We start from the raw sequence: 101,623 nt of genomic DNA, 5'->3' as shown, positions 1-101,623 counted from the left end.
GTACATTGACCACAAACTGATCTATAGAGTAACCAGTGCCAGTCAAATAGAGCAGAACACCACAGAGATGACAAAGGCAGAGTGACTCCTCTCATCCACATTGTGTGTTTTTGCTCAACAAATAGCTGCTTTCAACTGGATAATGGAAGTTCAGGGCTGTTTGTCACTCTAGTCTGTCTCGATGATCTGAGCACTCTGCAGAAATTTTGCAGAATTTCTTTCCTAGGTAGCATGAGTGGTGGCATTGGCAAGGATTGAACAGGATTCTGGGGGTGTGCACGGAACCGCCACACTGCGGTCCGGCACTGGGGTGGGGGGGTAGCTTTAAGAGCGGCGAGAGGGTTTACTTACCCCCCCGCGCCGCTTTCCCGCTCTGGCGCGGTAACGTTACGAGTAATTGGGGCGGCAGGATACCTCCCTGCCACCCCTTCCCTGATCTTGCTCTAAAAAAACTCCCAGTAGTCCTTTGCGCGCATGCACGTTGTGCGCGCGCTTCACGTCTCTGACATTAACATTACGGCGCCAGAGCGGGAAAGCGGCGGGAGGGGTAAGTAAACCCTCCCGCTGCTCTTAAAGCTACCCCCCACCCCCGAACCGAACCACCCAGGTCCGGACCGGTCCGGTCTGGCCCGTAGGCCTTTACAATGGCCTCCGGACCAGTCCGGGCCCATCCCTACAGGATTCTCCATGGGTGCCTGTAGTAGCTGCAGGACATATAGCTGCTACAGGCACCTGGAGGTTCCTGAACATGTGGATGTTCATACACAGACCACTGTGTGAACATGGCTCCTGTCCTGGGTGAATTCCCTGATATTCTAGTAAGGTGCACTACTCTGACACAACCTCTTCCCCACATCTCTGAGCCATTATACAGTTTCTTCTCCTGTGTGGGTATTCTGGTGTGCAACAAAGTCCGATATGCCAAGAAAATTTTTGTCACAGTCTAAGCATTTATAGGAGTTCTCCCCCATATGGGTTTTCTGATGCCTGATTAACACTGAACGCCGACTGAATCCTTTCCAACAGTCTGTGCATTTGTATGGTTTTTCTACTGTATGACGTCTCTGATGTCTATTAAGGCATGATTTGTCACGAAATTTCATGCTGCAGTCTGAACATCCGTATGGTTTCTCTCCCGTGTGGATTCTCTGATGCCCAGTGAGAGCTGCACCCTGAGCAAATCCCTTCCCATAGTCCATACATTCGTATGGCTTGTCTCTCACGTGGGTTCGCTGGTGTCTCATGAGGTGCGCGCTTTGATTGAACATCTTCCCACAGCCTGAGCATTTATAAGGCTTCTCCCCTGTATGGCTCCTCCGATGTGTGATGAGGTTCGCGCTCCGACTGAACCTCTTTCCGCAGTCGGAACACTTGTATGGTTTCTCTCCCGTGTGGATTCTCTGATGCCTAATGAGATTCGATCTCGCAAGAAAGCTTTCGCTACAGTCTGGACATTTGTATGGTTTCTCACCAGTGTGGATTCTCTGGTGTCTATTAAAACTCGATTTAGTGCTGAAGCTTTTCCCACACAAAGTGCACAAACTCCTTCCCTTTCCTTTGTGTATCTTTCGTTGGAGGGTTTTCTCGCAGACTGAGTCACCTTGCCCAGCAATGGTGCTCCCCCTCCATTCTTCCCTCCCCTCCTCTTGCTTTGATTCACCTTGATCAACAAAACTCTCTCCCAGCTCTAGATGATGGGTTCTTTTCAACAACGTCCCTCGGGGCTCCCCATCACGGTCACTCACCCATCCATCACCACCTGGAACAACAAGAGGGCTATGATAATTTCAGGAGCGGAAAATGCAGATTCAAGAGAGGCAACAGGGGGAAATGTCCTCTCAGTTACTGGAGAGGAAAATGCAGACTGGCTTACACACCCCTCCAAAGACTTAGGGTCAGCTGACACATGTCTCTGTACATGGAGGTTCCATTTGATAGTATGGCTACTAGCCATGAATAGATCTCCCATGAATGTCTCTAATCCCCTCATTACCCAATGAAATCAACTGGCTCCATCTCAGCCTAGAGGGAGGTATTGAGTGCCACAGAGCTTTGTCCTGTTCAACATTTTTGTAAATGGCTTGGAGGAGGGAGTAGATGGGATGCTTATCAAATTTGCAGATGATACAAAGCTGGAGGTGAGATAGGCAAGAGTCTCTCTCAGTCCTATCTGGAGATGCCAGGGAGGGAACTTTGTAACCTTCTGTATGCAATGAATTGAAATGACAAGGAAGCAGATTTAAGCAAGACATTAAGAATAATTTCCTCTAAGGCATGCACACATGCCTGTGCTCACAAGTTTTTTGATGTCCGCTCAGTTAATTTTAGATCCTGCTCAGGTTGAATCAGGCCCCATTCTAAATTCATGTGTGCACACACTACCTTAAAACACCCACCCAGAACAAAACTCATTCCACACACAGATGAAAAAAATTAGAGAGAACACTGGATACCAGGGATTGAACCTGGGACCTTCTGTACGTAAGGCAGATGCTCTGCTACTGAGCTACAGTTCCATTCCCTAAGGGGATTATTTTACAGCCAGTGTTCCCTCTAAGTGGGATTCCCAGATGGAGTTGACTACAACTCCCATAATCCCCAAGCAAAGGCTATTGCAGATGGGGATGCTGGGAGTTGTAGTCAACAGTATCTGGGAATCCCTCTTGGAGGGAACACTGCTTACAGCAGACAGTGCTCACATGTGTCACCCATCCAAATGCAAAACAAGGTGGACTCTGCTAAGCAAAAGGGACAGTTCATTCATACTCACTACCACAAGGCCAGTTCTCCTCCCTAACTGAAGCACTGTAAATCCTTACCTGGTACATCAGCATCCTTCCCACTCTGTCTTTTCACTTCTCGGATGAGCCACCTCTGAGCAAGTTCCGATGACGTTTGCTCAGCCTCCAGGAAATTCACAGATCCTTCTTTGATCAATCCCAGCACCTAGAGCAGCAGTGAAATTTTTATTCAAAGCAGAATCAGATAACTTTGTTGCTAAATAGCCATTGTATTAACCCCAAATTTCAGGCAGGGAGCAGCTCCGAGGATTGTCTTGAACCTAAGAACGGCCCTGCTGGATCAGGCTCAAGGCCTATCTAGTCCAGCATCCTGTTTCACACAGTGGCCCACGAGATGCTTCTGGGGAGCCTACAGGCAAGAGGTGAGGGCATGCCCTCTCTACTGCCATTGTTCCCCTGCAACTGGCATTTAGAGGCATCGTGCTGCTGAGGCTGGAGAGTGGAAACAAAAAAGAATTTACTAATATGTACTGACTGACATCCAGAGCGAGCAGAAGCAGATGCTCCAGGGAGAAATGCACACACTGCAGAAAGCTTTCGTGGCTGCTTTACAGCCGGCATAAATAGCACTTAGCAATAGCAATAGCACTTACATTTATATAACGCTTTATAGCCGGAGCTCTCTAAGCGGTTTACAATGATTTAGCATATTGCCCCCAACATTCTGGGTACTCATTTTACCGACCTCGGAAGGATGGAAGGCTGAGTCAACCTTGAGCCCCTGGTCAGGATGGAACTTGTAACCTTCTGGTTACAGGGCGGCAGTTTTACCACTGCGCCACCAGGGGCTCTGTGAGGGAGTGTAAATTTTGATGCTTAGCACTGCCTCCAGAAGTGCCCTGTATCCCGAAAATATGTCCCTAAGGGCTGTGCAACCCTCTGGGACATATTTACAGATGATACAGAGCAGTTCCAGAGGCAACATAAAGTGTCGAAAACCACTGCCCATGGGGGGAGCAGCAGTAGTGGCAAAGCTTGCCACAGCAAGATGTGTCTCCCTGGCACTGTTCCCTCAAACAGCCCCAGGATAGTACTTCCAGTGACGCTGGTGTCTATCTTGTGTTTCTTTTTAGATTGTGAGCCCTTTGGGGACAGGGAACCATCTTATTTATTTATTATTTCTCTGTGTAAACTGTCCTGAGCCACTTTTGGAAGGGCAGAGACATGAGTTTTGAGTGGTAGACAAATATGCTAAATAAATAAAATGAATAAATAAACAGTAATTGATCAATCCTTCCTGAAGCAGAGGCACAGGAGAATTATCTGTCCTCAGAAGAGGCTAACTGTTGCATCTCTGATTGACTCTCTGCTCAGCTCTAGTGTCCTTCCAATAAGCCTTCCTTGGGAAGCAGGTAGTTATGTAGACCTGCAGTCAAATCACTCTGGATGCAAAATCCTAGGAAAATTAACTCCCTGCAGGGTAGGCTGCATCTCTGCTACATCTCTGCATGATTTATGGTTCTGGGCATTTGCCTCCTTCCAATCAGCCTTCCTAATTCGTCATTAGGAAGTGACTAATTCTGCATTGGTTGTGATCCGATGATTAAACCATGCTTGATGCAGAGAAAGGAGAATTACTTGCCCTCAAAGGAGGCTGCCTGTTGTATCTCTCAATGAGTCTCTGGCATGGCGTCCTTCTAATCAGCCTTTCTTGATAATTCTGTTTCTGCACCAAATGTGACTGGATGATAAAATTCAATTACCTGCTTTCAGGTGTCGGTGTTCTGAATTTGTTTTATTTACCTCCTTTGAGTTTTAAAGCTTTGGTTTTTCGAGTTTTTATGGTATTTTAAATTGTACTAAATAAATACATAAATAAATGAAAAAAAAATTGCAACAGTGACTTGCACAGGGTGATGGTGATGAGGTTTTTCTGAGTGAACATAAGAACGGCCCTGCTGGATCAGGCCTAAGGCCCATCTAGTCCAGCATCCTGTTTTACACAGTGGCCCACCAGATGCTCTTACTCTTTGAAATATAATCCAGAAAAAAGCCTGCTTTGCCCTTCAGAACTGGGCGACAAGGATTCTGCAGAATCATAAGGCCCATTTGCAAGTTATGAATGGCTCTTCAGCTGAATTATGTTCAACACTCATACGCGTGTAAAGTATGCATAGGTACAGATTTGTACTCAGATACAGTCATTCACATGTTATGCTGAATGCAGATACATTTGCAGAAGTACAAATGGGATTACATTTCCCATCTGTATCATGCATTTGAAAGGCTTGTTCACTTCTAAAATGAGCACAGGTACAGTCACTCACGCAAACACGTGTCCGAGTGTACAGGCTTCTGTACACTTGTACAGCATGACGTCTGAACTGGGCTATTGTGTCTCAGAGGTTAGAAGGGAAAGGTGTTCTAGTTCAAGTTCCCACTCAGTGCAGGAAACTGCTACAGAATCCCTGCCCAGCCTCTGTTTGAAAATCCCTGCTGGGACATTTAATGTCTATTGGGACATTAAAAAATACAATAAAAATAAAAACTATACACCCCCCCCATCTGTCTCTATATATGATTAATTATAAACTATAAACACTATTCTGGGACAAAACCCTCTCACCTCCTTCCTCTGCCTCTTTGCCGCTTGCTGACTCAGCAGGAATTCCTCCGCCAGGGCCACTGCCTGAGTGCAGGTTTCTGGACCACTTTCCTTGACCCGCTTCTGCATTTCCTGGGGCAGGATGGTCAGGAACTGCTCCAAGATCAACACCTCCAAGATCTGCTCCTTCGTCTGCTTCTCTGGCTTCAGCCACTGATGACAAAGCTTGCGGAGCTGGCTATAAGCCTCCCGAGGCCCCTCGGCCTCCTTGTAGCAAAATCGCCTGAACCGCTGCCGCTCTTTTTCGGTGCTGAGGGAACGTTCGCTCTCTTCCTTCGCTTTCCCAGAATCCCTTTCATCTCTGGAGTCCAACGGGTCATATGTCTGCTCAGCTGGATCCTGAGGGCTTTCTAGGAGTTGGGCCTGCTCTTCTGTAGCCTGCTGGCTGGTATCTGCAGGCTCTTCAGCGGAGACCAGTGACGTCTTGGCATCTTCCCAAGGAACTGGCCCTGGCACCTGTGCGCTCCCCATCCCCGATGGGGCCGACTGGACTGCTTTCAGGAAGTCTTGCCACTGGGTCTCCCAGCTCTGTGACAACAGCCCCTCCTCGGGTTCCTGCTTAACATATTTTGGTGGCAGCCATTTTGGAAACTGCCTGACTGTCTCCACTTGGACAATATGGAGGGCTTCTTCTCCTGGTCCCTCCGATCCTGACCCTGGCTTGGCTCCTGCTGCCTCTCCCCTCTCCATTTCCTTCTCAGGCTTCACACCTCTTGCTCTGGGCACAGCCTGGGACCGGCGACCCAGGGCTGAGGATTCTCCCCGCTGAACTTGCAGGGTCTGATACTACCTTAGTTTGGTCCCTCCATCACTTTCTAGAACGCTGTGAAAGCATTCAGCTGCTAGCTCCGAGCCCAGAATTATATTGGCACAAAAAGACAGTGCCAAAGATTAAATGCTGGGGTTCCTTCAGGGCTGCTTCACATTGTGAGGGTCTGCGGTTAGAGGCTGGTGACTTTGCTGTCAAAAGAATATTTTTCCCTGCAGAAAAGAGACACAAAGTGGGACAATGCAGCAAATACTATTATTATGCATATTAATAATGTTACTTTAAATACACTTATATGGATTTTTATTGATGTCCGGTATTCTTTTTTCTTGATGTCTGGTATTCTACCACCTTGGAATACTCTTTTTTGAAAGGCAGTATCTAAATCTTTGCATTTCTATTTCCAAGAAGGGATACAAATGTAATGAATACATAAAACCTATGATTTGTGATTGCTTGAAAGCTTTTTTGGTGGTGTAAGGCTGTTTAAATCCTGATTCCCTCTTTGCATTTGGGTTTCCAATGGGTGAAATGGGGCATCTCCCTAGGGAGCCCATTGGACACAAAGAGACTTTTGGTCCGGACATCTGCATTCAGCAACTCATAGAGGGGAGTCTCCCACCGGTCTGGAAATATGCTTTGGGACAGGATAAAGGCAATCTGGCATTGTAGAGCTGGTGGAATTTCAGTTCCTCATTATGACTGCCAACTGAATAAGGGAATAGAAATTGCTAAGAAGGAATTATGAACCTTCTTGAGCACCAAATAGCATGGATAAGTGCTACTTGAGCACAGATAGGCCCTGCTGAAGCAATCCAGTGGCAAGAGCATAAATCAGGGGTTCTCAAACTTGGGTCCTCAGATGTTGTTGGATTACAACTCTCATCATTCTCATGGATGATGGGAGCTGTAGTCCAGCATTATCTGGGGACACAAATTTGAGAAGCTCTGGCATAAAGGATTAAAGTACTCTTTCTTAATCAGAGCAAAAGGAGGGGACCTCTCCTGGGCCAGCTGTACAGACAGTTCTTCTGCACCTGGTGAGGAACTGAGTTTCACCCTTCAAGGAGGGACCATAGCCCACTGGTATTACATGCATAACATCCCAAATTTGATCCATCTCCAGTTGAAAAGGAGCTCAGGTAACAGGTGCCTAGAAAGGACTCTTTGCCCAAGACCCTAGAGAACTGCTACCAGTCAGAGCACACAGTCCTAAGGTAAACAGACCCTGCTTGACTCAGTAGTAGGCAGCTCCATATGCTCCAAACAGATTTCCAGGGAAGGTTCAGAGCTTAGTGGTAGAGCATGTGTTTTGCATGCACTACATTTGAGGTTTGACGCCCTCCTCCGGGGCATCTCCAGATAGGGCTGAGAAAGCTCCCAATTCGAGACTCCTGAGAGCCGCTGCCAGCCAGTGTAGAAAATAATGAGCTAAAGAGACCAAAGGTATGATTCAGTAGAAAGCAGCTTCATTTATGCCTGAGCCACTGCCACAGTAGATTGCACTGGGCTAGATGAGTCAATGCTGTGGCTCACTAAATGGAAACTTCACATGTGCATATCAGTCTGCTTTAATTTGGAAAGCAGTAATAACTCAGGAGTAGGGTGCACTCTTTCCATATATCAGGGGTTCTCAGACTTGGGTCCCCAGTCATTGAAAGACTACAACACTCATCATCCACAGCCACCATGAAGGCTGTGGATAAATGGGTGTTGTATCCAACACCACCTATGGACCAAAGTTTGAGAACCCTTGCCATGGAGATGCCAGTTTGCACCTCCAATAAAACAGGTCTCAAGGTTGGGGAAAGGTCTCCACACCTCGAGATGCAGCTACTAACTGTGATTTTGAGTGTGGACTCAGAAGTAGCCCTTTATTTTCAATTAGTTAATCAGGGCAGGGAACACAGCTCAGTGGGGAAAGCACCTGCTTTGCATCCAGAGAAGCTGCTACCTTCACCCCTTGACAACTCTTTTTACAAGGATATCTCAGGCAGGAAAGTCTATGACCGTGGAACGCTGCTGCCAGTCAGAGCAGGCAGCCTTGAGCTGGCTAGACGGATGCTCCGACTCAACAGAAAGCAGATTTCTATGTCCACATGCTGGCCATGTGCTCCTCTGTTCCTTAGCAGCTCCTCAGGCAGCAGTTTTCTGCCTCTCTCTCCTAAACCTCACCCATTCCTCCCACTACCTCTTCCACCCGAACACACCTTCAACTCGCTGCTCCCCCGATGCCTGTAGCCTTCAGCTTCTCCTAAAGGAAATTCAAAAGCTCAGTTTTGCAGAAGAGGCAAGACAGGAAGGTACTGTCACTATTGACATCCCCCTTCTCAATTTCCTGCCCCTCTAGGAAAAGGAGCTCAGTCGCTTTAACCACTGGAGGACTAAGGAAAAGTGTTAGAGTCTCTCTACGCTGGCAGCCTCAGTTACAATTATTGTTTCTCAATGCATGCAGAGGTTTTCGTCCCTGGTGTTTTGCATATATTGTCTCCTTATCCAGGAGACCGAGGTGGCTTGCTAGAAGGAGAGAGAAAGGGGGCATCCAGATGGAATGAGGAACTGGAGAAGCGGGCTTCATTCTCCAGGGAAGTTTGGAGAAACTGTAGTTGGATTTGCTTCTGATAACGGGTGAGTATGATGAGGTGGCCCTGACTGCAAGCCAGCATGCTTAGTGGGTAGATCATTGTCACCTTAATTAGGGAGACCTGGGTTCAAATTCTGCCTCAGCCATGAAACTCACTGTATCTTGGTTCAGCTAGTCTCTCTCTCTCTCACCCTAACCTACTTCGCAGGGGATATTGTAGGGGATAGGAACAAAATTATGTGCACTGCCTTTTGCTCCTTATTGGAATGGGTGGATGCAGATGAGTTTAGCGAAGGCCCCCAAACATAAAATCTCTCTTTACACTTTTCAGACATGCCTGGAGAGGGGAGCTGGTCTTGTGGTAGCAAGCATGATTTGTCCCCATAGCTAAGCAGGGTCTGCCCTGGTTGCATCTGAATGGGAGACTTGATGTGTGAGCACTGCAAGATATTCCCCTCGGGATGAAGCCGCTCTGGGGCAAGCAGAAGGTTTCAAGTTCCCTCCCTGGCTCCTCCAAGATAGGGCTGAGAGAGATTCCTGCCTGCAACCTTGGAGAAGCCGCTGCCAGTCTGTGAAGACAATCCTGAGCTAGATAGACCAATGGTCTGACTCAGTATATGGCAGCTTCCTCTGTTCCTAGCATTGTGGCTTCTCTGGCTTGAATCTCACCTCTGCCATGAACTCTCAAGGCAAGAGTTCTCATGGAGGAGAAGCCTATCAATGGCTACTAGTTTGAGGTCTAGTATAGGCCATCTCCAGCTTAAGAGCCTCTAAATACCAGTTGCAGGGGAGCAACAGCAGGAGAAAGAGTAAGCCCTCACCTTTTGCCTGTGGGCTCACTAGAGCAGTGACAGAGGGAGGCCAGCGGCAGCCCAGGTTCAACTGCCACCACGGCCCCCCAGCCCCACCACCTGCATCGAATGTCGGACGCAGGGTGTGATTAGCCACGCCCTGTGTCAGACGTGGGGGTGGTGGGTGTGTGGCTTAGCTCCCGAATGGGGCCGCGCAGCCCCTCTTGGGAGTAAGACTGCATTGGCAGCCCAGGCCGGAGCGACTCTCCCTGCCTTTTAAAGGCAGAGAGAGCCGCTCCAGCTGCGCTGCCAACGCAACACGCGCTGATCTAACTCCTGAATGGGACTGTGCTGCCCTGCTCGGCAGCATAATCTGCCCTAACTGCATTGGCAGCATGGCCAGGAGTGACTCTCCCTACCTTTAAAAGGCCAATTTAGCTCATTTGGGAGCAAAATCACCCCCACCCGTGTCTGACGTCAGGCGCGAAGGGGTGTGTCTGGGGCCACCCCCGCGGCAGCCTGGGTTCTTTGAACCCTTTTGCCCAATGGTGGCTCTGCCCCTGCACTAGAGGCATCTGGTGGGCTACTGTGTGAAACAGGATGCTGGAATAGATAGATCTTGGGCCTGATCCAGCAGGGCCGTTCTTAGGTTCAGGACAATCCTCGGAGCTGCTCCCTGGCTGAAATTTGGGGTTTATAATACTTACCTTACAGCATGGGTTCTCAAACTTGAGACCCTCGTGTTATTGGACTACAACTCCCATAATGCACATGGGACAGGAACTTCTTAGTCATTGCCCCCAGGCTTTGGAATGTTCTCTCGATGGATTGGACATCTCTTCCTGCCTTGAAGAGGTAGGTAAAGACCTGGCTTTTAACTCAGGCTTTTCTATTTTAGTGTGCCTTTCTCACTCTTCCTGCTGCTTTTGTGTGCTGCATTTTTACTGTTTTATTGGTGGTGTTAAACTTTTATTGATTTTAAAAAATAAATGCTGAACTGCTTAGGGATGCCTCTGTAAAAAGAGCTCTTTTCAGATGTTTCTTAAAAGCCTGAGAGGGGGAGCATGGCAAAGCTCTTCTGGGAGGACATTCCAGAGCCAAGGGGCTACAACCCAAAAGTTCCTCTCTCTAGTCTCCGCAAACCAAATTTCACTGAAAATTAATATGAAGTGCTTTGAATGCTGAAAACTGCTATACAGAAGTTATATGTTAACAATTATGTTAGGACAAGTTAATTTTAGCCCGTTGAATAACGGGCGCTAGGAAAGGAAGGGGCCCATATTCGCCCTCCCGCCCGGCTCCGTCGCCACCAGGCCTCGGCCGGCTTCCCCCGCCGCTTCTCCCCCATGCCCGGCTTCAGGCCCCAAATTCTCCCTCCAGGCTCCAGCGCGGCGGCGGAGCCTTGGCCAGCTTCCCCCGCCGCCTTTTTCCCCCTCATTCAGCGGCCGGGTGGACTCTGGGGGCGCCGCTGCCGGCCTCCGCGGCTGGGCCGGGCCATTCGCGGTCGGCTCTGTGCCACCGGCTGCTGCCGGCCTCCGTGCTGCCGCCGGCCTCTGCTCCGTCTTTTTTGGCCGAGGCGGCGGCTCTGCCGCCGCCTTGGCCAGTTTCCCCCGCCACCGCACACCCGGCCTTTTCGGGGCGGCTGCTTCTGGCCGCCCAAGATGGCCGCCGGTCGTGTCTCCCTTGCACTGTTCTGGGCATGCGCTTCGCGCATGCCCAGTACAGGCCAGGGAGGCACGAACACACGCCTTGGTGTCCACAGACGGACACCAAGGCTTTTATTACAGAGGATAAGCATTGCTCTTAGCACTGCAGTAACCTCTTCTGGCCACTAGAGACATGATGAGATATTAATAGGTCTGTTTTGGTCAGTAAAGTGTCAGTTCGAATTGTTCAGTTGTTATTGAAGGCAGGCTAGTGCCTGTTTGGGTAAGTTGTTTAGTGGCTCCCTCTTAGTATGCGATGTTTAGTTTCTTAATAAATCTTTCTTTGTTTTTTGAACTCAACCTAATGTCTCCAGATAATCTCTTGGGCTGGACCTTTTTACCACCAGAGCATACTCTGCTGTGTGAGGGTTTTAATGTTTTTCCTCCCACTCCTCAACAGTTTGCTACATCTCTAAGGAGGTCAGAACAGTAGACATGGCTTCTCACCCTAATTTTTCCTTACGACAGCCCTGTGAGGTAGGCTAGGAGTAGGTGACCAGTCCGGGGCCACCCAGTGAACTTCATGGCTGAGTGGAGATTTGAATCTGGGTTTTTCAAATCCAATACTTGGTCTGCAGCTCATCAGATATGGTGCTCAGTGTACTGGCTGACATCCAGACTAAATTACTCGTGAATATTCCATTGATATTAATGGGACAGGTTGATCATCATGATTAACTTGTCCCATTAATTTCAGTGGGACTACTCCGGATGTCAGCCACCTTAAAGTGGTGCAGTGGGGAAATGTTTGACTAACAAGCAGAAGGTTGGTGGTTCAAATCCCCGCTGGTACTATATCAGGCAGCAGCAATATAGGAAGATGCTGAAAGGCATCATCTCATACTACACGGGAAGAGGCAATGGCAAACCCCTCCTGTATTCTACCAAAGAGAACCACAGGGCTCAAAATAGACTTGTCAGCACACTTTACCTTTACTTTGGATGTCAGCTATCACTGGAAACAAGTGCAATTATGGTGCCTTTAGGAGAGCTTTGATCTTAAGAAATCAACAGCTGAAGATTTTCAGGGCTTAGTAATGATGGGGCTGTAGCTCAGCAGCAGAGCATCTGTTTTGCTCGCAGATGGTTGCAGGTTCAATCCCCGGCATCTCCAGGTAGGGATGGGAAAGACCTCTGCCTTAAACCATGGAGAGCTGCTGCCAGTCAGTGTGGCCAGTACTGAACTAGATGGACCAAGGGTCTGACTCAGTCCAAAGCAACTTCCTGTGTTCCACAGCAGACTGTTGCTAAAGGGGAAGTGACCAGGGCTGATACAAAAGCTGACAATCCTAAGTATAATGGACTGTTTTAAGTTCAGTTCAGTTTATTGCGATCTTTGATCAAATACACAATCCAGATCAAATAAATCTACCCTGAGGGTAGATATCAATATAAACACATACATGCATGTACATATAAAAATCAGTTACGTAGAAGATTGACATTAAAAATATATAGGATAAAACAAAATTAAAAAGAAAAAGGAGGGACGATTACAATTGACCGTTTTTGACACACCATGAGCGAATTTTAATCACAGCCATACAGAATTTGGCTACTGAGACATAAGTGTGTTTATCAGAAAGAAATAAGTTTATATAGAATTCATCTTAATAGTCAGGGTATCTAAGAATGAGAGGAGCAATATATTTGGAACGCAGCTTGCGATAGAAAAAACAATACAGAAGCACATGGCCAACTAGGCTTGTGCCCGAAACGTTTCAGAGGCCATTATGAAGGCCTCCGAAATGTTTCAGCACTGGGGGCAGTTTCGGCGCCGAAACGCCGACGGGGGTAGCACTTTAAGGGCGGGGGAGGGTGTACTCACCCCTCCCGCCGCATTTCCCCCACCGGCGCGCTGTTGATTTTGAGCCCCTTGGGGCGGCAGCGTTCCTCCCTGCCGCCCCGTTTCCCCCATCGGCCAGAAGTCGCGAGCGTGCATGCGCCTGTTGTGCGTGCGTGTGCACACGGCAGAAGGGCGCATGCGCACTCGCCACTTCGGGCCACTTCCGGCCGACAGGGGAAACGGGGCGGCAGGGAGGAATGCTGCCGCCCCAGGGGCTCAAAATCAACAGTGCGCCGGTGGGGGAAATGCGGCGGGAGGGGTGAGTACACCCTCCCCCGCCCTTAAGGTGCTACCCCCCGTCAGCACCGAAGATTTTCGTGCACATCCCTATGGCCAACTGTCTCAATATTCCCACTTCCACAAGGACACAGTCTCGCCAAATAAGGAACTCTCCTATACCAACCTTCTAGTATTGCAGAGGGCAGCACATCCAGCCGAGCCAATGTCATGGCTCTTCTGTGTGCTGGATATATTGGGTCATACAGGTATTTAACTGGTTTTTGTGAGGGCTTGGTGGCTCCAAATCTTACAAGGCTTGGTGCCTGGCTTAAATCTGTCTGGCGTTCCATATAAATAATAATACACCTCTTAAGGATCTCCATAGCGTTATCATAGCCCAGAGGGAGAAGATATTCCATTGGCAGCCCATATGATTTTAGCTTTTCAGTAATTAGATGCATCCAATCAGAGGGATGTTCATCCTTAAAAAATTAGGGGAGCTAGGTCAGAAGGGGAATAAATAAATTTCAACCAAAAGTTGAAGATATAAGTCCAGGCACAGGACTCCGAGCTTGACAAGCCCGCTTCCAAATGCAACTTAGCATTTTACACACAGCAGGGGGTTGAAAAGATGGCCCCAAGGAATTTAGACTGGACCCTCTCAAGTGGACAGAAATCACTGTATATACAGATCTGAGAGCTATAGAGAAGCTGTGGAGACTGTTTTAAGAATAATTAACGTTTCCTGATGTCTAAGAAATTTGGCTTTTTATGACAATAGATTAGTTTGATTATGTGTACAGTTTTATGCCTGTGCATTTCTTGTTGGCATATTATGATCTGTAGTCAAGATAATAAATAAACAAACTGCAACATACAGAACTGGAGATGGGGAAATCTTATTTAGGTCACTGTCAACATTTTATAAGGGTATCTGAGTTTACAGTCATACACCAATTTATGTTGGCTTATTGAAATTTACCGTATCTTAGAAGTTGGTTTATGGGGGTTCTCAAACTTGGATCCCCAGATGTGGCTGGACTACAACTCCCATCATCCCCTTCAGCCATTGTGACTGGGAATGATGGGAGTTGTAGTAGAACAACATATGTGGGCCCAAGTTTGAGAACCCCTGATTTAAGAGATGAAGAATTATCTGTATGAAACCTTTATCAGGAGTTAATTTGCAGGAACTTTAGGGGTAAAGCTATGCCCTATTCCGGTACTCTCCCAAACCTGGTAGATAAAGTACATTAAAACTAGAGAGTATTTCCTCTTTTGTTTTCTAATGAAAACAACAAAGTGTCATGTGTGACTTCTGAAAGGCTAGCCTAGAGGTGACCACCTGAAGTTCTCCAGCTGTTGCTGGACTACAGTTGTCACTCTACATCTGTAATTTATTACAGCTGAATTGTGGTATCAACTTTTGTGAATTAGAGCGGGGTCTCAAACTGCAACCCACCAGTTGTTCTTGGACTACAACCCCCATCATCCCCAGGCACAATGGCCAGTAACCAGGGATGAGAGTTGTAGGCCAACATCTGCAGGAGGGCCACACAGTTTGAGTCCCTTGGATTAGTGTCCTCCCTGGCTTCTCCAAGACAGGGCTGAGAGAGATTCCTGCCTGCAGCCTTGGAGAAGCCGCTGCCAGTCTGTGGAGACAATACTGAGCTATAGACCAATGGTCTGACTCAGTATATGGCAGGTTCCTATGTTCCTAGAGTCAGCTTTGTGCATCTGAAAGCTTCTTTCACTATCATTGTGTTACATAAAATGTGTCCTGCTGGTCCTGAGTCAGACCAAATGTCCAAAATCCTGTATCCCATTTTCCACAACGGCCAGCAGGATGCCTTTAGAGAAGCCAGCATAAAGAGCATGGCAACAATAGCCCTCCCCTGCTCTCCACAACTGGTGTTCACTGCTACACTGCCTCTGAACCTGGAGGTTCCATTTAGCATAGTCCTACTGATAGACCCCTCCATGTATGTGTCAAATCCATTTTTAAAGCCATCTTTAAAACCGCTCTGAGCCTTTTGGAGGGGCGGTATAAAATTTTAATAATAAATAAAAAAATAAAATCTGTGATCCGTCACATATCTTGTGGCACTGAATTCCATAAATTAAGGATCTGTTGTGTGAAGAAGTTGATAGTAATAATAATAATATATATATATATATATATATATATATATATATATATATATATATATATTTGTATCTTACTCCTCCAGTACAATACTGCTTGAAGTTGGGGCAGCTCCCCAAAATAACAAAACAATACAACAGATAAAACAATATAAAATAATAAAATTCCAATTAAACCAGATGTATAATTTAAAAATTAAAAAAAACCATTAGATTACAAACAGCTAATAAAAGTTTAAAAGCCTTTCTAAAAAGATGAGTTTTCAGGTATTTCTTATAACTTTGCAAGAAGGAGCATGGTGAAGCTCATCTGGGAAGACATTCCAGATAGGGATGTGCATGAACCTGTTTGGAGGCCTTTTTACGGGCCTCCAAACAGATTCGAACACTGGCTGGTTTGAAGGTTCGGCGGTGTGTGTGTGTGTGTGTTAACTTTAAAGGCGGGGGAGGGTGCACTTACCCCTCCCTCCTCTTTTCCACTGCCGGCACTGACTGGAAAACACGTCTGGAGGGGCGGCAGTGTAACTCCCTGCCACCCCATCTGCTCTTCGGACCAGAAGTAGGCAGAAGTAGCGTGCACACATCAGGTGGGTGTGCAGACGTACACACGCTTGCTACTGGTTTTCCAGCCAGCGCTGGGTCGGGGGGAAGCGTAGGGAGGGGTAAGTGTACCCTCACCCGTTGCACCCCCCCCCCCCCCCGCTGTTGAACCGGTCCTCCAGTTCCATGCACAATCCTAATTCCAGAGTCAAGGGGCCACAACTAAAAAGCCCCTGTCTCTAGTTGCTTCCAAATGCATTTCACTGTTCTAAATCTGCTTCCAGTCTTTCATTGGTTAACCCTAATTCCTAATATTATGGAGAGAAAGGGGAAAAACCCTTCACTTGCTCCATCCTGGGCATAATTCCATAAACTTCCAGCATAGGGGTTCCCAAACTTGGGTCTGCAGATGTTGCTGGACTTCATCATTCTCTGCCGCAATTGTGGCTGGAGATGATGAAAGATGTAGTAAAACAGTAGCTGGGAACCGAAGGTTCGGAACCCCTGTTCTGCCATGTCCCCCTGAGACACACTTTAGTGTCTCCTTGCAGGGAAGACACGCCAACCAATTTTACTTGCCCTTCCCTGCAAGGCTGCACCTTTTCCAGCTGTACAATGCTGTAATCTTTAAGGAACTATAAGATTCCTTGTTTGTTCCGGCTGCCACTACAGACCAACACAGAGAACTTCTTGGAATCTGGTTTCTGGTGAAATTCTCTCCAAGGGTTAAACTGACCGAGTCTGGATTCCTAGTGTGGCTTGTAGGAAGGAGGGTTCTAAACTGTTTGAAGTCACTTCCTGCTTTTCACCCTCCTCCTGTGGGAAAGATTCCAGTGTGGGGTCAATGGCTGGGAGGGATCTGGTGAGTTTAAAGTGTATTTGCTTGCAGAAAGCGGGGGAAGGCAGCGTTGTAGTATAGGGGTGGTGGAAAAAGTAATGGGACCCACATTTGCTCTACAGATAAAGAGACATTAAGCCCAGCTGGTTAACAGAAAGGGTGATGCAGAAAAATGCAGAGGCAGCTGTTGATTGTGTGGATATGGGGCAGGGTTGGTGGGGGTAAGAAAAGGCAGCGAGACTCCCCCCAACCCCCCATTTGACCCAATCCAGGGAACTGGCTTGTGTAACAGACCCATCTCAAGTTTTTTCGACAAATGCCTGGATGACAGGATAACTAGGGGGCTTTTAGCCATGGGAACAATGTAGAATCAAAATAGGCTATAAATATTCAAATACCAGCATATTAGTGTTGATTATTATTTAAATACTGGTTCTTAACAAAAGTCCTGAAAGCCGTCTACCTCCTGAAAGGATTGTGAAGACGGTTCCCTGTTCTCAAAGGGCTTCCAATCTAAAAATAAACTCTAGGGAGACACACTCCAGCAACAGCCACTGGAGGGATGCTGTGATTGCCAGTTGCTCACCCCCTACTAAACACAAGAAAGCCACCACTTGAAAAGGTGCCTCTTAGCCAGGTTAACTGGGGGCATTTCCCAAACTGTGTGCCACAACAGGGCCTGAAGATGATGGTGATGAAGATGATGATGATGATTACATTTATATCCCGCTCTTCCTCCAAGGAGCCCAGAGCGGTGTACTACATACTTGAGTTTCTCTTTCACAACAACCCTGTGAAGTAGGTTAGGCTGAGAGAAGTGACTGGCCCAGAGTCACCCCGCTAGTATCATGGCTGAATGGGGATTTGAAAAAACCCAAAGGAGACCCCAGTAACAGCTACTGAAGAAATGCTATGCTGGAGTAATTAATAATTGCTCTCCCCCTGCTAAATATAAGAGAGCTGTCACTTTAAAAGTTGCCTCTTTGCCCAGTTAGCAGGGGGATTCTCAAACTGTGGTCCACAAGAGAGCCTGAATGTGGTTCCCTGCCCCAAAGGGGATCACACTCTAAAAGGAAATTCAAGAGAGACACCAGCAGATTCTGGGCTGGGCTGGATAGAGACGGTTGCTCTCCCTCTGCTAAATAGAAGAAACTCGCCTCTTTAAAAGGTTCCTCTTTGTTCAGTTAGTAGGGGCAAATGTTATTAATGTTATTTAGAATATTGATCTACTACTTTCCAACAAAAAAGGTTCTTAAAGAAATTTTCGTAGTGAAAATTGTGAAAGGAATGAAGAAACTGTGCCAATGGTAATCATCAGCTAAAAATACATGAAGGTGGGATTACTTTCAAGCAACTTATGTTTTTAACTGTGAAAATTACTTATTTGTTAATGTTGTAGTACAATTCCCATCACCCTCTGCCGCAATGGCAGGTGTTCTGGCAGGGAGTGATGGGAGCTGTAGTCCAGCAACATCTGGCAACCCACATTTGAGAACTCATGTGAAGGAGGAACATCTGCTTTGAATCTATACAATACAAATCTAGATTCCTACTTTTTAAATAATACACTTGTACAGTGTGTTTTTGAGTGTGCAGAGTGCGTCATATGTATGATCTTATTGTTATCCTTACAGCAGTCCTGTAAGATGAGTAAATGTAGTATCATAATCATCCCCATATTGTGGCTGCAGCCAAAGGCCACCTGGTGAATTCATAGAAGACTTATTTACTTATCCCACATTTCCTCCAAGAAGCTCAGGGGGGTAAATACCCCCTATTATGCTCTCGACAATCCTGTGAGGTAGGATAGGCCAAGAGAGAACAACTGGCCCAAAGTCCCCCAGTAAACTTCATGACTAGGTGGAGATTTGAACCCTGGACTTCCAGGCTCTGAGTTCGACACCCGAACCACTGCGCCACACTCGCTTTCATGGACAAATCTATTTCAAACCAGGAGAGTGTTGATGTGCTGCTTAGTCTTTTAGCCACGATGGCACATCAGCTCTCTTTGATGACCAACATCCTGACTAGTGATGTGCTCACAAATGGAGACTGCACTAACGCAAGGCTGTTGTGCTAACTCAGGGGTCCCCAACAGGGGGTTCTAGGGGTACTTGAAAGTCTCCCAGGGGATACTCAGAGCCCTCCTGCCTCCCAATGCTGCAGCTGTCTCTTTCTTCTCCATCTGAAGGTTGCCAGCTTGAAGCCAATCCGTCCTCAGCTATGTGCCCACTGGAGGAGGGGAGGAAAGAGGTTAAAGACCTTCCTTCTGTGCTCCTGATGGGCTGGCTATGTGCTGAAGCTCAGCATACCTCAGCCTGACCGACAGGCTTCAGAAAATTAGCACCCCCTTTGGAATTACAGGAGTACCTTATTATTCATGTGGGTTTTGTTCCCACAGATTACCGTGGGTAACGAAATTGCAGATAAAGAGTAATTGATTATATGGGATCATGGGGCTTAGGTTCCCAGATGGGGGGGAAAACAACCCAAAATTGCCCCTCAAAACACGAAAACGGGCCAAATAAAATGCCCTGCTGTGCTCTGCGGGCCTTCAGGAGTCCAAGATGCCTCTCACAAGTCCAAAACTCCCTGAAATTTGGTGGGAGATCGCATTTTGTTTTGTTTTACAAATGAGCCGGCGCTCAAAATGGTGGCTGGAAATAGAATTTTAAAACTGGCTCCCGTGCTCAAAATGGTAGCTGGAAATAACCTCTGAGGTCATTTCTGGCCACCCCCTTGACCCACAGATATGTGGAATTAACCCCTTTGGGGCCTTTTTTCTCCCCACGTATGCCGAGGTTGGGTGATCTTTACTTGACCACAGATACGCGGAACCACGGGTGGTGAGTCCGTGGATAGTGAGGTAAGCCTCACTAATGGGACAAATAAACTTAATATCAGAGGGAGTACCCTTGAGTAAGAGTCACCTTAAGTGGCACAGCGGGGAAATGCTTGACTAACAAGCAGAGGGTTGCCGATTCGAATCCCCACTGCTGCTATATTGGGCAGCAGTCATATAGGAAGATGCTGAAAGGCATCATCTCATATTGTGCAGGAGGAGGCAATGGTAAACCCCTCCTGTATTCTACCAAAGAAAACCACAGGGCTCTGTGGGCGTTAGCAGTCGAAATTGACTTGGCAGCACACTTTATTTTACTCTTGAGTAACTTAGTTTGGATGCAGGTCCGTGACTGAGGTAGCCTGTCTCATAACTGTAACACTTAAATTTGTGTGTACATACACTCACTCACTCACTGCAAAAACCTCTGTGGGATACCTGAGCTGAAGGTTTGTGACAGAAGGGGTACGTGTGTGTGTGTGTGTGTGTGTGTGTGTGTGTGTGTGTGTGTGTGTGTGTGTGAAAGACAAGAAAGATTGGGAACCCCTGTGCTTGCCAGCTGCACTCAGTCTGCAACTGGCGTCCCAGACTAGTGTTGTGCTTGTGCAAACATACTTGCATGTGTGCAGCAAGGCACCCAACCTGTGGCATGCCTCATATGTTCTGCAGGGAGCTTTCACCTATTAGCAGAATTCTGAAATTCTCCGTAATATAGCTCAACTACGCACTCTTCTTGTCCTAGCACAACTTTGTTGTTTGTGCCAGCACAGCTTCAGGATGTTGGCCACTGTCTCTTAATGGACAAGAGCTCTGCCTCTGTGCATCTCTGTGCTGGGAAAAGCTTCTGCCCTTGAAGTTTGGCGGTGGGTGGCCTGCAGTCAGCCTGGGTTTAACATCAATCAGATCGTTCCAGAAATTACAAATCCACATCATTTTATTGATTGTGTTCCCAGAGCGGAAGAACAGAATACGTGTTTACAAGTAGCAGCAACAGCAAATTGAAGCAAAAAATATCATTTGATGTTGCTCGCTAGAGAACTCCTGATTGCATCTAACATTCCCCGCTCTCCTTTTGCAGCATTAATCCCTTTCTAAAGGACCTGGGCTCCTACCCCAAGCTGCTTCTTCCAGGTCCCTGCCTGCTTCCTCACTCGCTTATAACCGTGACTCAGCAAGCTCTTCTTTCTAGTAAGTATCATGCATGCTCCAGCTGTCCCAATTTTTTTACCTTTGGGGGATTCCTTGTTAGAACATAAGAACAGCTCTGCTGGATCAGGCCCTAGGCCCATCTAGTCCAGCATCCTGCTTCACATAGTGGCCCACCAAATGTCTCTGAGAAGCCCACAGGCAAGAGGTGAGGGCATGCCCTGTCTCTTGCTGTGGCTCCCCTGCAACTGGTATTTAGAGGCATCTTGAGGCCTAAAGCCCTCAGACTAGTAGCCACTGAGAGCTTGTTCATGCGTTGTTCGTGTGAATTGCTAGAACTGAACCTTTCTTTTTTTAAAAACCAATTATTTCTCAAAAAAGACACACAAATACAATTAAAACATCATAAAAACATATAAAAGATCCCACATAAATAAATTCACAAATTAATAAGAATTGCACGTGCTACATCATGATTAGGTCGGTTTAGAGAACATATGCACACACCAGGGGAGTAGGGAAACTCCCGGTGGCCCAGGGACAAAGTTGTTCTGGGGGTTCCCCATGTGCTCCAGCACTGAAGCCACGCTTCCCAGCCCCGCTGCTGCGCTCCCTCCTCTATTTACCTGTGGCTGTGGTGGGTGGGCAGGCTTCTTAGGGCGCCAGCTTCTCTCCAGCTGGCGTGCGGGCCTCCCCATTCCCTGGCCAGCGCACTGGCTTCTCTTGTGCCTGCGTGTGGGCCTCCCCATTAAGTAGGGAGAGCGTTGTGTGCCATCACGGCACGCAATGCTCTCCCTACTCAATGGGGAGGCCCACGCGCAGGTGCAAGAGAAGTCGGTGCGCTGGCCATGGAATGGGGAGGCCTATGCGCCGGGAGATGGAAGAAGCCCAGCCGCCACCACTAACAAGAAGGGGGAAATGGTGGAGGGCGAGGCAGTAGCGCGGGGGTGCACGGGGGCGTGGTGGCAGGGACCTTGTGGGCCCCTTGACTCTCCAGGCCCAGGAACATTTGCACCTCCTCGTCCAATGGACGCTACACCCATGGCACCCATGACACACGAGAGAGAGTGTACACATCTGGAGAAGGGAGCTGGTCTAGTGGTAGCAAGCATGAATTGTCCCCTTTGCTAAGCAGGGTTGTCTTGGTTTGCATTTGGATGAGAGACTACATGTGTGAGGACTGTAAGATATTCCCCTTAGGGGATGGGCCATAGCTCAGTGGAAGAGCATCTGAATGCAGCAAGTCCCAGGTTAAATCCCTAGTATTTCCAGAAAGGGTTTGGAGAGACTCCGGCCTGAAATCTTGGACAGCTGCTGCCAGTCAGTGTAGACATTACTGAGCTAGATGGAGCTGACACAGTATAAGGCAGCTTCCTATGTTCCTACGTAATGTCGTTTTTCTTTATTCCATCAGGTTAAGAATGCAGTTGATTCATAAACAAAATCAGGTTTTTAAAAGAACATTCTTACAAAATATGAATAGCCTTTCTGGACTAATTTTACATGGTTAGAATTTAAAGGTAAAATCTGCCGTCAAGTCGATTCCGACTCCTGACACCCACAGAGTCCTGTGGTTTTCTTTGGTTGAATACAGGAGGGGTTTACCATTGCCTCCTCCCATGCAGTATGAGATGATGCCTTTCAGTATATTCCTATATCGCTGCTGCCCGATATAGTCAGTCAGTCAATCAATCAATCTTTATTACGGTCACAGACCAGCATAAAGTATAAGGGTAATTATATGTTAAAAGTGAGATTAGATAAAAAATGACTGCATATAAAATAGTACATATTAATACTAAAAAGACTAAGAATTCTAAACAGACTAAGCCAATGTTAAAGTATAAGGGTGATTACATGATAAAAGTGAGATTAGATTAAAAAATGACTGCATATAAAATAGTACATATTAATACTAAAAAGACTAAGAATTCTAAAAAGACTAAGCCAATGTTAAAGTATAAGGGTGATTGCATGATAAAAGTGAGATTAGATAAGAATGATTACATATACTAAAAGAACTAAAAGTACTAAAAATAGTAAATAACATGAGGGCCTAAACGCCTAAAAGGTAGTAAAAGTAATAAAAAATGCATTAGGTCATATATTTCTGTCTTCTCATGTCTTTTATGACCCGAGTAATAAAACTGAAAAAACAAAGCCAGATTGAAGGTTATAAGGATCAGTAAAAAGGAGGCGTGTGAGCAATTGCAGGGTCTGAGAGTCAGGGTCTCAGGGTCACTGAGAGTCAGATTAAAGCTGATAGGGCTCACTGCCTGTCATCCGCCGATGAATACTTGCATTGCAGCCCCACAGTACCTGGCGACGCTATATGTGATGGCCGGCTTAGAGTCAGAGAGTAGCAAAGAGCTATAGAATTGGCTAGGACGGCCTGGATACTTGCTGAGCAATGGAAAGACGAGGGAGGCGCGGATGTCTCCATAGAACAAGCAGTAGAGGAGAACATACTTCCTCGTTTCAATCTGCCCTAGGCCACAGGGGCATAGCCGCTCTGCAAATGGGGTCCTTCTGTAATGGCCTTCTAGCACTGCTGAAGGGAGGCCATGACAGCGAGCCAAAGTGAACGCCCTTCTGTGCTTAGGAACCTCCAGTGGGGTGAGGTATGCTGCTGGAGAAGCAGAATATCTAAGCCCGTCACTGATGTGGAATTTTGGGGCACTGCTGAGATTGGTTTGGCGCTCAGTGTCTGTAATGCGCTGCTTGATGGTTGCTTTTGCCTGATCATAGCCAATAACTGAGCAGGGTCAAAGGGGGGGGAAACTGCCCGATATAGTACCAGTGGGGGATTCGAACCAGCAACCTTCTGCTTGTTAGTCAAGCATTTCCCCGCTGAGGGTGACTTTAATACACTCCAACAATTTGTAGTGAACTACAAGCTTTGAAGCTGCTTTATACTGAGTCAGACCCTTGGTCATTCTCACTCAGCGCTGTCTACTCCTACTGGCAGCTGCTCTCCAGGGTCCCAAGCAGAGGTCTTTCCCAACCCTGCTATGTGATTGCTTAAGTAGAGAGGCCAGGGATTGAACCTAGGGCATTCTTCATGCAAAGCCTGTGCTCTGCCACTCCTCTAGGGCCTCTCCCTGAGGATGGACCTCTATCAGCCCTCTTTGGTATGCGAAGCATTACAAACAGGTCTCTCTTTGCAGTTGCGAAATGCTGGAGGGTGTGGAGTGTTTCTGATGGCTGGTGTTTAGCTCTCTCTCCTACAAGGAAAAATCTTCTCCGACTAGCTGCCTCTGTATATAATTTTGCTCATGCAATAGGAGAGGAGATGAATAGGTCATCTCAAGAGGAGAGCTGGTCTTGTGGTAGCAAGCATGACTTTGTCCCCTTAAGCTAAGCAGGGTCTGCCCTGGTTGCATATGAAAGGGAGACTAGAAGTGTGAGCACTGGAATTTTCCTCAGGGGATGGAGCCGCTCTGGGAAGAGCAGAAGGTTCCAAGTTCCCTCCCTGGCAGCATCTCCAAGATAGGGCTGAGAGAGATTCCTGCCTGCAACCTTGGAAAAGCCGCTGCCAGTCTGTGTAGGCAATATTGAGTTAGGTGGACTCAGTATATTATTTATTTTATTTATTTATTTAACATATTTTTATACCATCCAAAACTTACATCTCTGGGCGGTTTACAACAAGATAAGATATATGGCAGCTTTCTATGTTCCTGTGTTCCTAATATTTGCCTGCCTAGTGACAGTGCTGGAGAAGAACCCGTTGACTTTATGGAATAAAAGCAGTGTCCTTCCTGCCCCCCTCCTCTCCCCCCCCCGCCGATTCAAACAGTCTTTGCCCTGAGGAAGAGGATGAGGGCAGAACAAGGCGATCCTTTGGCTGTGGGTCTGCAGTTAGAAGCTGCAGTAGAGCGTGAAGTGACAACAGAAGAGCAAGATACAGCAGGCCTCCAAGGAGCAGGAAAAGGCCCTCACACCATCCAGGCTGGGTGCAGCAGAGGATTCTGGGAAAAGAATGGGGATGCAGACTTGGCTAAGGACACAGATGCACAACAGCCTCCAGCGGTGAATCCAGAGTGGCAGACAAAGGAGCCGCTCCTGAACATGGAATTGCCGCACTCAGTGAGGGGAAGCAGCTTGGGAAACTGTACTCCAGTTGTGGCCCCAGCAGATTTCCCACTGAGGCAGCAAGAGGAAGAGAAGCGAGAAATTCAGGTGAGTCTGCTACATCCTGGCATATTTATTTATTTATTTGACATATTTTTATACTGCCCAAAACTTACGTCTCTGGGCAGTTTACAACAAGATAAAACATTAATTAGAAACAAAAACAAATTTAAAATACAACAATTTAAATTTTTTCAAACAATATTCTAAAACAACATTAAAAACCATCAAAACAGTATCAGTTAAAAGCCTGGGTGTCATTTTCAAGGAAATATCCTCTTCCATAGAACATGCCATAGGTGAAAAGAGGGACATTTTCATGGATGTCTTATGCTGCTATGCTTGCTGGTGTCTATTTTATGACTCTTTTTGATCTTTGGGGACAGGGATCCATCTTTATTTTTATTTCTGTCTGTAAACCACTTTGGGAACTTTTGTTGAAAAGTGGTATATAAATATTCATCATCTTCATCTTTATTATTAGTGGCTGGCACACAGACTAAATTTCTCATGAGTAGTTCTAGTGAAATTAAGTAGTTAAAAGTAACTCCTGAGTAATACTACTGGGTAACAGTCTGGCTGTCGGCCACTATTATTACTGTAATCTATATGCAGGCCTACCCAGAAGAATAATTATTTTGGGAGTAATTATTTGCAGATCATATTATACATGTATGTGTTCTTATATGGCCGGATTATTGTTAAATTTCTTACATAAAATGTAAGTATGTTTAACTTGTTAGGTAAGTAAGATAAGTGAAGATGTTAATCATCTTTATGTTACCCAGGGAAAATATTCTGCATATTTTGTTCCACTGGTGAACTGCTGAAAGTCACTCTCTGAGTCTTTTACTCCTTCCAGATCATTTTCTAACCTTTATTTCCTGGCATACAGATTGGGATTACAGATTGTTGCTGGCATACAGATTGGGAATGGGTGGCCAACCCATATTTATTCCAGTCCATTGACCAGAAGATAAAAACCAGTACAAAGTCAGAAGTTAATACTTCTGCATAAGGACATGACTTGACTATGACTACTACAAATATATATTTCTCTTAGGCATACCCATCGCTAATCCCATTTGTGGCAACTCTCGCAAGAGATCGCGAGCAGCTGCTGGATAGTGACGGGGACGGGCAGGAGGGAAGAAAATGGCAGCGGCAGCAGCCGGGACAGGGGACCGATGGGGGGAAAAGATGGCAGCAGTGAGCGGCTGGCCAGCCGGTCGGTGGGTGGGCAGACAAAATGACAGTGGCGGACAAAAGGAAGAAGGCAGCGGAGGCCAGGCGGGAAGAAAACAGCGGTGGGTGGGAGAAGCGGCAGCAGGCGGGGGATGCGGTGGGGAGCAGTGCGGGTAGGAAGGGAACCGTGTTGGGAGCGGCGGGGAGGGGATCAGCGGCGCAGGCACAGATGCTCAATTAACCAATTAACCAATTTAAAGCAACCTGGGGACCCGACATTGAGAATAGCTGGTGCACTGTAGACAATGCTGAGCTAGATTGACCTATGGTCTGACTCAGTATATGGCAGCTTCCTATGTTCCTATGAACCTAGGGCCTTTTGCATGCAAAGCAGATGCTTTGCGACTGAGCTATGGCACATCGTATTTAATCCCAAATTAAAAATGCTTTTTCTGCCATGCAGTTGCATGCATGCACACAAACAAAATCTGTCTATGAAAGGGGCTAAGACAGCAGTTCTCGAATGTAGATCCCCAGATGTCATTGGATTACAGTTCCCATCATCAACTCTAACCACAATAGCCTTGGATGAGAATGAAGGCCCGATAACTGCATCTTGTTTCCAATAGTAAGAAAATAAGGCTTCTCACCAGGGAGGAGAGCTGGTCTTGTGGGAGCAAGCATGACTTGTCCGCTTTGCTAAGCAGGGTCTGCCCTGGTTACATATGAATGGGTGACTAGATGTATGAGTCATCGCCCAGCGACATCTGTGGACCCAAGTCTGAGGACCTCTGGGCTAAGAAATGAATCTGAAAAAGTGGTCAAATGTGGGGGGAAAACAACAACAAACCATTCATTATAACAACATGCTCCATGGCAAAATGGCATTTTAAAAAAATTACATGCATAGGTGACAAATTTAGGCCAGGAGTCGAGCCAAAAGCCCCATGGAACTGAATGGCCTCTGCCTGGTGGCTAAAACCCAACTGGATGGGGTCCCAAATGAGCGACCCAGAGTAGCAGCTTTCCACAGCCTGGGTGCTTCAGCAAAGAAGGCCTTACTCCATCCTCACATCATCTGTCTCTAGCAGTGAGAGGACCTGAAGGAGGACTTGAGTGGAGGGGCAGCTTCAGGTGGAGGCCATGGCCAGGAGTGCTTTCTGTCCGCTTTGGCTGATTCGACAGCTGTGCCCATTCCTTGAAGAGGATTACCTCAAAACAGTGGTGCATCAGCTGGTAACTTCCCGGCTTGACTGTTGCAACGTGCTCTATGTGGGGCTGCCTTCATACGTCTTCTTCACATGGTGGAACAGTGAGAACCGGTGGGACACTGTTATCCCTGGGTATAAACTCTATAGAAAGGACAGGGAGGGGTGCCTTGGAGGAGGGGTAGCACTGTATGTTAAAGAAGGGATAGAATCTAACAAGCTAGAAAACCTAAGTGGACTGGAGTCCTCCACAGAAACCCTGTGGGTGACTATACAAGGCCGGAAAGGAATCGTGCTACTGGGGACGTGCTATCGCCCTCCGGATCAAAATGCCGACAGTGACTGGGAGATGCAGGAGGAAATCAGGGAGGCGTCAAGGAGAGGCAGGGCTGTAATTATGGGTGATTTCCACTACCCACACATAGACTGGGTAAATTCACATTCAGGTCAGGACAAAGAGGTCAAATTTCTAGATATGCTAAATGACTGTGCCCTAGAACAGTTGGTCATGGAACCGACCAGAGAGAAGGCGACCTTGGATCTAATTCTGAGTGACACCCAGAACCTGGTGCGTGATGTCAGTGTCATCGACCCTTTAGGGAACAGTGACCACAGTGCCATCAAGTTCAGCATACGTGCACGGAGAGAATCACCAAGGATGTCAAACACAGACATTTTGAATTTCAGAAGAGGAAACTTCTCCAAAATGAGGAGTATGGTGAAAAGAAAGCTGAGGGGGGAAATCAGGAGAGTCACTTCGCTCCAGAATGCATGGAGTTTACTCAAAACCACAATACTAGAAGCCCAGTCAGCTTGTATACCCAAAAGGAGGAAAGGTACCACTACGTCCAGGAGGATGCCAGCGTGGCTAACGGGTACCGTCAAAGAAGCCATAAAAGGGAAGAAGACTTCTTTCCAAAATTGGAAGGCCTGTCCAAACGAAGAGAACAGAAAGGAATACAAACTCTGGCAAAAGAAATGCAAGGTGACAATAAGGGAGGCAAAAAGAGAGTTTGAGGAACATTTAGCCAAAAGTATCAAGGGGAATAACAAAAACTTATTTAAGTACATCAGAAGCAGGAAACCTGCCAGGGAGGCGGTTGGGCCATTAGACAATGAGGGAGTGAAAGGGATTATTAAGGAGGATATGGAGGTTGCAGAGAAACTGAATGAGTTCTTTGCATCTGTCTTCACGGCAGAGGATACTGAGCATATGCCTGTTCCTGAACCAGGCTTTTTAGGGATGGAGGCTAGAGAGCTGAGTCAGATAGAAGTGACAAGGGATGATGTTCTAAACTGTCTGGAAAAACTGAAAGCTAACAAATCACCAGGGCCGGATGGCATCCATCCAAGAGTCCTCAAAGAACTCAAATGTGAAATTGCTGACCTCCTTGCCAAAATATTTAACTTATCCCTGAAATCGGGCTCTGTACCAGAGAACTGGAGAGTAGCAAATGTAACACCGATTTTCAAGAAGGGATCCAGGGGCGATCCGGGAAATTACAGGCCAGTTAGCCTAACGTCAGTTCCGGGCAAATTGATGGAAAGCATCCTCAAGGATAACATTGTAAAGCACCTAGAAGAACAGGCCCTGCTGGGAGTGAGCCAGCATGGCTTCCGCAAAGGTAAATCTTGCCTCACCAACCTTTTGGACTTCTTTGAGAGTGTCAACAAGTATGTGGATCAAGGTGATCCAGTTGACATAGTCTACCTGGACTTCCAAAAAGCTTTTGACAAAGTTCCTCATCAAAGACTCCTGAGGAAACTTAGCAGTCATGGGATAAGGGGACAAGTACATGTGTGGATTGCTAACTGGTTGAAAGACAGGAAACAGAGGGTAGGTATAAATGGAGAGTTTTCACAATGGAGGGAAGTAAGAAGTGGGGTCCCCCAGGGATCTGTACTGGGACCGGTGCTTTTTAATTTATTCATAAATGATCTAGAAGCAGGGGTAAGCAGCGATGTGGCCAGATTTGCAGATGATACCGAATTCTTCCGGGTAGTGAAATCCAAAATGGATTGTGAGCAGCTCCAAAAGGATCTCTCCAAACTGGGGGAGTGGGCGACAAAATGGCAAATGCGGTTCAATGTTAGCAAGTGTAAAGTGGTGCATATTGGGACAAAAAACCCCAACTTCAAGTATATGCTGATGGGATCCGAGCTGTCTGTGACGGACCAGGAGAGGGATCTTGGGGTTGTGGTTGACAGCTCGTTGAAAGTGTTGACTCAATGTGCGGCAGCTGTGAAAAAGGCCAGTTCCATGCTAGGGATCATTAGAAAGGGGATTGAAAATAAAACGGCTAATATTATAATGCCCTTATACAAAACTATGGTGCGACCACACTTGGAGTACTGCGTACAATTCTGGTCACCACATCTTAAAAAGGACATTGTTGAACTGGAGAAGGTACAGAAGAGGGCAACCAAGATGATCAGGGGCCTAGAGCACCTTTCTTATGAGGCAAGACTACAACACCTGGGGCTTTTTAGTTTAGAAAAAAGTCATCTGCGGGGAGACATGATAGAGGTCTATAAAATCATGCATGGCATGGAGAAAGTGGAGAGAGAGAGATTCTTTTCCCTCTCACACAACACTAGAACCAGGGGTCACTCCATGAAATTGATTGCCAGGAGGTCTAGGACCAACAAACGGAAGTACTTTTTCACACAACGCGTGATCCACTTGCGGAACTCTCTGCCACAGGATGTGGTGACAGCCAACAACCTGGATGGCTTTAAGAGGGGTTTGGATGACTTCATGGAGGAGAGGTCTATCAATGGCTACTAGTCTTTGGGCCACCTCCAGCCTCAAGAGCAGGGTGCCTCTGAGTACCAGTTGCAGGGGAGTAATGGCAGGAGAGAGGGCACGCCCTCAACTCCTGTCTGTGGCTTCCAGTGGCATCTGGTGGGCCACTGTGTGAAACAGGATGCTGGACTAGATGGGCCGTGGGCCTGATCCAGCAGGGCTGTTCTTATGTAGTTTGGAAACTTCAGTTAGTTCAGAATGCGGCAGCCAGTTTGGTCTCTGGGGCAACCGAGAGAGACCATATGATACCTGTTTTGAAACAGTTATACTGGCTGCCGATTTGTTTCTGGCCCAAATACAAAGTGCTGGTTATTGCATTTAAAGCCCTGATTGGCTTAGGTCCAGGTTACCTTAGAGAGCGCCTTCCTCTGCATGATCCCCACCACACATTAAGGTCATCTGAGGAGGTCCGTCCCCAGTTACCACCAGTACTTCTGGTGGAGACTCAGAGCCGGGCCTTCTCTGTAGCTGCTCCTGGGCTGTGGAATGCTCTCCCGGCAGAAATCTGTAATCTGACCTCATTGTTGACCTTCAGGAGAGCCCTTCAAACCTATCTGTTTGGCCTGGCCTACCAGGTTTTTTAAACTGTTGTCTATGTTCAGCCTGGTTCTCCAGGGTTTTTAATTGTTTAAATGTTAATTGATTTTATGGTGGTTTTCATAGTTTTGATTTTGTTTGTTTGTTTGTTTGATTTTTAGACCGCCCTTACAATTTTAATTGTTAATTGACTTTAATTGTTTTTGTTTTGATGTAAACTGCCCTGAGCCATTTTTGGAAGGGCAGTATATAAATCGAATGAATGAATAAATGTAAGATAAAGCAGGGTTCATATTCTTCTGCTTGAACATGGGATCTTGCTTTTTTTTCAGGTTCAGGGACCATTCGGGGAATTGGCTGCAAGTTTTCCTGAGGCAGGGAAGGGTCCTTTGGATGCTTGGCAGACACCACCAATCAGGGCAAACGCACCGGAAAATGACAGAGAAGCAACTTCGCCGGGTAAGGATGGCTGATGCTCAAGATGTTGGATGCTCTGGATTTGACAGGAGCTAGGGCTGCAGCTCTGTGCAGAGCATGTGCTTTGCATGCAGGTCGTCTCCAGGTAGGACTGGGAAAGACTCCTGCCGGAAACCTTAAGAACATAAGAACAGCCCTGGGGGATCAGGCCCAAGGCCTACCTAGTCCAGCATCCTGTTTCACAGAATGGCCCACCAAGATGCCTCTGAGAAGCCCCCAGGCAAGAGGTGAGGTGGAGAGCCTCTGCCAGTCAATGTAAGCAATACTGAGCAAGATTGGCCCATGGTCTGACGCAGTATAGAGCAACCTAAATAGCTTCAGGATTCCTGAATGTTTAGTGAGATTTTGTGGGGATGGTTGTAGCTCAGTGGTAGATCATCTGCTTTGCATGCAGAAGGTCCCAGGTTCAATTCCTGACAGCGTCTTCAGATAAGGCCAGGAGAGACTCCTGCCTGGAGAAGCTGCTGCCAGCCAGTGTTGACAGTACTTAGCTAGATGGACCAGTGGTCTGACTCGGTATATTATTATTATTTTTTATTATTATTATTTTACATTTATATCCTGCTCTTCCTCCAAGGAGCCCAGAGCAGTGTACTACATACTTGAGTTTCTCTTTCACAACAACCCTGTGAAGTAGGTTAGGCTAAGAGAGAAGTGACTGGCCCAGAGTCACCCAGCTAGTTTTATGGCTGAATGGGGATTTGAACTTGGGTCTCCTAGTCCAGCACTCTAACCACTACACCACGCTGGCTATACAGCAGCTTTTATACAGTGCTGGTGCCCTGACTAATGGTGTGCTTACGCAATGAACAAAGTTAAGTTCACACAAAACTATCACGCAGCTGTGCAGAATTATGGGACTCTCGGAATTGCGCTCTTGCACAAAAGTTCCCTTTAAAGCACTTTTTAAAATTTATTCAATTTCTATACCGCCTTTCTTAAAGTGGCTCAGAGTGTTTAACATGAAAATCAAAAGCATTTAATAAAACAATTAAAAGAACAAACATATTAAACCAGATTAAAATTAAAACTGTATCCTTAAAAGTCAGGCTAAAAAGATGGGTCTTTAAGGCTCTCCTCTTATGAGGAGTTCCACAGGTTGCACACCTGTTGTGTAAGCACAAGCATGTTTGCACTAGTTCAACACTAGCCTAAAATGCAAGCTCCAGACTTCGTGTGACTAGCTAGCACAACATCCTTGCACAAGAGAACCATTAGTCTATTGCCATTAGTCTGTTATGTTAACTGAGCAATGCAGCACACTCTTAAAGTGGTAGATCTCTTATATATAGCAGGGGGGAGGAAACAGGCCCTATCCCGCCCCAGCACAGCATCCCTCCAGTGGCTGTTGCCGGTGTCTCCTTTATTTTTCTTTTTAGACTGGGAGCCTTTTGGGGACAGGGAGCCATCTTTATTTTTCTACGCAAATCTCTTTGAGAAGTGGTGTTTAGATATAATCATAATCATAATTAATTAATTGAAAATAATTAATTAGGATATTGGCCAGTGTTTTTACACAAGGTTGTGAAATACAAAATACCATCATTTTTGTCTCTCTTGCAGGAATGGCATCTGAGACAGGTTTGAAGTCATTTGCCTTTTGTGGTGGTGTGGAAACAGCCATTGTGGAGCATCAGGTAGGGGGAGGCTCATTAGGGAGACATCTCAGGTGCTTCCTTTTGTTACCTGAGCCAAAAAAGCATGGACGCCTATCCTTTCATTTCTGGTGCTGCAAGAGCTGGACTTGTAGCAAGCATGACTTGTCCCCTTTGCTAAGCAGGGTTGCATATGAATGGGAGACTTGATGTGTGAGCACTGTAAGATATTCTCCTTAGGGGATGGAGCCGCTCTGGGAAGAGCACCTGCCTGCTTGCATGCAGAAGATTCCAAGTTCCCTCCCTGGAATCTCCAATAAAGAGCTGAGAGAGACTCCTGCCTTCAGCCTTCAAGAAGCTGCTGCCAGTCTGTGTAGACAATACTGAGCTAGATGGACCAATGCTCTGACTCAGTATATGGCAACTTCCGATGTGCTATGTTCCTAAGAGGCCTGGTTAGGGGACTAGAAGTGTGAGCACTGTATGATATTCCCCTTAGGGGATGGAGCCGCTCTGGGAAGAGCATCTCGGTTCCACGTTCCCTCCCTGGCAGCATCTCCAAGATAGGGCTGAGAGAGACTCCTGCCTTCAGCCTTGGAGAAGCCGCTGCCAGTCTGTGTAGACAATACTGAGCTAGATGGACCAATGGTCTGACTTGGTATATGGCAGCTTCCTATGTTCCTAAGATGTCAATATGTATACATAAATTGAAATACAACAAATGTAAAAACAGAATACAAACTATTTTACAGAATAAAAACAATTAAACAGTTTAAAATTAAGTTTAACTAAAAGCCTGAGAAAACAGATGTATCTTGAGAGTCTTTTAAAAAGCAATCCGAGATGGAGAAGCTCTTATTTTGTCAGGGAGCATATTCCAGAGCTCTGGGGCAGCCCCAGAAAAGTCCTGGTCCTGAGTTGCCACCAAATGAGCTGGAGGCAACCGTAACTAGACCCTCCCCAAAGGATCTTAATAGACCCAACAGACCTATCCCACTTTACTTTGCTTTTGGGGGAAAATAAAAGGGGCAAATGTTCTTACTTGACTTGGGAGTTATATTTTTGAGGAGAACGTGTTTTTAAGGAAAGTAAACTTAAGGGATCACCCGGCATTCTGTGTGTGTGTGTGTACTTGGCAATGCCTGGACCAATATGAACCAAATTTGGTACAGCTGTGGTGAGTGACACATGACTGATTGATTAAGTGCTGTCAAGTCGGTGTCAGCTCTTAGTGACCACATAGATAGATTACCTCCAGGATTATCTGTCTTCAACTTGGCCTTGAAGGCTTCTCAGTGGTGCATTCATTGCTGTCGTAATTAGGTCCACCATCCTCTTCTTCTCTTTCCTTCAACTTTTCCCAGCATTATAGACTTCTCAAGGGAGCTGGGTTTTTGCATAATGTGTTCAAAGTATGATAGTTTGTCTGGTCATTTGTGCCTCGAGTGAAAATTCTAGATTGATTTGTTCTAAGATCCATATGTTTGTTTTTCCCAGCTGTCCATGGTATCCTCAAAAGTCTTCTCCAGCACCAAAGTTCAAATGCGTCAACACTTTTTCTATCTTGCTTCTTCAAAGTCCAGCTTTCACAATCATAGAGTGTCGCAGGAAAAACCATTGTCCAAACGATTCTATTCTTTGTAGGTATAGACACGTCACGGCATCTAGGGACACCTCAGTGGCGTAGTTTGTTATGATGTTATCCTCCCCGATTCAAGATGGTGGATGCATGAATGTTTGAGGCGCAATTGGGAACCAACTTGGACCAAACTTGATACAGTTGTAGCAATAGCGAAAGGAAAGTCAGCAGATTAGTTCTTACCAGAACTTCTTGTTCTTCTTTCAGGGACCAGTGACCTTTGAGGAGGTGGCTGTGCGTTTCACTGAGGGGGAGTGGGGCCTGTTGGATCCAGGCCAGAGAGCTCTGTACAGAGAGGTTATGGTGGAGAATTATGGTAATGTGGCCTCTTTGGGTAAGGATTCGTTTATTCTTTGTTGATAGATCGTTAGAGGTGTGAATTGCTCTTGTGGCATTTTAACTCTTGCTTACTAGCCCAAGAGACATCTTTGAAAGTGGCAACTCTCTTTAACAGGATGGAGAGCAACTGTTCCTGTTCAGCCAAGTATAGCGTCCCTCCCAGTGGCAGCTTCTGGTGCCGCACTTGGGTTCTTTTTAAATTGGGAGCCCCTTTGGGATAGAGGATCAATTACTCCGCCAAATGGGCAGGGGCACTTCTTCAAAATGGTGGCTGTTATATTTAGCAGTGGTGTGGGGAGCAAGTGTCCCTGTTGAATCCAAAATAGACCAGGGTTTCCCAGCCTATGGTACTCCAGATATTGTTCAGCAATGTCTGGAATACCACAGGTTGGGAACTCCTTTTAGACTGTGAGCCCCTTAGGGATAGAGAAACCTCTTCAGATCCTCTTGTGGCAAACAGTTTGAGAATCATCCTTCTAGCTGGGCAAAGAAGCACCTTTTGAAAGGGCAGCTTTCTTATATTTAGCAGAGGGAGAGCAGCTGTCCTTATTCAGCCGAGAATGGGTTACCTCCCAGACTGAGATCCCCTTTGGGTAGGAATGTGCAAACAGGTTCGATGTCTAACCGGTTCAGTTTGACAGTTCGGGGATCTAACTGAACCACCCCTTTTGGTCCGACCCTGGACCGAAACCCACTCACCCCCCGGCTGTTCGGGGGGTTCATGAGTCAATTAAAAAAAATTAAATTAGTGCTTACCCCCTCCGGGGGGCTTCTGAGCACACGGCGGGGTCCGTGGAGGTTCCCCCTCCCCCTGTCAGCCTCGGAGAAGCCCTCAGCAGGGGGTAAGTACTTAAAAACAATTTTAAATTGACTCGCGAACCCCACCAAACCAATCCCAGGGGTGGGGTTCGATGGGGGACAAAAACGAACTGGCCCAGTCCTCTTCGGGTCCAATTCGGACTTGACCCAAACTGGGCCAGCCAGTTTTGTGCACACCCCTACCTTTGGGGCAGGGAGCTATCATGCCTCTTTCTATGTCAGCCGCTTGCCCCATGTAGCCTCATGTCTCCCACAACCTTAAGAAAAAGTGGGTCAGCTAGGTAGGTGGGTCCCACCAGAGCCGGCCCTATTTATCAGTGTACTGTAAATGAAAATGTGTGTGCAGGCCACAGCAGACAAGCAGCATCAAAAAAGAGGCATCCTTTGTGTGAGGGAAGGGGAATACTTCTTCTGAAGTGGTGTCGGCTACTCATTGGGTTTTTTGGTAAGTTTGGGTATTAAAATAATGAACACATGTATTTAATGCTTGCTATCTGATTAACGACATTAAGTGAACAAGAGGATTTTAATAATCTATCAGATTAACGAATAAAGACTGCAGCCTGAATGCCAAACAGGCATTTCAAGTGACCTGGGCAAGCATTGACCAGTGGTGATGTAGTAGTTAGAGTGCTGGATTAGGACTGGGGAGACCCAGGTTCAAATCCTTATTCAGCCACAAAGCTCACTGAGTGACCTTGGGCCAATCACTCTCTAGCTCATTTCACACATTGCATTCAACACTTGTATGAGTGTACAGTGTACACAGGTACAGATCTGTACACAGCTACAGTTATTCAGACATTATATTGAACACCGGTACAGCAGTATACTTCTTGTCTATACTCTACATTTGAGGGGTCTGTACCCAGGTTCACTTTAAAAATGAACGCAGGTACAGTCATTCATACAAATACATGTAGAAGCATGCGGACATCTGTACACTTGTAAAACATAATGTCTGAACAGAGCTTTCTCTCAGCCTACCCACCTCGCAGGGTGGTTGTGAAAATGAAATAGAATTGGGGTGGGGAACGATGTTTATCACTCTCAGCTCCTTGAATTAAGAGTGGTTTAGAAATGTAACAAAATAAATAAAGAGGTATATTAGCCAGTGCAAGATGGGGATTTCTGGTTCAACATGGTGCTTCCTCACCAGTTCCATACCTGCTTGCAGAGATCTTGGCTTCCTGCATTTTGCCCTTCACAAGGAATCACAGAGACAGGCTGGTTTAGAACTATTGATTTGATTTGATTTTAATCGAAAGAGCCAGAAATAATTGCTCTGCTTTTGTTTTCTTCCTCAGAAGGACCTCCTGCTGCCAAACCTGATATCATCTCCTGGCTGGAAGAAAAGGAAGAAATATTTGACCAGAACTCTGAAGAAGGTAAGAGCTCAACATGCAGCTTGCTTATTTGTGTAGTCGGGCCATTTATGGTTGTTTGGAAATTCTGGGGTTTCCTCAGTAGATTAGACTGGTAGATTTCTCCCCCCCCACCCCGCCTCCTCTTCTAAGACTAATTGAAAGTGGAAGTTGATGTTAGGAAGCAAACCTGGAGTTCTCAACTCCATGTTTGCTTTGTAACGCTAATGTGAGTTACCTCAGCAAAACTCTGGGCCAGTTCAGACAATCCTGTACTGCCTGCCCCCACCCCGAATCAGCCCATATGGTTAAGAAGGGGGACATGCCACGAGCACACCCAACCTGTCATCTTTCCTGGATGTGTTGATTTAAACTACTGGTGAAAAATGTCAAACATGCAGTAGCATTTAGGACAGAGACTTGATTGCAGAAGCAGGAAGGCCAGCCAGAAAAACATTCAAATAATGGAAGGAAATCATAAGAGAATGTATTAAAAGTTTGGCTGTTGAAAGAAAAGAGCAAATATCGATCAATAGAGTCTGTCCAATATGTAATGTTCTCTGTCCCCTCACTACAAATCTCTGGAAAAGGTTGTGGTATGAAGCTGTATTATTCTCTCATGTTCTTCTCAGGCTTGATTCCAGCAGGTGATGCCTGCAGGGATGAAACAGACAGGGGAAGAGTCGAGCTGCCATTGAAAGGCAGTGAGGGGGAAGAGGTGGAGGAGAACCCTGGAAGTAGAGACTGGGCAAAGATGGGGGAAGAGGGGGAAGAGTCTGGACAAACAGAGATGTGGCAGAAGAAACTGGGAGGTACCTAATTATCTATCTATCTATCTATCTATCTATCTATCTATCTATCTATCTATCTATCTATCTATATCTACTTATATTGATTGATATTAAAAGATTGATATCCTCCCTTCTGACTTATAACAACATAATAACAGCCCTGCTGGATCAGGCCCAAGGCCCATCTAGTCCAGCATCCTGTTTCACACAGTGGCCCACCAGATGCCTCTGGGGAGCCCACAGGCAAGAGGTATGTGCATGCCCTCTCTCCTGCAGTTGCTCCCCTGCAACTGGTAACTGCAACTGGTAACTGGAATTGATCTTCAAGAATAGCTTCAGTCACAATTGGCAGTTTTATTTCCAGTCCCCTTCCAATGACCCCTAGCATGGAATTTGCATTTTTCACAACTGCCGCACATTGAGTTGACACTTTCAATGAGCTGTCCACCACGACCCCAAGTTCTCTCCCCTGGTCAGTCACTGACAGCTCGGATCCCATCAGTGTATATGTGAAGTTGGAACATAAGAACAGCCCTGCTGGATCAGGCCCAAGGCCCATCCAGTCCAGCATCCTTTTTCACGCAGTGGCCCACCAGATGCCTCTGGGGAGCCCACAGGCAAGAGGTATGTGCATGCCCTCTCTCCTACTGTTACTCCCCTGCAACTGGTATTGAGGCATTGTGCCTCTGTGGCTGGAGATGGCCCACACCACCAGACTAGTAGCCATTGATAGACCTGTCCTCCATGAATCTGTCTAAGCCCCTTTTAAAGCCATCCAAGCTGGAGGCCATCCCACATCCCATGGCAAAGAATGCCACAGATTAATTGTGCGCTGTGTGAAAAAGTACTTCCTCTTGTTGGTCCTAAATTTCCCAACCTTCAGTTTCATGGGGTGACCTCTGGTTCTAGTGTTGTGAGAGTCCATGATGTCCATAATCTCTTTTTAAAATCACAAGATAATGGCCAACATGTTGTACAGGCTTATGCCGGTCGTTCCAGTCAGCCCGTGCTGCTGCAGGTGTCTACATAGTGAACACAGGAAGCGGCTTTATACCAAGTCAGACCATCGGCCCATCTAAGTCAGTGTTGTCTACACTAACCAGCAGATGCTCTCCAAGATTCAGGCAGGAATCTCTCTCAACCCTACATGGAGATGCCAAGGAGTGAACCTGGAACTGTCTCTTCCCCTGAACTAGGGCCTCATCCCCTAAGGGAAATCTCTTACAGCAATCACATGTAGTCTCCCATCCAAATGCAAACCAAGCCAGACCCAGCTTAGCAAAGGGGACAATTCATGCTTGCTACCACAAGACTAGCTGTCCTAAGTTATGCATCTGCACTCTGGAAATGCATCTTCTGAAACACCGGAAATTGTACTCCAAAAGTGCCAGTGTGCAACTCTTAGGCATTAGTACAAAAGCGCTCTTGCACAAGACCGCTGGTGCTTCTTTAGACACCCACAGCAGTGTAAGCTGATTGGAAATGCAAGACTGTGCAACACGTTGGCCAATATAAAGCAATTTATATTTAATTTATATTTAACTAAAAGATAACAGAACAACAGAAACTAGCAGAATAAGCAATATTCCTCTCTCCAGACTTTTTTTATTGTGTAAATTAAAAGAAAATTAAAAACTACAAATAAAGAACAGACGTTTCGATGTACAGACATCAATTTCAGTGTTCCATGTCTCACTGTTTAAAATCCACACTGAACAATGCCTCTTAAAGTAAGCATCTTAGAGTCTGAGCAGTGTATGCTCAAGAGAAAGATAAGGGAAGCATTGTATTTAGACAAGTTACAGCTGGGGGTCAATGGTAAGGAAGAATTGAAATTTTTTTTAAAGTATATAGGCTATTAAAGGGTAAGCAGTAATTTAGTTTACACACTCCCATTTTTCCCCCTTTCATTTTTCTCGCAGAAAAATGACACTAACAGAGTTAGTTACAGTAACAGAGTTAATGACACTAACAAATGACACTTAACACTAACAGAGTTAGTGTTAAGCAGGCAAAGCTGTGAGTCATAAATTTCCACCTTCCCCCCCCCCTCCTAACCGCCCCCGCTTTCCCCCCACATGCTAATCAGGTGCCTCATTAGATTTAGGGAGAGCATCTGGGATATAAGTGTGCGGATTTTAAACAGTGAGACATGGAACACTGAAGTTTGTTTTGTTTGTTTGTTTTATTTTATCTCATTTTTATACTGCCCAAACCATGAGTTCTGTACATCAAAATGCCTGTTCTTTATTTGTAGTTTTTAATTTTTAATCCACACAATAAAAAGGTCTGGAGAGAATAAAATAGTGAAGATTCATTATGCACATTGCATCGCCAGTGTATAAACTCTAAGCAATATTGTTAAAAACTGTCCAGTTAAATGTTTGAAAATTCTGTTTGAAGACCTCCAGCAAAGGAGAGTCCGCCACTTCATGAAGCAGGCAGTTCCACTGCTAAATCAGTCTTACAGTTAGGAAATCCCTCCTAAGGTCTAGCCTAAATCTGCTTCCTTGCAATGTCGACCCTTGATTCTAGTCCTGCCCACAGGAGCAACAGAGACCAAATCTGCCACTCCTCCTCTGTGACAGCCCTTCAGATATTTGAAAATTACTTTACTTATTATATTTGTATCCCACTCTTCCTCCAAGGAACTCAAGGCAATGTACTGAGTTTTCAAGATCCCCTCTTCCTTGCCACGCCACCTCCAGATGACGGGAGAGTGATAGCCATCAGGGTAGACAGCCTTCAACAGGAAGGTCTTGAGTTGGAAGAATCGCCCGAGGCATTACCAGGAGGCTCCCAAGAGACCTTTTCCATCGTGACTGAGGTTCCTGAGAGTAAGTATGCATTGCAGATAAGTCAGGGGAATAACCCAGGCTTAATTAAGAGAAGAACAGCCCTGCTGGATCAAGCCAAACGTCCATCTAGCCCAACTTCCTTCTTCACACAGTAGCCACCCAGGCACATCTTGGAAGCCTACAAGTTGGGTGGGGAGGGAGGGAGAGAGCAACTGTCCACTCCTATTGGTATTCCATACTAACTGGTGTTCTGGGACATGCTCCCACCCCACCAATCCTTATGGAAATATATAGCTGTCAAGGTTAGTTGTCACTGCTAGTCCCGTTCTCCATGAATTTGTCTAATCCCTTTTAAAAATCATCTAGATTTTTAAATCCTACCACTCGTTCTCTGGATCCTTGCCAAACTTGGCTGCTTCTATCTAACAGGGAGAATGTTGGAGGTGGCCTAGTTAATATCATAAATACATCACTGAGGGAGGGGAGGGTGCGTCCTTGTCTGAAGGAGGCAGTAGTTAGACCGCTTTTTCCCTGGACCCTTTAGCAATGGATAATTACAGTCCAATTTCCCTTGGTTGGGCAATGAGATTAAAAGGGTGGTGACTGAACAGGTCCAGGCAGTTTAGGAGGAAACTGATTATCTAGATCCATTTCAAACTGGCTTTAAAGCTGGGTATGGGGTTGAGATAGCCTTGGTCGGCCTGATGGATGACCTTTACCGGGGAATCGACAGAGGAAGTGTAACACTGCTGGTTCTTTCAGATCTCTCAGCAGTGTTCAATACGATCGACCATGGTATCTTTCTGGATCGCCTGGAGGCGTTGGAGATGGTGGCACTGCTTTGCATAGGTTCTGCTCCTATCTCTTGGGTAGATTCCAGATGGTGGAACTTGGTGACAGCTGCTCCTCAAATTAGGAGCTGTTATATGGAGTCCCTCAGGACTCCATTCTGTCACCAATGCTTTTTAATATCTACATGAAACCGCTAGGTGAGGTCATCAGGAGGTTTGGTGCTGGGTGATATTAGTATGCTGATGACACCCAAATCTACTTCTCCTTTTCATCTTCATCATCAGTAAATGGTACGCATACTCTAAATGGCAGTAATGGGCTGGATAAAGGTTAACAAATTGAAGCTGAATCCAAGCAAGACGGAGGTGCTCATTGAAGGGGCTCAGAATTTGAGGGATAAGTTAGATCTTCCTGTGCTCGGTGGGTTTACACTCCCCTGGAAGGAGCAGTTGCACTGCTTGGGAGTACTCCTGGACCCAGGCCTTACCCAGGTATCTCAGGTGGAGGCCATGGCCAGGAGTCCTTTCCATCAGCTTTGGCTGATTAGAAAAATGTGTCCATTCCTTAAAGAGGATGACCTCAAAACAGTGGTGCATCAGCTGGTAAGAACATAAGAACAGACCTGCTGGATCAGGCCCATGGCCCATCTAGTCCAGCATCCTGTTTCACACAGTGGCCCACCAGTTGCCACAGGGAGCCTACAGGCAAGAGTTGAGGGCATGCCCTCTCTCCTGCTGTTACTCCCATGTAACTGGTATTCAAAGGGATCCTGCCTCTGAGGCTGGAAGTGGCCTATAGCCCTCCGACTAGTAGCCGTTGATAGACTTCTCCTGTTGATAGACCTCAAGCCTGGTAATCTCCAGACTTGACTTTTGTAATGCGCTTACCTGGGGCTGCCTTTGTACATAGTTTGGAAACTTCAGTTAGTTCAAAATGTGGCAGCCAGATTGGTCTTTGGGGCAACCCAGAGAGACCATATTATTCCTGGTTTGAAACAGTTACACTGGCTGACGATATGTTTCTGGGCAAAATACAAAGTGCTGGTTATTACCTTCTAATAAGAGCCCCTAATAATACAAAGTGCTGGTTATTACCTTCTAATAAGAACTGCTGTGTAAGAGCCCCTGGTGGCGCAGTAGTAAAACTGCCGCCCTGTAACCAGAAGGTTACAAGTTCGATCCTGACCAGGGGCTCAAGGTTGACTCAGCCTTCCATCCTTCCGAGGTCGGTAAAATGAGTACCCAGAATGTTGGGGGGCAATATGCTAAATCATTGTAAACCGCTTAGAGAGCTTCCAGCTATAGAGCAGTATATAAATGTAAGTGCTATTGCTATTGCTAAAGACCTGAATGGCTTAGGTCCGAGTTATCTTAGAGAGCATCTTCTCCTACATGATCCCCACCACACGTTAAGGTCATCTGAGGAGATCCGTCTCCAGTTACCACCAGTTTGTCTGGTGGCGACAAAGGTGGTCCTTCTCTGTAGCTGCTCCTGGACTGTGGAATGCACTCCTGGCAGAAATCTGTAATCTGAGCTCATTATTGACCTTCAAGAGAGCCCTTCAAACCTATCTGTTTGGCCTGGCCTACCAGGGCTTTTAAATTGTTGTCTATGTTCAGCCTGGTTCTCCAGGGTTTTTAACTGTTTAAATGTTTTAACAGTTAATTGGTTTTATAATAATAATAATAATAAATAATTCGATTTCTATACCGCCCTTCCAAAAATGGCTCAGGGCGGTTTACAAAGAGAAATAACAAATAAGATGGCTCCCTGTCCCCAAAGGGCTCACATTCTAAAAAGAAACATAAGACACACACCAGCAACAGTCACTGGAAGTACTGTGCTGGGGGTGGATAGGGCCAGTTACTCTCCTCCTGCTAAATAAAGAGAATCACCACGGTAAAAGGTACCTCTTTACCCAGTTAGCAGGGGATTAACTTTGCCCAGTTAGCAGTTTGCCCAGTTATGCTGTTTTTACAGTTTTGATTTTCATGGTTAATTGATTTCAGTTGTTTTTATTTTGAGGTAAACTGCCCTGAGCCATTGTTGGAAGGGTGGTGTATATAAATCAAATCAATAAATTTAATTATTATTATTATTAATAATAATAATAATAATAATAATAACAACAACAACAACGGATTGGTGGCCATTGCAGCAACAATTCCATAGTTTAACTCCATGTTGTATAAAGAAGTACTTCCTTTTGTCTGTCCTGAATTTCCCAGCACTTAGCTCCAACAGGTGACCCCAGTTCTAATATTATGAAAGAAAGAGGGGAAACGTTTCTTGATCCACTTGCTCCATACCATGCATAATTTTATACAGCTCTATCATGTCCCCCCTTCTTAATTAAAAAGGCTCAAATGTTCATTATGTGTAAGCAGCGAGTCAAAGCATTAAAAAAAATTGGGCTCCAATCTGGTTCAGCTTCACCAGTGATCTTTAATGGTCTGCTTCAGTTTCAGCTGAGCGAATGACTGATATCCAGAGCATCTTTTCCTGGTAGCAGGAAAGAAAGAAGGGAGAGCTTATATGGTCGTGGAGAGCTGACTCCCTACATACAGGTTCAATCTGACTCCCTGTATGTTTGAGGGGAGTCACAGCTGTGGGTATGACTCTGACAAAGTGGGCTCTTGACCTTCTTTTGCCCTCTGATCCAGTACAATGCCTTATCTGTTTGTACCATCAAAGCAGGCAAATGTTTCAGTTGCCTCTGAGGCCTGGATCGCACTGAAGTGATACTCCTCTCTGGGACTGGAGACGAGAGATGGGAGCTTACAAGATGGAATGCTTCTTCACACCAAAGGAAAACCATTCTTCCCACACTCAAAACTAGCATGTTGGTAAAAAGGCTAGGCCCGAACCCTTCCTTTGATACAGTACTTTTATGTGTGCAGTGAAACTCTAGTCTGGAGAAGCATTGAGTCCATGTGAGTCTTCCCCTACCATCCAGACACAGGTTTACCACCTAAGTAAGAACTAGGCCTCAGGCCTTTCAAGGATTTGTAGGCAGGACAATTTCTCAACTCGTGGTTTGTTCTCTCTCTCTCTCTCTCTCTCTCTCTCTCTCTCTCTCTCTCTCTCTCTCTCTCTCTCTCCTCATTTTGCTGACCCTTTCTAACTGAGCAGAGTCACCTTTTAATGTGGTAATTCTCTTTACATTTAACAGTGGGAAAGCATCTGTCCCTATCCAGCCCCAGCACAGCATCCCTACAGTGGCTGCTGCTGGTGTCTACCTTGTGTTTCCTTTTAGGACAGTGAGCCCTTTGGGGACAGGGAACCATCTTATTAATTTATTATTGTGTTCTCTATGTAAACTGCTTTGGGAACTTTTGTCAAAAAGCTGTATATAAATATTCCTTGTTTGCTTGAGCCTTTATGTCCCCCGTGTTCTCTCTTAGATTTTTATCTTTTTTTCAACAGGCGATGGTTGGGAGAGTGAGAGTGAGTGGGAGCCCTGTGAGGTGTTGTCGGAAGAAACAGAGGATGAAGAAATGGATGACAACTTCAGAAATCAAGATGGGCCAGAGAGGAATGAGGAGAACTCAGCAGAGGAGTGGAGAAATCAGTCTACCAACTGCCAGGGTAGTGACTTCAGTGGAATGCCAGTCCAACAAAAAATACACAAAGGCAAAAGAAAGAATCAGTGCAAAGTGTGTGGGAAAAGCTTCACTCGTAAGTCAAGCCTTAAGGTGCACCAGAGAATCCACACAGGGGAGAAGCCTTACAAATGCACAGTCTGTAGCAAAGGCTTCTGTGATAAAACCAGCTTTCTTAGACATCAGAGAATCCACACGGGAGAGAAACCGTATAAATGCCCAGAGTGTGGAAAGAGCTTTAATCGGACCACAAACCTTATTACCCATCAGAAAACCCATGTGGAGACACGGGAGAAAACCTTCCACTGCTCCAGCTGTACCAAGAGTTTTTACAATAAGTACAGTCTTAAAACACACTGGCGAAGCCACACCGGGGAAAAACCGTATAAGTGTTCCAGCTGCAGTAAGAGCTTTTGCGATAAATCCAACCTCGAGGCACACTGGCGAGTGCACACAGGGGAGAGACCGTTCGAATGCTCGGAATGTGGGAAGAGCTTTAGTGACCGCAGAACACTTCTTCGACATCAGAGGATCCACACCGGGGAGAAACCGTACAAATGCACCGAATGTGGAAAAAGCTTCAATGACCTTGCGACACTGCTCCGGCATCAGAAAATCCACACAGGAGAGAAGCCTTATAGGTGCACAGAATGTGGGAAAAGCTTCAACCAGAGCTCACACCTTATCCGACATCAGGCCACGCATGACACGCAGCGGCATAAAAACAAGTCACGAGGAGCAAAAGCTTCTGTCGAAACCAATATCTTTTTGGACATTGGCAAATTCACACAAGAGAGCTACTACAGATACACTCCTTCTGCAGAAACCTTTCACTGGCCGCTCCCATCTTACACAGCCTCCACAGATGCAGGAGAAGGGACCATTCCAAATGTCTGGACTATTTCAGATACTTCTGTGGGTGATCAAGCCATTCTAGTTATGAAGGAGTTCACTGAGGACAGGAGCTTGACACTATGAATGCTCAGAGTGAGAGAAGTTTTAGCCAGGCCTACCATGAGGCATCCTAATCCACTTAAGCGAGAAGCCGTAACCAGTGTTTAAACTCTCTTAAGAATAGATGTGTTTCCAAGCAGGCGTCTCTTGATCCAAAATAGGCCAGTCTTCTACAACTGGGTTTGATAGCAAGGACTGATGAAAGCTTCATTTGGGAAAAGACAAAGGCAAGATTCTCGGGGGCGGGCGGGCAGCGGGGAGATAACTCCAGTGGGGAAAGCAGTTCTTTATACTTCACAAGCTGGAACTCTTCCTGCTTGGCTTAGATCGGCTATCAATAACTGCTGTAAGAATTCTTAAAGGGTTCCTTTATGATGTATGTCTTGGAGAAGGAAAATACATGGATCAGCCAGCATAAAAAATATTATTTTGAATGATCTACAATCAAAGGGTTGAATGCTTTCTCTTTGGCTTGCATAACTGAAAATTATCCTGTTTTCTCAGAGCAGAGGGAAGCAGACAAGGCCTAAAGAGATTTAGCAATTTAATGAGTGACAATATGAGATGCTGTCCCTGGAAAATCCTACAAGAATTGGGCTAGTGTGAACAACTCTTCCCCCTGATCCTCCATTTTTGAAATTGGGTCCTGAATGACTTAGTGGAGTAAGGCAAGATTTACCGGGATCTTTGACAAACACCAAATTCTCAAAGGATGTTCAGACAGGTTGGTTGTTCTTTGGTGTTTGAAAATATAGACTCATAGGTTGAATACAGATTTTCCACAGCAAAGGTCAACAAGCAGATGGGGATATCATCTGAGTAAAGACTGATTTTCCGTGTTGTACAGGATGAAAAGAAAGTTCCCTTTTAGAATCGCATTTTGGTGAAGGGTGACTGGAAATGCGCCCATTAGGTTCACATGCTGGTGGACTGAAAGATGGTACACAATGTTTGGTGCTTGTTTTTTTAATTGACGGGAGTCACAAAGATAATTACAAAACTTGCTGGATGTCCAGTTTTCTTAAATATTATGAGTTATTAATAGCATGGAGCAGAAATGTCAGACATGCAAGTGAACTCTCTCTTGATCAGGGAATGGCTAAAACCCAGATGGGATAACATGCTATGTTGAACTTTGGAAAGGACAGAAACTCTTTTTCAGAGAACAGGGTTCCATTCATTCTGTTTTGGAATAAGAGGCAAAATATATTCCTAAAAATGCCCTGCTGAAATGGTGAGCTGTGGGATAGGTATGCATGTATATATGACATCTCTTATTGTATTCCCTAACATACTGGCATGCTTTTGGATAGTCTTGGCAACAACCCAACATAGAGTTAAGCAGCTTAAAGCTCCATTGATTTCAATGGGCTTCATTGGGTTTCATTTTGTGTTGATTTGTGGCCATTGAAAACCAGAACTCTAAGAGAGATGTAGATGTTGGGAAATGACCCAGTTGGAGGTCAAAGTAATAAAGATCTCCAGAATTCTGGGACTGCAAATAGTGCAGGGGTTCTCAGTCTTGGGTTCCCAGATGTTGTTGGACTACAGCTTCCATTTGGCCTTGGGCCGTTGTGGTGGGGGGTGATGGGAGTTGTAGTTCAATAACGTCTGGGGACCCAAGGTTGAGAATCTGTGCCTCACTGGTAGTAAGCACAGTCAGCTCCAGGGGAATTTCCTGTCCAAGGAAATGTATAAGGGAAGCAGTTCCTCCTTCCGTATCAAAGCAACAGATCAGTGCAAAGTGGAATTCAACATTCTTTAAGTGACAAAAAGCCATGTTCTGCGATGTTAACTTTAGAGAGAATATGTTCACTACAGACTGGTGCTTTGTTCTTGATCGGGTTAATTGTTGGTATGGGGTTCATCTTTATTTTTTTTTTTTAAGCATGAAAATTGTATTGGTTATTTCAGACATTCTCAACCTTGGGCCCCAGATGTTGAAACATCTGGAGACCCAAGCCTGAGAATCCCTAGGTTATTTGATACTACTCAACCAAATTTATGAAATACTAATACTGCTCACTTGGGCAGATGGACACTAAGCCTTTGATTGAGGCCATGCCTCCTGCACTCTTTTTAAGTACTCTAATTTGTAATATAGACTAGAGCAACAATAATAGAGGGAATTGGGGTAGGGGATGTATTGGATGTTTTGTGAGCATTACACAGGGGCAAGTGAGCACAAATAGGGCTCTAAGAGGAGAAGATTATTTTCTGTGTCATTGTGAGTTAGATCAGAGGTTCTCACACTTGGGTCCACAGATGTTGGTGGACCACAACTTCCATCATACCCAGCCACAATGGCCGAAGGCCATTTCTGAAAGCCATTGTGGCTGGCGATGATGAGAGTTGCGGCCCAGCCTCATCTGGGGACCCAAGTATGAGAATCTCTGAGTTAGATTAAGGCTGCAGTCCTATGCATACTTCCTGGGGAGTAAGTTCCATTGAAATAAGTCTGGCTGACCTCCAGACTAAATGAAGCACTGGTGCTTCTGAAGAATCCAGCTAATTCAGCTGTTCCGCTCATGCAACAGAAGGGGATGAATTTCAACAACCTCCCCTTCCCCTAGAAGAGCTCTGTCACATACCAAAATATGTCCCAGAGACTCGCATAGCCCTCAGGGGAATATTTTTCAGGTGGCACAGAGTGCTTCCCGGGAAAGGGGAGGTTGTCGAAATTCCTATCCCCAGGGTAGTGTTAATCTAGAAGTACAGATTTTTCTCCCATAGCATTGGTGCTTCACTAATTAGATTGCCAGCCTGTGGGATTTATTGCCAAGTAAACATGTGTAGGCCTGTAATCTTTTCGGTACTGTGATATTAAATCGTAAAATATAAGTTTCCTGGTTGTGTGTCTTTAAAAATTTTAAAGCACAGAAGTTTCTCTCATGCATGGCCCTTGCAATTTTTTTTTTAAAAACTGTCTCATCTATGAGAATTAAGTAGGGCTAAAGCTGGGGAGGAAGGTGATCTCAATGCCTGGCATTCTTTCACAGCCTAGCCTCAGGAAGCTGCCAAGGCTGCTGCACAAGTAAAAGGCAGCCCCAGGGCTGTGGCCCGTCTCTGTAACACAGCATGCAGGCACTTGCTCTGTGCTAGCTTCACTGGAAACAATGGAAGTGGTGTGAAGCAAGTGCCTGCTGTGCTATTTTAAAGTGATTCGCAGCAGCCTCGGGGCTGCCTCTTAGGTGTGCAGCAACTCCAGTGGCTTCCTGACACAGAGGTTAGACTGCACAGAATGTCAGCCAACAATTTTAGACATCTCCAGGTCCGTCTTGGTAAATGCAGACATTTTAAATGAGATGAGTGAGAGTGGTGTTAGGTAGTTCTTTGAAAGGCACACAGTGTTCTTAGAGATGTACCAGCAAACATAAGGAAAGTCTGCCCATGCTCTGCCTGTTGTCCTTTACTGATGGTACTCAGTAGGACTTGAGATTTACTGGGAAATGTTAGGAATTATTGTCTCCTTAAGCTTGTTTTGGAAACTCTGAGCCCAGCCAATGGTAAAAGTCGTTCTTTGTCTATAAACAGTGGAAACAAGGGTGAAGTTTGATCATTTACCAAAAGCTCTTGCTGAGCTTAAGATTCTCCGGTAAATTTTAGAATTTTCTCGGATTGCCATAACATTTCTCCCTAAGCTCTTGTAAACTTAACAGTTGTTACAAAATGTCAACATTGGTCAAGTTTCTGATTTTATTACTGTATCACACATATTATGTATTGCTTTAGACTTTATTTTAGATTTTTGCTTGTAACAATTTAGTATTGTTCATACTCAATTATTATTGTGACCTGTATTGTATTGAAACCTTCTTATTTTGACCTTGTCATTTCATTTTTGTTTAATATGCGTGTTTGTGATGCTGTTGAAATGCAGCACACTGGAGTACTTTACCATGCAAATCGTTGCAGTGTTAATATACAGTGAAAGTAAACGAAAGCAGATGGGAAAAGGAAGACTCACCTAAGGATGCCTCTGAATTGCCTGAAAAAGGTCTTCATCTGGAAGATACCATTCTGAAAACGCTGCAACATTTCCAAGAAATCTGAATTTGCAGTTGTAAAGGCCTTGTGCTTTGGCTTTGTCCTCTAGGTGTAAATGTCCATTAGGGTGTGAAAGCACTTGTCTACTGGTCTGTTTGATCATTCAGGATCTCAGATCAATGGGAGCTCCTTCTCCAAATTAATTCCTTATTACACTTGCCCTAGTGTGTATGTGTGTGTGGTTCTTTGTTTTTATTTAATAGCTGGATGTTATAGGGGCTGCCTTTATTATGCATGGTTGCTTTAAGAGGATCATACTGTATACATATTTTAGTGTATTGGCAAATGCTTTGCAAATAAACTGGAATGAATGCTAATTTCTTTCCAGGAGGTCCAGCATTAAAAATGGAATATTATTTACATGCTCCTCAGAATTTGGAATTTCATACCAAAACTAGCTGTGGAGCTTTGGGGAAATCTCCTAAATCAAATAGGTCCATGTTTTAGAGTAGGACAGGCTTGTTACCATGTTCCACCAAGTGAATCACTTGAATACAATGTTTGTTTTGGTGGTAGTAGGGTTTTTTTGGTGGTTGTTTTTAAAGGAACATAGGGTTCAGACCATTGGTTCATCTAGTTCAGTATTGTCTATGCTGACTAGCAGCAGCTTTCCATGGTTTCAGGCAAGAGTCTTACCTAGTCCTACCTGGAAATGCCAGTAATTGAATCTGGGGCCTTCGGCATGCATGGCAGATCCGTTTCCACTGAGCTAAAGCTCATCCCCAAAGATGGCATACATGGGTCTCCTGTTCAGGCACTGATCACACCAAGAGCTGCTTAGCTTCGGCAAGTTGGCTGTATTGTGTACCCTTAGACCATGCTCTGGGACCGAAACTGTATTTCACTTTTGAACAATGGCAAATTCAGCAGCACTTGAAGTGCCAGTAGTGTTTCTGATGCCTGGTTTCTGCTAATCGCCATTCCCTGCTCTTCTAGAATGAGGCAGGAAATGAACCTGTGTTGCACTATAGGGTTATTTCCTGTCTCATTCGAGGCAAAACAACAACAAAAAGCTATTTAAAATTATATCTTTCTCTTTAGCTACCATGCACCATTTGGGTGAGTAGAAAAAGCAGTACTGTACAACCATCTAATGAATGAAAAATGATGATGATGGGAGTTGTGGTCCAACAACACTTGTGGGCCCAAGTGTGAGAACCCCTGATCTAACTCACAATGACACAGAAATAATCTCCTCTTGGAGCCCTATTTGTACTCGCTTGCCCCACTCTGTGTGGAGCCTGAATAAATAATCAATTTGGAACATAGGAAGCTGCCATATACTGAGTCAGACCATAGGTCCATCTCGCTCAGTATTGTCTTCACAGACTGGCAGTGGCTTCTCCAAGGTTGCAGGCAGGAATCTCTCTCAGCCCTATCTTGGAGATGCTGCCCGGGAGGGAACTTGGAACCTTCTGCTCTTCCCAGAGCGGCCCCATCCCATAAGGGGAATATCTTACAGTGCTCACACTCTCACTTGCTGTACACCCCACGTGGCTTACATAGAGCCACCTACTGAGTTCATGGCAGAAGTGGCATTTGAATGGGGAAGTCACGGGCTGGCATACAGAGCAAGGACGCACTGGGGCAGCAAGAGAGCGGCCTAATGGAGCTTCCCAACTGACTGTACCAGTGTGGCTGGGAAGCAGCGGTTTTTGACATCCTCCCCTTCCGCAGGAAGCCCTCTGCCACCCAATCAGTCCCAAAGGGGTGTGCAACCCCAGGGACACATTTTCAGGTGGCAGAGAACAGAGGGCTTCCTGGGGAGGGTGTCAAAAATTGCCACTTTTTCCTCAGCACGCTGCAGTTAGTTGGGAAGGGCTATGAGCCTGCTCTTCTCACTGCACCGGCGAATCCTTGCTCTATATGTCCGTCAGCCTCTATGCTACCAGTGCTTACATATCAAAAAGGACTGAAGCTCAGCCATCATCTTTCACACTGCCTTCCTCCTCAAGTCATTCCGCATGAACCAATTAGCAAAGGTCTCCTCCCTCCTGCTATTCCACACAAACCAATTCCTTTTCCATTCCTGCCTCCTGCTTAGCCTGGCTAAGTCACCTAGCCAGCATCTCCCAGGCCTGACCAGTAAAACCATTTTTAATTTTTTTAAAATATACATTTTATATCCCACTCTTCCTCCAAGGAGCCCAGAGCGGTATACTACATACTTGGGTTTCTCCTCACAACAACCCTGTGAAGTAGGTTAGGCTGAGAGAGAAGTGACTGGCCCAGAGTCACCCACCTGAATGGGGATTTGAACTCGGATCGTCCTAGTCCAGCACTCTAACCACTACACCACACTGGCTCCATAATCTCAGATCGCTACTATGCACCAGATCCTGACACACTTCTGCCATAACACACCAAGGTTTTGTCTGTCTCCTAGTGTTCTTCTCTGCCACAGGGCCCGCAAGAGGCTATTATTTTTCAAGTCCAAAGTTGGCAGCCATTTTCTTAAGGCATGTCATCCATTCATGAGGCCAGCTTGGTTAAGGCAAGGCTCAGGCCTTCTCTCTTGCAACACCCATTCTGTGGAACACTCCTATGGAATGATTGTACCACCAGTGCCTGAAGACACAAGATTTTCCCTACCCTCAGCAGAAATAGATTTTGGAATGCAGGCTAGATGACATACTGTGTAACATTCCAATCTGCCTTCTAATGGAACACAAGAATTGTACAGACACAGCTGTGTGATGGGTGGCTATTAGAAATAGGGTCCTCCATTGTGCAATTCTGTTTGTGCAATTTTTGCACTTTGCATGATGGCTCTTGCACAACTGTGCACATGTGCCATTACAAGGCAGATGGGACAAAGGAAGCTCCTTTACACTGAGTCAGTCCATTGGTCCATCTAGCTCAGTATTGTCTACACAGATTGGTGGCAGCTTCTCCAAGGTTGCAGGCAGGAGTCTCAGCTCTATCTTGGAGATGCCGGGGAGAATACTTGGAACCTGCTGCACGCGAGCATACCGATGCTCTTCTCAGAGCGGCCCCATCCTCTGAGAAGAAGATTTTACAGCGCTCACATGTCTCTCATTCAAAAGCAAACCAGGGTGGACCCTGCTTAGCAAAGGGGGACCATTCAAGCTTGCTACCACAAAACCAGCTCAACCTTGTGCTGTACATCAGCCAGGCCTATCTATATAATTAATTCACTTAGCTGGCCATGTGTGGAGATGCGTGGCTGGCTTTTGCGGCAGAACTCTCGCGACATGCTGCGAGAGTTCCCAGCATTGGGCGGGAGGACGTTGAAGGATGATGGCCAGGCCCAGCCGTGGTGAGGAGGCAGTGGCGATGGCAATGGAAGCTGCCTGCCCGGCCGGCTGCAATGAGGCAGCAGTGGCGGCAGTAATGGAGATGGCGGTAATGGAGGCAGCCAGGCCCAGCCGCAGTGGGGAGGCGGTGGCGACAGGCCCGGCCACGGTAATGGAGGCAGCAGGGGGCATGGCCTGGCTTGGCCCCAGTGGCGGTGGGCCCGGCCGTGGTGAGGAGGAGGCGGGGGCGGCCCCTCCACCAGGAAGAGGAAGAGGGCAGCTGAGAAGGTGTGAGGGAAGGGGGAACTGCCGGCCCCAAAGAGTGCACAGATGCTCTGTGCGGTGTCGGCTAGTTTAAATATCTTTCTGCTCCTCTGTTTAAGGAACATTTGAGCAAATGTACCATGTCTTCTGCAGGCTAAAAGCTGGGGCTTCATGATTTTTTAAAAGCTAACAAACCAAGGAAAAGTTTAGTTCTGTTTACTTCAGTCTAGTTTATTCATTTCAACACCATTGGCTGTCAAACAACAGGAGTTCAGTAGCATCTTAAAAGATTTCACAGATTTATTGTGACATAAACTGGTGGACTAGAATCTTCATCACTGTAGAACATAGCCCAGAGCTACATAGAAGTGGTAGACTTCTGAAGTGATAGTTGGGACTGTACCACTCCAGACTGCAAGTGGGGGGATGTCATGTTTTAAAAGCTCTTTCTTCACCTTCTCCACAAATCCATCCAAGTTAAAAATGAATAGAGCAAGGAGAAAGGTTCTAGCCTCACCAGAATGTTCAAAAATGGCCCACCCCAACTGAAATCTAAAGTGATATATCCTATTCTACTATCCATCTCAGAACATTCTCACCTCATCCTTCAGTACATGTAGAAGGATCAGAGAGCTAATGAGGCTGAGAAACTTCCCATGGATAGATGAGCAGGAAGGGTAATTGAGGTGGATTCCCCTTCTCTTTAAGATATCCCATCATACATAGCTTGTTTAGCAGGAAATATTCTAAGCCAGCGGTTCTCAAACTTGAGTCTCCAGGGGCAACTGGACTACAACTCCCATCATCCCCTGCCACAATGGCCAAAGAGTAATGGGAGTTATGGTCCAACCACTTCTGGTGACCCAGGTTTGAAAGGGTTGCTCTAAACCAGGGCTGCATAACTTCGACTCTCCTGAAGATGTTGGACTACAATTCCCATCATTCCTGATTATTGCCGCTGTGGCTGGGGATGCAGTCCAACAATAGCTGAAGAGCCAAAGGATGCCAGTACTTTACGAGACCATACAGATATAATGCCTAGATTACCCCTATTCATAAGCACTCGTACAATCGGTGTACACTGGCTGGTAGGATGAGGGAAATTACTCAAAGTAGTCCCAATAAAACACAAAGACAAGTTAGGACTTGCCCAACTTGTCCTTTTAATTTCAATAATCCTGCTTTGAATAATTTTGCTCATCATGTAGGCATATACAGAGCTGCGCATACATAGTTATTTGCATTTTATCACTGAACGTGCATACAGCAGTACACTTTCTAACTGAACCTGCATCTGAGGAGCCTGTATGCAGTTTCACTTTCGAAATGAACACATCATTCACAGAAAAACATGTACATTAAGCATGTATGTTTAAATAAGTACTTGGAGTGTGTGCAGGGTGGTCAGATTAACCCATAAGCTAAAGAGATGCACCAAGAGGACACTGGGATATCCGTGGAAGAAGTCACAATGGGCACAATCGCGATGTGTCCCCTTCCTAATTACGTGGGCAAGGATGGTAGCATCCATACCAGCCCTAAGAAAATTTGTTCTCTGATAACTTCTCTAGGAAGAGTTATTCTCTGACAGCATCTTTGCCAACTTCTCTCGCTTATGGATTTCCCGATGTCTAATGAGGTTTGGGCTCTGGTTGAAACTTTTCCCACAGTCTGTGCACTTGTATGGCTTTTCTCCCGTGTGGGTTCTTTCGTGGGTAACCAGGTGCGCGATCTGCGTGAAGCTTTTCGCGCAGTGCAAGCATTCATATGGCCTCTCTTGGGTATGAGTTCTCTTGTGGCTATTAAGGTGTGAGCTCCGGCGGAAGCTTTTCCCACAGTGCGAGCATTTGTATGGGCTCTCTCCTGTGTGAATCCTCTCATGGATAATCAGGTATGTGCTCCGGCTAAAGCTTTCCCCGCAGTGGCCACACTGGTAAGGTTTCTCCCCCGTGTGGATTCTCTGGTGTGTAATGAGGTTGCTGTGACAATTAAAACTCTTGCCACACTTGAGGCATTGGTACAGCTTGTCCCTTGTGTGGATCTTCTGATGTGCAATGAGGCTTGACTTGTCACAAAAGCTTTCGGCACATTGGGGACATTTATACGGTTTCTCCCCTGTGTGCATTCTCATATGGCTGATGAGGCTCGTGCTCTGACTGAAGCTCTTCCCACAATCTGAACATTTGTGCAGCTTCTCCCCAGCATGGAGTCTTTGGTGCCTCAGGAGACTCGACTCATCGCAAAAGGTCTCCCTGCACTCTGTGCATTTGTACGGCCTCTCCCCAAAGTGCATTTTCAGATGGGTGATGAGGTGTTGGCTCTGCTTGAAGCTTTTCCCGCACTCTGTGCATTTGTACGGCTTCTCTCCAGTGTGGATCCTCTGATGCCTGATCAGGCAGGTCCTCTGATTGAAGCTCTTCCCACAGTCTGAGCATTTATAGGGTTTCTCTCCCGTGTGGATCCTCTGGTGTGAAATGAGGCATGTGCTCTGTTTGAACCTTTTCCCACAATTGAAACATTTATATGGCTCTTCCCCAGTGTGGATTCTCTGGTGCCTGATCAAATTGGACCTATGACTGAAGTTTTTCCCACATACATGGCATGGATTCTGCCTCTCTTCAGTGGTTTTTCTCTCTTGGTCTGTGACATCTTGGAAGTCCCCACTTAGGCTGGCAGCATCTTTGCCTCTCCCATCCTCAATTTCCTTTCTTTCTTGCCCCATAGTTCCATCCTGCTTCCCAGGGTCTTCATTCAGAGATTCAGGTTCATTTCCTTCCAGTGACATCTTCAACTCTTTGCTCTCTTTCTCTTGCCCCCGTTCATCAAGTACTAGAAGAGAGAAGGAGAAGGCTTGTAAAAGCACCAGTCATTAGGATTTCAGCTATTATATATAGGTATAAAGACACACATGCACTTGTGTCTGTAAAGCAATAACTCATACTCAGCCATGCACATTTCTTCTAGCCCCTGTAGATTACCCCTGGTTAGATGACCTCTCACATCCTAGTACAGATGGACCTCACTATTTGCGGTACCACTATTTGCAGTTCTGTGTATCCACAGTCTGAAAATATGCACCCAACCTTGGCACACGCGGGTACAGAAATGGTTAATACCCTTGTATCCGCAGTTCAGAGGTTGCCGGAAATGACCTGTGAGGTCATTTCCAGCCATTATTTTGTTTAAAGGAGCCATTTTGTGGCTCTTCTGTTAAAAAACAAATTTAAATTTTAAAAAATCACTACTATTTTTTAGGAAAATCTCCAAAATTGGGTGGGTTGGAGGGCATTGCTGGACAGTTTAAGACCTGTTGAGCACAGTACAGCACTTTTTTGCTCCTGTTTCTGCCATTGTTTTGCTGTTTTTTGCCCTACAAGAACCTAAACCCCCAGTTCCCATAGACTCAATGCCTCATTATTCGTGGTTTCGTTATACGTGGAAATTGGCAGGAATGGAAACCACTAGGATAACAAGGCCCACCTGTATTAGATGTAGGCTATATCAGGAAACTTTAAGTATGCAAGGCTCCAATCCAAATAATAAGAACTAGTTCTGGGCTGGGCGCAGAGCATTTGCACCTCTCGTTTCCCCCACCCACCGCTGCCATTTTGTTTCCCACCTCGCCCGCCTGTCACCACCGGTACATTTTGTTCAATATTGTCTACACTGACTGGCAGCAGCTCTCCAAAGTTATAACAGGCATGAATCACTCGCAGCCCTATCTAGAGATGCCAGGGAGTGAACCTTAGACCTTCTACATGCAAGCAGACGTTCTCCCACTGAGGTATGGCTCCATCCCCTAAGGGCAATATCTTACTGCACTCACATCGGAGTCTCCCATCCAAATGCAAACCAAGACAGACTCTGCTTAGCAAAAGGGACAATTCATGCTTGCTACCACAAGCATGAATGGTAGCATATTGGTTTGCATGAAAGGTTTCACAAAAAAACCTAACTTCACATATACACTGATGTGGTCTGAGTTGTATGTGTGATTGGGAGAGAGATCTTGGGGTTGTGGTGAACAGCTCATTGAAAGTGTTGACTCAGTGCACGGCAGCTGTGAAAAAGGCAAATTCTATGCTAGGGATCATTAGGAAGAGGACTGAAAATAAAAATGCTAGTATTATAATGCCTTTATACAAATTTATAGAATAGCCACATTTGGTATGCTGTGTACAGTTCTGGTCACTGTACCTTAAGAAGGAAGGCCGGGAAATTTAGGACCAACAAAAGGAAATCCTTTTTCACACAGCATGTAATTAATCGATGGAATTCTTTGCCTTGGGATGCGGTGATGGCCACTAGCATGGATGGCTTTAAAAGGGGCTTATACAAATTCATGGAGGATAGGTCTAACAATGGCTACTAGTCTGGTAGGCCACCTCCAGTCTCAGAGGCAAGATGCCTCAATCCCAGCTGCAGGAAGCAACAGCAAGAGAGAGGGCATGCCCTCACCTCTTGCCTGTGGGCTTCTCAGAGGCATCTGGTGGGCCACTGGGTGAAAGAGGATGCTGGACTAGATAGGCTGCCTTGGGCCTGCTCCAGTAGCGATGTGCTTATGTTCTATGTTATGTAAGACCAGCTCTCCTCCCCATCTCCTTATACTCACATTCCAAGATGGATCACTCATACTTTGCTGCTCCAGTGGGAATTTCCTAGATTCTGTCATGTGTTGGCATGTATATTAGGAATAAAATCACTCTTGTGTTTCTTTTTTCCTTCAGCAAGGCCTAGAGATGGCGATCTACAAACTCTACTAGTGCACTTCAGTTGTTTTAATCTTAGGTCCTAAAAACAGCTCTTCCTTCTCAAACATAACGATTAGTGAGGGGATTAAAAACCTGCGCTAAGGAAGTTATTAGAGGTGGACCTTGTTACTTGTGGTCAAGACATCCGTGGTTTTAAACGGGTTAAAAACCACATATCCGCCATTCCTAGGTGGTCAGAAATAACCTCCAAGGGCATTTCCAGCCACCATTTTATGGCACGGAGCCATTTTGTGGCTCTTTTGTGGGGGGAGTGATTTTTCTCTGGAAAATAGCAAAATGTTGGCTTTTGTGGAGCATTGCTGGACTGTATGTGGACACTAGTTGTGTATCAAGAGAGGACAGGAATTCTGACATGTTTCTCCAAGTTATAATTCTGTATGGTCATGAGAAACTTGGTAGAAAAAAGGTAGAAATTTGGATGGATGTCAGGTTGCCTTTGGTTACCCCACTTGACCCTTTTCTTACTTTCCAGTTTATAAGTAAACAAGTGAATTTTGGCCCGTTAAATAACAGGCGCTAGTAACAGGCGCTCTGGGCCCCCCCGCCGCCATTCCCCCTCCCGCCGCCGCCAGCCTGCATGCCGCGGCCGGTCTCCCTGCCGGGCAAGGGCCCCAAAGTCTCCGCGGCGGCCGCCGCAGACCACCCACCCGCCCTCCCAGCTGCCCGATTCCTCCTTACCCGTAAAAGTCCCTATTTTGAGAAGAAGAGAGGAGCTCGCAAGCAGACCTCCTCTCTCTGAAAAGCCTCTTCCCGAACTGGCACTTTGGGCGCAAAGGACGCCTATTGCGTCCTTTGCGTCCATAGCGCCAGTTCAGGCAGAGCCTTTGCACAGAGAGGAGCTCTGTTTGTGAGCTCCTCTCTCCCACTCAAATTATGGACTTTCATAAAAGGGTAAGGAGGACTCGGGCAGCTTGGAGGGCGGGCAGGCGGGCAGCGGCAGCAATTAGATTGGGACAGCGTTTGGGGCAAAATGGCCGCCCGTGGGGCCGGGAGAGGAGGACTCGGGCAGCTGGGAGGGAGGGCGGGCGGGCAGTCAGCAGCGGCGGGGGGAATGCAATTTGATCATTTTGGCCACGGCCACAGTATCCTCTTCCCTCCCGCGTCCCAGAGTGCCGCCCAGACTGCCGTCCCCGCAGGCCAGATTGCTGTCCGCCCCCGCCGTCTTTCCCTTCCCAGTGTCGGCAGCAATATAACCGTAAGCATGGCCGCCCACTTTCCCTTCCCTTCCCAGACGTCTTTCCCTTCCCTTCCCTTCCCAGACGCGGCAGCAATATAACCGGCCAGCATGGCCGCCTGGTGTCGGCGGTCGTGTCTCCCTCGGTCTGTTCTGGGAGACACAGACACAGACCCCAACGTTCAAAAGGCACGGACACTCACTTAGCTCTTTATTATAGAGGATACAAAGCTCCTTGAAACCTTTTCATGAAATCCTGTGTAATCTGTGTTAAATTTTCATGTCTTCCATTTAGTCTATGCTATAATGCTGACATATGCTGTACTAGAAGCTATAGAAGTAAAATATTATTTGTACAGAAATTGCTCTCTCGAGTATTTATCTTTAAAGATTGTCATTACAAGACAATAACATCAGGGACCTAGAGCACCTTTCTTATGAGGCAAGGAGGCTACAACACCTGGGGCTTTTTAGTTTAGAAAAAAGACGACTGCAGGGAAACATGATAGAGGTCTATAAAATCATGCAAGGTGTGGAGAAAGTGGATAGAGAGAAATACTTCTCCCTCTCACATAACACTAGAACCAGGGGTCATCCCATGCAATTGATTGCCAGGAAATCTAGGACCAACAAACGGAAGTACTTTTTCACACAATGCATAATCAACTTGTGGAATTCTCTGCCACAAGATGTGGTGACAGCCAACAACCTGGATGGCTTTAAGAGAGGTTTGGATAACTTCATAGAGGAGAGGTCTATTATCAGCTACTAGTTGGAGGTCTATAGGCTACCTCCAGCCTCAAAGGCAGGATGCCTCTGAGTACCAGTAGCAGGAGAGAGGGCATGCCCTCAACTCCTGCCTGTGGCTTCCAGCGGCATCTGGTGGGCCACTGTGCGAAACAGGATGCTGGACTAGATGGGCCTCCTTGGGCCTGATCCAGCAGGGCTGTTCTTATGTTCTTAACATGAACCCATGCACAGTGTAATTTCTGAACTGGATCCTTGCGCACCACCGTTTCCTAACATAGCTTACAGCCGGGCTGCTTGGTAGTCCAAAAGCAGTAGTCCCCAAAACAGTAATTCAAAAACAGATGATTTATTCATAGCTATGTAAACCGCTTTGGGAACTTTTGTTAAAAAGCGGTATATAAATATTTGTCGTATCTGTACAACTCCCATCATACCCAGCCACACTGGGTTATGGGAGTTGTAGTCCAACATCTGAGGAGGGCTGAGGGACACTCACCCAGTGAGTTGGCCTCCCCTTCACCCTCCTGTTTGACCTGTTTGCTTAGCTGCTTCTGTGCTGATTCAGAGGACACTCCCTCCTCCCCATCTGGGAAATTCATAATCTCCTCCTGGAACGAGCAGGAAATCATTTTAATAAGAGATACTCAAATACATTATTTTAAAGACGTTAATAAACTGGAACAGCTTCAGAGCAGACCAGCCAAGGCAGTGAGGATCTGGAGACCGTCCTGTGAGGAACAGCTGAAGGAGATGGGTATGTTTCGCCTGCAGAAGAGAAGACCAAGGATGGATATGATTGCTCTCTTCAAATCTGTGATGGTCTGAGACACAGGAAGAGGATTGGACGTGTTCTCTGTTGCTCTCTGAGGGCAGGACTAGAACTAAGGGGTTGGAATGACAAGGAAGCAGACTCAGGCTAGATATTAGGTGGTACTTCGAAACAGTAAGAGCTGTTCAACATGGAACAATCTGCCTCATACCGTGGTGGGCACTCCTTCACTTCCAAGCAGAGTCTGGGCAGCCATCACTCACAGAGGCTGTAGCAGTTTCCTGCACTGAGCAGCAGGTTCGACTAGAAGACTTCTAGGTCCCTTTCAGCTCTAATATTCGAGGATTCTATTATTTGAGAAGGAGGAGTGGGTTTGTTCTCTGTTGCTCCTACAGGAATGGCTAGAACCAATTAGTTGAAATTAGGAAGCTGCCATATACTGAGTCAGACCACTGGTCCATCTAGCTCAGTGTAGTCTACACAGACTGGCAGTGGATTCATCCCATACTAACTGAGCAAAGAGGCACCTTTAAAAAGTGGCGATTCTCTTGTGGGAGAGCAACTGGCCCTATCCATCCCCAGCACAGCATTCTACCAGTGGCTGATTCTGGTGTCTGCCTTATTTTTCTTTTTTAGACTGTGAGTCCTGTGGGGACAGGGAGCCATTTTTATTTATCTATTTGTATCTATGTAAACTGCTTTGGGAACCTTTTGTTGAAAAGCGGTATATAAATATTCTTCCTATTCGTATTCTCCAAGGTTGCAGGCAGACATCTCTCTCAGCCCTATCTTGGAGATGCCAAGGAGGAAATTTGGAACCTAGGTGCTCTTCCCAAAGCAGCCCCATCCCCTAAGAGGAATATCGTACAGTGCTCACCATGTAGTTTCCCATTCAAATGCAAACCAGGGTATACCCTGCTTAGCAAAGGGGACAAGTCGGGCTTGCTACCACAAGATCGGCTCTCCTCCCATAAAACTGCACAGAAATAGATTCTGGTTAGACATTAGGAGTTTCTTAGCTGTAAAAGGCATCAGACAGTGGAACAGCCTGCCTCACACAGTAGCGGACTCTGCTTCTTTTGCTAGAGAGCTGTAAACATGCTGGACAGCCATCTGCCAATGATGCTGTGTAGGTTCCTGCACTGGAGGTAGGGGTGGTTCTACACCTCTGAGGCAATGCTGCCCCCCATGTGCACAGCCTCCTCTCCCTCTGTCCCCTTTTTAAAGAGGGGGCAAGAGGATCTTGCCACTTTGCTGGCACCCCAGTAACCTGCTGCCTCAGGGGACCACCTCACCTCGCCTCATGGAAGGGCTGCCCCTAGCAGGGGTGGGACTATAACACCTCCAGGGTCCCTTCCGATTCTAACATTCTATGGCTCTAGGATGCAACAGAAGGTCTACATGCTATCCTCTCTAATAAAACGCTTGGTGTCCGTCCGTGGACGGGCACCAAGCGTGTGTTCGTGCCTCCCTGCCCTGTTCTGCGCCTGCGCGAAGCGCAGGCGCAGAACAGGGCATGGGAGACACGCTCGCCGGTACCCGGCGGACATCTTGGGCGGCCAGAAGCGGCTGCTCAGAAGAAGCCGGGAAGAGGCGGCGAGGGAAACGGCGGGGCCAGAAGCGGCCGCCGCGAAGATAGGAAAGAGGCGGAGGGGAAAGAGGCGGCGGGGGAAGCCGGCCGAGGTGGTGGCGGAGCCGCCGCCGAGGCCTGGCGTCGCCGCTAAAGCCGGCCAGGGGGAAAACTTTGGGGCCCGACTTCCCCACACTAGAGCCCGACATCCCCGCACCCCTCCCCCATGAACAAGGGCCAACATGGCCCAGGAAAATGCCACCGCGGCGGCCGCCGCCAACCGCCCTCCCAGTATCCCGATCCCGCCTTCCCCGCTCCCCCACACATGAACAAGGGCCAACATGGCCCAGGAAAATGCCTCTGTGGCCGCCGCCGCCAACCACCCACCCAGCTGCCCGAGACCTCCTTACCCAAAGAAGAACCAACCCCGACGACCGAGGAAAAAGGAGCTCACAAAAAGAGCTCCTCTCTCGGCAAAGACACTGCCCAGACTGCCGCTGGGCGTCCTTTACGCCCAATGCAACAGTCCGGGAAGAGGCTTGCCCGAGAAATGAGCTCTGCTTGCGAGCTCCTTTCTCCGTCGCGTTCAAAACAGTGAGTAAAGTTGCCAGGTTGGGGGGGGGGAGCGCAAGACTCTTCTGGGCAGGGGAGAGGGGGAAGGGGGGAGGGCAAGTGGGGGAGGGGGGAGGGCAAGAGGGAGGGTTGGAGGGGGGGCAAGAGGGAATGGGGCAGGGAGGAGGGCAAGAACGAGTGGGGCAGGGGGGAAGAGGGAGGGCCAAGAGGGAGTGGGTCAGGGTGGAGGGGCAAGAGGGAGTGGGGCATGGGGAGGGGAGAGGGCAAGAGGGAGTGGGGCAGGGGGGAAGAGGAAGGGCAAGAGGGAGTGGGGCAAGAGGGAGTGGGTCAGGGGGGAGGGCAAGAGGGAGTGGGGCAGGAGGAGGGGAAAGGGCAAGAGGGAGTTAGGCAGGGGGAGGGGGAAGGGAAGGGCAAGAGGGAGTAGGGTGGCAGGAGGGACTGGGGCAGGAGGCTGACAGGAAGGGGAGGGTGTGAGCGGGGTGGGAGGGGGAGGAAGAGAGGCCAGAGTGTGGGGCAGGAGGGAGGGTGGGACAGGAGAGACAAACAAACACACACACACACACACACACACACACAAAGAAAAAAAAGATGAAGAACACATAAAGGGGGGTAAAAAGGCTAGCGCCCGTTGTTATAACGGGCTTAAAAATACTAGTCAACAATAAAGGCTCCCTGCCCCTCAACAAGCTGAGGGCCACATCCTAAACAGCCTTGGACAAGAGAGGAGAGCTGGTCTTGTGGTAGCAAGCATGACTTGTCCCCTTAGCTAAGCAGAGTCTGCTCTGGTTGCCTATGAATGGGAGACTAGAAGTGTGTGCACTGTAAAGTATTGCCCTCAGGGGATGGAACCGCTCTGGGAAGAGCATCAGAAGGTTCCAAGTTCCCTCCCTGGCAGCATCTCCAAGATCGGGCTGAGAGAGATTCCTGCCTGCAACCTCGGAGAAGCTGCTGCCAGTCTGTGAAGACAATGCTGAGCTAGATGGACCAATGGTCTGACTCAGTATATGGCAGCTTCCTATGTTCCTATCACCTTAAGAACTAGGGTTACTGACTCTGACTGAAGCTGTTCATAGATATTTTGTACTATAGATAGTAACAGCAGGAGAGAGGGCATGCCCTCAACTGCTGTAGGCTTCCAGTGGCATCTGGGCCACTGTGTGAAACAGGATGCTGACTAGATGGGCCTTGGGCCTGATCCAGCAGGGCTGTTCTTATGTTCTTATTTCCAATTCCGTCCCCGTCCCCCGTCCCCCGCTTTTTCACAATATCTGCGAATATGCAGGAAGGATATTTGGATCCCCTTGGGGCAACTATATAAGGCAGAGTTCTCAAACCTGGGTCCCCAGATGTTGCTGGACTACCACTCCCATCACTCCCTGCCACAGCATTGTAGCAAGGAATGATGGGAGTTGAAGTCCAATACCATCTGGGGACACACATTTGGGGACACCTGATATAAGTGGGGGGGGGCGATTTACTGATTTCTGACACAATGCCAGCATTATCTGGATTAGCTCTGAGCTACTCTGGATAAAACCCAGCCCCCTCACCTGCTGTTCTCTTCTCCCAGTCTCTTGCCACATCAAGAGGATGAAATTTTCTGGCAAGGTCACTGCCTGAGCTCCCGACTCTGGACCGTGTCCCTTCACCCAGCTCTGTATTTCTTGGGGCAGGATGGCCAGGAGCTGCTCCAGGATCAACGACTCCAAGATTTGTTCCTTGGTGTTTCTTTCCGGCTTCAGCCACTGGTGGCAAAGATACCAAAGGCGGCAAAAGACCTCCCGGGGCCCCTCAACCTCCTCATAGCAGAACTGCCTGAAATTCCTCTGTGCTGATAATATCTTCACTGTTAATCTCTTCTTTTACTTTCCCAGGGTCTCTTTTGTTGTTCTGCCTGCTATAGTCTTCTTGGGCTGTTCTGTTACAGCTTACACTCCTTCCTGTACAATACCTGGAGGAAGCTGCCCCTTCACAGGAAGTCAAGCCAACCTTCATATCACCCTGTGACAGTGGCACACACTCCTGAGGCTCTCCCCTGCCAGAGCGGGGAGGCTGTGCTGTCTTCAGAAATGCCTGCCACTGGGATTCCCAGCATTGTGGCAACCCATCCTCTGCTCGCCATCCTGGTGCTGGCGTCCGTCTTGAATGCCCTAGGTGGCCGACAAAAAGGGCATCTCCCATTCCATTACACATGCTCTCTAGTTAAGAACAGAAGAACAGCCCTGCTGGATCAGGCGCAAGGCCCATCGAGTCCAGGATCCTGTTTCACACAGTGGCCCACCAGATGCCGCTGGAAGCCTACAGGCAGGAGTTGAAAGGGGCATGCCCTCTCTCCTGCTGTTACTCCTCTGCAACTGGGACTCAGAGGCATCTTGCCTCTGAGGCTAGAGGTGGCCTATAGCCCTCTGACTAGTAGCCATTGATAGACCTCTCCTCCATGAAGTTATCCAAACCGCTCTTAAAGCCATCCAGGTTGTTGGCTGTCACCACATCTCGTGGCAGAGAATTCCTCAAGTTGATGATGCGTTGTGTGAAAAAGTATTTCCGTTTGTTGGTCCTAGATTTCCTGGCAATCAATTTCATGGGATGACCCCTGGTCCACACCTGTTGGTGCCTGCTCCTCCATTTTCATTCCAAGGTGAACTTTCTGGAAATGGACGCCAAGGGCCAGCCCTTCTCCAGCCTCGGAGGCCATTTCCTCTTGCAATGGGCAAATGTTGCTCTGCTTCTGCCCCTTTACCTGCAAAGGGGCAAAACTGACCACGGTGGTATATAGTTATGTCAGGAAGGCTAGACTAACCCTTTCACCCTGCAGGTAGTTTTCTGCTTGCAAGGAGGTTGCTCCACGACAGAGCATTCAATCATACATCCCCCACACACACACCTGCAGCCTCAAATGCTACAATCCCAAAACACTGTTATAATTTGATTGTGTTATAAAGGAACATAGAAAGCTGACTTGTACCAAGTCAGACCATGGGTCCATCTCACTGAGTATTGTCTGCACTGACAGGCAGTGAATCTCCAAGGTTTCAGGCAGAAGTCTTTCTCAGTCCCCCGACCTGGCGATGCTGCCAGCAATTGAACCTGGGACCTTCTGCATGCAAAGCAGAAGCAGATGTTCTTCCACTCAGCTTCGGAATGCATGAACTGGCCCCAAATCTCATTTCATTCGGAGAACTGCACAAGCAAGCATGCAAGATGAAGATGCATCCTTGCCACAAACCATCAGGCAGTCCGTGGTATCCCAACCACTCCCAGTTTCCTCCCCGCCTCCACAAAAAAGGCTCCACCTTTCCCACATCTCCCTAAACGTGTACCTTTGATTTCGAACAGGTTTCTGCACCCTTCTGCTGCTCCTTTGAAAGGACGCTCGCAAGACCACTTTGCAAAAAAAAAAAAAAAAAGTGGGGGGAGGAACAGGAAGGTGCACTCAGGATTGGCATCCCCCCAAATTTCGTCGCCTCTCTAGGAATTTGGAGCTCTCTGTGCAGCCTGAGCAAAGAAGGACCCGAGACACCCCCTTTCTTCCTCGTCGCAGCAGCCTTTGTGCTTGCCTGCCTGTGTGTGCTTTTCTAATATACCCTCCTGACTTTTAAAAATCAGCTGAAGACAGGAAGCAGCAGAGTTGAATGAATGCAAAAGGTGGAAGAGATCCCTCTCAACATATAACAGAAAGTTAAGTGGTCTTTGGTATGAGAATTGGAGCGCACCACACATGTCCCTAACTTTGCTTACAGAATATTGGAGAGCAGGGAAATGCTTGACTAGCAAGCAGAAGGTTGCCGGTTCAAATCACCGCTGGCACTATATCGGGCAGCAGCGACATGGGAAGATGCTGAAAGGCATCATCTCACACTACGCGGGAGGAGGCAATGGTCAACCCCTCCTGTATTCTACCAAAGAAAACCACAGGGCTCTGTGGGCGCCAGGAGTGAAAATCGACTTGATGGCACACTTTACCTTTCACTGCCTAAAAGGTAAAAGACAACCACAGGGCCCTGTGGAGTCAAAAATAGCTCCTATCCAGGAGTCAAAACCGACTCAACAGCACATTTTTAACCACCTAGAGCTTTTAGGAATGGGCTTCATAGACATGTAATTATTAATAATCAAATAATTAAAGGATGTTACAAATTGCAGATTGGGGTTCTTCCATCATACCCATCGATGGCTGATGCGGCACACAACATTACACATGTGGTGGTGTTAACCAACGGGTTACCAGGGGCGTAACTATAATAGGGCAAGGGGAGACAGTTGTCTGGGGGCCCACTGCCTTGGGGGCCCTCCAGAGGCAAGTCACATGACTGACTCCCCCAGCCGCTCACCCTCCCGGGCTTCCTTCAGTTGTATTCATCCTCCGAAACTGATGTGAGTGTTAAGACCTGGAGCTACCAGAACAGCATGTCTTTCTCTAGTACCATTAAATGACTTGCATCATCCACAATTTACAAAACCTTTAAAAAAATAATTTAGGATGATGTTCTATTGTGGCACATGGTTATATATAGGATATATATAACTATGCTTTTTGTTACCACTATACCACTATTCAGCCTCATTTAAGATTTCTTTATTTCATGAGCTGAGCTTCAGTGAGGGGGGCCCATTTCAAAATCTTGTCTCTGGGCTCCCTCCAACCTTGCTACGCCCCTGCGGGTTACTATCTACTTGGTAGACAATAGCCAATTTTTGTACGTACCAAGGAGGAGAAAACTTTATAGTTCAAAGAAGCTTTATTGAATTCTGCAGAGTTAACAAAGTGGCCGTCTAGGGGATAGCTCCCAAAGACAAGACGGACCTAAGATGGTGTCCGTCCAAAGCTTTTATACAACTAGTATTTTTAAGCCCGTTTAAATAACGGGCGCTAGTAGGGTTGCCCCACTCTCTCTTGCCCCCCGCCTCCGCCGCCTTCACCACGCTGCCGGCCGGGCCGCCCCCGCCAGCGGGCTTAGTTTTCCCGCCGCGGCCACTGCCGCCAGCGGGGCCAGTCCTCCTGCCCAGTAGTGGGCCCGGGCCCAGCCTTCCCCTCGCCTCTGCCGCCATGGCCACGCTGCCGGGCCGGGCCTCCCCCGTCTCACATCTGCGGCCGTTGCCGCCGCCTCTGCTCTCCCCGGGCTTTCCCTTCCCTGCGGTTGGGCTGGACCGCTGCCACCTCTGCCCCCCCCCCCGCAGTCCTCAGCCCACCGCTCTCCTCAACATGGCCGCCTGGTGCCTGCGGCCGTATCTTCCTCGGACGTTCTGGGCATGTGCTCCGCGCTCCGCACGCACATGCCCAGAACGGCCGAGGAAGACACGGGCGCAGAGACATGGGCGCACACCCTGGCATCTTATTATATAGGATTGATACATCTGAATACATCATCATTCACAACAAGCCAGCCAGGTAGTCCGGCAGTACAACTCCATATTAGGCCAACAGGCTTACAATACTACCCTTATTAAAGGAGTGCTTATGCAGCCTCTAGGAGGCAGTTCGGATACCAGCATCATCACCTCTCCTGACCAGCAGGCCAGAACAAAGCAAGGCGTAGAGAATACATATTATGTTGCAAGTTACAAGGTCTGCTTAGTATGAGAACCAAAGCATACTAAGCAGATTCTTTCCCACTGACATACATTCAGGAATACAAGATGGAGGGGACTCTTGCTCTCTTCAGCTACCATCAAAATGGTGTAGCAAGAGCTCAGTTCTCCATTAACTATATAGCCTAAGATCAATACATATAGATCAATATGAAATGCTTAGATTCACAGGTAACAGTGGAATGTACGGTTTGCGCTGTTGTGCAAGTGCAAACATTGCACAGATGAAGTTGCACAACAGTGCATCCATTATACGGCTGCACTGTGTGCAACTTCATTATTGCACAATTTTTGTGCATGCACAACAGCACTCTTGTGCAACTTCGTGCACATTGCATCTCACCATGTACATGTTGCACAGTATGTCAGCTATCACTATCTCTTCCTTTTGCTCAATGTCCAACCTGAAGGAGAGTCCTGCTGCACTCGAAAAGAGTCCTACTGTGCCTCAGTGGCATTGTTAGGGTCAATTCAACACATGCTCCCAGTTTGGCCTTAATAAAGGTATTGTTTTACTGTCCTTGTGTGAAACATAAATATGAGATAGTTTGCAAACATCTGTTTTTAACATTTATAGATAAAAAAAGCTTATTAAGTGGCCCATCAGGACCCCAAGGAATTTTCAAGTGGTCCGTGGAAAAAATGGTATAAGAATCTTTGACCTAAAGCAGGAGTTCTCAAACTTGGGTGCCCAGATATTGTTGGACTACAACTCCCATCATCTCCATCAGGCCATTGTCGCTGGGAATTATGGGAATTGAAGTTTAACAGCATCTGGCACCCAAGTTTGAGAACTGCTTAAAGGAATTAGAGCAGGCTCAGGAAAATGTGGAATTGGAAGCTGCCATCTACTAAGTAAGGCCATGGAGGGCTACAAACTGTTGACTCTCCAGCTACTGTTAGACTGCAACTCCCATCATCCCTATTAGCCACTGTGTCTGGGGATGATGGGAGCTGTAGTCCAACAGCAGGAGGGCCAAAGATGTTCACACCTGGACCACTGGTCAGGGGTGGCTCCCTCATGAAACAAAGTGAGGTGATGGCCGCAGGCAGTGAGTGTGGACACCTCACGCAGAAATCACCCGCCTGCCTGGGGCCACTGCCCTCACCTCACCTCCGCCGCCACCCTTCCTGAGCGCTTCCCCAGCCCTCACCTGGGGTCCCACCCTTTGCCAACAACTTTGGTGCTGAAGAGACAGCGCAAGAGGGAAAGTGAGCAGCAATAAAAAGTAGGTTTCATAACACTAGAACCAGGGGTCATCCCATGAAATTGACTGCCGGGAAATCTAGGACGAACAAACAGAAAGTACTTTTCCACACAACACATAATCCACTTGTGGAATTCTTTGCCACAAGATGTGGTGACAGCCAGCAACCTGGATGGCTTTAAGAGGGGTTTGGATAACTTCATGGAGGAGAGGTCTATCATACCCATCGATGGCTACTCGTCAGAGGGCTATAGGCCACCTCCAACCTCACAGGCAGGATGCCTCTTGAGTACCAGTTGCAGGGGAGTAACAGCAGGAGAGAGGGCATGCCCTCAACTCCTACCTGTAGGCTTCCAGCGGCATCTGGTGGGCCACTGTGCGAAACAGGATGCTGGACTAGATGGGCATCCTTAGGCCTGATACAGCAGGGCTGTTCTTATGTAGGTTCCCCGCCAGCTGATGAATCAATTGTTCCAGCTCTGCCAGAACAAGAATCTCTGTTGCTTTGCTGCAGTATTTGTGCATGTGGGAGCCAGGGGCATAGGTGTGGCGCCCTGGGCAACCACTCTCCTCACTGATGGCATGCGCTGTCTGGTAGAATAATTCCCCACAACAGAGATCCTTATTTTTGAGCCTTGTTCATACAAATAGTGGATAAAATGATACGTCTGTTTCTCTTCCACTTAAGGCACAGTAAAGGTGAGGGAATTACATAGGCTGACAGACACCACAAAGAAAAACAAAATCTCTGCACCTGGAAATCTAGTGTATCAGGGAAGAAGCTATGCTAGAAACCTGTTTGACGTGATAGATTTTTTACAGCAGGGACTTCTCACTCTTTGTATGGCAGAGCATTTATCATGTAGCTCCCACCTCCAGTCTGATTTGGTACAATCCACACTCTGGTTTACCATTTTGCCTGCTGTTTGTATAAATTAGACCCCTAATGTAAGCTCTTATAAATACAACTACTACTACAACAATAGGTAAAGTGTGCCGTCAAGTCGGTGTCGACTCCTGGCAGCCACAGAGCCCTGTGGTTGTCTTTGGTAGAATACAGGAGGGGTCGACCATTGCCATCTCCCGCGCAGTATGAGATGATGCCTTTCAGCATCTTCCTATATCGCTGCTGCCCGATATAGGTGTTTCCCACTATCTGGGAAACATACCAGCGGGGATTTGAACCGGCAACCTCTGGCTTGCTAGTCAAGTCATTTCCCCGCTGCGCCATTAAGCTTATTAGGTTTAATTGTTGGGGGAAATCTTTCCCGCACTCTAAGCATGTGTAAGGTTTCATTCTTGCACGGACTCTCTAGTGATGGAAAAGACTGGCTTTCTTACCAAAACCTTTCCCACACTCTAAACAATGATATGGCCTCTCTCCTGTGTGTGGACCCTCCGATGGTATACCAGGCCAGCGCTCCCAACGAGTTTTCCACACTCCAAGCACTTGTAGGTCTTCTTGCCCGTGTGGATTCTCTGGTGTCGCACAAAGGCGGAGCAGTCCACAAATTTTTTCCAACACTGAGCAGTTGAAAGGTTTCTTGTCCATGTGGACCCTCAGATGGCTGGCAAGGTCTGAACTCCCAGTGCAGCATTTCCCACACTCCAAGCACTTATAGGGCTTCACTCCTGTGTGGACACTCCGATGTTTCGTGAGGCTTGCTTTTTGAACAAAACAGTTCCCGCACTCAAAGCATTTATAGGGCTTTTCTCCCATGTGGACTCGCCCGTGTATGACCAGCCTTGATTTCGGAGCATAACTTTTTCCACACTCTGGGCACATGTTCTTTTTTCTAGCATCACCTACTGGAATAAATGGCAGGTACTCAGAGCAAGGGAGAGAAGGAATCTCAAAAAGTAGACAGAATAAAAGCAAATTGTTAAGACCCTGATGAGTTTTATATGTTTCACATTTCATTTATTGATTTCAAGTACAGACCACCTTTCAAATGAAATGTTACCAAGGCAGTTTAAAGCACAACATAAACACAACCATTAAAACAGGAAGTTAAAGACTAAGAACCTTAAAAGGCTTGGGAGCAGGGGTGGTCAAAGGTATTGCAGCATCTGAAGTGAGATGTCAAATGCTGCTGTGTTCCATGCCTCTACTGGGAGCCACCTCATTTTCAATTTGACCCTCCTGACTTTCCCTTTCAACTTCCTTCTTAGCAGTCCCCTCATTTTTAAGAAGTTTCTCAAAATTGACCCCTGACTTGGCCCCACCTCTCTCTCCTCCTGTCCATGTGATTGGCTAAGCATCAGCCAGCATTTCCCTTACTGCTGAGCCTATCAGGCTGCGGGAGGGATAGGCTGATTCTGAGCACCTACCCAGCCAGTCACATGGAGAGAAGGAGGGAGGGATGCTGCCTGACACTCCTCCCTCCTCCCCTCTTGGAGAGGGAGCCAGTGCAAGCAACTCAGGGAGGCAGAAGACTTTGAAGTACCCCCAAGGTTCAAGTACTCCTGGCTGAAAACCCCTATCCTAAGGTGCAGTTAAAAGACCAGTGGCAGTCCTCCCCTGCTGCCACAAGGTATGAGGAAATGAAAATTTCTCCAACCAAATCCTGGAAACTTATCTGGGGTGCATATAGAGTCTTGTAAATTTTATTAATGTATTCGATTTCTATACCACCCTTCCAAAAATGGCTCCAGGCGGTTTATGTAGAGAAATAACAAATAAATAAGATGGATCCCTGTCCCCAAAGGGCACACAATCTAAAAAGAAACGTAAGATAGACACCAGCAACAGTCACTGGAGCTACTGTGCTGGGGGTACTGTGTTGGGGGTGGATAGGGCCAGTTACTCTCCTCCTGCTAAATAAAGAGAACCACCATGTTAAAAGGTGCCTCTTTGCCAAGTTAGCAGGGGTTAGCAGATAAATGCTTTCTAAGCATGTGCATGAGCAAAATTTTGAATGGGATATATTGTTTTTATTTTATATTATGTTTACCTCACCACTCCCATCTGTCCAAGAACCAAGACAGCAGGTATCATCAATCCAATTGCTTTAGCCTGCCTCATTTAACCAGAATGAGAGCCAATAGAGGACACAACAGGAGTTACAGGAATTCAATACTTTATTGAATCATTTGAGCATCAGCAAATGCAGGATATTCACTATTTACCTGGAAGACCGACTAGGGTTCCCCCCACAAGTAGTGTAATTTAACTGGAGGTCATCTTTAATTCAAGGCCCTTTTCCCTTCAGGTAGATATGGTATCTAATACTGGTGATGTCTGTACACACAAACGCACACGTTTTTGTGTGAATGACTGTACCTGTGTTCATTTTAAAAGTGAAGCTGGATGCAGGCTGGGTGAAACTGGGTGCAGTGAAACTCGGTGCAAAAATATGTCCTGCTGTATCTGCGTTCAACATAATGTGTGCATAAGGGTACCTGTGCGCACTGTATACTAATACGAGTATTGAACATAATGTGCAAACATACATTGCATGTTCAGTATACCTGTGTGCAGATCTGTACCACATAAAAGCCCTATCCAGACTTACTTTATTTCATTCATTCATTCATTCATTTAATTCAACTGGTGAATGAAGCCAGATTATTATGTTGAACACAGGTACAGATCCATACACAACTACCCAGCAGCCCATGGTCCTCCAACTGGTGAATGAAGCCAGATTATTTCCCCCGCTCACCTCTGCAAACCAGAGGGAAATAGAGAGCTGAACCAGGTTTTCTGGTACGAGGAGAAGAAAAATCCCCCAGTTGCCAGTCCTCTGGCCAATAGATAAGCCAAAGCTACTACTATTAAGTACAACTACCACGACTGATAAACCACTTTTCAACCAAAAAACCCCCAAAGTTCTCAAAGTGGTTTACATAGCACAATAATAAGAAGGCTCCCTGTCCCCAAAGTGATGGCAGTCTAAAAAGAAAAAAAGTAGACCCCCAGCAACTGGAGGGATGGGGGCGTAAGCTCAGCTTTGCGTGCACAGAAGGTCCCAGATTCAACCCCTGGCTTCTTGAGGAAGTGGTGGGAAGGACCTCTGCCTGAAACCCTGGAGAGTGGCTGTCAGTCCGTGTAGACCATAACTGAGCTAGATGGATCAAGGGTCTGACTTGGTGTAAAGCAGCTTCCTTTGTTCCTATGACGCTGTGCTGGGGTTGGATGGAGCCAGTTGCTCTCCGCCTGCTAAATGTAAAGAGAATAATGACTTTGAAAGGTGCCTTCTTGCCCGGTTAGCAGGAGTGCTGCTGTTCCTGCTGTGCTGTTTTTCCTGGGAGATAACATGACTTCCCAGCATGCCTCAGTCCAATGTCTGTGGGCACATTGTCCTTCCCCTCACCACTGCCACCACAGAGCAACCACCAGTTGGTTGCAACACTGTAGGGCAAGTTGCTACCCATTCCTTATGTTCACAGGGAAATAACGCTGGGCCGTCCCTTCATCTTAGCCCAATGAAGACTAAGGTCTTGGAGATTCCCAAGCCAATGGCTTCTCTTATGTGGAGAAAACATCTCTTTAAGAAGGAATTTGGCATTTCAGATTTAAAAGAGCATATTTTCAGGTTCTATCCCAAATGGACTTTCTGATGCATCAAAAGATTTGATTTTTGGCCAAAAGATTTCCCACACTCTGTGCAGTTATAGGGTTTCTCTCCCGTGTGGACTCTCTGGTGCCTCACAAGGTGTGATTTTTGGCCAAACGATTTCCCACATTCAGTGCAATTAAAAGGTCTCTCCCCTGTGTGGATTCTCTGGTGATTCACAAGGTTCGATTTGTCAGCAAAACTTTTCCCACACTCCCCACAGCTGTAAGGTTTTTCACCTGAGTGGATTCTCTGGTGCCCACTGAGGTGTGCTTGTTGAAGGAAACATTTCCCACACTCCAAGCACGTGTAGGGTTTTTCTCCCGTGTGGATTCTCCAATGTTTCACAAGCTCTGATTGCTGAGGGAAACCTTTCCCACATTCCAAACAGGTATAGGGTTTCTCTCCAATGTGGACTCTGTGGTGTATCACAAGGGCTGAACACTGAGCAAAAGATTTTCCACATTCCAAACAGTTATAGGGCTTTTCTCCGGTGTGAACCCTCCGGTGGTTCACGAGGTCCGATAGTTGAGGAAAACATTTCCAGCACTCGGTGCATTTATAAGGTTTTTCTCCCGTGTGGATCCTCTGGTGAATCACAAACGCTGACTGCTGAGCAAAACATTTCCCACAGTCCAAACATTCGTAGGGCTTCTCTCCTGTGTGCAGCCTCCGGTGACTCACAAGGCATGATTTGTACGCAAAACATTTATCACATTCCCGGCACTTGTAGGGTTTCTCTCCTGTGTGGGCCCTCCGATGCACAATGAGTTTTGATTTGTAAACAAAACACTTCCCGCACTCCCAGCACTGATATGGTTTCTCTTCCAGGTGGACTTTTTGGTGGCTCACGAGTTCAAAGTGTTGAGAAAAAATTTTCCCACATGCCAAGCAGTTGTATGGTTTCTCTCCTGTGTGGATTCTCTGGTGTCTAGTGAGGGATGATTTTCGAGTAAAGCATTGACCGCACTCTAGACATAAATGCTTCCTCCTGAAGTGACCTGCAAGAAGGACAGAGAGACACAGATAAGATTCACTCCTGTGCCCAATGAAAAGAAATATCAGAAAGCAGATGGAGAGATAGGTGGAAAGAAAGAAACCATGAAGACCCTGCCAGACTTGAAATATCAAGGAATTATGTTCCTTCTTCCCTCAATTCATCCTGTTATTCGCCAAACTTATTCACATGTTATGCTGAAGATACAGTGACTCACACATTATGCTGAACACAGGTACAACAATACACTTGCTATCTGTAACCTGCATTTGAGGGGTCTGTACCCAGATTCACTTTTCGTGCAGTTACAGTCATTCACACAAGAACTTGTACAAGTGTTCATAAGAACATAAGAACAGCCCTGCTGGATCAGGCCTAAGGCCTATCTAGTTTAGCATCCTGTTTCACACAGTGGCCCACCAGATGCCTCTGGGGAGCCCACAGGCAAGAGGTGAAGGCATGCCCTCTCTCTCCTGCTGTGGCTCCCCTGCAGCTGGTATTGAGAGACATCGTGCCTCTGAGGCTGGAGGTGGCCCACAGCCACCAGACTAGTAGCCATTGATAGACCTGTCCACCATGAATCTGTCTAAGCCCTTTTTAAAGCCATCCAAGCTGGTGGCCATCACCACATCCCATGGCAAAGAATTCCACAGATTAATTATTTGCGGTGTGAAAAAGTACTTCCTCTTGTCGGTCCTAAATTTCCCGACCTTCAGTTTCACGAGCTGACACCTGGTTCTAGTGTTGTAAGAGAGGGAGAAGAATTTCTCTCTATCCACTTTCTCCACCCCATGCATGATTTCATAGGCCTCTATCATGTCTCCCCACAGTCGTCTTTTTTCTAAATTAAATAGCCCCAGGTGTTGTAGCCTTGCCTCATAAGAAAGGTGCTATAATAATAATAATAATAATAATAATAATAATAATAATAATAATAATTCAGTTTCTATACCCTTGTATTCTAGGCCCTTGATCATCTTGGTTGCCCTCTTCTGCACCTTTCCCAGTTCTACAATATCCTTCTTAAGATACGGTGACCAAAGCTGTACGCAGTACACAGTACTCCAGATGTGGTTGCACCATAGATTTGTATAAGGGCATTATAATATTAACATTACACAAAAGTATGCCCATTACTTTCAATGGGCATACCCTTCTGCCTTATCATTTGTACAATATGTACAACTTGAGTACATGCAACGTTACTGGGTGGGCTCCTGTACCCTTGTCCGGTATGGCAGTCATTGTATCAGTGTAAATGTAAAAGCTGAAAAATAAAAAGTTGGCGAGTGTAACATAGCCAACACTAAACAGAGCCAGCGTGGTGTAGTGGCTAGAGTGCTGGACTAGGACCGGGGAGGCCCGAGTTCAAATCCCCATTCAGCCATGAGACTTGCTGGGTGACTCTGGGCCAGTCACTTTTCTCTCAGCCTCACCTACTTCACAGGGTTGTTGTGAGGAGAAACGTACGTTTGTAGTACACCGCTCTGGGCTCCTTGGAGGAAGAGTGGGACATACATGAAATGAATGAATGAATGAATGAATGAGCTAGACTCTCTCAACATACACACACAGCAAAATTTACAGTTTCAGGCAGCATGGTATAGTGGTTTGAGTGGTGGACTAGGATTGGGAAGACCCAAGTTCAAATCCCCATTCAGCCATAAGACTCACTGTGTGACTCTGGGCCAGTCAGTTCTCTCTCAGCCTAACCTACCTAACAGGATTGTTGTGAGAAGAAACATAGCCATGTATACCACTCTGGGCTCCTTGGAGGAAGAGTGGGATATGAATGTAAAAGTAAAATAAATGAATGAATATTTGTCATTGGCTCTGAAAATTAAATTTAAAACTTTTTTTTTCATCCCAACTCTCTTACCGGAGTGGATAACAGAGACCTCCACTTCATCCAAACTCTGAGAATCGAGGACCCATGGATCCTCCCCTCGTTCCAGCCGGGAGATTAGGTCAGGTTTGCAAACTGGAGAAGTGTCTTAGGAAAGAAAACAACAGAGAACATGATGAGATATTCAGCTGAATTCCTAATCTGTCACTGACACACACTGAAAGGTCTACAGATGTTGGCGGGACTAGGCAACCGATCATTTGTTTCTACTGGCCAGTCTGCACGGCACTAGGAAGCTCAGACTGGGAAATATAGCACAGGGCAGCCAGCCTGAGGCTCTCCTGATGTTGTTGGACTACAACTCCCACTGCATTGCATTCCACTGCAATAGACATTGTGGCAGGGAATGATGGGAGTCGTAGTCCACCACCAGCTACCCCCAGAGCCTCGCCTGGGCACTCTTGTGCTAGCAGCAAGGTTAAGAAGCCTCACTCTGCAAGGCAGGGACAGCTCTCGGGCAGAGGGAACAACAGCAGCACCAGCCAGATAGTGGCTGGAAGATTTAAAAGTCCAACTCAAACTGCTTCCAAAAAAAGTCCAAGCAGCAAGGAAGAGCAGGTCTTCTAGAGAGAAGCAAGTTCTTGCTTTGACTTGCAGTACTAATTCATGAGATTCTAATGTTGGTAGCAGTTTTAGAAAGGCGGTCCTTACCCAACGAGGCCACATTGCCATAATTCTCCAGCATGACATCCCTGTACAAGGCTCTTTGGCCTGGATCCAAAATGCCTGCCTGTTCTTCTGTGAAATAAACAGCCACATCTTCAAAAGTAACCAGGCCCTGCAAGAATAAAGAGGCCTCAGTCTCTTCATAGCATCTCAGCCACAGGCAAGGAAGCTGTCTGAGAGAATTTTGGAACATAGGAATCTGCCTTATACTGAGTCAGACCTTTGGTCCATCTAGCTCAGTACTGTCTACCCAGACTGGCAGCGGCTTCCCCAAGGCAGGCAGGAGTCTCTCTCAGCCCTATCTTGGAGATGCCAGCGAGGGAACTTGGAACCTTCTGCTTAAAGCATGCAGGGGCTCTTCCCAGAGCAGCCCCATCCCCTAAAGCAAATATCTTACAGAGCTCACACGTCTCCCTTTCAAATGCAAACCAGGGCAGACCCAGCTTAGAAAATGGGACAATTCATGCTTGCTACCACAAGACCAGCTCTCCTCCCATCCCATCCAACAAAATCTGGGAACCTAAGCTTGGGAACCTCCAGTATAAACTACTGATGGTAACAAAATTGTAAAGGTAAAGTGTGTGGGTTGTCTCTGGTAGTATACAGGAGGGGTTCAGTGTTCCCTCTAAGGCAGGCATCCCCAAAATGCGGCCTTCCAGATGTTGCTGAACTACAACTTCCAGCATACCCAGCCACAAAAAATTGTGTCTAGGGATGCTGGGAGTTGTAGTTCAGCAACATCTGGAGGGCCGCAGTTTAGGGATGCCTGCTTTAAGGTGTGCGTGTGTGCTCACACAATTTTGATGTCCCCTCAAATATTTTTAGATCCCACTCAGGTTTAATCAGGAAGGCCCCACTCTGAATGCCTGTGCGCACACACTGCCTTGATATTGCCGCCTAGAACATTGGAGGGGTTTACCATTGCCTCCTCCCGGGCAGGATGTGATGATGCCTTTCAGCATCTTCCTATATCGCTGCTGTCCGATAGAGGTGTTTCCCATAGTCTGGGAAACCTACCAGCAGGGATTCGAACCGGCAACCTCTGGCTTGCTAGTCAAGTCGTTTCCCCACTGCGCCATTAGGTGGCTCAACAAAGTTGTGCCATTGTACAAATGAGATACTAAAAAACACTTCAAGCAACCCAAGAACACAAGAAGCTATCTTTTACTGAGTCACACCTTGCTCCATCTAGGTCGGCATCGTTTCACTGGCTGGCAGCAGTCCTCCTGGGGGCTTTTCCAGTTATGGATTCTCCTGAAGAGAACTGAAGCGACCATCTATTGAGTCAGACCCTTGGGTCCATCTAGCTCAATACTGTCTACTTCAGAGCTGCATACCTTCGGCTCTCCAGCTGTTGTTGGACTACAACTCCCATCATCCCCAGCGGCCAATAGTCAGGATGATGAGAGCTGTAGGCTAACAGCAGCTGGCGGGCTGAAGTTCTGAAGCCCTAGTCTACTCTGACTGGCAGCAGCATTCTAGGTAGGGGTCTTTCCCAGTCCAAGGTAAAGATGCCACAGATTGAAACTGGGGCTTTCTGTATGCAGAACAGATGCTCTGCCACTAAGCTATAGCCCCATTCAAAAATCACGAAGACAATCAACATGTTTTCTCAACTGTCCAACAGCTAGATTTCAAGTGGTATATTTCTCACCCCCACTCACATCCTTTAATCTAGACTGTGTCTGGAGCGCGAACTAGCATTCCATCTCCACAGTGCTTCTGAGCACCAGCAGAAATCAGGAAGGGATGCTTTGCTGCATCTCTCTCTGAGCCAAGTTTCTTTCGATGTTTTCCGTTTCTTTCTAGATCATCAGCTGGCCCCCAGGAATCTCTTACCAGCATTGGCTCTGCTGCAGCCCTTTCCCTTGAAGGCAGAGATAATCCAGATGGGAATAAGAATGACATTCTGCACTTTGGGAGCTGAGGGCAAAGCAAAGGAGAGATGGAGAGAGGAGATATACTAGGACAAATTATTATTATTAATTATTATTTACATTTTATATCCCGCTCTTCCACCAGGGAGCCCAGAGAGGTGTACTACATACTTAAGTTTCTCCTCACAACAACCCTGTGAAGTAGGTTAGGCTGAGAGAGAAGTGATTGGCCCAGAGTCACCCAGCAAGTCTCATGGCTGAATGGGGATTTGAACTCGGGTCTCCCTGGTCCTAGTCCAGCACTCTAACCACTACACCACATTGGCTCTAACCACAAATGACAGTTGGAATGCATTGGTTCCTTGTGAATGGCCATAACAGCAGCGACCAAGCCCTGAGGCTCTTCAGCTGTGGTTCGACTACAACTCCCATCATCCCCAAAGCCAGCCACAACAGCCCTTCCACCCGGCTCACAATGCACATGGAACACCAAGGACACAACAGCAATAGCCACTGGAGGGATGCTGTGGGGAATAGGGACGATTGTTCTCTCCCTGCTCAAGATATTTGAAAACTACTACTTGAGAGATGACAGTTTGCTCAGATTGCAGGAGGACTTTTACATTATTTCACATACTTCCAAGGCTGGATGCTCTGCACATGTTCAGAGGTAAATTTACAATTATGATATGCATATATCTGCCAGCAAGGAGGCCACATGTCTACTCAGGATCTGCTGTTGTGCTCCAAAAAAAACCCCACAAGTCACATTCTACACACACACACACACACACACACACACACACACACACACACACACACACACACCTACCTATAAGACTCTGCAATTCAATTCAATGCATCTCTCTAGAAGCAAATCCCACTCCGTTTGCTCTCCAGTGTTTGTTTTTTTAAGAAAGGATAGAATTGCAGCCTAAGACAGGTTTCCCCCTCAAACCTAGGTCCAGATGTTGTTGGATTACAGCTCCCATCCCCCCAAAGGCCACTGTGGCTGGGGAGGATGGGAATTATAGTCCTATAACATCTGGGGATCCAGGCTTGAGAACCCCTGATTGCCCTAAGGTGGTCATATAAGAAAAGCCCTGCTGGATCAAGCCCAAGGCCCATCTAGTCCAGCATTCTGTTTTTCATAGTGGCCCACCAGATGCCTCTTGGAAGCCCACAGGCAAGAGGTGAGGGCATACCCTCTCTCTTGCTGTTGCTCCCCTGCAACTGGTTTTTAGAGGCATCTTGCCTCTGAGGCTGGAGGTGGCCTATAGCCACCAGACTAGTAGCAACGGATAGACCATGAATTTATCTAAAACCCCGCTTAAAGCCATCCAGGCTGGTGGTGGCTGTCACCACATCTGGTGGCAGAGAATTCCATAGGTTGATTATACATTGCGTGAAAAAAATACTTCCTTTTGTCGGTCCTAAATTTCTTGGGAATCAATTTCTTGGCAATCAGTTACCTATGGCTAGACAGGATAAGAGCTAACCCTACCCACTGCAAAGCAGTGGATTTTCAGCAAGCCAAGCAGTGCACAGTATGGCGATAAAACAGGCTCACTGGCTAGTCTGTTGCTCAAGCCGCTGTTAAAAGCACTGCTGCTAAAAAGTTGGCAATCTTATACCTCAATCCCTTCCTCACCATTGGCTTGCCTCCACTGCCTGCAGATCTGCTGCAGCCTGAGTTCATGTCCTTCCAAGCTATTGTTTCTGGCTCTGTCCCACCAATACCAGCACCCATCCCAGCCAGCACGGTTGCTTTTTCATCTGTACCCAGCACTTACCAAAGACCTGCCTTTGTGCTCCAAACCTTCTGACAAGTCAGATTCAATCTGGCAGCCGGAAAACCAAAGGGCTGCTTGGGTTTGCTGTCCTCCCCCCTCCCTTCCTGTTTGAATGCAAGGCATTCTGGGAGTTATAGTTTTCTTTTGCTTGCCAGCAGCTGTACTCTGTCGGTCTGTGGCTGCTGTGCCTTTTTGGGAGCGAACCTTAGTGTGTCTAATAAACCATCGGCTTTGCATGAATTTCCGCATGAATTGGTGCGAAAGTGACCTTGTTTGTTTTTGAAATATGTGTGCTATTTATTTGTTGTTTTGACCCAACCGTTTTTATTTTTTGTTACAGTGGGATAGAAATTGATCTGCAGGCTAAACGAACCATGCCCAGCACAGCGGTTGACCACGCCAGGAACTCCTGCTGACAACACCCCTGGAGGACCCCCTGGACCTGGAGAAGACCCTCCGCCATCAAGGACCCACGCCCAGAGGCTGCAATTGGCAGAAGAAGACTGGCACGGCCCTGCTGGCCACACGCAAGGTGAGGCTGGGATCTGTCCCTCCCTTGGACCTTTTGGACATTCCTCTCACTGAACTCTTTTAACCGGACTCTACCCAAACTCGTAGGAACTCACGTACAGTCCTATATTCTCACTACCATTGCAACCACACATTAGTTAGTACGCGGCCGTGTTTTATCGGGAAATTCTATTCACTGTTGCTTTTGTAAACCATATGTTAAACATTCTCTAATAAAAGTCAATCTGCTTATTACTACTACTACTACTAATAATAATAATAATAATAATAATTCGATTTCTATACCGCCCTTCCAAAAATGGCTCAGGGCGGTTTACAAAGAGAAATAACAAATAAGATGGCTCCCTGTCCCCAAAGGGCTCACATTCTAAAAAGAAACATAAGACACACACCAGCAACAGTCACTGGAAGTACTGTGCTGGGGGTGGATAGGGCCAGTTACTCCCCCTGCTAAAAAAAGAGAATCACCACGGTAAAAGGTGCCTCTTTGCCCAGTTAGCACAAATTTGGCCGTCCAGCTGTTTTCGAACTACAACTCCCCTAATCCCCAGCCACAGTGGCCAATAGTCAGAGTTTATGGGAGTTGTAGGTCAACATCTGCAGGAGGGCAGAATTTGTACAGCTCTGCACTACTATTACTACTACTTATATACCGCTTTTCAAGAAGAGTTCTCAAAGTGGTAGCTATCTGATAGGTCCCCCCCCCCTTCCTTGGTCATCTGTTTTGTAATGCTGTAATGTTTTCTTTTAAAAAATGATTTGAACATTTTAATTAGTTGCCATGCCCCCCGAAATTCCGGGTTTCACCTGGATTTTAAGCATCTATTGCTTAGCCCACCAAGATTCACCCAGATTTCAGATTTCATTTAAATGAATAAATAAATAAAGCTAAGCTCTAGCCCTTGTGGAAGTGGAGTTATGGAGCAAAATGTGCAGTCACTATTCTGCTCCAAAAATATTTTCAAGCTGATTTACATAATATGCAAATTAGGCACCTGGATTTGGAAAGCCAGAATATGGGAACCCTAATTTTAATGGATGTTCTCACACGCTTTTTGAAAGATGATAGATAGCACATCGAAGTGGGAGGTGAATTTGTAGCCCCAACCCTGCAGATATCCATGGTATTTTCTGGAAAGCAGCCAGTCCCCCCCCCGGAAAACCCACATCACTGAGTGGGGTGGGGATGAACTAGCTTTCATGCCCCTCCCCTCTGAGCTCATTTCAGTTATGGATCCTGGCTGAGAGATATGTGGTTTGGGAGTCGGGATTCATGGAATCAGAAGTCGGGGCTGAAAGAGACCTTTGAAGCCGCTGCCAATCTGTGAAGACAATACTCAGCTAGATAGCCCAATGGTCTGACTCAATATATGGCAGCTTCCTATGTACTGCTCAGTGCAAGAACCTCCTACAGCATTCCTGACAGTCTGATGGCCATCCAACCTCTGCTTGAAAACCTCTAGTGAAAGAGAGCCCACCAGACAGGCTATTTCAATGTCAGGTAGCCCTTACAGTTAGGAAATGCCTCCTAATTACTGGCCTAAATCTGCTCCCTTGCCATTTCAACCCATTGGTTCTAGTCCTGCCCTCAGAAACAGCAGGGAACAAGTAGGGATGCTGTGGCCTCCCTGGATGGATGGAGCAGGGGGTTGAACTAGAAGACCCTATGTGATGAAATGGGGCGACTATGCTTTCCTGTGATCTACCCTCAGTAGAGAGATTGCTCTGATCCCAAATCTAGGAGCACGCCACTCCTTCAGGGTAGGCTGCCACCAGCTGAAGACTGATCTAAAGCCACTGACCAGGCTTAGACAAGGCTCCAACAACCTAGAGCTGTCTGGACTTACAGGCACTGTACAGCCAGAGTCCGCTCAACCCAGTTTTAGGCAATATATTATTCAGGAGCTTCTCCTGCACACCTGAAAAAGCAAAGCAAGGTTGGCAAGGCAAAGTTTATTTATTTATTTATTTATTCATTCTTTCATTCATTCAATTTCTATACCACCCTTCCAAAAATGGCTCAGGGTGGTTTACATAGAGAAATAATAAATAAACAAGATGGAAAGTTAAGCAAGTTAGTTTGATGATTTAGGCTTACGCTGGCAACAAGAACAGACAAAAGCACACGTTCAGAAAGCTTAACATTCACATAAGGAAAGACAATAATATGAGGTTCAGGAACATATTTTTTTCATAAGGTGTATCTAAAAGAAAAGTCATGAAGTTAGTACTGAGAGTTCTAGCACACACAAGGTGCTCGGCTGAGACAAAGATCACCATGCCGGGTTGATTTGTTTGGCAGGGGCCACCTTGGTTTGCATTTCAATGGGAGACTACGTAAGAGCACGTTTCCTTCAGGGGGTGGAGCCGCTCTGGGAAGAGAGTCTACATGTTTGCTTGCATCTCCAAGAGAGAGCTGAAAAAAGCTCCTGCCTGCAAGCTTGGGGAAGCCGCTGCCAAACAATACTGAGCTAGGTGGAGATGACTTGGTATAAGGCAACTTTCCTATGACCTGATAGAGAAACCTAAGGGGCAAATGCCTTCGCCATTGTCTTGCTCAAGTGCTCCCTGACTGGGGACACGTGAGCGATGGCGACTCCAACCAGAAAATAATCCCTGGAGGAAACGAATGATCCCGGAGACTGGAGGTGGAGTCAGCGAAGAGACTCCCCTAGGAGTGGGTGGGATTCTTTCCTTAGTGCTCTTCTCTCCTCTTCCTCCCCCCACACTCTTGTCCTCCTCCTGGGGACACTGAAAAGCACCAGCAAAAATAGAGGCTACTGCTAAACACCTTCAGCCTCCACTCCAGAGCTGCCTTAAGGAACTCGCTGCAACCTGAAGGTAAGAGGCCTCCTTTCCCCAACACCTGGCGTGTTCATCCCGAGACCTTCTTTTGAGGTGTATTGCAGGGGGACTCCCGGGCGCCGTCTTCCATGCGTCAAGAAAAAACATTGCCCTATGCCCCGGATTTCCAAAGCACAGACCGGCGGGCTCCGGAGTCCGGCCCGCTTGTGCTCAGCGCGTCCCAGCCTATCACAAGTGGAAGGCTGCGGCTCCTCCTCTTCGCTGCGCGCGGTCTTCTTCCCGGGAGCTCAGCCGACGGCCAGGTAATTAAGATGGGAGTGAGCATGCAAAAGAGCAACATATACACTGAGTTCAGCAGGTATTGGATCAGCAGCGCTCCCCTCCTGCCCCCCCAAGGGCAGCCAGCTGCACGGCTGGCTGGAGACCGAGCAGGTTGAGTTTCTCCCTGCCCAATCAGTGGGGCGGCTCTTTCCCGCCCAGGCTCAAGCCCCAGAGGCTGGTGTGTCCTTAAAAAAACTCCGGCAAACCCCACCCCCCCAACACACACACACCGACACACACACGAAACCTTTTATGGGGTATTTTGGAAGAGCCACAGCAATGCAACAGATGAAAACAAAACCGATTTCATTGGGGATGAGTTTTGATGCAGGTTTCCTTGTTGCTCTTGGCTCCCCTCCCTCTCTTTCAAGTGCCACCTGCTTCCCCCCACCCCATATTCCGTGATGTAGCTTCTCCCCCCACACTTTCTCCCTCAGCCTTCCTTTTGGTCCCTTGCCACTGTTGTTCTTTCTTAGTCTTCCTCCCACATTGCTTTCATTAATAATAATAATATTTCTTTACCACTCAAAACTTTGTCTGGGTGGTTTACATTCATTGAAAACATTAAAACCCCAATATTTTTTCCTAATAGAAGATAAAATATTATTTAATAATTATTAAATAATTAAATTATTAATTATTAAGATTTTAAAATTCAGCCATCCCAGGTCCTTGGGAAGGACTCGATGTCTGGATAAAACAAACCAGTCAATAACACCTGTCTTACTGTGTAAATAAATAAATAAATAATAATAATTTCTTTCCCACTCAAAACTTTGGGTGGTTTACAATCACTGAAAACATTAAAAACATTAGAAACCAAATATTAAAAAAATAAAACTAAAAATCTAATTAAAACCCTGGGTGAATAAATGTGTCTTTAGAGCCTTTTAAAAAGTTGCCAGAGATAGAGAGGCTCTTATTTCAGTAGGGAGCGCATTCCAAAGTTCAGGGGTAGCAACAGAGAAGGCAAACCTCTCCAGATGATCTATATTAGGAAAATAGTAGAGATTTGACTTTGAGGGCTGGACAAGGAGAACAAAGGCAGCATCTTGTTACGGATAAATTATCTCTGTGTAGCAAAAAGCATATATGCAGTAGTGTATGTTGTGTAGTGCAAATGCATCTTTTTGGCCTTTCACACAGAATCTCTCTGAGAGAGGAGAGCTGGTCTTGTGGTAGCAAGCATGACTTGTCCCCTTATCCTTAGCTAAGCAGGGTCCACCCTGGTTGCATATGAATGGGAGACTAGAAGTGTGAGCACTGTAAGATATTTCCCTCAGGGAATGGAGCCGCTCTGGGAAGAGCAGAAGGTTCCAAGTTCCCTCCCTGGCTTCTCCAAGATAGGGCTGAGCGAGATTCCTGCCTACAACCTTGGAGAAGCCACTGCCAGTCTGTGAAGACAATACTGAGCTAGATAGACCAATGGTCTGACTCAGTATAAGGCCGCTTCCTCTGTTCCTATGGCGTATCCACTATATTGCTGGTAGAAAACCAAGAAATAAATGCCCAAATAAATTTATGACAATCTCCTTCCTCCTCTGAGGTCTTGCTAAGGGTAAAGGCAAAGTGTGCCATCACGTTGATTTTGACTCCCGGCGCCCACAGAGTCCTGTGGTTTTCTTTTGGTAGAACACAGGAGGGGTTGACCATTGCCATCTCCCGCCCAGTATCCCCTGCAGCTGTGGTGCTGCCTGCCTCATGTGCCCCTGACTGATTAGTAGGGAGGCACACGGGAAGCTAGTGGCATTGCAGTTTGCAAAACAAACAAACTTGAAGGAAGGACCTGAGGAGGAGACAAGAAGGAGAGAAGCTCCAGAGCAAGCAGGGTAGGGGCCCAGCAGCGGGCCAGTCTCCGGGTGGGGGCCAGGGGCAGAATATGAAGAGCCAGCATGCGGGCTTGCACAGCTGCTCAAGCCTCTTTCTCACAGCCCCTCCCCCCCACCTGTAGCCACAGGTGAGCATGATGAGCCATAATTGACACCCCAAACAATGTTCCTTGGCACCTCAGCCCTGGCCGATCTATTTTCACAGTACTTCTCCTTAGCTGAAAAGAAATGCCTTCTGGGTCATGTTACAGCCTTCCACTCAGGTAGCAGAAGAATGCATTAGCATTTGCATGCGAATTGTTTGTCAGTTAAAGAGACACAGGGGGCCAGAGTGTTCAGGAATTTATTTATTTATTTATTTATTTATTTATTTATTTATTTATTTATTTATTTATTTATTTATTTACGGTACTAGCCGACCCACCCACCCCCGCACTCTTTGGGGCCGGTTACCTCTTCCCCCCTCACCTTCTGCCACAGTCGCCGCTTCCTAACCACGGATGGCCCGTGCCAGGCCCAGCCGCCTTTCCTCCCCACCGCCACTTCTGCCCTCCCCCCACCCACTTTCTTTCCCTCCTCCTGGGCCTGCCACCTCCCGCACCGCTGTCATGGCGACCAATTCTCCTGGGTGCGCCTCAGGCAATCAGGTGCCTCCGCTGTCCAGCCAACCAGCTGCGCGCTGGGACGCACATTCCAAGGCACACCCAGGAGAATTAATAATATAGATTTTATCAAATTTGTACACCGCCCCAAACTTTTGTCTCTGAGCGGTTAACAATAGCATAAAACAAGTTAAGAACATATACAAAAACTTAAAACAATTTAAAAATTTAAAAATAAACTAGAGATTAAAACCTAAAAAATTTAAAAACCTGAGAAAGCTTATCTGAAAAGATGGGTTTTTAGGTGTTTTTAAAAAACTGCCAGAGATGGGGAGGATCGTATCTCAGCAGGGAGCGCATTCCACAACCTCAGGGCAGCGACTGAGAAGGCCCATCTCTGTGTAGCCACCAAACGAGTTGGCGGTAACTACTGGCAGCCAGTGTAGCTCCATCAGTAAAGGAGTAATGTGGTCTCTCCGAGATGACCCAGAGACCAGCGTGACTGCCGCATTCTGAACCAACTGTAGTTTCCGGACTATGTACAAAGGCAGCCCCACGTAGAGCGCAGTACAGAAGTCAAGTCTGGAGGTGACCAGCAGATGTACCACTGTTTTGAGGTCATTGAGCTCGAGAAATGGGCGCAGCTGGCGTATCAGCTGGAGCTGATAGAAAGTACCCCTGGCCACCGCCTCAACCTGAGAAACCAGGGAGAGGTGTGAATCCAGAAGTACTCCCAGACTGCGAACCTGTTTCTTTTGGGGAAGTATGACCCCATCTAGAACAGGGAGACCAAAATCATCTCTGACCCTGCACAATAAGTACCTCCAACTTATCTGGATTCAGTTATTCTCCCTCATCCAGCCCATTACTGCTTCCAGGTAGGCATTTAGGGAGGATATGCCAGCTTCTGAAGAGCTCGATCCTCCAGCAGGGAGCAGGCTGGCAGAGAAGTTTCTTGCTGTCCCAAAGTGAAGACAAGACAACTCTTTGTGTATGTTTTTAAAATATCATTTAACTTTTATAACAATTACTTTTCAGCTCTTTCCAGTATGAAACATACTTTTTTGCTTTAAAAATCCATTCATTGATTGCTCATTGGTGCCGAATGCTGCATGCTTTAGTTACTGAGAAAATGGAGGCTTTTTTGGTTGGTGACTGCTGGCATACACTTTACCTTAAAAAATACCTTAACAAATGCAAAATGGGACAATACATGCTCTGCCTTGAGTGGAAATTCAAGGCAGAGCTGAAAGATTCCTGCAAAAAGGAGTCTTGCTGATTGAAAGCCCAATCCTGCACAGTGTGCGTGCACTCAGAAATAAATCATATTGAATTGGCATAGTTGTAACCAAAGAAGCTTCATATACTGTACTTAAAAGCTGGTCTTGTGGTAGCAAGCATGACTTGTCCCCTTAGCTAAGCAGGGTCAGCCCTGGTTGCATATAAATGGGAGACTTGATGTGTGAGCACTGCAAAATATTCCCCTCAGGGGATGGAAGAGCAGAAGGTTCCAAGTTTCCTCCCTGGCAGCATCCCAAGATAGGGCTGAGAGAGATTCCTGCCTGCAACCTTGGAGAGGCTGCTGCCAGTCTGTATAGAGACCATACTGAGCTAGATAGACCAATGGTCTGACACAGTATATTACAGTTTCCTATGTTTCCTAAGTTCAGCTTTGTTAGCTGTTGTATTAGTTGTAACTGTGGTTGGGATAGTTAGCAGAGACATGGGGCCAGGAGAAGGAGAGGAAGGCAGCAAGGGGCCCATTTTAAAATCTTGTCTTCAGGCCCTATTCAACCATGGTACACCCCTGTGAGATGATGCCTTTCAGCATCTTCCTTGCTACACTTTGTTTATTCTGCAGGTGCTTTCATCATGAACAAACGCAGATACCCAAGTGGGGATGCAAAAGAGAAACCAGCCAGCTCTTGCAATGAGGTGCTTGAAAAGCAACAGAGAACTGTGGAGTTCTGGCTGGACAACAGATCTGTACCAGCTACTGCTTCTACATCAGGAATTGAGACAACTTGTGAAGTAAAGGAAGAGCCTTTGGAAGCTACTGTTTCTTCATCACGAGTTGAGTTGGCTTGTGAAGCAGCGATAAACAGGCCTACAAGTACTGATGATAGAATTTGTTTGCCTGCTGGCCTTGACATAGATCTAAAGGTACACATAAAGACTGAAATCGAAGATGACACTGTAGGCCTAGATCTGAAACACCCAGGGGAAATATCTCCACATCTGCAATTGACACATGATCCTGGCACTTGGCCTTCTGAGATAAATGACAAAACTAGGTGTTTTTTGATAGGAAAAGGTCCTCATCAGGATCTAGAGAAAGATTATTCCTCCTATAAAGATGCACATGGCAGACAATTCAATGCGAGTTGGTTTCACAAAGTGCTTGCAAATGGTGAGAAGATACTTAGAAGCTGGTTGATCTTCAGTGAAAGGAAGCGGGCTCTGTTTTGTTTTGCTTGCCTCTTATTCACGGATAAATCCAAACCTCTGGCTGCTTTTGCAGATCTTGACAAGGGTTTTACCAACTGGAAACATTTGAGTACAGCAATTCCCAGTCATGAAACGTCCAGCTTGCACATGACTTGCATGGTAAAATGGACAGAGGTGTCTTACAAGTTAAAATCAGGTGCCACTGAAAGTCAGTTGCAAGCTCAGATGAACGACGACACCATGAAATGGTGCACAGTCCTGGAAAGGCTGCTAAAAATTATTTTGTTCTTGTGTGAAAGGAACCTTTCCCTGTGGGGAGAAGTGAAAAGGTTTGGCGAGCCTCGCAATGGTAACTTTTTAGGATATGTGGAGTTTATAAGTAAATATGATCCTGTTTTGGAGCGATATGTTAATTACGTAAAGGAGTCTCCAACCAGGATGGACTCACACTTTTCAAGCAACATCCAAAATGAATTTATAGCTACTTTAGCAGAGACAGTGAAAACCACCATAGTGGCTGAAATTAAAAAAAGCAAATACTTTTCAGTGATGATTGATTGCATGCCTGATTTTTCTCCCACAGAGCAAACCAGCAAAATCATCAGGTATGTGAAATTGGTAGGTGATAACTGGACAGTTGAGGAGTCATTTTTAGGCTTTTATGACTGCAAGGGCAAAAATGGAGAGAGCCTGGCAGAGGATTTAGAAGCTGAATTAAAACAGGAAGGACTAATATGGGATAACTGCCGAGGTCAGTGCTATGACAATGCATCAGATGTGGTGGAATTTAATGGAGTTCAATCAAGAATTTTGGCTAAATATGGATCATCGTATTATGTCCCTTGCTTTGTATACAGTTTAAATCTCACAGGAGTTCACGCGGCATCACTCATTCCACAATTTCCCACATATTTTGGCACTTTGCAGCGACTTTTTGAATTGTTTTCAATCTCAAATTATTGTTGGGATATCATGAGAAAAAATCTGAAAATTTCTATGAGGCAAGACAGCTCAGCACGGTGGTCAGCAAAAATGAGAGTTGTAAGAGCTGTCTCCATGCAGTTGCCTGAAATCCTCAACACGCTCACTGCCATCATGAATGACACACACATGCCTCCTGAGTCAGTGTATCAGGCAGCATCGATAAAGCAGCAGATGTCAAAGCGCTCATTCATAGTCATCAGCTCGGTGTGGTGCCAGATTTTAAAAGAAATAGACCGAGTGGATGTAAAGCTGCGCTCCAAGAAAATCACTTTAACAGCTGCATGCGGTCTTCTTAAAACGTTAATTGATACTGTGCACGGCATGAGATGTAAAAAAAAATTTGAAGCGATACTGAAATGTGCCAAAGAAAAAGCCAGAAAGGTTGAAGTGGCCGCTGAAAGCCTTGAAGAAACAAAGAAAAGAAAACGCGTAATGTTTTTTGAGGAAAATTCAGATGATGAGGCCGATACTTTATTTGAAGAGGACACATTCTCTATTGACACCTTTTACAGAACGGTGGATAACATTGTCAGCGAACTGGAACGCCGTTTTAACGCTATGCAAGACATTGAGGAGAAGTTTTCAGTGTTAACCATGGAGACTCTAGAAAGGGTGAGCAAGGCAGAGTGTTTTCAGAAGTGCATGGTCCTTTCTCAAATGTACCCACAGGATCTATGTGCCATATCTCTCTCTGAAGAGCTTCTTAGCTTTAAACATTTCATTAAGACCGTCTGTCCAGAGGCAACAGACCCATTGGGTATCCTGAATGTCATTGCCAAACATAATTTGAGAGATATGTTTCCTAATATCGACAGTGCTCTGCGCATTTTCCAGACGCTTCCTGTATCAGTGTCTTCGTGTGTGCCATATTTTCGTAAACGGAGGCAAATAAAGAATTACCTGAGAGCAACTATGACTGAAGAGAGATTGAGCAGTCTGGCCATCCTATCCATAGAAAGCAAACTAGCAAAGGAAATAAGCTTCAATGCTGTTATTGAGGAATTTGCTGCGAAAAATGACAGAAGACTCCCCATTCATTGTAAGTAGGCTATATTTGGGTTGAATGAATGAATGTGTGTGTAACTCATGCTGTTTATTGCCATAAGTATGATCAGCAGCAGTGGTAAAGGAAAGTATTGAAACAAATCTGTCTGTACCTGCCAGTACAGAGCAGAGCAAATCCCTCCCCCACTTAATTGTTGTTGGGTCATGCTCAGTAGAAACCCTCTCAGGTGTGGGCTATAGACTCTCAAAAGGTTTTGGGAGCTTGTTCTAGCCCAGGGACGCACAACTTAAATGTCCCAGTGGGCCAGAACCAACCATGACTTGGTGTGTGGGGGCCAAGGTCAATTTTCAGCACATTAATCACTACGTTGAATGTATCATTTAAAAGATAATGGAAAGCAGTTTTAGTTACTTGTAGATCCCGCCCCCGCATTAAAGAACCCTTAATTTTTAACCAAGGATAATGGCCAGAAAATAAGCTTTATTCTTGTCGAGTCAGTGGGGTACCTGGAGTGCATACCAGCCCCAAATACATGTTCTCTCTTCTTCCAGCCTCAGAGGCACAGTGCCTCTCAGTACCAGTGGCAGGGGAGCAACAGCAGGAGAGAGGGCATGCACATACCTCAGAGGATTCCCAGAGAGATCTGGTGGGCCACTGTGTGAAACAGCATGCTAGAGGAGATGCTAACCCCTGCTAACTTGGCAAGGAGGCACCTTTTAATGTGGTGATTCTCTTTATTTAGCAGGGGGAGAGTAACTGGCCCTATCCACCCCCAGCACAGTACCTCCAGTGACTGTTGCTGGTGTCTGTCTTATGTTTCTTTTTAGGCTGTGAGCCCTTTGGGGACAGGGAGCCATCTTATTTATTTAGTATTTCTCTGTGTAGACTGCCCTGAGCCATTTTTGGAAGGGTGGTATAGAAATCAAATTAATAATTGATGGGCCTTGTGCCTGATCCAGCAGAGCTGTTCTTATGTTTCCTCCCCCCCCCCAAGCTTTTAGGCTGCAGTCATAGGCATGCTTACTGGGAACAGCCTCACTGGGTACACTGTATTTCCTAGTAAAAAACACACAGGATGGTGCTGTAAGGTGGATTCCAGCTCCTATGATGCCTCAGGATATCCGGTGGGGGGTGGGGCAGTAAAAGACTTCCCACAGGCCAGATCTAGCCAGAGGCTTCATTTGGGGGGTGGATCTTGGGGCGGGCGGCATGGGCCTCCAGTGAATAGCTCAGCCCCGAATCTCATTGGCCCCCTCTCTCCTCCATGCCCTCTTCCAGAAGGGAAGGGCAGCAGTGGAGGCACCTGCAAAGAGCATGGGAGAGAGCTCTTGGCCTCACCAAGCTCTCTGCTGCTTCCACCTTCATTGGCTTTGTTTTATAACATTAGAGACTTTAACAACATATGCAATTATTCTACCCCTTTTGATAATTAAACTCCAACAAATTATCAAAAGGGGTGTTGTGGGCCTGGGGCTCAAATCTCTTATTTAAGCCCCAGGCCCACAACACCCCTTTTAACCTAGTAATGCCCCTGGTTCTAAAGGTAAGTGTGCTGTTGAGTCAATGTTGACTCCTGGCAACCACAGAGCCCTGTGGTTGTGTTGGGTAGAATACAGGAGGGATTTGCCATTGCCATCTCCCGTGCAGTATGAGAAGATGCTTTTCAGCATCTTTCCTATATTGTTGCTGCCCGATATAGGTGTTTCCCATAGTCTGGGAAACATACCAGGTGGAATTCGAGCCGGCAACCTCTGGCTTGCTAGTTAAGTCATTTCTCCACTGCGCTATTAGGTGGTTTGCACCCCTGGTTCTAGCAACAATCAAAAGAGAGCTTCTCCAGAAGAGATGAAGGTCTGCAGATAACCTATTTTATGGGTCTTCCTCTTATGTATTTGCAAGTGTGTTCCAAGTTAACTCAGGGAATGGGGAATATGTTTGAGTTGCGGTAAAATGTTGTTTTGATTAGGGGCCCAGCATTGTGTATAGTTTCTTTACAAATGGAAGACAGCACCTTTTAAATTAGCTAATATTTTAATGCATGAGTTTTTGTGGATTATCATCCACTTCCTCAGAAGAGACATGGAAGGATGGTCAGTTACAGGCAGGTAGTGACAAACATACTATCTTAAGAGCATAATAAGGCCGTTCACGTGGTCAGAAACTAGGTAGAACAAGTGCCCTACCCAACTTTGGGAGCTGTCCCCACCCCCGATTTTCCTCCTACCTTGTTAAAGTGCTGGGTTCAAGATTGGGTAGGACAATGCCATCTTACCCAGCTCCTCTCTCACATTATGGGAGAAGAGCTGGTCTTGGGGTAGCAAGAATGACTTATCTGCTTTGCTAAGTAGAGTCCGCCTTGGTTGCATGTGAATAGGAGTCTACATGTGTGAGCACTGTAAGATATTCCTCTTAGGTGATGGGGCCACTGTGGGAAGAGCATCTGCATACAGAAGTTTCAGGTTCCACTCCCTGGCATCTCCAAGATAACCGAGAGAGACCCCTGCCTGCAACCATGGAGAAGCTGCTTCCAGTCTGTAGACAATATTGAGCTAGACTGACCAATGGTTTGACTTGGCAGAAGGCAGCTTCCTATGTATGTGATCACTCCCCTTTCCTCAGTTGTTTGCTCACACATGATCGAACATCACACACAGCTCCCAAATCTCTGCCTGCTAACAGTCCTGTGAACGGCCCTGATATCTGTCTGTACCTGGGCCAGTTTCTTGATCCATGTCCACTTCAAATGGCTAGTCACTACCTGTATCTTTGTCAGTATCTGCCTGTAACTGGCCATGCTTGCTTTTACCCTGCATCTGAGGAAGTGGGTTATAGCCCATAAAAGCTCATGCATTAAAATATTTGTTTTTAAAGGTGCTGCCTTATTCTTTTTTTAAAAATTTCTATAATTGACTAAAACGGCAGATCAGATTTATTCTTACACAATTATGTCCTTTAAAATTATTGAACATTGTATGTGAAAATATTGAGCTGTATGTTATGTTCAGAAGAAAGCTCTGGGAGCTTGTCCTAGCCACAAGCAAAAGAGAGCTGCTTCAGAAGAGCAGAGGAGGCTTGCAAAGAACTTATTCTATGGGCCTGGTTTTTATTTTATTTTCAGAGATCCAGGATCTGCAATCAGGCCTGCACATCTATTGCACCTTTACTAAACCAGAGAATTTGAGAACATGGGATTACAAGACTGGGACGAAAGAGCAATAAGGCTGTTTGCATTCAAATCTACAAGTGTGTATGCAATTGTGTGCATCCCTGTGGGTGCTGAAGAGAATGGTGATTTCCTGTTAAGTTGTATGAGACCCGTATGACACTTGTCTGCCATGAAGCAATAGCCGCAAGATCATCAGATATATATATACTGGGGAGTCACGCAGGTTGATTCCATGCTTTGATGTAAGTATGGAAAGTTGTGTTTCAAAGATAGGGTCGTTACTATTGTATTATTTTTATAGATTTATTTTTATAGATTTTGTATAGACTTAGAGACGATAATGCAACCACAGGTGGGAGTTCCACTGTCAGAGCTGGACTGAGCTTCCCCACTCCATAAGGAAGAGAGGGCTCCACATGCTTCTCCTAATTGTGCTGATCTTACAGTTTACCAGCGAGTAGGCTGGCTCAGATGGTTCTGAATAGGGCAGGAGACCCGTCCCACCCTTGTTCAGGAGCTGTGTGCATTCCGGTTTTCTGCTTGTGTGCAAGGGGGAAACAAGGTCGGAGGCGCCAGCAGTGATTGCTAAGTAGCAGCTGGGCCAAAGTAGCGGTATGCAGCTCTTTCACAAGGTCAGAGGAAAAGCCCTCCAGCCCAGCTGCTGCCAGCACCTCTGAGCTTGCTTTTCCCTCGCACATGAGCAGAAAACGGGAGCATGCACAGCAGTGTTCCCTCTAACAGGGATTCCCAGATGTTGTTCACTACAACTCCCAGCATCTACGCCTGCAATGGCCTTTGGCTGGGGATTATGGGAGTTGTAGTTCACAATGTCTGAAAATTCCTGTTAGGGTGAACACTGATGCACAGCTCCCAGATTAGGGTAGAACAGGCTGCTTACCCTATTCATAATCCTAAGAGTGAGCCTAATGTGTGTTCCATGTTCGGTGCTGCAGGTTTTCAGTTAACAAGCAAGCCACGTGTTGTTGTTGTTTACAGTTCTCAGAATGGTGGGTTTGGCCTATGTTTAGGAATGCATCAGCAGTGAGCATTCTACGGGCTTCGCTCTACTGCATAAATGTAATATCGTGGTCAGTGAACCGAACTAGCTTTCCATCATGAAACCCAGGTTATGTATGTGGTTACAGATTTTTTTAAAAATAGTGTTTGTAGAATAAAAAATCAGAATTCCCCAACTGTTTTGCTGTTGTATGCTTTACTCTCATCAGGACCGTGGGACTTCTAAGTACACATGCAGAGCTAGGTGAAGCAGAGATGAAGCTATATGGAAAACGGCACTTGCTCTGTTTGGGTGAATCAAGCTGCTGTCATAGGCTGGGACAAAAAGGGAGTAACCCTATTTAAAATGGTGAGGCTGTACTCACTTGGAGCCTAACCCAGTTTAGGGACGCCCAGCCTGGGTTAGGCTGCGTGTGAGGAACACTGGGATTGTGCCCATTCCCAGCGGGCAGCACTGCCTAAGGGGTAAAGTGTGCCATCAAGTCGATTTCGACTCCTGGCGCCCATAGAGCCCTGTGGTTTTCTTTGGTAGAATACAGGAGGGGTTGACCGTTGCCTCCTCCCGCACAGTGTGAGATGATGCCTTTCAGCATCTTCCTATATCACTGCTGCCTGATCTAGTACCAGCGGGGATTCGAACCAGCAACTTTCTGCTTGTTAGTCAAGCATTTCCCTGCTGCGCCATTTAAGGTGGCACTGCCTAGCCCTACTGTTTACCCCAGCTGTTAGCCAAGATTAAGGGACCAAGCACTCCCTTACCCCAGGCTAACTATTTGTGTGTTCATTGGGGTTATGTTTAGGTTCATTGGGGCTATGCTGGTGGGTCAGGCAGCTTTACTTCCATATGTTGCAAAGGGGGCTTCCTTACAGCCAGGATCTTCTGAGGTTTGGTCCCCAAATGTATTTGTAATGCTAGGTTTCACTCCTGGGTTGTGGAAAGTATAACAAAAGTGCCACTGAGCATAAGCAAAGTTATTTCCCATCATAACTTAAAATAAAAGAATGTTAAAATTTGGAAGGGACCTTGGAGGTTTTCTAGTCCACCCCCACCCCACTCAGAGCAAGAATCTTCTACAGCATCCCTGACAGATGGCTGTCCAGCCTCCTTTTGGAAACCTCCAGAAAATGAGAGCCCACCACAGCATGGGGCAAACGATCAAGCAACTCTTCAGTTAGGCATTTTCCTTAGCACCTAGCTCAATCTTCCTTCCTTGTCATTTCCACCTCTTCTAGTCCTACCCTCAGAAGGGAGGAGGAGAGCTGTTCCTGTGGTAGCAAGCATGAATTGTCCCCTTTACTAAGCAGGGTCCACCCTGGTTGCATATGAATGGGAGACCACATGTGAAGATTTCCCCTCAGGGGATAGGGCTACTCTGGGAAGAGCACCTGCCTGCCTGCATGCAGTAGGTTCCAAGTTCCCTCCCTGGCAGCATCTCCAAGATAGGGCTGAGAGAGATTCCTGCCTGCAACCTTGGAGAAGCCGCTGCCAGTCTGTGTAGACAATACTGAGCTAGATGGACCAATGGTCTGACTCAGTATATGGCAGCATCCTATGTTTGTAGGAGCAACAGAGAACAAGCCTGCCTCTTCTGTGTGACAGCCCTTCCGATATTTGAAAATGGCTAGCTTATCCCCCACTGAAGTCTTCTCTTCTCCAGGCTGAACTTATACAACTCCTTCAGTCGTTCCTCATATGACTTGGTTTTCAAACCCCTCGCCATATGCCAGGAGGAGAGCTGGTCTTGTGGTAGCAAGCGTTAATTGTCCCCATTGCTAAGCAGGGTCTGCTCTGGTTTTCATTTGAATGGGAGACTACAAGTGTGAACACTGTAAGATATTCCCCTCAGGGGATGGGACCACTCTGGGAAGAGCTTCTGCAAGCTTGCATGCAAAAGGTTCCAAGTTTCCTTCCCAAGATAGGACTGAGAGAGACTCCTGCCTGCAACCTTGGAGAAGCCGCTGCCAGCCTGTGTAGGCAATACTGAGCTAGATAGACCAATGGTCTGACTCAGTATATGGCAGCTTCCTATCTTTGTAACCAGTGTATTAATGTCATTCAAACTGGTATCAGAAAGCACATGCAAACAACCACACACACTCATTTTATACAAATTCAACATTTTTATATAAACAGAAACCATAATATGCAAATTATGCTAGAATTCTTTCAGCCAAATGGGGCTTCCACTAACCCTCAGAGAAGCAGCACGGTTGTTCATTGAGATTTTATTTCTGGCAGTTTCCCCTCGAACAGTCACAACACTTGGATTTAGTGCCCTCCTTCCTCACTTTAAGCAGCTTATTTTGTTCAAAGCACTTATGAGGCTTTCTTTCACAAGATTAACATCGCTGCAGTGTAAGTTTATACCATGGCTTGTGGCTGAGAAATTCTAATCATTTACAATAAATCTGAACACAAATATTTAATTTCCAGTCTATATATGGAATTCACTCCTCTCACCTCCACACATACAGGTGAAACTCGAAAAATTAGAATATCGTGCAAAAGTTCATTAATTTCAGTAATGCAAATTAAAAGGTGAAACTGATATATGAGATAGACGCATTACATGCAAAGCGAAATAAGTCAAGCCTTAATTTGTTATAATTGTGATGATCATGGCCTACAGCTCATGAGAACCCCAAATCCACAATCCCAGAAAATTAGAATATTACATGAAACCAATAAAACAAGGATTGTAAATAGAACAATATCGGACCTCTGAAAAGTATAAGCATGCATATGTATTCAGTACTTGGTTTGGGCCCCTTTTGCAGCAATTACTGCCTCAATGCGGCGTGGCATGGATGCTATCAGCCTGTGGCACTGCTGAGGTGTTATGGAAGACCAGGATGCTTCAATAGCGGCCTTCAGCTCTTCTGCATTGTTTGGTCTCATGTCTCTCATCCTTCTCTTGGCAATGCCCCATAGATTCTCTATGGGGTTCAGGTCAGGCGAGTTTGCTGGCCAATCAAGCACAGTAATCCCATGGTCATTGAACCAGGTTTTGGTACTTTTGGCAGTGTGGGCAGGTGCCAAGTCCTGCTGGAAAATGAAGTCAGCATCCCCATACAGCTCGTCTGCGGAAGGAAGCATGAAGTGCTCCAAAATCTCCTGATAGACGGCTGCGTTGACCCTGGACTTAATGAAGCACAGTGGACCAACACCAGCAGATGACATAGCTCCCCAAATCAACACAGACTGTGGAAACTTCACACTGGACTTCAAGAATCTTGCATTGTGTGCCTCTCCATTCTTCCTCCAGACTCTGGGTCCTTGGTTTCCAAATGAGATGCAAAAGTTGCTCTCATCAGAAAAGAGGACTTTGGACCACTGAGCAACAGACCAGTTCTTTTTTTCTTGAGCCCAGGTAAGACGCTTCTGACGTTGTTTGTTGTTCAGGAGCGGCTTGACAAGAGGAATACGACATTTGAAGCCCATGTCCAGGATCCGTCTGTGTGTGGTGGCTCTTGATGCACTAACTCCAGCCTCAGTCCACTCCTTGTGAAAGTCTCCAACACTTTTGAATGGCCTTTTCCTGACAATCCTCTCCAGGCTGCGGTCATCCCTGCTGCTTGTGCACCTTTTTCTTCCACACTTTTCCCTTCCACATAACTTTCTATTAATGTGCTTTGATACAGCACTTTGGGAACATCCAACTTCTTTTGCAATTACCTTTTGAGGCTTTCCCTCCTTATGGAGGGTGTCAATGATGGTTTTCTGCACAACTGTCAAGTCAGCAGTCTTTCCCATGATTGTGATTCCTAATGAACCAGACTGAGAGACCATTTAAAGGCTCAGGAACCCTTTGCAGGTGTTATGGATTGATTAGCTGATTGGAGTGGGACACCTGGAGCCTAGACTGTTGAACCTTTTCACAATATTCTAATTTTCTGGGATTGTGGATTTGGGGTTCTCATGAGCTGTAGGCCATGATCATCACAATTATAACAAATTAAGGCTTGACTTATTTCGCTTTGCATGTAATGCGTCTATCTCATATATCAGTTTCACCTTTTAATTTGCATTACTGAAATTAATGAACTTTTGCACGATATTCTAATTTTTCGAGTTTCACCTGTACCTTCATCTTCCTCTGCTTCTTTGGTCAACTTGGTTGATTTGTTATGATGTCACAGAAATATTTACAAAAATTCTAGCTGCTCAAGATGAAAATGTAAGGAATAGACTGTTGGCAAACTTGGCAATATCGATGAGTGATGCAATTCAGCAGCCTTAGCGAGCCAGGGGTGGGGGTGGAAGACACAGGTTATTTTGCCTGTTTTGCATAAAAACAAAACTGATGGTATGCAAAAATGCCAGTTCTGACTCAACCTCCTTTCCCAATATAAGAAGCTCAAGACAAGACAGTACCTAAAAGTAATCTTGGTGATAAAAGCAATTATTTGCTGACATGTATTCAACTTTCCTCTGACACTAGAAAAGTGTCTGTGTGGGAGGGCAGGGAACTTCCTGTTTAATAACAATGTTCTTAGATATTATTTAGAATAATTATATAAAGCTTCCCAACAACAAAAACAACAAATCTCAAAGCAGTTTAGATTGCAAGAGGAATGAGAAGGTGTTTCGCTGTTCCATACAAACTTACATTCCAGAAATCTCATTTGAATGGGAGACTACATGTGTGTGCACTATAAGATATAAGATACAGACCATTGGTCCATCTAGCTCAGCATTGTCTACACAGACTGGCAGCAGCTTCTCCCAGACATGGGAGAAATAGATTTGGATGTATCAACATACTGTTAACACCCCGCACCAAATCCCCTGATGATCTCTCCCATCAGCTTCATGTAGATGTTAAAGAGCATCGGAGACACTATGGAGACCTGGGGGATGCTATATAGTAATTCATGTTTTGAAGAACAGTCTCCAAGCAAACCATCTGCCTGAGAGGTAGGAGTGGAACAACTGCAAAGCAGTGCCTCCCACTCCCAACCCTCTCAGATGATCCAGAAGGATACTATGGTCGATAGTATCGAAAGCTGCTGAAAGATCCAAAAGGGCCAACAGTCACACTCCCTCTGTCCATTCCCCACTGGAGACAATCTGTCAGGCTGACAAGGCAGTCTCCACCCCATAGCCTGCCTGAAAACCAGTTTGAAATAGGTCTAGATAATGCGTTTCCTCCAAGACTTCCTGGAGCTGGGAGGCCACTGCCCTCTCAATTACCTTGAGGGTGTTTGTCCTGCAATATGCGTAGGTCCTGAGACCACTTGGGATAGGCCCATAGTGGTCATGGCCACTAT

The 101,623-nt window shown here is 46.5% G+C and overlaps 5 protein-coding genes across 24 annotated transcripts; 2 read left to right on the top strand and 3 right to left on the bottom strand.

Moving 5' to 3' along the window:
* Nucleotides 1-590: 590 nt before the first annotated feature.
* LOC128342645 (zinc finger and SCAN domain-containing protein 30-like) lies at nt 591-9,674 on the bottom strand. 2 transcript variants are annotated; one of them, XM_053290258.1, is made up of 4 exons: nt 9,581-9,674; nt 5,368-6,387; nt 2,820-2,946; nt 591-1,759 (listed from the first exon to the last, which is right to left on the bottom strand). In XM_053290258.1, exons 2-4 carry the CDS (start codon nt 6,094-6,096, stop codon nt 867-869), a joined length of 1,749 nt encoding a protein of 582 aa, XP_053146233.1. In that variant the 5' UTR covers nt 6,097-6,387; nt 9,581-9,674; the 3' UTR covers nt 591-866. The 2 variants fall into 2 exon arrangements, with proteins under 2 accessions (XP_053146233.1, XP_053146232.1); XM_053290257.1 differs by lacking the exon at nt 9,581-9,674 and adding an exon at nt 8,386-8,478.
* Nucleotides 8,560-50,279, top strand: LOC128342588 (zinc finger protein 383-like). 6 transcript variants are annotated; one of them, XM_053290026.1, is made up of 11 exons: nt 16,843-16,868; nt 18,093-18,178; nt 20,765-20,874; nt 24,632-25,014; nt 31,035-31,161; nt 32,743-32,816; nt 34,621-34,747; nt 36,879-36,959; nt 37,568-37,747; nt 40,375-40,563; nt 44,743-50,279. In XM_053290026.1, the coding sequence occupies exons 4-11, from the start codon at nt 24,652-24,654 to the stop codon at nt 45,894-45,896; spliced, it is 2,295 nt and encodes a 764-aa protein (XP_053146001.1). In that variant the 5' UTR covers nt 16,843-16,868; nt 18,093-18,178; nt 20,765-20,874; nt 24,632-24,651; the 3' UTR covers nt 45,897-50,279. The 6 variants fall into 6 exon arrangements, with proteins under 6 accessions (XP_053145999.1, XP_053145998.1, XP_053146003.1 ...); XM_053290024.1 differs by lacking the exons at nt 16,843-16,868; nt 18,093-18,178 and adding an exon at nt 8,560-8,803 and having other exon boundaries at nt 34,621-34,729; XM_053290023.1 differs by lacking the exons at nt 16,843-16,868; nt 18,093-18,178 and adding an exon at nt 8,560-8,803.
* A 3,372-nt stretch (nt 50,280-53,651) lies between these two features.
* LOC128342669 (zinc finger protein 501-like) lies at nt 53,652-66,509 on the bottom strand. Of its 14 annotated transcripts, XM_053290330.1 has the most exons (5): nt 62,886-63,100; nt 61,783-61,881; nt 61,117-61,306; nt 60,789-61,017; nt 53,652-56,269 (listed from the first exon to the last, which is right to left on the bottom strand). In XM_053290330.1, the coding sequence occupies exon 5, from the start codon at nt 56,223-56,225 to the stop codon at nt 55,008-55,010; it is 1,218 nt and encodes a 405-aa protein (XP_053146305.1). In that variant the 5' UTR covers nt 56,226-56,269; nt 60,789-61,017; nt 61,117-61,306; nt 61,783-61,881; nt 62,886-63,100; the 3' UTR covers nt 53,652-55,007. The 14 variants fall into 14 exon arrangements, with proteins under 14 accessions (XP_053146305.1, XP_053146313.1, XP_053146309.1 ...); XM_053290338.1 differs by lacking the exons at nt 61,117-61,306; nt 61,783-61,881; nt 62,886-63,100 and adding exons at nt 65,653-65,804; nt 66,369-66,416 and having other exon boundaries at nt 60,789-60,901; XM_053290334.1 differs by lacking the exon at nt 61,117-61,306 and having other exon boundaries at nt 60,789-60,901.
* Nucleotides 66,510-71,740: 5,231 nt separating this feature from the next.
* On the bottom strand, nt 71,741-81,806 carry LOC128342658 (zinc finger protein 501-like). The gene is made up of 5 exons (XM_053290309.1): nt 81,644-81,806; nt 79,813-79,896; nt 77,959-78,085; nt 77,281-77,394; nt 71,741-75,405 (listed from the first exon to the last, which is right to left on the bottom strand). The coding sequence occupies exons 1-5, from the start codon at nt 81,764-81,766 to the stop codon at nt 74,387-74,389; spliced, it is 1,467 nt and encodes a 488-aa protein (XP_053146284.1). The 5' UTR covers nt 81,767-81,806; the 3' UTR covers nt 71,741-74,386.
* A 3,308-nt stretch (nt 81,807-85,114) lies between these two features.
* On the top strand, nt 85,115-96,528 carry LOC128342586 (zinc finger MYM-type protein 1-like). Its single transcript, XM_053290017.1, has 3 exons — nt 85,115-85,281; nt 89,593-92,202; nt 95,288-96,528. Coding segments are annotated over exons 2-3 (2,601 nt in total). The 5' UTR covers nt 85,115-85,281; nt 89,593-89,603; the 3' UTR covers nt 95,290-96,528.
* Nucleotides 96,529-101,623: the final 5,095 nt, after the last annotated feature.

The sequence above is a fragment of the Hemicordylus capensis genome, chromosome 2 (assembly GCF_027244095.1).
Source record: "Hemicordylus capensis ecotype Gifberg chromosome 2, rHemCap1.1.pri, whole genome shotgun sequence".
NCBI lineage: Eukaryota > Metazoa > Chordata > Lepidosauria > Squamata > Cordylidae > Hemicordylus > Hemicordylus capensis.
This window is presented reverse-complemented; position numbering and strand designations above follow the sequence as displayed.

Bases quoted from the DNA above. Each gene is read 5' to 3' on its own strand.
- LOC128342658 (XM_053290309.1), bottom strand. From the start codon at position 81,766: ATGCCTTGCATTCAAACAGGAAGGGAGGGGGGAGGACAGCAAACCCAA. The intron at 79,897-81,643 runs GTAAGTGCTGGG...CTTTGCCCTCAG, and splicing joins AGCACAAAGGCAGGTCTTTG to CTCCCAAAGTGCAGAATGTC. The intron at 78,086-79,812 runs GTAAGAGATTCC...TTATTCTTGCAG, and splicing joins CTGCAGCAGAGCCAATGCTG to GGCCTGGTTACTTTTGAAGA.
- LOC128342586 (XM_053290017.1), top strand. From the start codon at position 89,604: ATGAACAAACGCAGATACCCAAGTGGGGATGCAAAAGAGAAACCAGCC.
- LOC128342645 (XM_053290258.1), bottom strand. From the start codon at position 6,096: ATGGAGAGGGGAGAGGCAGCAGGAGCCAAGCCAGGGTCAGGATCGGAG. The intron at 2,947-5,367 runs GTGAGAGGGTTT...CTGCTGCTCTAG, and splicing joins CAAAGAGGCAGAGGAAGGAG to GTGCTGGGATTGATCAAAGA. The intron at 1,760-2,819 runs GTAAGGATTTAC...TTGTTGTTCCAG, and splicing joins GAAGGATGCTGATGTACCAG to GTGGTGATGGATGGGTGAGT.
- LOC128342669 (XM_053290327.1), bottom strand. From the start codon at position 64,631: ATGTGGCAAGAGACTGGGAGAAGAGAACAGCAG. The intron at 60,745-64,598 runs GTGAGGGGGCTG...TGCTCGTTCCAG, and splicing joins CTGGGAGAAGAGAACAGCAG to GAGGAGATTATGAATTTCCC. The intron at 56,270-60,632 runs GTGAGTGTCCCT...TCTCTCTTCTAG, and splicing joins AGGGGAGGCCAACTCACTGG to TACTTGATGAACGGGGGCAA.
- LOC128342588 (XM_053290023.1), top strand. From the start codon at position 8,727: ATGAGGAACTGGAGAAGCGGGCTTCATTCTCCAGGGAAGTTTGGAGAA. The intron at 31,162-32,742 runs GTAAGGATGGCT...TCTCTCTTGCAG, and splicing joins CAGAGAAGCAACTTCGCCGG to GAATGGCATCTGAGACAGGT. The intron at 37,748-40,374 runs GTACCTAATTAT...TCTTCCTCCAAG, and splicing joins GTGGCAGAAGAAACTGGGAG to GAACTCAAGGCAATGTACTG.